Raw genomic sequence first — 121,896 nt, forward strand, 5'->3', positions numbered from 1 at the left:
ATATTCTATATTTCCTTTCATTCCAATCCAATCCACTCGATTTTTTCCGTCAAATTGCCCGCGTGCTAAAGTCTCTCAGCACTGCGCCGCATAACTTTCTCCAATTATATAATGTCGCAAATTATTATGTGTTGAAAGTTCATCTGTCTGTTTGCAGATTTAGCTGGTTTAGGTGTAGATTTGCGCAAATGACCCGCTGCAGCAAATCTCGCTATACGAAGTAGCAAGTTCCATTAGACGTTCTGCCTGTGTACTCTTGGAAACTTGAATTCCAATCAGCGAAGCACTCTCTAATAATTGATGGGCCCTTCTTGGAAGCCCAGTCATTGGATGGATGGACGGCTGGGGGCGACATATTATTAACCGCAATGTCTACTTAGGACCAAACTGTGGGGCTAAAGAATATTTATTCAGGTTGCCATCATAATAGTATAGTGCTACTGAAGACTAACGAGACCAGACAACAACATGGCGGTGGAATTGCCAGGTCAGAGCGAGAGCTCGGGCTGAGCGAGGGAAGGCTATTTATTATTCGCGCCTTGATGTGATGGCGCTGGCAATGCCGCCACAGGGCCTCCCCCCTAGCCAAGCGCTGGAAGCTGGCGAACAGAAACAAGCTTGGGAGCCCAAGTGACTTGTCGGGGCGGTCTGAGTCGGGTAGACAGCCGAGGAGGCGACGGTGGGGGAAGAGTAGTTGGAGTAGTGAGCGGACAGCTTGCCGTGGAGGGTGTGTAGTGATCCAAGAGACAATGAAGTGCTGACTACAGCACGCTCACGCTTCTGGAGCCCGTGCTCCGAATAAACACTTCTTTTCTGCTGCCGCACTGGCCGTTCCGGTTGTCTCTTTCTCTGGCTCCGGTCGAGCTCCCACATCTGGTGACCCGAACGTACCGAACGTCTCCATGACCTCCCAGGGTGGCACCGACGCGCCAGCCCCGGCGCCGCACGTCAATTCCGTCGCGGTCCGACTCCCTGCATTCTGGCCCGCCAATCCCTCAGTGTGGTTCTTGCAGGCAGAATGCCAATTTCAGCTCGCCGGGATCTCCACACAGCCTACAAAATTCAGGCACGTCGTATCCGTCCTTCCGCCCGAAGTCGCTTCCGACGTCGCGGACGTCCTGATGGCCCCAATGGGCGAAACACCGTACGACACCCTCAAATCTGCTCTTATTGAACGTACTATGGCCTCCGAACGACGCAGATACCAACAATTGCTGTCTGCTGAAGTCCTGGGCGACCGCCGCCCATCGCAGTTCCTACGACATCTTCAAGGCTTGCTAGGCGACCGGGCCTCGTCCTTCGATGAACGCTTACTCAAGGAATTGTTCCTCCAGCGACTCCCTACCACCGTACAGATGATTCTTGCCACGGCCACCAACCTTTCGCTTTCGGAACTCTCTCTACACGCCGACAAGATCATGGAGGTGGCACCGCCGCCTGTTTGCGCCATCGCCTCACACCACTCTGCCTCCCAGCACCATCCAGCGGAATCTAGCGTCCCCGCCGTTTCCCAGACCATCCCTGCCTCTGAACTTTCACCCTTGAGGGCAGACATTCAGTCCTTGGCGGAGGCAGTGGCTTCTTTGCGCCAGTTCCAGCCCGCCCCCGCTGCGTCCCACCGCCCCCCCCTTCTCTCGCCGCGACGGAAGGCGCCCACGCTCCCGCTCGCCTCGTACGGACAACAGTCGCCGCAGGCATCCGACACCTTCGCCAGTCCCTCCGAACCCGACCACCTTTTGCTGGTACCATTGGTCGTTCGGGGCACACGCTCGTAACTGCACCCCACCCTGCACGTGGCCGGGAAACCAGCCTGGGGACCGCTAGAGGCGGCGTCCGCGTCCCCTCAGTCTCCCTGCCGCCTCTTTTACGTGTTGGACTTGATTTCCCGGAAACGCTTTCTTGTCGACACCGGGGCTCAGGTCAGCATACTACCGGCAACTTCTTCGGAAAAGCGCAGATCACCTACGTATCACCTCGTTGCCGTAAACAACACCGGCATTCCCGTATTCGGAGAGCGATCCCTCACGCTTGACATCGGCCTCCGCCGTACTTTCCCGTGGATTTTCAAAGTGGCGGCCACCGATCAAGCCATTATCGGAGCCGATTTTCTTGAACATTTCGGCCTGCTTGTCGACCTCCGGCACCACGTTCTTCTTGACCACGGCACCAAGCTCCGCGTTGCGGGCATCGCCTCGTCTCCCACACCACAGCTCGCCACTACCACCCTTGCGGCGCTACAATCTCCTTACGCCACCCTGCTTGGCGAATTTCCTTCACTGTGCTTACCACCAGACTGGACTAAGCCCGTCAATCACTCCGTCCTCCACTACATTTCCACCTCAGGTCCGCCGGCGCATTTCAAGCCCCGACGACTCTCTCCTGATCAAATGAAGGTAGCCCGCAGTGAATTTGAGCACATGCTCGCCATTGGAATCGTCCGCACCTCCTCTAGTGACTGGGCAACGCCTCTTCATATGGTCCCCAAAAAAACCGGGGACTGGCGTCCCTGCGGAGACTACAGGGCTATCAACGTCATCACCAAGCCCGACCGCTACCCCTTGCCCCATATTCAAGACTTTTCTTTCCACCTCGCCGGCATGAAGTTTTTCAGCAAGATTGATTTAACAAAAGCATATCATCAGATCCCTGTAGCCCCCGAAGACGTCCCCAAAACCGCCATTATAACACCCTTTGGATTATTTGAGTTCTTGCGCATGCCCTTTGGGCTGCGCAATGCAGCCCAAACGTTTCAAAGATTCATTGACTCTGTTCTCCGCGGACTGCCTTTCACGTTCGCTTATATGGACGATCTGCTGGTTGCCAGTGCGACCGAACAGGAGCACCACGACCACCTCCGCCAGGTTTTCTCCCGCCTCGATGCTCATGGCATCGTTATCAACCTACAGAAATGTGAGTTCGGAAAGACATCTCTAGAATTCCTTGGACATCACGTATCTGCTGACGGGATAGCTCCCCTCCCTCAAAAGATCCAGCCCATCATGGACTATCCAGTTCCATCCTCCGTGCGCCAGTTGCGAAGATTTCTCGGCCTTGTCAACTACTACCGCCGTTTCGTCCCCGCCTGTGCAGCACTTCTCTCCCCCCTCGAAGACCTCCTGAAATCCCCTAAGAGCCCCCGCCAATCTCTGCCGTGGGCCGGCGTGCACGACACCGCTTTCACGGCCGTCAAGCAAGCCCTTGCCGACGCCACCCTCTTAGCCCACCCCCGCCCCAATGCCCCGCTCTCCCTGCTTGTGGATGCCTCCGCCCAGGCTGTCGGCGCCGCACTCCAGCAAGAGGTTGACTCCTGCCCACAGCCCATTGCATTTTTCTCACGGAAGCTATCATCAGCAGAGTCACGATATAGCGCATTCAGCAAGGAGCTCCTGGCAGCTTACTCAGCCGTTCGCTATTTCCGCCATTTTCTCGAGGGGCGGTCCTTCACACTCTGGACGGATCACAAGCCTCTAGTCGGCGCCATGGCGTCGGCCGGCCGCAACTACTCTCCGCGGGAAATCCGTCACCTTTCCTACATAGCGGAGTTTACAACCGACATTCGTCACATCGCTGGCTCCGCGAATGTAGTGGCTGACGCCCTCAGCCGCATTTCCACCCTTTCCTCCAGCCCACTCTCAATCGCGGACTTGGCTACCGCCCAGGCACGGGATCCCGAACTGCAACGGCTTCGCACCGCGTCTACCGGTCTCAAGCTCCAAGATATCTCGTACCCTTTAACTCCGACGCCCGTGCTCTGCGACATCTCCGGTGCATCCCCTCGCCCTCTTGTCCCTGACGCCCTCCGGAAACCCATATTCAATAGCATCCACGGCCTCGCACACCCCGGCGTCCGCGCCACCATTACGCTGATCACGGATCGCTACGTATGGCCGGGAGTGCGCCAGGACGTCAGAAGATGGGTCCGCGCTTGCACTCCTTGCCAGCTGTCAAAGTGCCACCGCCACACAAAGTCTCCGATTGGCACGTTCCTCCCCCCGTCACACCGCTTTGCTACCGTGCACATCGACATCGTGGGCCCCCTCCCTCACTCTCATGGCCAACGATACATTCTCACATGCGTGGACCGCTTCACCCGTTGGCCAGAGGCAACCCCCATGGCGGATTCAACGGCCGAAACGGTCGCTTCCACGTTTCTTTCCTCCTGGATCGCCCGTTTCGGCGTGCCAACGGAAGTCGTCACTGATCGCGGTCCCCAATTCGAGAGCCGCCTATTTACAGCATTCACCAAGCTCCTTGGTACCACGCGCCTCCGCACCACCGCGTACCACCCTGCCTCCAACGGCTTGGTGGAGCGTTTGCATCGGCATCTCAAGCAAGCCCTGATGGCCCGCGGCGCGCCCCAGCACTGGACCGAGAATCTGCCGCTGGTCCTCCTCGGCATTCGCGCGGCCTTGAAGACTGACATCCAGTGTTCCTCCGCGGAATTGGTATACGGCACTACCATCCGCCTACCTGCTGACGTGTTTCAAGTCTCCCCCCTGCCGCCCGATGCCCCCTCTGACTACGTGCGCCGTCTCCAATCTACACTCTCCCGCCTTCATCCTACGGCTACCCGCCCTCCCCCGCCGTCGCCGGGATACCTTCCCAAGGCTCTACCTGAAGCCTCCCACATTTTCCTCCGCGTGGACAGGCTTCGACGGGCTCTTCAGGCCCCATATTCCGGCCCGCACAAAGTGCTCCGTCATGGCACGAAGACCCTCGTCATCGACCTCAACGGCAAGCCGGAAACGGTGTCCATAGACCGCACCAAGCCAGCCTTCATCGACGCGCCCTCCGTGCAGGCCTTCGACACGCCTCTTCCATCGGGCCCGGTGTCCCCCGCCCCGCGCCCTAAAAAGTCCGTTTCCTGGGCTCCCTTGCTTCGGACAATCCTTCCAGTCCCCCCGAGGGGGAGGGTAGTTTGTAGTGATCCAAGAGACAATGAAGTGCTGACTACAGCACGCTCACGCTTCTGGAGCCCGTGCTCCGAATAAACACTTCTTTTCTGCTGCCGCACTGGCCGTTCCGGTTGTCTCTTTCTCTGGCTCCGGTCGAGCTCCCACAGGTGAGTCGTAGAGTAGCTCCACGGAGAAGGAGGGCGGCAACGGTGGTACAGCGTCGACGTATGCCGGCTTAAGCCGTTCTAAGGCAACAGTGTCCTCGCGGCCGTTCAGCTGAATGGTGTAAAAGTTGGGTGAACGGCGCAGCACGAGGTGAGGGCCTGTGTAGGGCGGTTGCAGGGGCTTCCGTACAGCGTCACAGCGCACAAAGACGTGTGTGCAGGAGGCGAGGTCGGGATGCTGGAAGGCCGAGGACACACGCGAGGGCCGAGATGTTGCTGGACGAAGGGCGGCCATAGTACGGCGGAGCCGCGAAACGTAGTCAGCTGGTGAGAGAGCAGTGCTGCCTGGCAACGGGCAAATGAGATCTCCGGGGAGGCGTAGGGACGTGCCGTATACCAGCTCGGCGACGGCGCAGCCTATGTCAGGTTTGAAGGTGGAGCGGATCCCCAGGAGTGGAGCAGGTCGAGGAGCGAAGACTGACAGGTTGTCCCAATGAAGTTGACGCGACTGAGAGCGTCCGCCACCACATTATCTGCACCACTGATGTGCTGAACGTCTGTGGTGAACTCCGAGATGAATGCGAGGTGGCGGGTCTCACGAGGGGTGTAGCTTGTGCTGCATGAAGAAAATGCGTAGACGAGGGGCTTATGATCGGTGAATACAGTGAATTGTCGGCCCTCCAAGAAATGGCGAAAGTGCTTGACGGTGAGATATATGGCCAGGAGCTCGCGACCGAAGGCACTGTAGCGAGTCTCCTGGGGCTTCATCTTGCGTGAAAAGAATGCTAGAGGGCGCCAAGCGCCAGAGATACGTTGTTGGAGGACGGCGCCGACAGCTGTGCTGGAGGCATCGACCATGATGGACGTTGGGGCGTCGTGTTGAGGATGGAATAGAAGGGACGACGAAGCGATTGCCTGTTTGATTGCCTAGAAGGCAGCTGCCGCTTCAGGGGTCCAAACCAGCACAGAGTGTTTCGAGCGCTTGGTGCAGAGCAGAGCCTCGAGAGGACTCAGTTTGGCTGCGCATGATGGCACAAAGCGCCTATAAAAATTCACCAGCCCCAAGAATTGTCGTAGTTTGGTCACGGAAACGGGCTGCGGGAAGTCTTGAATGGCAGCGACTCGGGATGGTAAAGGCATGATGCCCTGGCTGTTGACATGGTGGCCAAGGAAGTCGAGTTCTCCGACTCCGAATTCGCTCTTAGCGGCGTTGATAATGATGCCGCTCTGTTGTAAGCGGGTAAAGAGTGCCCGAAGATGATGTTCGTGCTCTGTTGGGGAGCGGCTTGCGACGAGGAGGTCATCCATGTACGCGTAGACAAATGGTAATCCGCGAATGATGTTGTCGATGAACCTCTGAAAAGTCTGGGCAGCGTTCCGCAAGCCAAAGGGCATTCGAAGGAACTCAAACAGGCCAAATGGGGTCGTAATGGCGGTTTTTGGTATATCCTCCTCTGCCATAGGAATCTGATGGTAAGCGCGGACGAGATCTATTTTCGAGAACGTGGTGGCGCCTTCCAGATGAGCTGAGAAGTCCAAGATGTGCGGGATGGGATAGCGGTCGGGGATGGTTGCTTTGTTCAATGCGCGATAATCGCCGCACGGGCGCCAGTCCCCGGTCTTCTTTGGCACCATGTGCAGCGGCGAAGCCCACGTACTGGATGATGGCCTGATGATACCAAGTTCAAGCATGTGGTCAAATTCTGCCTTTGCCACGCGGAACTTTTCGGGTGCGAGGCGCCGCGGGCGGAAGTGAACTGGTGGGCCACGGGTGGAAACGTGGTGAACAACGTCGTGTTGTACGGGTTTCGTCCAGTCGGGTGGTTGAGTCAACGCAGGGAAATCCTTCAGGATAGAGGCGAAGGGGACGTCCGGCGCAGTGCAAGATAGTACGCGGGATGGTGGTGCAGGGAGGTTAAGGCCGCAGACTGACAGGGACGTTGAGCGATCAATGAGGCGCCTGCCGTTGACGTCAACGAGCAGCTTGAAACTGTTGAGAAAATCTGCTCCGAGAATTGCTTGGGTGACGTCGGCGACAAGAAAAAGCCACCTAAAATCTCTTCGGAGCCCGATGTTGAGGGTTAGAGACCGTTGGCCGTAAACGGGTATGGTAGAGGCGTTGGCGGCTCTTAGGCTGAAGCACTGCTGTCGGGGTCGGCGTGAAAATTTGTCGGCGGGTATGACGCTTACTTCCGCGCCCGTATCAACGAGGAAGCGCATCCCGGTGGTACGGTCAACGATGTGGAAAAGGCGGCTGCTGGTGGACTCGGGCGCGCTTGTCGTGGAAAGGGTTTTCGGCTGTCGCGACCACGAGCAAGGTAGGAGGCAGCGTCGTGCATCGGCGCCGAAACGGTGGTGGTAGTGACAAAGTCTGCTGGAGGTTCGGGAGCAGGAACGCGCAGGAACCGATGGGGAGTCGGCGCGATGGTCAGCGCGGCAGGAAGTTGATGATCTTGGTCGGCATAAAAGGTTTGCGACCAGCTGGGTAAGGTGACGAACCTGCTGAGACAAGGCGTGGGCGGAGCTTTCGAAGCTGACCTGCGAAACAGGCGGAGCGGGCAGTTCCGAGAAGCCGGAGGAATTGACGACTGCCATGTCCAGGTCCGTCAGGTATTGTCCAAGGTATTGTTCGGGTCACCACTGTAGTGCTACTGAAGACTAACGAGACCAGACAACAACATGGCGGTGGAATTGCCAGGTCAGAGCGAGAGCTCGGGCTGAGCGAGGCAAGGCTATTTATTATTCGCGCCTTGATGTGATGGCGCTGGCAATGCCGCCACAATAGTATAGTAGGAACGCCGAAAGGCGGAAACGCGTTTCTGTTGCGGCTTCGAGGAAAAAAGGGCTATAAATTTAAATCCAGTCAAGTGCGAAACAAGATCACAGATGATGATTTACTTTGAAAGGGAAAATGAATATCATGATTACGCGAATAGAATAGAATTGAATAGAATATAGATATGTACATATATACAAAGGAAAAATAGCCGAAGCTCTGTAGCTGCACGTTGAGCACATGTTTATAATTTGATCGTGCCCTCCCAGCCAAGGACAGCTGTTTCGGTCTACTTGGACCTCGTCAGCCTGGCGCAGGGAAGTGACACGATCTTGGATCGGCGCAACAGTGCGTCTCGTCGAGACGTCAATGTTCCACGGTGACGGCGTCACCTGTGGAGGCCGCAGTGCAAGCCAGCAAGTACATATACAAAGGAAAAATAGCCGAAGCTCTGTAGCTGCACGTTGAGCACATGTTTATAATTTGATCGTGCCCTCCCAGCCAAGGACAGCTGTTTCGGTCTACTTGGACCTCGTCAGCCTGGCGCAGGGAAGTGACACGATCTTGGATCGGCGCAACAGTGCGTCTCGTCGAGACGTCAATGTTCCACGGTGACGGCGTCACCTGTGGAGGCCGCAGTGCAAGCCAGCAAGTACATATACAAAGGAAAAATAGCCGAAGCTCTGTAGCTGCACGTTGAGCACATGTTTATAATTTGATCGTGCCCTCCCAGCCAAGGACAGCTGTTTCGGTCTACTTGGACCTCGTCAGCCTGGCGCAGGGAAGTGACACGATCTTGGATCGGCGCAACAGTGCGTCTCGTCGAGACGTCAATGTTCCACGGTGACGGCGTCACCTGTGGAGGCCGCAGTGCAAGCCAGCAAGTACATATACAAAGGAAAAATAGCCGAAGCTCTGTAGCTGCACGTTGAGCACATGTTTATAATTTGATCGTGCCCTCCCAGCCAAGGACAGCTGTTTCGGTCTACTTGGACCTCGTCAGCCTGGCGCAGGGAAGTGACACGATCCTGGATCGGCGCAACAGTGCGTCTCGTCGAGACGTCAATGTTCCACGGTGACGGCGTCACCTGTGGAGGCCGCAGTGCAAGCCAGCAAGTACATATACAAAGGAAAAATAGCCGAAGCTCTGTAGCTGCACGTTGAGCACATGTTTATAATTTGATCGTGCCCTCCCAGCCAAGGACAGCTGTTTCGGTCTACTTGGACCTCGTCAGCCTGGCGCAGGGAAGTGACACGATCCTGGATCGGCGCAACAGTGCGTCTCGTCGAGACGTCAATGTTCCACGGTGACGGCGTCACCTGTGGAGGCCGCAGTGCAAGCCAGCAAGTACATATACAAAGGAAAAATAGCCGAAGCTCTGTAGCTGCACGTTGAGCACATGTTTATAATTTGATCGTGCCCTCCCAGCCAAGGACAGCTGTTTCGGTCTACTTGGACCTCGTCAGCCTGGCGCAGGGAAGTGACACGATCCTGGATCGGCGCAACAGTGCGTCTCGTCGAGACGTCAATGTTCCACGGTGACGGCGTCACCTGTGGAGGCCGCAGTGCAAGCCAGCAAGTACATATACAAAGGAAAAATAGCCGAAGCTCTGTAGCTGCACGTTGAGCACATGTTTATAATTTGATCGTGCCCTCCCAGCCAAGGACAGCTGTTTCGGTCTACTTGGACCTCGTCAGCCTGGCGCAGGGAAGTGACACGATCCTGGATCGGCGCAACAGTGCGTCTCGTCGAGACGTCAATGTTCCACGGTGACGGCGTCACCTGTGGAGGCCGCAGTGCAAGCCAGCAAGTACATATACAAAGGAAAAATAGCCGAAGCTCTGTAGCTGCACGTTGAGCACATGTTTATAATTTGATCGTGCCCTCCCAGCCAAGGACAGCTGTTTCGGTCTACTTGGACCTCGTCAGCCTGGCGCAGGGAAGTGACACGATCCTGGATCGGCGCAACAGTGCGTCTCGTCGAGACGTCAATGTTCCACGGTGACGGCGTCACCTGTGGAGGCCGCAGTGCAAGCCAGCAAGTACATATACAAAGGAAAAATAGCCGAAGCTCTGTAGCTGCACGTTGAGCACATGTTTATAATTTGATCGTGCCCTCCCAGCCAAGGACAGCTGTTTCGGTCTACTTGGACCTCGTCAGCCTGGCGCAGGGAAGTGACACGATCCTGGATCGGCGCAACAGTGCGTCTCGTCGAGACGTCAATGTTCCACGGTGACGGCGTCACCTGTGGAGGCCGCAGTGCAAGCCAGCAAGTACATATACAAAGGAAAAATAGCCGAAGCTCTGTAGCTGCACGTTGAGCACATGTTTATAATTTGATCGTGCCCTCCCAGCCAAGGACAGCTGTTTCGGTCTACTTGGACCTCGTCAGCCTGGCGCAGGGAAGTGACACGATCCTGGATCGGCGCAACAGTGCGTCTCGGCGAGACGTCAATGTTCCACGGTGACGGCGTCACCTGTGGAGGCCGCAGTGCAAGCCAGCAAGTACATATACAAAGGAAAAATAGCCGAAGCTCTGTAGCTGCACGTTGAGCACATGTTTATAATTTGATCGTGCCCTCCCAGCCAAGGACAGCTGTTTCGGTCTACTTGGACCTCGTCAGCCTGGCGCAGGGAAGTGACACGATCCTGGATCGGCGCAACAGTGCGTCTCGTCGAGACGTCAATGTTCCACGGTGACGGCGTCACCTGTGGAGGCCGCAGTGCAAGCCAGCAAGTACATATACAAAGGAAAAATAGCCGAAGCTCTGTAGCTGCACGTTGAGCACATGTTTATAATTTGATCGTGCCCTCCCAGCCAAGGACAGCTGTTTCGGTCTACTTGGACCTCGTCAGCCTGGCGCAGGGAAGTGACACGATCCTGGATCGGCGCAACAGTGCGTCTCGTCGAGACGTCAATGTTCCACGGTGACGGCGTCACCTGTGGAGGCCGCAGTGCAAGCCAGCAAGTACATATACAAAGGAAAAATAGCCGAAGCTCTGTAGCTGCACGTTGAGCACATGTTTATAATTTGATCGTGCCCTCCCAGCCAAGGACAGCTGTTTCGGTCTACTTGGACCTCGTCAGCCTGGCGCAGGGAAGTGACACGATCCTGGATCGGCGCAACAGTGCGTCTCGGCGAGACGTCAATGTTCCACGGTGACGGCGTCACCTGTGGAGGCCGCAGTGCAAGCCAGCAAGTACATATACAAAGGAAAAATAGCCGAAGCTCTGTAGCTGCACGTTGAGCACATGTTTATAATTTGATCGTGCCCTCCCAGCCAAGGACAGCTGTTTCGGTCTACTTGGACCTCGTCAGCCTGGCGCAGGGAAGTGACACGATCCTGGATCGGCGCAACAGTGCGTCTCGGCGAGACGTCAATGTTCCACGGTGACGGCGTCACCTGTGGAGGCCGCAGTGCAAGCCAGCAAGTACATATACAAAGGAAAAATAGCCGAAGCTCTGTAGCTGCACGTTGAGCACATGTTTATAATTTGATCGTGCCCTCCCAGCCAAGGACAGCTGTTTCGGTCTACTTGGACCTCGTCAGCCTGGCGCAGGGAAGTGACACGATCCTGGATCGGCGCAACAGTGCGTCTCGGCGAGACGTCAATGTTCCACGGTGACGGCGTCACCTGTGGAGGCCGCAGTGCAAGCCAGCAAGTACATATACAAAGGAAAAATAGCCGAAGCTCTGTAGCTGCACGTTGAGCACATGTTTATAATTTGATCGTGCCCTCCCAGCCAAGGACAGCTGTTTCGGTCTACTTGGACCTCGTCAGCCTGGCGCAGGGAAGTGACACGATCCTGGATCGGCGCAACAGTGCGTCTCGGCGAGACGTCAATGTTCCACGGTGACGGCGTCACCTGTGGAGGCCGCAGTGCAAGCCAGCAAGTACATATACAAAGGAAAAATAGCCGAAGCTCTGTAGCTGCACGTTGAGCACATGTTTATAATTTGATCGTGCCCTCCCAGCCAAGGACAGCTGTTTCGGTCTACTTGGACCTCGTCAGCCTGGCGCAGGGAAGTGACACGATCCTGGATCGGCGCAACAGTGCGTCTCGGCGAGACGTCAATGTTCCACGGTGACGGCGTCACCTGTGGAGGCCGCAGTGCAAGCCAGCAAGTACATATACAAAGGAAAAATAGCCGAAGCTCTGTAGCTGCACGTTGAGCACATGTTTATAATTTGATCGTGCCCTCCCAGCCAAGGACAGCTGTTTCGGTCTACTTGGACCTCGTCAGCCTGGCGCAGGGAAGTGACACGATCCTGGATCGGCGCAACAGTGCGTCTCGTCGAGACGTCAATGTTCCACGGTGACGGCGTCACCTGTGGAGGCCGCAGTGCAAGCCAGCAAGTACATATACAAAGGAAAAATAGCCGAAGCTCTGTAGCTGCACGTTGAGCACATGTTTATAATTTGATCGTGCCCTCCCAGCCAAGGACAGCTGTTTCGGTCTACTTGGACCTCGTCAGCCTGGCGCAGGGAAGTGACACGATCCTGGATCGGCGCAACAGTGCGTCTCGGCGAGACGTCAATGTTCCACGGTGACGGCGTCACCTGTGGAGGCCGCAGTGCAAGCCAGCAAGTACATATACAAAGGAAAAATAGCCGAAGCTCTGTAGCTGCACGTTGAGCACATGTTTACATTGAGCACACATTGAGCACATATTGTAAACATGTTGCTGTTGGCTGTTACTGAATATTTGACTAGTCGCCACATTTGTTGACGCTTTCGTTCGTCCTCACATTACATGATGAGAGTTATACCTTTTATTGGTTTCGTCCGCTGGGCCGTGGCTAACCAGCGACGAGAGCACTCCACAAGCACGGGCGTCGTCACAGAAGACAATGTAGCTGCGGCCGCAAACATGTCCCCCGGAAAAAATCCTGGCGGCGCCCTGTCCACAAGCCTGTAATGTGTCTGCTCACTGATGATGCGTGCACGGAGTTCTGCCCTCACTGCTTGGAAGCAACCCATTCTCCTATACAGTCGGGACAAATACCGAAAGCATTTATTCGAGACAGGAGGACGTGAAAAAACGCAATGATTGATCATGATTTCTTAGCCACCGGAAGCTTACGCACATCAGCGTGCTGGGTACCTTGAAGCCACAGCAGGCCATCATCATGTCACCATGATGACCGCAGAGGGCTGTCATGCGGTAGAGATGTGCGCCTGCCGCAAGCGGACGCGTATGCTATACTGCCTCCGTCCGCGACTCTCCACAGCGAAAGCTTGACAAGATGGCGAACGACAGCGAAGTCGAGCTACTTACTGTAGTGAACGTTTCCTCTCTTACATCTGAGTTTTTGCGAAATCAACATCGCAGACGCAAGAAACGCAGGCTTTGGGTTCACTCGCTGTGGCGATAGCACATTCTTTTCTTCTGAACAATGTTTAGCTTTCACCTTTCTAACACTATGATCATGGAGGAAGGAACCCAAGGAGCGGCCCCTCCGCCGCCAGTTTTCTATCGGAATGAGCGTAGCCGGCTTCCCATTGCATTCTGGGAGGCTCCTGTCTACCACGTGACCGCTCACGGCCCCTATAGACAGCATGGTGTCAGCAGAGCAGACGACGCGAGCTGTAGTTGTGTCACAGTTCAGATGGCAGTATTTCGTTGAACGCCAGCTTGCACTTTATTTTTGTGTGTTCGAATGTTTACTGTTCTATTAGAAACAGTTGCACAGTTAACACAGTGTGCAGAACGGAAAAAGGAGTACGCGGGACCGGAAACATCACGTGTGGCAGCGGTTACTTCCAACGTATGTACATTCCTTGATTAAGTAGTAAAGAATGCGGTTCTCAAAATACCATAATCAGATTTGTTCAACACGCAAGATATGAAATGAATCTGCGGCACAGTTTGAGGTCAAAATGAACAATTCAGATGACTCGAACACACACGAACGAACGAAATGCGTTCACGTGACAGAGCTGCGTTCAGTTCAACGAGAGCCGCAGCCGGGACAGGAACACATTACCATACGTCGTTTCAACGATGGTGGTCACATTTTCACAATAAATTACTTTCAAAAAGCAAATTCATACCGAGAGTAGCGCGAGAAACAAAGCCTTGCAAAACCGAAACTTTAGAGGGGATCACGTGGTGGACAGGAAGCAATGGCGATTTTGACTCGAGCGACCGCTAGAGGGTGGCTACGCTAGTCTGGAGCGAAGAACCGCTCCTTGTGTTTCCTTCCTCCATGACTATGATAGTCAATATTTTACACTTTACTTACCTGCACTCCCAAATTTTATTCCAGTGTCGACCCAAAAAGTCATTTTAACGCAACGCTTTATAATGTAGGTAGCAATGACATTTTATTTCCGCCATAAATTCGCCGGCTTAAAAACGTGAGCATCACTGCGACATACCTTCCAGTCAGCGACGCCGTCAATGCTCTCCGTGCGGGAGGCCGGAAGAAAACAAGAACGTACGCAACTTCCGTTTACTTCCTGATTGGCCGAGCATGTGCGGATGCCGCTAAAAATCGTGCGCTGCGCGATCGCCAAAAAGCGGGAAGCGGAGATGGCTTTTCCCGCACAGCGGCAAGAGTTTACGGCGCCGCGTTCGCGTTTCCGCGCAGGTTCTCCGCATGTGGGTACGCGGCCTCACAGTGCAGTGCGCTCCCGTCTCCTTGCTTCTGGAAAATCTTCCGTATAACCAAATATGATAGTCAGTGCGCCATAACGCGTCCAACTGGTACAAACACTCTTCCAACCTCACGCCATCATCGCAACGAAATGTCAATCCCGGGTGTGATGCAAGAGCAATGTTTCATGGCGCGCGACACGTTGCGAAACGATGTCTCTCGAGATGCATCTGTCAACCCCCGCCAGCTATCGTCGCGACGAAAAGTAGCTTCGAATTCGGTCAGGGAGCTATTTCATCGTCTCTTCGCATGATGTATCGGCGTGCATGCCAACTTCCGGGTTGCGTTTCGCTGCTTCCGGTCTCGCATATTTGTTGCTAACGGATAACTCATTTCGCATTAATTAATAACGCTAGATTGTCCGCGATTGCCGCAACCCCGGTACGGCAGTTTTCTTACGACACCTTGGAGTAATTTTCTAAAATTGTCGAGTGTAAAGTACGTATTTTTTCGCACCTGCGCCGTGACGATACATTAAGGCGTGGTGTCAGACATTATCAGAAATTACCCCTTTTACCCCACTTTATAGCATCCTATGAGGAAAGAATGAAATATCATGCCCGAGGGACCTATTGCACAACTTGGCAACAACTGTTCAGAAACAGAACATGATAAGTTCCTTCTGGCGAAATAATAGAAATCAACGCTTATGACGTCATACGGGCTGGTTAACATATTTGACGGCAGCACTCCTAAAAACAAAAAGGTTGCCCTCCCTTTTTTCAAATAATATCACTCCTGCACACTACAAGCACGATTTTTTTTTTTTATTCTGTCTTCGCAATACGTTGCAACAGAGTTTCGAACATTGGATGTTGTCGAACACTGTCGAACAACATGCGAGCTGGTGATAACCTGTATATTCCTTGAGACTAAAGGGCAACAAAGGACGTGTCCTGTTTGCGTCATGTCCGTCTGTTGTCGCCCCTTTCATACCTAGGAAACTTTGGACACGGTGACATTCCTTGAGGTTTTTCAAGAATGTCACTGTGTCTAAACTTTCCAAGTTCTCTAATAACATAACGGTAACTGCTCCTGGGATTTATGAGGCGGCGGAACAGAGGGACTAACTCATATTGCTAAACTTTTCACGAGGCGGCACGTACATTACGTGTCTGCACATAAGGTGACAAAGGGGTGCAGTTCACAACTCGAATCTTGCGGGCCATATACAATTATTACAATTATTTGCCAAGTTGTCGTTTTTTTATACTTTATTACGCGTTACGGAACATAATGATACTGCATGCAACGTTACACACAGGACACTAGCAGTGTGAATGTAGCCAGCATTGTGCTGCAGCCGTTGTGCGTCGTGGTACTCCGCAACAAAATCACCACAAAGGTTGTGCTATACCTTTGGGATGTGAGAACCATGTGTACGAAATATCTCTTACAAAACTGCGCAGATTTTATTCCAGCGAATTTATTACGCCTCTGTGTAACGAGAGGGCGCTGAAAGCAACGCTGCTGATATCATCCGGAATCTTTACCCGGCGCTGCTTCGTTTGACCTGCTCGCGTTTTAGAACCTTTGTCTGGGGTTCTTCCTCAGACGCCTTCAGACGTATGTGCACAGTTCCCTTAGAAGTCGGCCCGGGACGGCGTTAGTCGTGACGTTGGCCACATGTAGTGAGGCCGACAACGGCGTGCCCTTTCACCGCCGCCACCAATCACTCGCTTCTATCCCGTTGGTCTGCTCAATATGTTGCATGAGTGGTTGCGGCAAGAGACTCGCTACACAACGGCAACTACATGGGACGTCGTTTTTTGTTGTCTTCAAAACGCAGGAGAATGCAGGTTTGGAAGCAGACGACAATAGTAGTATACCGTACGCTATCGCCTTTGCGTACATAAGGGATAGCGTTGGTGGCTTTGCGCACTGGTTATGGGCTTGCGCAGAGCCATCAGCGCTATCCCTTATGCGTACGATGTACTAAAACTCTCTAATGCTGGGTGACGTCATGGTATCCTCCCTCGACCAACTGCCGCTGTATGGAGCTCTTCGCAGTCCGGTTTCGGTTTACTATTATCATCATTTACGAATGAATTACTCGCGCAAAGTGAATGCTAATGTTGTATTCGGTATCGAGAAGGTGGTTCGTGTTCGGTAAGATGCTCACGTAACTTTTTTCTAATCCTTGCTCTCTCCCTTTAAATGTAACGTTTAAAGCCTACGGGTGAGTTTGCCTCTGGGCTTGAGACACCGTTCGTGACATAATTCCGGGACTGGATTGAGACATACACCGCATCGCGGCAGCGGCTCCTCATGCCCAGTTGGCCGCTTAGCGCACCTATAGCCATGTCTGCAATACCAAGCCCTTTACACCGACTAGGTTTGGGTCGGTACAACATGGATGCCGATCTATATGCCTCATCAGTTTTGCACCTATACTAAGGTGTTTGGTGCCCTTCTACCTCATTAGCTTACCTGGTCCTTCAAGAAAAGAGTAATGCGGTCAATACAGAGGACAACGCCAGCAACTGAATGAACTGCGCTAACCGCTGGCTGTGCTGCATGCGTGCTGCAAACCCCGTCTGCGGAGGCCACGTGCTCTCACGTGACAGTTAAGTCTGACGACGGCTGTACACCGCCACAGTGATCAAAATGTTACAGCATGTGGTCGTCACAGAAATTGAGAATTGGGTAAATGACGCTTACGGACGAATTGGCGATTGAAACTCTTCCTTGTATTGCCTAAAATATGACATTTGAGAACGCCTCACACGCCCTCCACAACGACAGTGTCCCGTGGCTTCTGATCGAGCGCACGTGTTGGCATGAGGTCGTCGCGTCATCGCGGTATGGGGCCTGCTAACTTCGCTCCATTTTTCAAAACTGTCCAGACACTCCCTCGTGGAGGAAGGTTTTTAGGCGAGCTCTCATGAAGTGGCGGCGGCCAAGTCGTGCGTCACGCGCTTTGTGGAGAGTAAGATTCTCGACAAGAACGGGGAAATGATAGGGCTGCTTTGTCTCGTGAATAATCCGCCGAGAGAAATATGTACGGCACGAAAATTCTCGCGTCAAATCCGGAAAGGAGGAATAAGTGCGGCTCGGCAGCCAAGTGAAGAGATATGGAGGTCGTGGTGGTGGCGTAAGATATGAAAGACACGATGCGGCTTCCTCCATGTAACTAAGCCAAATTACGTCATCATATTGATGACAATGACGACGACGACGATGATAATAGAGGAAACCAGGGGGAGCCACTTTCAAGAAGTATTGTGTAGAGGCACATGGCTGCACCCGTGTTCTATCTAAGAACGGCACGAAATGTAGTCCGTCAACCCAAGCAGGGTTACTCCGCCGGAGAAATTATACTGCAGCGCCATTAGGTGCCGTCAATAGGGCTCCATAGTTTCGGCGTCGGCGCAGTGCTTGTCGTAACGTATAGTGTGTGATGAAGCTAGCTACTGCAGCCACTAGGAACAGCCGTGCTGTTCTTATAGGTTGAACATGACAATAGTAAGATGTTAAAATGGTGATTCCTCCTCAACCTTAAGAAATGTGCACGTGAACGATGTGGCAGACTGTCGAGGGAGTGCAGGCCAATCACTTTCACAACGTCAAAAAGTATTCTATCGATTCTGTCCTGGGTAAAGTGAGAGTAACATTGGGCGACTTTGTGTACTCAACAGCAAGGATTGCTCCATCGTGTCGTCGCAAAACAAACAAGCAAGTAAACCACTGTGTGAACGAACAAGACCTCGTCGTCCTTACGTTACACAACATACAATTGCGCCGTTTATATGGAGCGCGTTAGACTACGCCATGACCCCTTGTTGAGTAGCACGTAGTTTGAGGACAAAGACAATGGCGTGGCTGCGTATAGTTGCCCTTTGTTTGGAAACGGCCATATTTTCGTGTAAGAAACATGAGGTCCTTTGTGCGAGACTAACATACCACACAGCGGATTGACGAAAAGTGTTGGGAGGGTTTCGTCTGCCCTCATTCTCAAGACCTCTGTAATGAGCACTGGCCACGGACGATGTTTCAATATATATGTGGTGGGAACAAAGTGGGCAACAAAGGTATTGAGCAAAGGAAGTGGGCAAAGCAAACAATACACTGATGACGATGAATTCGCCACCTGAGCAAAGCAAGTGGGCAACAAAGGTATTGAGGTGCCATGTTAAGAAGCACTCGAGGAAGAACAAGTTAGGGTACAGTTGAACGAAATTCATTTTGCGTCACGTTTCCGTTGACGCGTAGCTATATTCATCATCTTCGCAGTGGGTTTATGAATTTCTCACTGCCGCTAATCCTCCCGATGAGTGTCACAAGCTGGGATGTTAGAAGGCTAAGGAAACGGATTATTGTGACCGCGCCTAATGTTCTGCCAGCAAAAATAACTCATTACCAGTTATCCAAGTGCTTTATCGTGCTTTATCGCACTACAAATGAGCGTCCCATTTGCTGCAAAACACGTGGCTTAAATTTCGTTTAGTCAAAAGCGTGTGCTCTTGTTTCGTGCAACAGTTGCGGGAGATGATGGTGATGAAAAATGAGGACGTAAGCCGCTACAAAACCTCGTAAACACTTGATACAATTTGGAGATCTCTTTAACGTGGTTCGAGGATGTGTCGCTACTGTGTCACAGGAGAGATTAAGCAGAAGCAATACAAACCAGATACTCTTAAATCACCACTGAACGCGTTATCTGTAGACGCTCCTGCATCGGGGTAAGTACATAGCCTCGCATAGCATTGTGCAGCCCAGGCCCGTTCTTAAATGATGACACGTATTGACACGCATTCCTTGTGACATCACAGGGATGCCTCCCGCCTCATAAAGAAGCTGCACTCAAGATCACTTTTTTTACTCGCATAATCAATTCTCGGCGCCACGTTTTTCGGTACAAAGTTTGTTAATTATGAGCAACATTTTGAACCTCAACATTCAAGATGCACTCAATGTCTGTATGTTCCGAGGCATTATTCCGAAGCATTATTCCGAGTTGGCGCTCCCGGAACCATCTGCGCTAAATACGCGGAGAAAAAGAGTACCATGCTTAGACCCCCAAGTGGGGGGTGCGTTAACTACGCGAGTAAATATGGTGTGTATGCAGAAGAACAACAACAAATAAGTAATGATGATGTAGTGGGGCAGAAGAACAAAACCTGTTGTCGATGTATCGTCTGCATTCTCATGTGAACGTCCGTGAAATTCTGCCTCAAGTAGACATATGCGAATCCCAGTATAAATGATAACAGTATAATACTGTGTTGCCCACTATGTTGTTCATGCACTATGCATTATCGAAGACTGCGCAGTGCGCATTTCTGTCAGTTTTCTACACCAGGTCAGCAATCCGTTCGCGCCTGTCAATGTCCGTTCGCGCTACCAGAAAAACTTCCCCTACTTCTCTAAAACTTTCAATTAACCAATTTACGTACATCTGCTTAGGATGGGCACAACGAAATCTCATCATTGCGGACGCAACACATGTTGTAGAATTACGCAATTTCACATGAACGAAATCTTCCTGAAGCAGCTCTTCTTGTCCTTCCCGTTTCGGTATGTTTCAGTTGATTGGGAACTAGTTATATCTTCGTGTGGAAAATGTATACCCTCATTACTTTTTATTATAATTATTTGTCCACCAATATTTCATTTAACTGTATTGCACGTCAGATTAGATTGGGCAATGCGAAGGGGCATGAATAAGCGTAGAAGCAAGCAACAGTATTGCCCCTGGCGTGCCTAAAACGTTCAGATAAACCCTGACAGAAATAAGCTGCTCATTCCAAATAAGAGAATCACAAAAAAAAAATTCAGGTTGATCCCGGGAAACTTGTTAAACGTACGGAAACATTTAAATTGGGGATAACTACTGACGTAGCTGCTGCCAACCTCTCCGCCTATTCCTCCTTGCATACCACCCCCTCACACTGTAGTAACTAAGAGACTAGTAACTAAAAATAAATTCCTTTCTATGTCACTTGACAAGAATTTCCCAGCTTCCTTTAATATTGCTACGAGACTGCCGCAGTTCCCGCGATAAAACACCTCATGCCACCTTCATGATCATGTATCTCAGTTGTAATTGTTTTACGAGATTACTTGACGAGATGAAACATTACGATGACTATAATGAAAATAAGATGTTTCTACAAAGGAGCAAATGGCGCATGGCTCTCGTCCTCTAAGCCTCTTATGCGTCGCACGCGAATTTCTCTCTTACCGAGTTTGCAAACTTTCCCTCCCCTTCAGTATATGAATCCTGAAAGCACATCTCGAAAAGGCTTCGCAAGCGTAGACGAGCTTGGAGGGTAGTGAAGGCGGCGTTTAAAACCGGTTCCGGGGCTGATCCAAATCGAAGATCCCGAATCCTCTCTGCTGTATAGATGCATAGGATTAACACCACGGCTGCTATTAAGGCGTCGTGATTTCGATAGCAATATCTTAGATAGAAATCTTATATAGCTATTTAGCAATCCGAAGAAGCCGTCGAGACGAGTCCAACATGCCGTGCTCTTCGCGCGGTATTTCAAATGGCTAGCTGGACTCATATTTCCATCTTCCAAATGATAAGTGGCGCAAGTGGTCTGTTTTGTTCACGTTGCATCTCTCTTTCTTTCTTTACGGGGTTGTGACGCTTCGATATGTGGGGTTCATTAAAGGGACATTGAAGTGCAAAAATTTCCCCTCGTGGTATGAAAGAGGACATTTTTTTCACTTTACTGCCCCTTTAATGCACGCATTCTACTTCACGTTAGAGCACTGCAAAAAACAAAAAAAGAACTATTACTATTCTACGTGTCGTACCTGGCGATATATAAACCCTGGAACACACGAACACATCGACACCTGACGTGGGAAGAGCGAGAGTTATTCCCATTGGTAGTCGTAAGCACGTGACAATTCCCGCGATTCCTCGCTGGCGGAGATGCGTGCAGTGATGGCAGAGGAGTTTCGGTATTGGGGTCCTTTCCATCATCCTCACTTTCTCCACAAGCGCAATGTACCGCCATAACGGCGGCCCATTTATGTGTGTGTGTGGTATTGGCCGTGCCGATATCATCCGCATCTATTACCTCTTTTGCTGTAAAACATGTTGACCGTACGTGATCATATTACATCTTAATATCTCACTTGGGAATTCCAACATCCCCTTAGGTAAAAATCCTGCGCAAATCACTGATGACGCTTATGCGGTATTTCACCTTTCTCTCAGATTGCCCTGTCGTTTCTTTACTCTCCTCGCTAAATACTAGAGGAGATTCTGTCAGCTATAAATGTTCCTCCAACTGTTCACGTCTGCTCATAGCCACACTTGCGCTAACGCGCAATTTAAAAAGAAGCTGCTTGGGTATCCGATCCGTTTCAACCCGATCCTATTCTACCCGAAAGTGTGCAAAGGAGGTTGTGTTTTTACGTGCAATCGGACAGAGGAGAGGGAGACTTGGGGGCAACAAGGACAATTAAACCGTGATGATCATGTGGAGAAACTTGAGGAGCACAACGCTACACCATTGCCGTTGGGCTTATCGGGGTATGAGTCTATGGGGGTTGCCTTTGTGGTGTGGGTGGGGGATGATGATGGTGATGATAAAAGAGCGCGCAAAAACAAGAGAAAGGATTCAGATGTGCAATTTCCCTTTGTAATATTAGATAAAAAGATTAAAAAGTCGTTGCAATGTATCAATTGTTACTATCCACTGCAGCAAAACAAAAGAGGGTTAAAATAGGGGCTAGTTCGAAATATCTCGACGACCTGTTCGAAATGTTGTTTCGAAAACGTAAGAAAACCGACAGCCATTTTTGAACCAGTGACATGCGCATGCCGTTGCGTATCATACTCCACCACTACAACAGAGATCCATCTCTGCACCACAGTCACACCTCTGCATAACGCCCCAATCCCACGCCCGCGTCAAGATCCAGAAAAGCCACAAAATGACGTCACTCACCGTAGCTCACATAACTCCGTCGCTATCGTCCACATGCCTTCATCACACGCTAAACCGAAAACACGAATATACCGAGCCCTCCCACGCACTTGGGCTCGGACACACGGTCGCCGCTCTGCAAATCAAACAAAAAACACACTAGACGTGCAGCCCTTCATGCGCACAGCGTCACCACAACCAACAACGTAATCCGAGCGAACTGCAACTTGGAAACAGCACGGGAAAATCGCGTGCGCTAGTTTGGAGGAACGCTGCAGAGGTCTCGTCTGCTTTGGTGTGTAGCCGCTGTCTCCTACGGGTTTTGACGCTTCAGTGTCCTCCGATACTGTCACCCTTTAAGTTTGCTGAACACACAAGAAAAACTGCCTTGAAGCCCAGCTGATATTCTGTCGTCTGCTTGTGTGAAAAGAGTGACCCAACACTCGTCTGCTCCTACGCGTGCCGTCTGCAACTTCGCGTGGCCAAACCAACTTTTCGCAACGGTGTTCCGGCTGTAACCTATAACGGGACTTCTTCCGTTTCGCTTCTCCTCTCCCTCTCGTAAGGAGAGGGAGGCAGAAGAACCCGTCATGTGGGACGATCACCTGAAAGGATGGGATTGATATCACTAACCTTCTCTCACACTGCCGCCAGAGGGGGTGGTTGATGGAGGTAACAAGAATGCGGACCAACGATGTGAAAGAGGCGATGAGTTGTGTGTTGAGGACACGGCTGCCAAATTAATTAAGCACGGAGGAAATGTGTTGATTATCACAGAGGTGATGATTCGTGGAAAAAAAAAAACAAGAAGAAGAAAAACACAAGCCTGGTTCGGTTTCGCGGAATGAGGGTGCGGCTAGAGATGGTTGCTGCGTTTTTATTGAAAGTGAACACTAGTTGCATATGGATAAAGGCAAGATCTTCTTTGACGATGTTATTAGTGATCGAGGCAGTGGAATACTGTGCTGTTGCAGCGGGGATAGCAATAGCTCGTTTAATTGGCGACGAGCTCGCGTTGTAGTTCATGCAGATGCAAGCAGGCACGCAATTAAATTCAGCAATCTGGACGTTACCTACAGTACATGCGTTTAAATTGCGCTACTTCCCTTTTACTCCCTCTGTTTTCATTTATTGACTTCTTCCTTTGAGAAGGTGAGTTCGTCGGTAGCACCCCGATTCGTCCAAATGTTTATCTCGTCCAAGTATTCACAACGTCCAAGTACTCAGCACGTCCGAAAGAAATTGGACATAGTGGGCATTGGACGAACTGAACCAAAGGGGGAAAACTTGACCAACCCGTCCAAATAACCGCACCGTCCAAACGCTTGTTTCGTCCGAAAAGGGAGGGAGATCTCCGAATGCGAGTGAACAATTGCTTCGTTTAGGATTGAAGGTAGGATTTAAACATTCACACCGGAAGATGCCATGCCATACACCAAGTAAAACGAAAAACAAATGCTCAGCCTGCTCTGTTTATTTATATTTCTTTCTTTCTTATTTGTTCGTTCAAACAACTGACGTATTAGTTGAAGGTAAGATTTAAACATTCCCACTGAAACTGTTGTACACCGTTGTACACCGAGAAACAAATGCTCAGCCTTCTCGGTTTAGTTTTTTTTTTTTTTTTTTTTCATTTGAACAACTAACTTATTAGTTAGCATGGCCCAGCAAGTGGGACATGCGCTGCAGGTATGCCTTGATGACATGAGCAAACCGCTCTGTTACGTCTGTGCAGGGTGCTTCGTTTCCCAGCATCATTTCCCCTGTGCTGTATTTTCCGTACGCCCATAAGAAGGAAGAGCGAGCCTCTTGTATCATCGCGTTGTTCGCCACGAAATTGCCTCGTCTCCTGCTTGACGAAGCCCCGTTCAACAGCAGCCGAATGCGTACCTGCAAATGACGGTAAGAAGCATGAATACAAAGAGAGCAAGCGAGGAAGTATATATGCTATATTCTATTAATTATCATGATGATGTTCCCTGATTATGCGAATTTGTTGCTTACCTGGTTGTGCTTACATTGTGTATGGTTGACTCAAATTCGACGAGGAACTTCGAAAACCTCATGTGGGGTTGGCTCTTGAATTTCATGCGCAGCTAATTATGCCACCTTTCGGCGTGATTGTTTGTGCGGAGATCGTCCTCATCCGCAAACAAATTCCAGAGATGAACGTTGGTAAGCCACAACCGCTCGAAGTAGTCTACGTAAAGGCAAAGGGCTGCAAGTTTCCTTTCAGATCCCTAGATGTTTCCAAGAAAGATCACTGACATTGGGAAACGCGGTACTTAGCGAGAACACAGTTATAGAAAACAACACATCGTTAACTGGACGGTCACTGTAGGTCAGCGGTCCTGTAAGCGGGTTTGTGTTTTCTGTGATTCCCCGTTTGATCGATAATTCATTTGCTTTCATGAATACAGTCACCAGTCATTCGCCCAGTGTCAAAATGGCCTGTGCTTTCATGAATGCAGCCAGGCAGTCGCCTGCCGAAAGGAGCAGAGCCTTTGGGAATTTCCCCCATTTGGACGAAATGGGCTATTGGACGGTACGGGTATTGGACGCGCTGGGCAAGTTTCTCCCCGCCTGTTCATTTCGTCCAAGTGTCCAGTACGTCCGATTTTTTTCGGACGAATTAAATATTTGGACGTTGTGAGTACTTCATCCTACATATCGAAACTTCGGAATTCTTCCACATGGAGAATTACGTAACAGACCCCGCGAGAAGTCAATACGTCGCTAAATGAGTTAAATAAGCGATGGTACTTCTCATGAAAGACATACCTAAGGTGGATAGCTGTCCATCTAGTATTGTGACGGTTTTCAGCGGGGGGGGGGGGGGGTATGTTCATTATATTAAAATCAAAAGGAAGGAAAGGTTAGCCTGCGCTACAGCGACTTGCTATTCCCAGAAAAGAAAGAAGAAAAAAAGAATGAAAAGAAAAAAGAGCGCTTCGCGCAAAACCGATGGGTGATGTGTACTGGAAGCTCTGATATTGTTTCTTCCAGATATCGAGGCGGGCACAGTATTTTGACCCTTTGCGTTTCGGATCTTTTCCCTTTGTGTATTGTGCCTTTGTGTATGTGCTTTTGCCTTTTTGTGTTTCGGCACTTTCAACTTCGAATACAGGCGTGAATAATGGTGTGTTCCATTCCAGTTCCACGTTGGTCGAGCCTACATTTGTATCACAGAACTCTTGACTTGTGTGTACGCACGGCGTACTTGTTCACATGTTCGCATGAAATAAATTTCAAATTTCTATTCTTTTTTCTCAAATTTCCATTTACGTAGGTTGTCTCAGAAGAACATCTAGCTCGATAACAAAAGGCGGGTTTGCGTTAAACAGTGTTGTTGACAGTGTCATACTTTTTCTTTTTTTACTGAACGATGCTGTTTTCATTGACCTCGACAGACATGACCCAAGGCCAACACTCCACGAATCCAGAGTTGTCTCCTTCCATAGCTTAGTAGGCAGATATATCGTTTACTTCACATCAGGATAAGTATTTCACATTTCCAAACATCTAGTGGGTTAGAAAATCCCAGCCTTGTGACACCTCGACTGAGAAACGGACAGAAAAATCTCATCTCTGAGGCGAGTAAAAAGAACGAGATGCAAACCAGTTGCTCTATCATGCCTTCGTATCTCGCGATTGATTTGTTCCTTCTTTTTTGGTATCGTGAAAAGACACCAGAGTGGCAATTTTTCATGATGGTTCTCAATCACAGAGGCAAAAACAGGTTTTTTCGGCTTTTGTTTTTGTTTTCTTTTTTCTTTTTATGTAGAAGATGTACATGAATACGTAAGCAATTTCTGTCGTCACGGAAGAAACAGTTTCGTGCATCATGCATTTTTCTACGGCAAACAAAAACACACACACTTTGTGTGTGTGTTTTTGTTTGTGAGAAGGTAACTTTCTCACTTTGTGAGACGGTCACTTCATATCATGATAACACATATTGTTTGTTTGCTTTTTTTCATTTTGAGTAATCTTCATGAGCTGCGGCAATCAACGATAGCAATCATGGAAATCGTTCGGACGGATATCCTTGGATGCGCGATTGATTGATTGATTGATTGATTTAGTGATTGATTGGGAAAATAAAAATGTAGAGACCTTGCACGCATCTCAATAAATGTCAGCAGTTCGTTTAGCATAAGTTACAGAAATATTCAGATTAGGTAGTCCACACTTCCAGGAATACCTCTCAGTGCCTGTTAATAGTTCTTGAATGAGGGTTATTGTGTGTCCTGGGACGACTTCATCGCGAACTGTGCCGACATTTCTCTCAGAGCGTCGGAGGAACACCCTGGGAACACACACAGGGCACAGCCGCGGATCGGAGCCTGGTGTCACGGAAGGTCTACGTTTCCGTAGGTACGATAAGCCAAGTGGCTGACTTTTTCTATTTTATGCACAAAATTCTTGTTTATTAAACAGAAATAACCGAAACCAAAAACCGAAAGCCAATTTCAACATTTGACAGCTTCCTTTCTCCTATTGTAAAACGGTTTTCGTCACCCACCACCACCTTCTCCTATTGCTTTCGTAGATTGCATCCGATCAACTAAAACTTGCTATTCGTCCATGTTGGAAAACGCAAAAGAGATGGGACGGACATCGACAGCGTCGCCGTCTCCCTTCGCGTTCTTGTCTATTTTCATTTTCTTTTTTTTTTTTCGTTTTGCTTCTAGTAGCCAACATGGCACGGTCTACGTGTGACTGCACATGAAAGCCAGCGTAGGCTGTCTGAAAGGTACGTAGGAAACTCCTTGTTATTTCAGTGTTACTCACTGGGTGAAACGTGCAGAACCACCGGTACATCGAAGCAAACACCTCAGGTCGCGAGCTGCCGATATTTCGAAAAGAGATCGTTCTTCTCCTGGGCATCATCCTCATCATTGGCGGATTATACTATATCTTACCACGAGTACCTTCACTCTTAGATAGGTCTATCAGTGCGGTGTTGCTATGTGCTGAAGCTCGCCGCTAATTATTCATAATGGATGCACTTCCGCTGCGTTACGTCACTTTAAGTAGCTTCCGATTTCTGTTCTGCACACTTTAACATAACTTCACCGCATCACACTCTCCAAAACAACCATCATCCCGAATTACATCGTTCTCTCCCCTGATTTGTTGAAAACTGGAGACCTATACGCCTTTTTGTGGCACTTTCACGCAGTTACGTTAATTGTCACAAAAATGTGTACGCCCCGTGCTTTGTCCAGAAGCAATAATTGAGCTCCAGGGCGTCGTGTGAGCAAGTTATCTTCTGAGCGTGTGCCGTGCAGCCAAGTCGCAGATTCGAGACAAAATCACTGATTGATTACGTTTCTCAATCACCTTTGTCGATCGCAGACCCAAGTTGAGACGTCCGCAAAGCTTGCGGCTTACGTCACCGTGCAACCGAAACTGGAAGCACGTGATCTTGTTCTTCGTGTTTACCTGAGAAATTGCTGATCGAACGTTTTGCATTACGGCATGCACACGAAATTTGCATGACATCCCCCTAAGCACTGACTGAATCCTCGATCGTATTGCGAATATTTTTCAATTCCTCATTTCACTACGCAGTGATTGAATTGAGTGTCAGTGTCTGACGGGATAGACCATCAATAACGAACCACCCAGAAGCTGGAAATCACGCAGACAGGCGTGCGACCATCACGGCAGAAGAGTGGCTCATTGCGAGTGGCTGTGGCGGGATTCGCTAATTCATACGGGGTCAACCTTATTAACCCCTTTCCGCCTGTGTGCAAACCGGAAGCCACCAGTAACCCCCTTCCCCTTTTGGATGCCTTACCCACGTCAGTAGCAAAATGCAGCGCATATGACGAAAATATGCATCCATCTTCCAGATTGCTCCGGGCGATTTGTCATCCTTATCGCCATATTATGTGTTTCTCGCATACCTGCCCGCCTCCGATCTGTTTTTGCGTATACAACTTCAGGTTCCTCGTTTTGACTCATTTCCTTGTATAATGTATCTTGCGGTGTTACGAGATTTCAGCAGAACTGCGAAAGAAACACTTAGACCGTCCGCAGGTTTTTTTTTTTTTCTTCTCGTTTCTAATCTTGCCTATATGTGAGGTATGCTGTTTCCTTGCTGTTTCTTTTTAACGTTGAATGTTTTTGTTGAATTTCGTTTTTAACGTTGAATATATCAAAGGCCCATTGTCCTTTCTTTCTATTGATCTACAAGGGTCGTTCACGGATGAACGGGACTTTTATTTCTTTAAATATAACGGAAAATCCGGAAAGCTCCAAACTACATCAGGTTTTCAAGTATTCACCGTGCGCAGCTAGACACCGCCGCCATCGCTGTGGCAACCCTTTGATGTCTAAATTTAGCGTACAAAGAAGCGGGCTGTTGTCGTAGCCACTGCAGGACATCTTTCTGGAGGGCTTCATCTGTGTGGAACGTCTTTCTTCCAAGGTGCTTTTTAGGCCCAAACAAACGGTTATCGCTAGGGGCTAAATCTGGGCTGCAAGGGCCATGGGGCGAAACCTCCCAGCGCATTTCGTCCAGGGTTGCCACCGTAAAATTCGCCGCGTGAGGCCAGGCATTGTCATGAAGAAGAATGACTCAACATCTCATGCCTTTTCTTGCGAATTGCGTTTCGCACGGCACCCTTTATCAACGTAGAGTAGTACTGGTGGGCATTAATCGTGACTCTACTTGCTTCTGGCGATAGCAAGCCTACACCATGGCTAACCTTTCCCCCTTTTTCGTTTGTTTTGCTAGCAGCATTAAACACATCCCCCCCCCCCTTGCTCCGAGAAGTCCACATGAATGACACCCCGCATGTCCCAGAAGACAGTTTCCATGGACTTTCCAGCAGACGGATGCATCTTGCTTTTCTTTGACAGCTGGAATTATCGCCATTCCATGCTGCTGCTTTTTGTCTCTTGGGTGAAATGATGCATCAGGTTTCATCGCATGTGATGATTCGTCCCCCTCGGATTGAAACTGGTTGCTCAGAGACTGCCATGCGCGCTCCCTTCTGGTCACAAGTGAGGGGAACGCTTCTTGCACAATTAGACTTTGCGGAACAGCAAGTAGTCGTGAATGATTGTCTCCACACTGCCAACACTCACGCTTTGCTGTGAAACACGTTTAACTGCGGTAGCTTCATAGGGTCATCGTTGGTGGTAAATTTTGGGCGAGACTCTGTCACGTGGCCCTTCAAAGCTACGGACGGACCTAACGGCGGTTGACCCATAGCTTCAACAAAAAAGAAGAGAGGGGGAAAACGATGGAACAGAATATCCACGAGGTCGCAGAGCTGAAGACCATATTTTCTTATAATTTTTTATTCTGCCTTTCGTCACTAGGTTGTCATGGCTCACCTCTGTACACCCTGGACCGCGAACATTGTACTCGTACAAAGAAATACGATTCGCTACAAGTTTTTAAATCGAATACTTATTCACCACTATATTGGCACACTATAGCCTTAATGGCTTGTGCGCTATAAATACCCCAATCATCATCATCATTATTCAGAACATCTCGTTATCATTAAGTGAGCATGCCCACAGGCTGCTGTGGCCGAACAGTTGAAACGCCAATGTTACAGCAGGATATGTACCATAGCACGATAAATTCAACCTCAAGAACATCAAAGCATCCCCGCATCCCCATAGCCAGATTTGATGCAGAATATATCGAGGCCCTTTTAATGTACAGGTGCCCAGCATATTGTAAACTTTCTTGTAGACTTATCTTTTCTTGTATCCCACATATTTTCATTATCTCACATTGCACATTGCTCCGTCACATGCAGAGGAATGCACGGTAGCAGAAAAACTAGTTCCATTTCGTGTTCCAATGTGATAGCTCGCTTTTTCCCCTGCATGATTGCCTTCACAAAGTTGGGAACATTTGTCGAAGGTAACAACTCCATTTTTCATTAACGATGCCATTCCGATGTGAGTACCACTGTCAGTGCGGCGTGTGTCTGTAGGCACTGAATGCGAATGTACATATTTCGAGGCGTCGCTGTTGGTGGTCTCGTTATTGCCCTTGCCGTAATTTAGGCATAGGGGACGAAGAGGGTTGTGGATCCCGCCCGAAGGCGAAGGTCGAGATGCAATCGACGATAAACGAAAGGGTTAATGGGTAATTGCTCGGACAGCTCCATTAGAACGTTCCGACATGTGGCTGCGGGGGCAGGAAGTACTCCAAGTTGCCAGAATAATAATAAGCTTCGTTACATGCGCGCCATGCGACAAGTGGTTTTTCTCTTTAACACTCGTTATGTCACCTATCTATTTTTTTTTCTCTCTCTCTCTCGCTTGATCGTTATCATGTAGGTCGCAAGCATATTTAGAAGGAATGTCTGAAATGTCTTGAGCGGTACGAAGCGGTTGTCGCGTCCGTATGAGTTTTCTAAGCGCGTTTCAACTTTCTCGGGACGCATTGCAGAAGGCATCTCTATAGCAGCAAGCTCAAGACTCAACAGAGGCTGGAACTTGTGGGATCCTATTCCCACTCTCGGGGGCAAAGCCCGTCCATTCGACCCCCGTGGAAGGCGAGACACAGAGACAACGTCAAGATACGGAAAGAAACTCTTTAATTACTCACATTATGTATGGCGTACACCGAGAACGTTTCTCAAGCTTCACGAAGTTCCGAGCACTGTCTCCGACGCCAGCCGCTCCAGGCTTTGTCCACGCTCACACGCGCTCACGGTTCTACATCTGTCCAAGCCAAGGCCCCTTACACAGTGCTTGAGGCTGACACCTGACCTAAACACGGGTTTTGCGTGGTGCCATCTATGTGTGGTGGCCGAATTCACCACAACTACCCCCCTCTAATAGAAGTCACATGAAGAAAATCGTTGAAGAAATACATGAAAACAGGAAGTAAATACGTTAACAAGCAATTGCATACAAATGCAACTCCGACAGTTTAAACGTGGGAAAATGTCACACATCCCTAGCAGCTCACACCGTTACAGTTTCATCTGGCATGTCGAGAACCGTATAGCCGGGCCTCGAAGTACGGAGTAGCCCGGTGCTGAGAAAGCGGTAGGCACCAGCGGGCGCAGGTTCCAGTTTCCCTCAGAAGGTCAGGTCGGTGACGTCGTAGGGTGGCGAGGGCAGCTGAGACGTCAGTGGTTGCACGGGCGGTTAATCAGGAGGCTTCAACTTTGGACTAGTGGAGCTATCCTTGACGGTGTGCACGCCGATGTAGCTCTGGTACCCCGCACAGGCGACAGAGTTGTCGAGCTTCGTCTTCGGACAGCGGAATCGGGGGATCGCAGGGATGTCTCTCCGCCAAGGTTAGACCTAGAAAGCTGCCTGTTCTAGTGCTCACATGGAGGCAATGTAATGAGGTAACATGTTCCATTCATGAACTGTACATAGTAGTACAGATCACAACGGCAACCAATTATTCAGATTTTTCTGGAACTATTTTGTCTTTTGGAGCTTTGATTGTCCAGCCTATTATTGGAGCTTTATGTGATTCCCCTCTTGAAATATTATAAGATTGCTGATTCTGTACAGTTCGTAAATTTTGAAGCTGTACTGTGTTGAGGAAGGAGAATTTTCATATCTGCATTTGAATATATAGGAATAGTTTGTAAGTACTTTTCCTTGTTGACATTTATAGTTGCACCAGGTCCCAACAATGCATATTGATGGAAAATGTAAATAAATATATTAATTTGCTTGCCAAACAATATACAAGTGTCATCTTTTCTAGTGAGATATTCCCTGTGCTCAAGACTAAGTTGCAAGGCAAGGGGTTGTAGGGGTACAATGATGGTAGAGTTTAGCATTGTTTTTTGCCACTTCGCATATATTCACTGTTATATGTGTGGTATGACCAACAAGGTACAGCATGTGCATACAAAATAATTTCGTATGCAGCCACACATTTGGTTGAGAAGATTAGATGATGCACTACATAATAGACGTCCAAGCATATATAATTGTACTTAGAGTGCGATGGTTATACGAAAGCATAACTTCCATGAAGACTCTAGTTACATGGGCCTTGTAAGAGTGGCCTTTGCGAATCGTTTGGTAACGTGTCTCTAACTGTAAACGTAAGAGGCATTCGAGAATGCTACAGATATGGTTGCATCTGTGATGACCGCTCCCGGTAGGAACGACAGCACACGAGATACCTTTGGGTTAGTTTGTGGAAGGAACGAGGCCAACACCAGTAAATAATGGGCACACAATTTAATCTAACACAAGAGATCTGTGCACAGGCTGCCGGCTCACCACAATTGGACGTTGTCCTTGGGGCACAATCTGTGACGGCACAGTGCTGATGGAGTCTGTCGAGCTGGATCTTGAGAAGTTGCACAGTCTGAAGTCCGTCTCGGGCCTTGCGACACCAGTTGTGGAGGGTCGCCGTCCGAGCGATGACTTGTTGCTCCAGGCGGTTCTGTGACGAGTAGTGGTCGTCCGCCCTCACTTCTCTTTCTCCCCTGGTTATGGAGCTGCTCCCCTTTCCATTCCCACCCTCCATCCTCTGCTTAGGGAAAAGCCGGCAAAGTAACGAAACGGCTTCCTGGAATCGGCGGTTTCGTGTAAAGCCTTCCCTCTTCCCGACTGTCGCTTCAGTTTACGTACCCTGCTAGCCTCCGCAGGCCACGGCAATTCCCTGCTTTGGGAAGAGTCGGCAAAACAGGGAAATTGCTAAAAAGAGAGCTTTCTCCGCACTATATCTTCGTGGTAGACGTTGGTTCTTTCAACAGTTGACTTAGCTCCTCTCGCGCTTAGGGCGCGTTCAAACAATGTCGTGCTTAGGGAGCCTGCACGCGCATGCAGGCTCCCTAGTCGTGCTGTCCGTTCTTTCAAGCGGCCGCCGTCACTCCAGGGGCGCTCACTCACACACAAAGAAGATGCTCGTAGAAGTGCATCTGGAGAGCCCATTTAGTGATTCTAGGGACCTCGTTTCACAACATCGCACAAAGCTGGTTCACGAATGAATTCGCAGCTGCTGCACTGTTTACTCATCGCGGTACCAGTGGAACCCGGCTGTCCGCCATCTTCAAGCACAGATACGTGAAGCCACGAAAAGCCGTAGCTGGAATCCACTGACAAGTACGAAGGCGCGTACACGTCACAGTGCCCGTTCGGGTGCATCTACGTCCTAATCATGGCTGCGACCATGTCTGTTTAGGAATAAATTATCTCTGTGTTTTTTTTACATGTAACTGTACCGAACTGGGAGAATGAAGGTGCATTTTGGGGAGAGTTGGATGTGGGTCGTTTAGAATATCACAACCGTTTCGACTATTGAGGATATCGGCATAGCGGACATGCGAATCGGCTTCCCAGTCTGTTCGGCGTCCACCTTTCTCGTATGACTACATTTTCTGTGGACGGAGATATACCCTCAACCCGCAAATGCCCCGTCATCCTTTCGCCCTGCAACAACAACAACAACAATAATAAATCATGGAGAAGTGATGATGCCCTGTAAGCCTGACAAGCTGATGGGAAAACTGATGGAAATGACTTTTTGCATCAGGAAATGGCTGGATTTCCTCGCGACCAGTGGATCCAGTGCCTCTATGGATCCAGTTCTTGACATAGTCTCTACGGTTGAGCATGCTCGCGCTCATCGACAGATCGTGTTATCATTTTTCCTGGACATCAAGCGTGCTCATGATATCGTTTCGCACATTTGTGTACTGCACGCCTTGTGCATTTTTGATGTACCCGGTCGACTTTTCAATTGGCTCCAAGATTTCCTTACGGAACGCACTGTCAGTGTATCCCAAGCCCCAAGCATAATATTCGTCAAGGAGTTCCGCAAGGAAACATTCAGAGTCCGACACTCTTTATTGTGGTGATGGCGGGCCTAAAATCGATAGTTCCTCGAAAAGTGTCGTTCTCTGTGTATGCAGATGACGTTGCCCTTTGGGGAAAATCACGACCTGCTATTCAGCGCCGCTTGCAACTGGCTTTGAATAACATCCACAAGTACCTCACACAAATTGGGATGGACCTTTCGCCCGAAATATGCGTCGAGGTCCCGTTCACGCAAGCCTATGACAAATTTCCCTTGCCAAGAAGCTTGAACCTGTACGTTTCCATGGCGCATCCTTGGCGTGGTCATGGGCTACGCTGGACTCAGCACATTAAGCACCTTGAAGCCAAAGCGCAGGCTGAGCGATGGCTCCCCGCTATCTTTCTAGCTCTCGATGGGGCTGTGATCCCTTCTTGCAGTTCACGTAGCCTTGGTGCGGGCTATACTGTGCCTTCCGGTCCTGTACAGGATTTCTACAACATCATTAAATACCCTTCGAAGCCTGTTTGCTCGTAGCCTGCGTCACTGCCTTCCAAGAATGGCTAAAGCACGGCAGGTTCTGGCTGAAGCTGGAGAACTCCCGCTGATGTTCTGCGTTGTTGCGACACACATCGGACCACGCGGGGTGCTCCCACGGCAACTACTCTCATCCGGGAAAACTAGTGTTGTAAAGGAAGAAGCGACCGCAGAAGCCCTCCCCTTTTCTCACGCACATGTGGACTGTCCAAATGGTTCTGAGAATTCAACTGACGTCAGTGTACAGTGACTTAAAAGCGCTGGTCCGCGAAGCGCGTTCAGCTTTCGAGGTACACCAAAGTTCAGCTGACATAAAAAAGTGAAGTATATGAGAACCATAAACGATAAATGAAATCACATCACATAAAAACGCGAAATAAAATTACATATAAGTGCGGGGAAAGAGGCGGTGAGCAATTGTCCGGCTTCAGCGGTTCTGTGGTGAGCAATTGTCCGGTGAGCTATTGTCCTGGATCCGTGTCGCTCAGGAACGTCAAAACTGCTTTTCTCACAGACCGCTGTGTGGGATGTCGTACTGGGCCGAGCAGAGTGGCCGGAGAAAAGTCTGCACCGCAGCTCGAGTAGGCGTCGTCTGAGCGCGGCTCGAGGGGTGTCGAATCTGCCGCAGTCGAGGAGAAGATGTGGAATATCAGCTTAAACATCGCAAGTGGGGCATTTGGCCGAGTGAAGAAGACTCATTTTACAGAGAAGCAGAATCCTGGCGACATTAAGTCGTAGTCGGTGTAGAATGGACACTTCTCGACGCGAGCAGTGGTGTTTGGCAACGAAATCCATCGACGGGTCGACGGACCGGAGATGATCGCTTAATCGAACAACGCCCTCTTGAAACTGCCGAGTGCCGCTGTGGTGAATTCGGCGTATCTGTAATCGACATGCTGAGGCTGAAAGTGGTAGTGGACAGTTATCGACGGATGACGTCCCCATGTGCACGACGTGCTAAGGCGTCTGCGCGGGGGCCCTTCGTGCGCTGACCTCCGTCACGTGCACACAGCGTTGATTCTGGGCACATTGCGGTGCTTATTCTACACGGTCTCAGCGTATCCGGAGAGCGTGAGCTTCTCAATATTCAGGCCCGAAGCCTCCGCGTCTGTTTGGGAGTTCCCAGAACGACAGAGACCTACGAGCCAGCAATGCAACGTAGAGCATTTACAAAACCGCTTGTCCTGGTGGCTACTGTTCGTGCCGGGACCACGTCATGCTTCTGTCTAGTGACACGCCAAAGTACTTGCAATGAGGCAGAAAGTCCAGCGGTGCCCCGACTAACAAACAATGGGTACTTTTGGAATGAGCGTCGGGTGAATGCCATGGCAACGGTCTTAATAGGGCAGACCGATAAGCCTCGGTCGGCAAGGTATTCTACAATAGAATTCAAGGCGCATTGTAACCGGCGTTGAACAGCGTCTCGGCGGGTGGCAGAGGTCCATATGCAGATGTCGTCTGCGTACAGAGTGATGCGGGTATGATCACGAAGCTGGGCGGGAAGCGAAACCATTATAACATTAAAGAGGAGAGGGCTCAAAATACTTCCCTGTGGAACACCACGGCGGACGGGATGGAGAGCGGTGTCACCTTCCGTGGTGCGCACGAAGATGCGTCGGTCAGAGAGAAAGTCTTGAGGAGACTGGGCAACCGCCTACTTCAGCTTCTTGTAGCGTCGCGACGATGGCACTGTGCAACACGTTGTCATACGCTTTCTCTACGTGGACAGTGTACGTGAACGTACGCTTTCTGTACGTGGACGTCAGTGTACAGTGACTTAAAAGCGCTAGTCCGCGAAGACATTCTGTCTGTTCCCGTCAACATTTTGGCCATGTAATTAACGCTCAGCTGCTAAGCTGCGGCTCAGACCCAGGATCCCAACAACGTAAAAGGAAAACAGCTCGGCGCTTCCCACGTTTGCGTGTGCACAATCACCATCACACTCTCCTCAGAAATTCGATACCTCCCCGAAAGTGACTTTCATCGAGTGGCACAGATGAGACGCCCGAGCCTCACTGGCTTCGTAGCTAAGGATGTAACACCGGCGGAAGCCCCTCGGTCTCCACCGGTCCCACCCATCTTGGCGAGTCTTCCGGAACGAAGAGACCAAGTTCCCCCTCAGGTCCTTCGAGACCATTTTTATGCTCTCGTAGAAGATAAATTTTCTACTTGTGCAGCAGCGTTACACGGATGGTGCTTCCAGAAGTGGGTAGTCTGCGTCGACCTTTGTAATACCATGTCGAACGTAATACAACTATCATTTTCGTTACGCCACTGTGCGGAGCTCTACGCTGTTCTCTTTTTCATGAAAAAGCTATTGGAGTGTCACTTTCAACCCCTCTCCTGGGTGATCTATACTGATCCTAAAGCAGCCCTACAGTGTATATTGCAAGCATTCGAGGCTCCTTGGCATCAATCGCTACTGACATACTGCAACTTTACAAGCGACTACACGAACAGGGACACCGACTGGTTTTACAGTTGATCCCGGCCCACATCCGTATACGTGGCAATGAAGAAGCCCACCGCTGTCGACATACGATCTCCATCATATTGCCAAAAGGGGATAGACGATCTTACCTGTCGGCGCTTGCATCAGCAAAGGCCGCCCATCAATGATGTCAAGACATCCCGGAAGGATCCCTCCTCCACTCAGTAGATCCCACACCGTCCTTCATAATGCCGTCTACCCTTCGTCAGATCATTACGTCTATCGTCCGTCGACTTCGTTGGAACGTCGCATTCACCCCATACTTTCGCCACAAGCTGGGTTATAGTAACACACTGCTCTGCCCTTGCCACTCCAAGTACTGTCCATCACATTTTCATCGACTGTCAGAAGTATTTCACTGAGCGACGCGTCCTCCAGCGCCAACTTGAAGCCACTGGAAGACCCTCACTTGCCCTTCCTCAACTGCTTGGGCCTTCGGTCAATCCTGCGCATCAGCTACGAGCTCTTGAAGCCCTCATCTCCTTTTTAGCAGCAACAGGGCTCCTGCGTGAACTCTGAACATCCATCATCATTCACCATCTTCTCCCCCTCAAGCAATGGGATAGGGTGCATCCCACTACATCATCATTACTTATTTCTTGTTGTTGTTGTTCTTGTTTACTTCACTAGATATTTAATTGAACCGGAATAGACGTTTTTTTTCCCTTCACAAAACCAAACCAGACCAACCATCCGAAAGCGTAGTGCAAGGACAACGCGTATCGCATCCAACCTCATCAACAGCTGCAGAACTGTATCCTATTCTATTCTCTCTGCAACACATAGTTGATTTCAGCCCGCGAGGATGGACAGTGCATGTTTACGAACTCAAAATCTCCACTGCAAGCTGTTGAGAACACAGGCGTATACGAGGCTCGTCCGCGTCCCTAGTGGCGGACGTGATGGTTTACCAGCTTGTGCACGAAGCAGGGCACAGGCTAGTTCTCCAGTGGGTTCCAGCCTATTGTGGTGTCGTGGGAAATGAGCAGACCGACAGCGCCGCAGAAGCATCTCTCTCATCTATAGGAGACGGAGGAATATTGCACTGCTGAGAGGAGACCGTCGTTTCATTCTTGGACGGCTAGTACCACCCCTGGCTTCCAACCAACAGAGCCGTTTATAGGGGACCTAAAAACGGTTCTGCCAGCCAGTGGACATCTGACATTCTCCACCCCCCACCCCCCTCTATGCTTGCCAGAATTGATTACTACGCTGGCTTTCCGGATGCCACAAAACACTTCTCGTCAAGACGCTGCATTTCAATTCATCGGATGCGACTCAATGTGCCTTTTACAGCTCAGTGGCGTTACCGCTTGCAACAAGTTGACTCTCTAAGTTGCCGTCACTGCGGTGAGATGTAGAGCACATCCTTCTCCATTGCCCGCACTACCAACCTTTCAGAGCCACACTCTCTCAGCCAGCTCGACTTTCGCCCTCTCACTATGTCAGAATTGCGTGGTGCATGGCCAGATCCCGTCCACAGACGGTTTGGATCCTCACTGAGAGGCGTATATTTCACCACACTAGCGCCAGCAAACTCCCCAATCACCATCATTAAAGCGCCATTCTGTTAACAGCTCAGCGTATTGCTTCAAATTGTGATGTATTTCCTCTCCTGTAAGAACCCTGCAAAGGGTGAACAGTATTGTGTTCCTGTCCCTACCACCTCCTCAAGCTCAAAGAAATGATACCATCAACGTGGCTCTTTGTGTCTCTTTTTGTCTTGTTGTCTCGGAGTATAGACAGTTTCCCCGTGGACGCCGCCATATTGAAAGCGCAGCGCCGTCTAGCCGGGAGAGCACGTTGAAAACTGTTCACTGCCCAAGCCAGACAGAACGAAAGCACACGTGCCGTGTGTCCCTGGTATCGCTTTCCCCCTTTCTGGCAACAAGACCACAATCAAAGTTGTACAGAATTTGAGTTTTCGAGGAGGGCGACTTTTTGGTGCAGCTCTCGGATACATAGGATGTTCACTGTGTTCTAAGAGGGACATGGGCAGAAGCCTCGGGAGCGGTCACGTGCCTCCGCGAGCCGATAATCAACAACGAGGCTTGCATGTTGCTGCCCGGGATGTCAGCGTACTATACACAGTGTATACCTCGTTAGGCACGTCGCCTAATAAATAATTTTTCGCTCATTATTCTCGCGTGCACCACAGCACATGCGCCGTGTAATTAGTCGCCAGTACCAAAGTGTCAATACCCCTTCAATACGTTCCCCTTACGTACCCCTTCAGCGCAAGCAACACAATGATTTACCAACAACGAACGAAAACATTATTTCGGCGCTATTATACAGCAGCATGACTACCGTGCATGACGTTGCTTATTCTATGGATTTCCGTTCGGTGCATATTAGACAGCTAATGACGTCTAATTATAGGAGTGTAGTTTACGCTGACGTCGATAATTATACGTGGCGGCTTCGTACGCCGCCTTGACGACATGAGCGTGCGAATCTACTAGGTATGCAAGGGGGCGGCCATCTCTTAGGTTATGCATTACGCTGCTCTCGATAACAATGCTACTTTGTTAAAAACCGGTAGCACCGGTATTTCATAACGCCGGGGCGTGAGACTAATGTTTTTTTGTTTTTTTTAAGTTTCGTCTTTCATCTTCCATTGCTACTAGTCATTGTTGCGCTCGGCTGTCTGCTGGCCATCACTCCTGTTCTACACCGCGTCAAGTTTTCTTCTTCTTGTTCCTTTCTGTGTGTGTGTGTGTACGTTATGCAATGAAAGTTGCGAGGTCAACAGAAATGGAAATAGTCAGACTGGCGGGAGTCGAACCACGCACCTCTCAGCCTCGATAGCTTGAGAACAGTTACTTTCCATCGAGGTCAATAGTGTTGCGTTGCTTGTGTGTCGGCTATTACAAAAACTAATGGAAGGCATTAAAGGTGGTCACCGCCATTGAAGGGTATCTGCGTTCGTTAATGCGATCATCATTCCACGCATACATGTGTGTGTGTGTCATCTCCTTATTTCGTGTCTGTATCTGCTATTTTAGCTCCGTGTCGCCCTTGATCAGACATGAACACTCGCACGCGTCAGGCTTCAACATCAGAAGAGCTATGGCCATTCCCATTGGTACTCGCTCAAGCACTTGACAATTGCCGCCCTGCCTCACTGGTGGAGGCGTCCGCAGTGACGTCATAGCCAATGAGTTTCGGTATTCGCCCCATTTTCTGCGTTCCTTTACCCTCCTTGCAGTAAAACTCGGAATTGAGGTACACATCGATGCAAATAGTTGTCTTTGACGCTTATTTGGCATAATGTGCCATCTACTTTTTTAAAAGCATTTGATTTAATCCAGCTAAGATATATTGTGTGTTCAGAAGCCCCAATTTCTCATCAGGCACTCATTCGTTCGTCCACTCTTTACGTAACAAGCGTAAAGAATGTGGCCTCTGATAAGCAGACTGTTCTTGCACGCCAAAGCATTCCACTTCCTGCAGAAACGCCCATGCTTCATAGCATTCGCAACCACAGGTGACTCTTTTCCTTTTAGGCAAACCCAAAGGGGGCCTTGCTAGTTCTCCTTATCTCAAATATGGCGTTGGGACGCCTTCTTTTGTGAAAACCAGCGCTTTTATTGTGCGCTGTCTTACACGGGCGCCGCACAGCTAGAGTATGTTGGACGCGAAATGAACACTCGCTGTAGTTAGGGAAACAACGCAAGTGGGACAGGCTACAAAAGACGAAAGAATAAAGCGCGTGCAAAAGTAAAAATGAGGGGACAACAATGCAACCCTTTCTCTGCGTGGAAAGCCTTGAAGGAGACACTATATGCGTTCCTTTTGTTGTCGCGTGTATGAGAAACGTGCCATTCGTAGTGTATTGTCCGCCCACCTTTTTGTCAGCCTCTGCGTTGTCACATGGCCATGGATGCGCCCTTCCTATCCAGGGGAGACTACACAAAATGGACCTTAAAGGAGCAGTGAAAACTCCGATCGTAGCTGAACGCGAAAAGTCTTTGATTTGCACATCATTTGGAAACTCCTTCAGACAGCCCGTAAGTTGTGCTGATGGCACTCCATGACGTACGCCGCAACAGTGGGCCACGTCACACCAGGAGATCGCGCCGGACCTCCAAGGTGACGCTTGTGGATGTCTCTTGAGGGCGTTTTCGTCGATTAAATTGCTGACACCGTTCAGGAAAAATAGATTCACTAGGTGGTGAAAGGGCTCGCCGTTGTCGGCAACGTCACAACTGACGGGGAATGTACGTCCTGGGCCGACTTCTAAGGGAACTGTATGTCTGAAACCCCGTCTGAGGAAAAAGCCCCAGACACGGGTACCTTCCAGTTTGGTTTGGTTTGTTTTTAAGAAAAAATAAAATGGAGATTTTGGCTGTACTAGTGTGAGGCCCGCGACTCCATATCACTTGCCCTAGTTACTTTGGTGGAAAACTCCTGTAATGATGATGCCAATGAAGAGTCTCGACGTCTGATAGACTACTTGATGAATGAAGCAGGCTTTCGAGCAATGGCAAGAGTCATTTCATGGCTCCTTTAATAGTGTATATGATAAGGGCAATATTAACTCTAATCCATGCAGGGGAGCTTGCTTCGTCTCCGAGATGCTAGATGAATGGACAGTCACGCTGTGTGTTACCAACCATGATTTAAAGTAGCACAGAAGTCATTTTTAACGCCCTGTTTTCTTCCTATAAGACTGTTAAGTAGGCCAGTAACATGCACCATGCCAAGTAATTTACGCCACAGGGTCATAATTATCGCAGAAATTGAATTTAAAATACGCCACAAAAAGCGACTGTGCGCAACGGTGGTGAAGAGCTGTACCAGCCTGTGATCTGCCTGGAACCTCGTGCTGGCACTATAAGGAGAACGCTCGCTGATTCGCCTAGAGAAATGCTGTCTGCTACTCGGCTGTTCGGGGTTCTGAAAAAGCCTTTCTCCTGGCTCGGTATGACTCGACCGCTCCTTCTATCCCCAATTCTCCGGGAGAACTGGCAAAGGGATGAGGCGCTGGCCCCCACTGACCGGCGAACCAGAACGAGTTCTCCATATAACGTCATCGGTGACGTGGCATCATACCTCCTCATCCTCGTTATAGCTGGAGTGGCAAGTTAAGGGTGAACGCGCGAAGCCATGTTTATGTGAGTTCTTTTCTGGAAAACAAATTGCACACATCAAAACCTTTCGCGCGATTCGGTATAATGACACATGCACTTTTATCAGACGTCTTCATCTGAATTTTTTTTTGATGGCACTCTGTACTCCCTTAAGATCTCGATACTGCGAGGGAGAGTTAGACAAATATTCGGATCATATTGGTTGTGGGGCGTCTCTATTGTCGAGCGACTGCTCTAGCGACATGGCTGCATGTTGCTCGGATTGTGCGTCGACTTCATAGGGAACTCATTTAACGTCACGACAACAATACGTATTTTAATTCTGTGGAGGTGAGCTTTGCGTTCCATCGCAACGGCCGATAGCCTACCCCTCTGCTAGAGGTGCTTCTGCGAATGATAAATTGCAGATTTGCATTATCTGTGATACGGCTAATGTACCTTTCACATATGCCCCCACCACCTCCCTTGCTTATTCTAACGTAATCAAGTTATTATATCCTTGTACTGGAAATGAACCTTCTTCCTCCTGCTTTCAGTGAATATAACTCACATCACAACGTTCATGTGAGTGAGTGAATGAAAAAGAAAAAAAGAATAGAAAATTAACGTTCATGTGTTCCTGTCAGACCCAATAACTTAGTCCGATATTTCCGCAAGCTTTAGGTGCCCACGTGTGCTATACGTCAATTGCAGTGGCGTAGCCAAAGGGGGAGAGGGCTGGGGAGGGGTGCAAACCCCCAAATCATACCTTTGGTAGTACATTTAGGAAAGAGAAAACGGGGTGAAACCTCCTCCCACATGTAACGTTCACATAAAGCCCCTTCCAGAATATTTTTCTGGCGACGCTGCTGGTTGATTGTACTGGTTATCAGCCAACAAGCCGGGAAACCAGGTTCAGGGATGCAGAACAATTAACTGAAAGAAAAATTGGTGAAGCTTACAAGTTTGTGCGGAGTCCTGATTCCTTGGCTGACGTTGAGGGTGCAAGCAAGGATGTTGTAAGCTATGTCCGTCGATGAGTGAAAAATGTATCTGCGCAACCACAGACCTGAACTCTCTTTCGCTATTGAGTTGAAACCCATACAGCTTCAGTGGAGGCGTGCATATTTACCTATAATTAGCGCACAGTTGTCGATTCCCTCCTTGCAGGCGATAGCAAACGCCGTTTGCCAAGAGCTTTTTTCATTATTCAGTTACAACGAAGGCAGGGCAGCAGTGTCACCCCTCAATGCTCGTACGTTAACTGTAATGAAAATTTACGGTCCAGCTGCTATATTCATTATCGAGGCAAGGATTGCAGCGCGGCCGATAGCATGCATACTTTGCGATGCACGCCTATTGTAATGACGTTTTTTCTGCGCGATGGACTCCCCACAGTGCGCCAGACCGACTCGCTATTTCCAGAAGCACACCGTCCTGCGGATGCATACGTTCTTTATTGATAGCACGAAATATTTGGAGCGTCTGTTTGTCGCAGGATCGTCCCGTGCAGCTGGCAGTCAAATAGCACCCGGAAGTTTTAACGCGACTATAAAGTCAACGGGAATATTTCGGCAAGCGCTAACACGACATGTCAATAAACTAAGTCACAAAGTCACATGGTCTCAAAATGACGTTGCCTATGACGTGTGACTACAACAAGATGGCGGTTTTGCTAAAAGCGCCCGCTTGAGGGTATAGTTACTGCGAGGGCGGGTTTGTGTCACCCCTGTGGTTCCCCCTCCCATATCACTCTAATGGCCAACCAGAGCGCGAGGTTGCCCGACCACAACAGTGCCATTCTTGACGACACAAAGCACGCGTTTTCAGAACAGAAGTAGACGTCATCCCTTTTCCTGGATGAAAGACACCCGTGCGTAAACAATTCCGTGGACGCCTTTGTCCTTGCCGTACTTTACGCCCTGACCTTTTCGAGATCAGGGCGGAATTTCATGTTCGATGAAAAGAAGCTTGATATCATCTCAGAGAGCAGAGGGTAAGTGTATCGATGCCCCACTCAGTAGTGGGCAATCCAGGGGGTCGCCACAAAACGTCCCTCTTGATAGACTTCTGAGCGCTTACTGCGATCTCTCTGCTCCCGAAAAAATCAAAGTACTTCTCGCAATTTTTGTTCATACGCTGCGGTAAAATTGAGTTGTAATTGTATAATTAGGGCTCTCTTTGCCTAAGCTGTCCCACTTGAGCGGCCCATCAGACCGTTGTTCATGAGTTGGACTACTTGGGACCTTGCTGACGAAACCAGGTCAGGATGACCGACGGCGTTGACGGCCAAACAAAAAGAAGTTCCGGTTTGGGACTGACCGGAAGAAGGAAGACAGTGAAGAACACCCGGTCCATTCCGTGTATCATTCCAGATGGGAATGTAGCGCAATTGCGCGACGGGGGAGGCATAACAATGTCTAACCTAATCAATTTTACTATCTTGAAGGGGGTCGATGCGGTGACACAACGTACCTCAAACTAGCATTGTTCGCCCCCTATATAAGTGATGGGGTTATACTTTAGCTTACGTGACTGCATTGCTAATTGTAGATTACCGTGTAGCACCCTGGCGTTCTCGAGGATTTTGCGTGGCAAACAGGAAAGCTGTTGGCAGCATTTCAAATTGATCGTTTCTCGCCTTGACGCCTCCATCACCCATAATAAGAAGTGATGGAGTTACACTTTGGCTGCCGTAACTGTGTTGCTGACTGTCAAATACTGTGGCAATGCGAAGAATACGAGAACTGCTTGCCTTGCTCCCAAAATCATGATTGTTTCTCACCTTTAATCATTCGTTATGCATAACACAGATTGGTGGAACTGCATGTGTTCCCCTACGTGATTGTCATTTCTCATACATCACCGTCGAATATCGTGATTCTGTTGCAACGCGAAGCAGGAAATCCTTTGAGTAGCTACAGATTTACATAGACTCGTAGCACCTCATTCGTCAACACCCATGCTGAATATGGCCATGGAGCACTCGTTCTGGGCGTGCGGGTAGAGACCACGTGAGCGGCTAGCAAATGCCCTGTTCTACATGCAACGATTCCTAATGTATGTCAGTTATGTTCAAAAATGCAGTGCAAGGTGACCGTATGGTCCACGGTCACGGCTTTTTGTGATACGCTTCGTGATAAGAAAACGAGGGAAGATAGAGTGCCACGAGCGCGGTTTTGATTCGTGCGCCCTCTGTGTCAGGTGGAGTCACCATTTGTAGGAGCGAACGCCACCTTGGCATAGTGTGACGCTGTCGTGTTCCGCGCTACTGGAATCACTCCGCAAGAGACTGGAAGCTCAAGTGGATCGACACAGAGTTGAGAAGTTTGGAAGATGAAGCAGTTTGAGTTTGAGTTTGATTATAGAAAAAAAACCGGAAGATATTGAATTCGTCACCTGGCGAGTTCTGCTACTCCCATATAGATCCCCTAAGTGAAAGGAAAACGAAAAATGAAGAGATAAAAATAGAAAAATATCACCCCTCCCGGTCACCGAACTGTACGGTGCACATAGGCGTAGCTACATCCCCTAGAAGTGAAATGAATTGCGAGAAACTAACAGGAACAGGGAACTCGACGACACATGTTTAGAATGCGGTCCTAAAATACGTGTGCACTGCATTTGCCGTTTGCCTGCTTCATCTTCATATCATTGTGAGCAATGAAGATGAAGCAGGCAAACGGCAAATGCAGTGCAGACGTTTTCTGCACTGCTGAGCCGCATAGAACGCCTTTCCTTAATTCTCCCGTTCATCAAATGCGCATTTTCTGCACGCACTCTATATATGGATGCGCATTTGCAGTCTCTGTGCATGTCGATCTGTTTAGTGGATCGGATGCGACGCGCTTTTCTTGCGAATTGGCCCGGATTCGATAGGCTTCTGTCACATCCACGTAAACGGCGGCTCCAGATCGTCCACCTCCAGGCTCCGTCCATGAAGTCCCTCCTCTAGGGATGTAAAATTACCGGAAAATTTGAGACTCGGGAAAAAAAAAAAACAGTTTTTTCTTGAGTTTTTTCCCGACAATTTTGAAAAAAAAAATGAAAATACTGTTACTACAGCCTGCAACTTGTTTATTGACATGTATATACAGTGTGTTCCCCAATAAAACTCCACCCGTGCCAGCGTGCCGAGGTCCTACCATTATTCAATGCAAGTGGGACATTGTGTCGTTTACATATAAAGCTCTGAAGACCCCTGGTATATGTTTCAAAGGGATTGAGCATCTCAGTGCAAAGTTATGATGCAAAGCGTACGAATCCCGTGTTCAAAACAATCAAGATGGCGGTGGAGAGAAGTGCAGTGAGAGATTGCTCCCCAGACGGCGACGGGTCCCTTCGGCAGAGACGTGTCTAACCTTTTTCTTGGGGTTGGCGCACAAGGAGAATGCATCCAACGTCTCACAGCGGACGAACGCGAAAATTTTACAAAAGTGCCATGAACACTGCGGTCTGAGCGAAAGCGATGAATGACGATGGCCATGTTTCGCCGCTGCTCATCCAAGTATTTTGTAGGCTGAATATGAAACTAAAACTCGGGCGCCTCACTATGTGCTGGAGGACGAAAAACGCCATCTGGAGTGTTTGAGTTTTTTTTTTTTTAACCTTTGAGCGGCTGAAAGCAAAAATAAAAAACTTTTTTGTCAATATTTCCGTTTTCTTTTACATCTTTCTTTTTCTTCTTCTTTTTCTTTTTTCATCTCTGGCTCCATCACGACGAACTGCCCACCATAGTCCCCGCCGAGTGACATGTACAGTGTCCAGAAAGGGGACCAGTGATTTTGTGGCTTAGTCAGCTTACTTTAACCATGAACCAAAACATTTCATCACAGTGAGAGGGTGAGAGTCTAGCTGACGCTGTAATCCCTCGGGCTTAGGCCGGCCTGCATACCGATGTACGGTCTCTGTAAAGAAATAAATAATAAATTAGCGTAGCCCTGAAAGGTTCGTAGTGCGAGCCGTGGATTAGGATGTGTTCCGTATTTTCCTCGTCACCACAGTAACAGCACTTGCCGCAAGCGATAACGCAATTGAGCAGTGAAAGAGACATCGAGCATCATTCGACGAATTAGCGCAGCATCCTGACGTGAGATAGTTCGTGACATACGGAGAGCGAGCGTTGGGTCAACTCTTGCAAGCATACAATATGTAAGGGACACCGGGCAAAGTTTTTCTGTCGCAATGATTATTCTGAAATTGACGCTGACAAACTCGTAAACTGAATGCTGTCCTTCCGTGATATTACGCAGTTAGCAAAACCTTTTTACGCTGAATTCCGCCTGCAAGCGGTGAAACACACGTGCTCCTCTTTTCAGATGGGTGGGAATCGTCCGCAATGACCACGGCGCCTCACAAATCAGCTGTTCGTGACGCGTGGACGTGCCACGTCTATTACACGATTTCGGGGCAACAATGGAGCTGAGAAGACTGTTTTGCGCAATGACCGCTGACACTGTTCAAGACGTCGGGCACAGGGGATGACAGAACAAAAGGTGTCTCGCAACGGTGCACTAAAGTTGTTACAGCACCAGCGCGAGGGACAAGGTTTTGGTTCAAGTGAGTGGGCTACTTCCCACGAATGCATGCAGGTCAGTCGAGTGCACTTTGAAACATTTAATTACGTAGATGACTTTCCATATTTTATAATTCTCTCTCAACAGAAGGAGTGGACACCGAGCACAGGCCTGGGGACGCTCACATAGATGGTATGACACAGATTCAGCTGTTCGTGTCAAATCCATGCCCTGAGGTCAACTGCCTCATTCCATCGCCATGCATGTAGTTGTTGACTTCCATAATACTTTCGCGCAGTCCCATTGGGTTCCTTTCTTTATTTCGAATTCACCGTGCATGTCAAGTATAAACAGGAAGTTGCAATGCCCACATTCTTTGCGACCTCAGGCGAGCGATCGTTGGTACAGGAGACAGTCGCATGACTGCTTATCGTCCATTCGACTCGCATTTGACAAGCCCACGCAGCTGAGAGACGCCACCGACGGCATAGCAAGTCTGGCGCTGACCGGCAGGTATGAAAGAAAGGCTTGACACCGAATGCATGCGAGGATGACGCTCCATGCCGTCGTATTAATAACGGCGATCGGTGTTCCGCATAATGCGTTCCTGCCCACTCGCGAGGGTTAAAATGACGATTATTCAGACTTGCGCGCAGCCTGAAATATTATCCGAATATAAAAGGAACGTGACGGCATACGATAAATCATGCAGTGGTTGAAAAATATTGCTTGCAGAGCTACATTTTCTGTACACGATGCTTTCTTGGGGCGAACAAAAACAAAGAAAATCACCCAACAGAATGTGCCCCTCAAATCTGCTGGGGTGTTGGATGGAAACCCCCATTTATTATCGCGCTCGAAAACAGCAACAAATCACCGCATTGTGGCTTTTCATTAACGTGACGGTGACTTCATTCAATAGAGACATTTTAGTCCGACGTCGACAAACGTTGCCTTCTCGTTTGGCAAAGTTGCGCGTTATTACACAAACCAGAGAAATCTCCAGGGCATAGTGATTAATATCAGAAAACATACGCGAGTCTCTTCAACAACGAGAATGTCTGTAAGCAGATTAGGAAAATGTGCTTATAACGAGTTAATTAGCATTAAACTAATTGAAAGGTAGAAGTCTCAGCCCTTCGATGAAGTGACGCTAAAGGAATAAAAGGAAATTTGGCGGAAAAATAAGGTTACATTCTGTTCGTCCCGAGATTCACTCTTCACAGAACTTGACTACCAATTACACGCTGCTGGTCGACCATCGTTCTCTCCCCTGGCTTGTCGAAAACGGGGTCGTACGCCTTTTTGTGGCACTTATGAAGTTACGTTAATAATACGGCTAATAAAGCAGTTAATTAATGAAATTATGTTAATAATAATAGTGCAGTCAGAAGTAATAACGGTATAACTTTGTGCAATGATTGGCATTCAGCGTGGTGGGGTTCTGTTTTAGGAGTAGCGGAAACCGTCGGGAAACCTATCCGTATTATCCAATCCAGCGCATCAGTTTGTAGTTGCAAAAATATTCGGTATCTTCCTTTTCCTCTGAAAGGCACTAGGTGGCACCACCGACTGAACGGAAGCACTTGAAAGCTGCTCTTGGCAGTTTCAAACGTTCCAGACAATTGCTTTCGTCGACGGCCCTGTTATTGCTTCAGCTGATCACATGTCTAGAGCTGTGGGTTAAAGTTAAACACGCAAAGACCTTACATGTCGGCAAACAAGTGCAGTCCCGCGCAAGACACTGTTCTTTAGGTATTGTTCTCACGGAGCGTTACACAAGGGACCACTCCAAGAAACAAATGCTGTCTGATAACTTGCACTCAGTCTCGTCTTTAAAGTTACACAAACGGTGGTGTGGCACGCGAAAACAGTCAGGCATCCGCTACATGACCGTTGTAACATCGGTACGACCATCGTTACGCGGCGGTATTACATCGACGGACTATTCATGCACTGGGTGCAAGCGGGTGCAAATCACGCCTGCGAACGCTTTCTTGATGATTCATTGTTCTCCGACAATTCCACCTGGAGAGGAAGAAAGAAATGTGTAAATGTACGCTATTAATCATACGTGGGGTCACGTCTATAACGCTTACAAATGCTTCCAGCACGGAATCGGGTAAATCGAATGCATGTTGTTACGAAACACGTAAAACTGGTCACCAGTGACTCTTCGAGTAGGGGACAACAATAAACCCTGCAGCAAATGACAAAAAGTCTGTTACTTGTATGACGCCACTGTATGATGTGACAATGTGATATGTCGCGATAGTACACAACGCCGCGTCCAGGGGAGGTCTTTCTCCGCTTCCTTCCCTAGTGAACTCATTGAATGGCGCGACGAGGCGCAGGGACTACACAGACTATACGTTATATGTGTGTATAGTCCGCACCTATATGTTGCCGCGTTTTTCAAATATGCGATCAACACACATCGTCCAGAAATATATAGGGAGCAGCAAACGCACTGATGGACCATACGAAATGCGAAAACTATTTCATTTCCTTGACTATGACTAAGAATTCCTCGGTGGAGGAGCTCGCCGAGGATATCGCAAACAAGGTCGACGAAAGAAGGCTCACCACCTTGCTCCCGCAAATTACGCCGTCGGACCTCGTACCCCTTACACCCCTTACATCGTGCGAGCTACCTACAACACGAGTTGGTGACGTACCTACCAAGCTTTACGACTTCTACCCCCGTACGATTCCCAGCTCCTTCTGGAATATATCAGCATGATATATAGATAGACGTACAAGTCTTGTCCCGTCTACTTCGTGTGTCGTCTGCGTCTTTACCCCAACCTCAGGATGATAGTTAAGAATCGAAGTGTAGGCCATTCTCTAAAGCAAACAATGCGGTGGTGGTGGTGGTGGTGGTGGTGGTGGTGGTGGTGGTGATGGCGGTAGGGCTTGCCGTAGGGCAAACAATGCATTTTAATCCAGCTCCTTCGAGCTCCATTCGCCGTCTGCCACAGCCTTCTTCGCACGCTCCACAGCTCGGTGCACGCTCCGCACTCCTCGTTGTCTTCGTCCGCCGTGACGTGAGGTCGCCGCACCCTGCGCCCATAGAACTAGACTGCGAGTTCACAATGGACGAGCTCGACCGCGCGACCAAAGCAACGGCAACCAAATGTACCTCCCCTGGTCCAGACAAGGTGACCTACAAGTGTCTGGCGAACCTTGGTCCAAAAGCCAAGGGCATACCTCTCAAAGCTGGCAAACGGGTAAAGTTCCTCAGGAATGGAAAACAGCAAGGCTGATTTCGATCAGAAAATCTTGCAAACCGAAGGAAGAAATTGCCTCCATCAGTTTGACAAGCTGCGTAGGAAAAGTGATGGAAAGGATTATCCTCGCCCTAATGCAATGGTGGTTGGAGTACAATGACGGATTCCCCGACGAGGTGGGCTTTCGAAAAGCACGATGCATGACATATCTACTTACAGATGTCCAGCACAACAGGGCAGAGCTGCATTCTTCGACATCAAGAGCGCATTCGACAGCTTCAGTCACGCTCATCTGGTCCAGGTAATCAAAAAAAGGGGGTTAGAGGGCCGGACTGCAGCATGGATCCAAGACTTCCTAAACGACAGAATGGTGTACAATGCTGATGGTGAAACAAACAAAGTAGCTCTCCAGCAAGGAGTACTACAAGGCGCTCTCCTCAGCCCTATACTGTTTAACCTCCTGATGGCCGAATTAGCGGCAGTTCTCCCACCACGAGTCAGGTTCACGATATATGCTGACGACGTCTGCATTTGGACCAGTGGAAGAAATATGAAAACCATCCCACGTACCTTAGACCATGCTATACTGCCATCTTTCTTGAAGAACGGGCTATGGATCTGTCAATCGAAAAAAACAGTCTATTTACAGTCTACTAGGAAAAGGCTGAAGGACTTTCGCCTTATCATCGACGGACAGCCGATACAACGAGTACGAAAGCACAAGTTTCTTGGTGTTGTGGTGGACTAAGAGATACTACCACTAAGAGACCACTAAGAGATACACCAACGTGATGAAGATGCTCAGTGGTCACCACAAAGGCAAGCACTCCGCTCTATGAACTCTGGATTAATTCGACAAACCCTAGCCTACAGCATTCCGCACCTACCCACCTCTCCAAAACAAAAGAGACAAACTTAGGAACTTGTCCTCACACGGAGCCTGCGAAGATGCCTTCGAGTGCCCAGGACAGTAACACTGACCATCGCCCACCTCGAAGAAAAGTACCCTGAGAGAACTCACGTTTATACGGACTGCTCCTCTGCTGATGGTACAGCATCCAGCGCTTTTATTGTAGAAGACGTCGCAAAAGGATACCGCTACTTCGTCCACCACAGCAGAATTGCGCGGCATCCTCAAAGTTCTGCGGCACATTGGCTGCTCGCCCGCGAACAAATGGGTCATCTGCTGTACAGACTCCAAGGCAGACCTGGAAACCATAAGAAAACAGAACCCCGACGACCTGCTCGTGTACAATATTGCAAAAGCCTTCACCTCTACGATAGGAAACGAACACACAGTCTCTCTGCAGTGGGTTCCCTCACACTACGGAATACCAGGAAATGACGCGATATAGCAAAGGGCGCGCTCAGCAAAACCAAGTTGTCTGCAATCCCTTTTTCCAAATGCGAAGGGATCACTCAGAAAATCCACAAGCAAAAGATCAAACAGGGCATGGAAACAAGTCCAGCGGGAGTCCGATTATATGATCCACATAGACCCCGACTCACAAACAGTCGTCCCACACGACATCGGCCGAAGCCTCGAGACAGCTATTCATTGGATCCGTCTGGGTGTTTTATACACCGCGACGACGAAGCACAGATTAGGCATTGTAGCCCCGAACCTCTGCAGCAGATGCAAGGTGCCAGAGGACGCACTTCACGTTATAATGCAGTGCCCAGACTATGAGCCAGCAAAAGCAAGACTGAAACAATCCCTCCAAGCCTCGACTAGAGGCCTTTCTCCTTTTGTAAAGTGGTGGGGAGATGGCCTACACAGGACCAAGAAGTTAGAGCCCTGAAGGCACTCTGCGCCTTCCTAAAAGATAGCGGCATACACTGCCACTTTTAACACCTTCGCTGAGCCTATAAGACAAAATCAATACCAAATGACATGGAGCTGAAGGCGCCTGTAGTGGCAGCCACCCTGCTCCAAGACTGTTTTCGTTCTTTTTTTTTTTCATATAATACTTGCTTACTTACTTACGTGACAGTGTGTCTTCTATATGTTACAGATAGACATCAGGCAATGTTCCTGACGAGGGTGCGAGAGTGTCATGGTGGTGGTGGTAGTGATGTTTAAAAGCAGCTTGCCGCTGTTGGCGTCACAGCTGTGGGCATCGTCCCGGCAACAGTGTTACAGTTACCATTCTGAAGAAAGGCAAACCACTCAACGACATATAGGATCCTCCTATTGACCCGGCTTTCTCACCTCTTGTCGTTCCAACCTCACAGTGTGCATTTTGATCGGGCGACTCTTATGGTACCTGGAAGTCAAGGCTGTGCGTCTGGAGCAAATGACAGGATTCAGAACACACCTAAGTGGAGCAGTCACGCTGTTAGACTTCGTCTCGGCAGTGGCACATGCCAACAGCATAGCAGTGCAAACAGCATATCACAGCAGTGTTCTCCGACATCGTGCGTGCCTTTGATACCGTATCAACAAACATGGTGCTGCTGGGCCTCGATTTAGTCAACATCGGAGAGAGGCCCGCCACTTTCATTCACTGATCAGCGAGTCAGTTACCCCAGGGATGTGCCTTCAGTCCATTTCTTTTTAACCAGGCCCTTTCGGGCCTTCATGAGTCCTTATAGAAGTCTATTCCCGTGCCGACATGTTCTGTTTACGCAGACAACCTATGCATACGGGGATCGGGCAAAAACACTGAGCAACTCAGTCGAGCCATCAGGACTGCGTTACAGCGTTATTTAGCTAGTTACCAGGGATGGGTAGTATTTACAATACTATTTACGATACAAATGCATGTATTTATGCCTTGTAACCAAGCGTTCGCCTCCCAGCAACGACTCTTCTCGGTTTGTGCATCTCTAGCTCGCGTCGCAGGATAGCCAGCACTTGTGCTTTGGACTCAGTCAAAAGGCGACATTACAGGCGTTGTCGCACAACAATGTTGCTAGGCGAGAGGCAAGTCAGGCGCATCCTTACGTCATACCTCTCGAAGTTACTGTTGGTGTAAGAATATCCCGCGTCTGGTTAATCACTCATCACAAGGGTGGCAAGCTGGGGTAGTTGGTTCATCAGTTGTAGAGTCAGTTGAGATGAGTTTAATCACTCATCATCATCAGCATCACTGCCGATTTCGTGGCACGAGTGGTTTTTTCTTTGTCACAAAATAAAACGGTTTAGTTGTCTCATGCCTGACAAAGAAGACGGTCGTTGTCTGGTTTTGTTCTTCGAACGACTGGTCCACTGCGTACTTCCGTTCTGCAAACAAAGGTTATGGGGCCCAGGACGGACTACAGGCACAAGCAACCTCAACGCCTACTGAAAGGTTGCTAGGGTTGATATCGTCCCGCAGCAAGATGAGTGAAGGGCATCATGGAACTCTGCTCACCGCCCTCGAACGATTGGATTCGAGGAACTACCCTACCTGGAGGTACAGGATGATGATTTACCTCAAGACGAAGGCATCTGGGCAGCCATAGAAAGTTCTCCTCCAGCAGCCGACGCCAAAAGAGCAACACGGGGGAAGAACGACAGAGACGCTCTCAATGCCATTATACAGAGTTCTCAGACGAGCTACGTCATTAACCAAGCGACTGCAAAGGGTGCCTCGGACAAGTTGGAACAAGTGAATAGGGGCAGAGTCCTAGAAAAGAGGATAAACTTGAAGCGCGAGCTCAATGCTGTCAAATGGAAAAATGGCGAAAGTGCGACGGATAACATGCAGAGAGTGGAGTACCTCGGTGAACAGCTGCGATCTCTCGGGGATGCCTTGGATGACGCAGAATTAGCAGCTATTGCGATTCAAGGACTTCCAAAAGCTTACTACGGAGTGACCCGCACCTTCGATATTTGCGCTATGGGTGACGTTACTCCAGACAAGGTGAGGTACGCGCTCATAAGGGAAGAATCAAACAGCAATGTTCTATCGAAGAAGCTGCATGCAAGGCGAACGATCAACACGAGGGACGCTTCAAATGCTATCGATGTGGTAAGCCCGGTCATATTGCAAGACATCGTTGGACTTGGAATAGTACCGGTACACGTTCTCAAGCTACGAGAGACATGAGGGCAAAGTTTTTCCGAAACATGGCAAGCAGCACCACCAGGCATGTTTCGTTAGACACAGTGATGTTGTTGACGGATAACGCAAGAATGCGCATGAGGATTGCTTTCGGAGCTATTTGCACCACTAGTGGTGAGTCAAGCAACCGGTGGTCAATCGACTCTGGTGCAAGTAGTCATATGACAGGCCAGAGAAATATCATGATGGATTACACGGAGCAGACAGATAGGCATGTTACGCTCGCTGATGGAACCAGTATCACATCGGAAGCTACAGGAACAGTTTTATTCCGCACAACAGATGAAGCACCGGATCGGAGCTGGCAGCAAAGGATGTCCTACATGTGCCGAGCATGGTAGACAACCTTATATATGTTTCCAAGCTCACGGACACCGGTATGAGGGTACTATTTTCTGGGGATGACTGCAAGGTTTTCTCCGGAAAACACCTCGTCATATCTGGACTGAAAGAAGGTGGCATTTACAACCTGTGTGCAGAAGTTTCGACTGCTATCGAAAAAGCTAACATTGTCCAACCCGAGCAGATACTCTTATGGCATCGACGAATGGCACACGTCAATTTCGACGTGATCGGGTACTCCGACGCTAGCTGGAACGAGCAAAATTAAGGAAAATCCAGAAGCGGTTACGTGTTTGTTTTCTCGGGGAGGGGGGGGGGGGCATTAGCTGGAGGTCGTGTAAACTCGTGGCCTTGTCACATGTGAAGCAGAGTATGCTGCTCTTGTGGAAACCATGCGATAAGGAAAATGGCTCAAGATGTTTTTACATGAACTCTGTCTCGGAAAATACAGCTCTGGTGGACTAAAGCTCAACTGTGATAGTCAGTCAGCTATCAAACGCATGCAAAACCCAGTCCATCACCAGCGGTCAAAACATACTGCCTTGAAGTATCTTTACGCATGCAACGAAGTAGAGAACAAGGAATTATTGGTTCAGTATATCCCCACGGACAAGATGACCGCAGATACACTAACTAAGCCAGTCTCTCACGCACAGAACGCCATGTGCACAACTGGTTTTGGACTCTCTTCTAACCGACGCGTCGAGGGGTTTTGTTGGTGTACGAATATCCCGCGTCTGGTTAGTCACTCATCATCAGCATCACTGCCCATTTCGTGGCACCAGTGGTTTTTTCTTTGTCAAAAAATAAAATGGTTTAGTTGTCTCATGCCTGACACAGAAGACGGTCGTTGTCTGGTTTTGTTCTTCGAACGACTGGTCCACTGCGTACTTCCGTTCTGCTAACAATTACATATAATCTTTCTTCGGGGATTCTAATTTTCAATTTTTTCTGTGACCACGATGATGATGATGATTTCGTGTTTAGTGGCGCAAAAACTATTCTCGCAAAAATACTTTTGAAGAACTTAGTGTATACATACTTGAATTACACAAAATAGGAATTCGGGAAACACAAGATGTAGACGTTTTAACATAACGTAACGCGCTACAGCAAGCATGCTTCCTGTGTGTTACGAACGTACAAAGAAGAGGACATGTGCCAGAAAAAGACCCACTTGAGTCAGGCTCGGAGAGTTTCCATCATTGCTCGAGACGTTTCGGAGGTCACGGACACCACGGTAGCATTTTCGTAGTAGCTCGGGGAAACAGTTGCTCTGGATGCAGTGTGTAAGATGCGGGGAAGCCCCGCGTGGGATCTGCGTAAGGTGAAGAAATAGTGTCGCGTCTTGATCCACTTTTGAAGCGTCATCATAGGAGGTCACGCAGCGCGGCAAGGACGCCCACGGAACACCTCGAACATGACCTTCCGACATGCACGCACGAACAACGGCGCAGAGGTTCTGATGTAACAACGCGTAAACGTTGCGCGATCAACTTTCCAGCACCGCACCAATCAGGAGAATAGACGAAATGTTGTGTTGTACCGTTCGCCTCTGTGCAGTTATCCATCGTTTCCATGTCGGGGGTAACCAGATTTACTGAAGTAGTGGGAATCTAGAGGCCGGTCAATCACTGGTGGCGTTGTGACGTGTGTTGTAAGAACGCGTTCTCAGTGCAAGTTGGGACAAGACTAGAGGAGGCGGGAAATACTGATAGGCGTTGGAGTGATTCACGCCTTTTTCGCGCTTTTTTATTCGGTTTACATGGTACGAAGGCTATGATGCTGAAGCAAATGGGGGTTTACAGGTGACCCTTACCATACTAGGTGAGAGGCGTAATGGTTCGAGTTTCATGACTGGTTGTGCATATAGAGTGCTCGCCTGGCCTGACGCATGGCACTTCTGAAAACACTCAGGGACGCCGCAGTACCATTAGAGATTGCAGTGCCGATCGAGATGACCTATACGATGTATAGTACAGCGCGGTGAATTTGTGGATTGCATGAGCTAGTGGACCTCGTGCTGGTGACTGCAAATGCTTATTGTTTTTGATCATAGCTGTCTCGAGACATAAAACCGCGAAATATCCCAAGCCTCGTTGTTGCAGTCGCTCGCTCCTTCACAGTTGAACATCGTGCTTAGTATCATGACTTTTCACATTCCCTAATAATAATGATTAATTCTAGCTTTACTTTAATACTGGATATGTGGCTCGGCAGCGGAAGATACATCAGTACCACCGAGATCAACCGTGCACGACATGGCACGCAGAACGGTAGCAAGAACGAACCTGGTGGGTGCTTCAGTCACTAAGAGACAACGGGGATCGTCATGCAAAGGGGATATGTATTCGAAAGAAACAAGAATAGTAACCTCTTGGTACCTTCAGACACTGAGAAGCAGCAAGAACCGTATGCAAAATGAATACTCATTGAAACCAAACATCAGCAACTGCTGAGGACGCCTCCATCTGCTGGCCTCAGCACCAATGGGATGAACCGTGACGTTGTAGTATCTACAGAAATTGATAAGCAGTCCAGTGACTAGCAGCAACGGGGTGCACATCCATCTATTGGCCTGAGGACCACAGAGCTACGACAGTGCAGGAACTGCAAAACTTCGCAGGCAGGGCAGCAAAACAACAACAAAAAAGACACACACAGGGTGAAAAGCAATTGTTTCACTCCTGGAATTTCTAGTTTTCACAATGGCGTTACCTCTTGCCATTTTCCCACTAACCGTGCGTTCACACCACTGATCTCTATAGTAATAGGCTGGATAGCGGATTGAGGGTGCAACTGTACGGTCACCGGCCGCCATCTTGGCCTCTCAGCTCAAAACATTGCCGTCCGCGACTCAGCTGCATATTCTGCATGCGTCTTTGCGTAGCATTTTTGTGGTGTCATGCCTGCCTGCTGTGGTTGTGGGTGTACGGCCCGTACTGGCAAGATACCCGGGACGACATTTCACAAGTAAGTGACTTAGTTTTACTCAATAAATGTGATTTATTAGTCCACGAGCGGGGCGACAAAACGTTGCTGTTGAAGCATGTGCGCGGCACTTTGTGACTCGTATCTCAAGATCTAAACGTTAAACTTTAAGCAGTACGTTATCTGGATAGAGTCATTGTGATAGTCCAGACTTCCTGCAGTTCACGGGTATGGTCTCGGCACGTAGCAGGCGTTGAAGTGCGCTTGTCAGGTGTGGGATCTACGGCTCAGTTTGTTGGTCACGGTATCGATGATTGCTTGCTTGGGTCAGCCTTGTCATCTCTGCCGTAACTGATGGCATAAATTGTTCAATGCATGATCCGTCTGATCAAAGAAGTTTCCCAGTGCTACAGCAGTATCGGACTGTACCACCTTGCCAACGAATATACAGAGAAGGTGACAGCCAGGCCTCATCTGCGAAAGAAATTGTCAATGTTGATCATATTGAACAACCAGTAATGCACTCTGCCCACTTACCTGGTTGACTGCTTCAAACTTGCTGTTGCAACTGGACTTGTTATACTTTGATGTTGGAGCTTTCACCACAAGACCTTGCTACTTAGCCTTTTTATGACTTATTCACTCTACCTCTAGTCATTTTGAACTGTCTTTACCGCCATTTACTTCCCCAGTGCACATATTTCTAGTCAATATGTTTTTACCGTCATATAGCCTTTATATCACATAATATCATTCTAGTCCTTTGGAAGTGCTTTAGTGCCGTTCGGCATTTCGTGTCATAGCTAGTCATATCTAAACTTCCTGTGCAAAGCATAATGTTTATACCCAAGCATATTAAGGTGGTTACACAAACAAACATTCCACACCCCCGAGCGGAACTGAGGAAATGGGAGAAACACGAGAAGCAACACGCTGACAGACGATAAAGGAAACGTAACACAACATCACACAAAACCAGCAAATCACATAATCCAAGTTCAAAGTACAAAATTGGAACGACACGACCTCACACGAGTACAAAATAGACAGGAAATAACATGTATGTGACAGGATTTCACACAAAAAACGTAAGGAATCCAATCACGAGGGATTTCTGCAGCGATCCGTGGCAAAATTTTAGCGAAGCAGCAAGGGAAGCGCTCACAAACAGCAAAACTTGTCACAGCTTACATGCATTCCAATGGGCTGTAATGGCTCTTTTGAGCACCGCAATATGGCGGCCGGTTGGCGTACCCTTTCCCGCGATACCCTCACCCATCCGCTATCCAGCTTTTATACATAGAGATCAGTGGTTCACACGAACGACAGCCCCATGGAGTATTCTAGTGGAAGAAAAAGTCAAAACGGAAGCGGAATTCCGCCGCGTCTCATGTTGCGTGGCACGGTGCTGGAATATCGTGAGCGGCGTGCCGCATACATAGCAGACAACATCATCGGCCCTGTCGTCTGCTACGAAATATTTTTGTGGCTTGACCGTAGGATATTCCCCATTGTTAGAGGAGCACGGAAAGACATGGCAGCAGAGAGCTATGATGCGTGTCTGTCTTCTCCTGGAGAATTCTAGAGGAATGTCGCCCATGTGAACACACAGGAGGGCGTCACTCTCCAGTCAGTACGAGTTGGGGGATGCTTACCGGCGTTGACTATGCAGCCACCGGGTACGAGCAAACCCTATACGAAGATGGCAGGCAACGAGAAATTGTGGATATCCCTGTTTATAATTTCAGTAACACGGAACATTTCAGACTACATGAAGCCTGCCGCGCCAACGGACAAATTCATCGCTGATGCGATGGGAGCGACATTGTGCATGCTGCATCACTATGTCGAAATCGCCTTGATTGCACTTACAAGAAGTGATAGGAAGCCATGTCCACCTGCTGCTCTTCCTATAACAACGAGGTGCACCATCGATTAGAAACTAACGACAAGATTAAGCATGATTCCGAGCCATTGCCAACAAGAGAGCGAGACAGGAATCATCATTACTGGCTGTGCTACTCGTGGCTCACATCAATACTGTAGGCATTCAAACATACAGGAAACATTCCGTAAACATTTCACTAAACATGTCAACAGAAACTACAGACTCTATCGCAAGTTGTTTATTTCAGTCAGACTCGTAAAATACTGCGAGAAACTGAGTAGAGGACTGAATACCCAACCTTGAAAAATAATTGAGTAGAATACTCAATACTGACGAAAGTAACGCTCGTTACTTTCAAGATACTACCAAGTGCCAATTTGTGAAATTTACTGTCAAAGGAATATAAACAGAGTGAAGATGCTCTTGTTTTTCTGCGATAGCTTCTTGGTGCATGCTCTCTTCCGCGGATATCTCGACTAACAATGTCGCTCACACTGGTACCTAATGCCAGTGATCAGAGGACGAACCGAAGCGTTTCCACCAACTTATCAACATATGCTAGTCGTCCTTGCTCGCTGTGCATATGGCGGTGGTTTTGACATACCACCGAGCATTCATCAATGTTCCCTTCAGACCACCACATTGTCCCATACTAAAGCGCCGCAGAAGGGTGGAGTACCCCGGAATATCTAAGGTGTCATGTGTGCACAAGTAAGTTGGCATAGGGACAAACCAAAACCGATTAAGTTAATCTTTTTCCCGTACTTCTTGTCCCACCACCACCAACAACAACAAAAAAAAAACCTTACTGAGTATTTTAGGATTAACTTAAGAAATGAGTACAAATTACTGACGAAAAGTATTTAAGTTAAGATACTAAATACTTTTTAAAGGTATTTGTAAGATACCGTGTTACTCAAAAAGTATTGAAGATACAGTAGCTTGAGTAGATTATTTATGTTACGTACAAGTCTGATCTTAGTCCACTAATAGTTTACTTAAATGCACGCGTCTTACCGCGTTTGCTCTGCAAGTACAAACAACGCGGCGTATACATATATCGACAGGTTTCAAAACTCCGTGACTGATTAAAATGTCGCTCCATTGGCTACCGTGGTTCTTACTGGATACTGTTCACACTATCACCACCACCACCACACCACTACACAAATGCATGAATCATTACGCTCACTGTGCAAGGTAGTGTTTACTAGCCAACATTGATGTGTGCAGGACATAATAAATAGGACCTACAAAATGTGTCATTGGTTTATAATAAAATACGCAACCTAGAATCATGCGGTCAACGGCATTTGCTCTTATTATGTTTTTGCCACCTCCTGATGTGAATGTCATGTAACGTAAGTTTTATTATGTAAATTTTTGCGAACTGAACTCAGACATTTGCTAAGTAAATGTCACTTTTTTACCCCACCACTGTGAAGAGCGTGCTGAATTTACTCAAATTTATGATATTAGACAGGGATATTTAGGAGCTATCCCACAGGAAAAAATAGCCGAACATCATGCTTTTCGGAGCACCCAGAACATAGCGCTCGACGATCTTTGAGCGCAATCGTTGCCAGTCCGACGAAAGGAGGTTGCAAACCCAGCCTACAGAGGGATAGTAGAAAAACTGACAGTTTATGAAATTGGGAGAGGGAAGGCATGATCCCAGCGGAAGCCGGTGCGATAAGCCATGCCTGTGTTATCTCTGTCTACTATCCCGGTGTGGGCTGGGTTTCCAAACCTCCTTTCGTCGGACTGACAACAATTGCGCTGAAAAATTCGTCGCGCCTTATGCTCTGGGTTCTCCGTAAGGCATGATGTTCGGCTATTTTTTCTGATGGGATAGCTCCTCAATATCTCTGTAAAATTATCATGAATTTGAGTAAATTCAGCACGCTCAATTCACATTGATGGGGTAAAAAAGTGACATTTAATTTTCAAATTCCCGAGTTCAGTTTACAAAAATTTACATAATGAAACTTACGTTACATGACATTCACATCAGGAGGTGGCAAAAACTTAGTAAGAAGCCGTTGACCGCACGGCTATAGGTTGCGTAGTATTTTATTATAATTGGATTACACGTTTTCTGGGACACCCTGTATTGTGCTCCGTCCCAAGATTTGAGAGAAGTGTGTCACAAGTCGTTGCCTAATTTTGGCATGGCAAGGGCTTGTTAGAGCTATGATGAACGCATGAACAGACTATAGTAGCATTATAATTTCGAGTATAAGTATATGTATAGCCATGATAGTCTCATTGAGAATAACAAAATAGTTTTCCAGAAATATACCGTAACGGATGTTGAGAGTAATTCGCTCTCAGGAAAAACCTCACACTTTGCCGTTTAACGTTCTTTCGTTCGTAGAACGAAACAGCTGTCCTCGGCTGAGGGTGCACGATCAAATTATAAACATATGTTCAACGTGCAGCCACAGAGCTTCGGCTATTTCTCCCTTGTATATGCACTTGCTGGCTTGCACTGCATATATAAGTACAGTACTTTGAATGAGTAGCACATACAGCATACGAACATGCTGAAAAATTATTTCTGGAAATAAGAACTAGCCCCACTGTCCATTACTCAGTATCATATACTGGTTGTGTTTAGCAAATGTGAACTAAGAAACAAAGGTGGAAAGTACTCGGGCAAACGCGAGAAACTACACCTTTCTGAAACTACAAATCCTGATGTATTAAAAAATATTCATTCTTTTCATTATTTCGACAAAAGTAATTGAAATGGAATATGATCGCCAAAGGCGTCAAGTCTACCAGAGTGAAAAGTAAATAAAGCGTATAAGAGGAACCCTGAACTCGGAACTCTATGAACCACGTTTCTCATTTAATGGGAAGTACGGCTTGCGTCCAAGTTAACTTGAACACCGCTCCAGCCTGCGGGAAGAGGTCCACCCTGGCAGCGCCTAGCATAATGAGGGTCACCCGTAAATAGATAACCAAAACATCCTCCGCCGTTATTTCTACTAAGCACCAACAGGGTGGCGTTCAAGTTAACTCTCATGTGAGCTACCAGTCGCGGAGCGGAAGATCGGCGGATTTGTAGCGGAAAGAGTTTTCCGCTACCTATGTTGGTTTCGTTGTCCTCGGAAGACGAGATTGCATATTTTCGATACATTCGATTTTCTTATTCTTCCTACTTGGCACACGCAGCGGCGCTTCTCCACTACCTGCGTGTCTCCTCTCCTGCAGCCTGTGACATCGTGAATGGGACGGCGAAAGACCTCACATCGCCTTACTCTAACTACCCCAAGAACATGACTACACACTCAGGAATTATTTAACGAGGAATAGCAAGCTACCCTTTCTGGCTGACTTTTCCTGTCAAAATAAATAGATCCCCCCTGTGAATGCACTGTGACAGAGAAGGCAAGCCCTCTCCTTGCTCAACCTGTTGTACACATGTACCTGACGGCGCTCAATGTCATTCGACACGTGCATGTTTGTTTGCATTTAGTTCACTTACTTTTTTTGCGTATTAACCGGGAAACAAAGCAAGGACCGATCACAGTATAGTGGAAACAAGTGAGAAAAAAATCATCAAAGTTTTGTCACAGCCAGGAGCGTACTTTCTACTACGCATACGCTAAAGAGAATTTACACGGTGCCCTTTCAAGGACATGTCGCGAACCATGAAAAGAGAGAGAATGTTCGAGGTCCCCTAAAAGGCGCTATAATTCCCTAACAACCACCTCAAGGTCCACAGAAGAATACAGGCGGAGAAAAGCGCTTGCAGAAAGTGAACGCTCGCCATCCCTCCGGACAGGCCCCTTGCATGCTTTTCTTGACCATCGGGGAGCGGCAGCGAAAGTAACCACCGAACTCAAGTAATCTTCGACTGGCGTCGACGGAAGGTGACGAACGCCAAGAAGGAGGTCACTGGACGCTCCTCGCACTGCAAGGACGTAAGAAAACCGGTCGAGGAACCGGATCAACCTACGTGGAGGGCGACCGACTCACCGAGGAAGTTAGGCCTAACCTGGATCCTACGTCTTCTGGCACTGTCAAGCACTTCTTTGGCTCTGCTTGAGAGCTTCACGACTGTTTGGACCATGTGAGCAGGAGAAGTGATGCGCTGCGTGTTTTTCAAGAACTGTGTGTAAGTTCCAAGTCCGAAGATGCAGGTGACGTGCAACGGCCGAGGGATGGCAGTAGGGGTGGTGACAGGAGCACTGTGCCTGATGGTATTGTGTTCCAATCTGGTAGAGGGTAAGTCCTGTACTTCGGGTTTTGTTCAACGATTGTATTCGGTTATTGAACCTTGCAGTGAATGTGTCCTGATCAAAACGTATGCGGTGATTGTATTGCGGTCGGTTATCGACTTATCGTCAGTTTACAAGGGCGTATCATACTCCTGTTATTGGTTTCAAATCGGAACTAAACTGTAATAGGCTACAGATAAAACGGTTAAATAGCAAGCGAGCTGGTGGCTAAGGTCCATGACGAAAACTCGAGACTGGGAAAAGACGAAAAACAGACGACACAAGACTTTTTGTTGTGTCGTCTGTTTTTCGTCTTTTCCCAGTCTCGGGTTTTCGTCATGGATGTAATAGGCTGTTTTTGTTTTTTATGTTTACTGTAATGACGTCGTCGTACTTTATCGCTAATGTGCCATCTTTATGATTACTTGCGGTGTTATTGTGATTCGGCTCTACATCAATCTGTCATAATCTGCAATAAAAGAAAAAAGCAAAAAACCGGGGAAAGAGAAAAAATGTGTCTGCACCAAAATATCTGATCATTGCTGCGAGATAACAAAGCAAACGTTTTTGTTTCGGTTATATATAGCCCGCTGAAGTTAAATTTTCGACCACTAATGTAAAGTTAGCCACTTCGCCTTTCTTTTTCTTTTTTTCGTTACTTTCAGCTTCCCAATTGACGAAGACTTCAGCGCGCATATGAAGTAGATTTTATTTACTTTAACGGTAACTTTTTATTAGTCTAACGGTGCTATCGATAACAGTTGGATGGATGGAGGGATGGATAACAGCCTTCCCTTTGCATCGGGCGGTAGCATGCGCTACCTAGCCTGTTAAAGTAAAAATAAAGCTACAAATTGGTTGATTCATAAAGTATTTGGTATTTCTTGTATTTTTACGTGCACGAATAAACACCACCTGGTAACATAGTTGGCAGTGTTGATAACCACCCGTTCGCTCGAAACAGGTTGTTCAAGATCCTTGAACACTTCGCTAACGGCAAGGACGTATCGGAGGGGTGACTTTGGCCGCAAGACCTTGTAGCAGCGTGATGTCACTCTCCTAACGGTTTCTTCCGTTGTTCATAGCGACTAAGAACAGTAGACGCGTTTTGTTAACAAACATTATCCTTCCGTAATCGTTAAACCAAGTTCAGAGATCTCAGAAAGGCTCTGTAGCATTAGGCTACATTGTTATGCCGCTACCTTGATTGGTACTTTCTTAATGGAGAAGTGCAACTGTCTCTCTTGCTTTCTTTTTTTTTTTTTTTTTTTTTATGCGATACGATCTTTCATTACGTTATATTGTATTTCAACACTGTTTGTATTGCTACTAGATTATACACGGATTACTTCGTGCTCAAAAGTTACGTTTAACTTATTTTTCGTCTTTAGCCGCCAATTTTACTTCCTTCCTAGTAAACTGTCCTGCTGCAGCTTTCAAATACACTCCTATCTCCTCCATCGTCAAGTATTCGTCCCTGCTTGCTTCCGAAAACTGTGTTAGATCGTTCAGCGATCATATATAAGTTCAAGGGAAATAAAAAGATGACAGTAAAATTGCGTACGAAACCAAAATGTGCAAATTCCACTAATACTGCTACTGCGTAATGTATGAGTAAAGCAGGTTCGATAGGAATAACGATACAACCACATGAACTAGATCTGAAGAGCTATGAACTACGTGTCTAGTTTTTTCTTCTTCTTTTTTCTGTCTACAGTGGCCATGCCAACCTTGAACATCATGTCTAAAATGAAAGAAATAGCTAAAGTTGCGGGTATTTATGATCAGCATATTTTTATTTCCTAACTCTAATCTAATATAATCTATGATCAAATTTGCATCATGTATACTCAAAGCCGAGATTTGTACATCATCATTTGTTGCATGCATGTCTCATCGTGACAGTGGCCGGATTCTACAAAAGGCCTGGAAAGTGGTCTCGCCCAGCTGCACTGTATGTGGAATACGTGGGAGAAACGTCCTAGCTGTGCATGAACTGTTCTCAGAAGCAAGTTGCCGCCTACGATCAGAGTTGAATGCACCGGACCACTAGACTTTTAGTGTCGTCAAAATTCTAGGGCTCTGAGACCCACAATTCCAGCAACGAACGTTTCACGTTCTAGTCAGATGTTTGCGAGACATTGAGGCGTACACCAAGTTGTAGAGCTCTTCAGGGCCTCGGTTCAGAACAGTGGAACTCACTTCGTCACTTTATATTTTCGCACACTCGTGCGACACTAATTTTTCTTCGTTTCTCCAGCAATCCCAAACGGCCCACACACTATACAGGATGTTTCAGTTAAATCCCCGGGCTAAATAATTCGCTCACCAATCGAAGAATTTTCTTTTTTCCAAGTATCTGTCCGATGCCACCTACAAGCTGCGCACCGTGTGAATGAGTGGGAGGCGCTCATAATTTAAATAAAAATTCAAATGAATTTCGTGAAACACATAACTTCTAAAGCGGGGCGCCGTCGGCATTAAAATGGGTACTTGGGGGGTGCCCTTTTGGGACATTCAGTGGACACCTTTTAGAGAAAAATCTGCCACCGAAGCGGGTCATTTGTTGCAGTTGTCGCTCCAGTTCATGCAGTCCTGTTCCAGTCGCTACTGTTGTCGCTCCACGTTCTTTTTTCTTTTCTCTTTTTTTTTGCGTGAACTGCGCCCGCATTGAATGCGATAGTGCAAAAATCGAATATGTTTTCGAGAAAGGTCCTCCTTGAGAACCCTTCTCCACCGAGAACTCAGACTTTTTCGGAGATCTCTTTATGGTCCCTTTAACGTGGTATATCGTCTACACCCTCAGCTGCTAACAGCTCATGGATAAAATAATCTTAAAATGAGCTGATCTTTCCTCCTTTTTTTCTAATAAATATATCTCCCTTAAAATGAGGTATCCGTCTCCATAGGATCTTAAGGAATTATATGAGTTGTCGTTGCGCGGTTTGTCGATGGACGACAGGCCAGTCTGGCAACCACGTCATACGACCTGTTCTCTATTCTGTCTTCTGGCTCTTGGCTCGTGTGAAATTTACGATCACACTCCGTCAGAATGTGATGTGAATACTCTGTCACTCCACAAGTTGAGCACGTCCATGAAGGTGAGACACCAATCTTATAAAGAAACGCGGTCCCGAATGGGACATTCGATCGTAGCCGGTGAAGTATATATAGTGCTTCCAGTGGTCAGGGCAATGGTGGTGACGGAAACAAATCCAACTCATACTGTAAAGCAGCGACACAGGCACAGTTTCTCAGGTCCATTTATAGTTTGGCGGTGCCACAGGTTCTGTACTCGTAAAATCTATATCGGGGCTTTTATTTTAAATCCCGTACATATTGTTTTGTAGTCAACACTAGAAGAGATGCGTAGATGCGGTTTCCGCAGGTGCACTCTAAGGGTGGGGTGGAGGGGGGGGGGGTCCTTTTGGGGACTAAATGCATTGCCACAAAAATTAGTCCATTTAGGGAGTAAATGAATGTGAATGTCACAGAGTGGGGGCTGCATTTCACGCTCTGAGTCTTAGGTACATAATTCATGCGGATAGATGAAAATACTTTGGATCAACCGTGATATGTCGAGTGATAAAAAATCTTGCGACATGCATAGGGCCAAATTTCTCAAGAAAGAACCTCAAGCCAAAACGCCGTGCTCAAACTATGTTCTCCTCTGTGTGGGTGGAAAATTGCTAAGCTATCGAAGTTATATATATATATGTATATATATATATTTTTCACCTTCTTATATTTCACCCTCTTTATATTTCACTGGCTTGCACTGTGACATTGAGGAGTGCTCAGTCACCCTCCCAGGTGTATATCGCTCGCTGAGTGACCCCTGGTTTGCCAATCCCCTACGATGCGCAGCTACCCAGGGCCGACGAGCCGCAAACACGGCGAAACACGTGTCCTCTGGTGCTGTCGCATCGTTCAATGAGTATCTATATATATATATGTTTACAGTTTGATCGTGCACTCCCAGCCAAGGACAGCTGTTTCGCTCTACTTGGAGCTCGTCAGCATGGCGTAGGGAAGTGACATGATCTTGGGTCGGCACAACAGTGCGTCTCGGCGAGACGTCAATGTTCCACGGTGACGGCGCCACCTGTGGAGGCCGCAGTGCAAGCCAGAAAGTACACATATACAAAGTGAAAATATAGCCGAAGCTCTGTAGCTGCACGTTGAGCACATGTTTACAGTTTTTGACGACTCGCCGAGACGCACTGTTGTGCCGACCCAAGATCGTGTCACTTCCCTACGCCAGGCTGACGAGCTCCAAGTAGAGCGAAACAGCTGTCCTTGGCTGGGAGTGCACGATCAAACTGTAAACATGTGCTCAACGGGCAGCTACAGAGCTTCGGCTATATTTTCCCTTTGTATATATATATATATATATATATTTGTATATATTTAAAGAGGGGGAGAAAGCCATTCAAAAAAAATAAGTAAATGATGCTAGACACTGTGGCATTGAGGAGTGCTCAGTCACCCTCCCAGGTGTATATCGCTCGCTGAGTGACCCCTGGGTTGCCAATTCGGAACGATGCGCAGCTACCCAGGGCCGACGAGCCGCAAACACGGCGAAACACGTGTCCTCTGGTGCTGCCGCATCGTTCCATGAGTATCTATTTGTATATATTTATATATATGTTATATATATAGTTTTACAGGCCAGTGTCACTCTTGTGTATCGCATCAAAGGTTCTTGAGCATATTATCTATTCAAATATTGCTAAACACTTAAGTGCCAACAATTTTTTGTCACCAGCTCAACATGGCTTCCGACCGGGATGCTCATGTGTTACCCAATTGGTTTGTTTTCATTATGACGTCACCCAGGCTTGGGACGAGGGCTTTCAAACACTTCCGTAAAGCCTTCGACACCGTGCCCCATACCCTGTTGTACCATAAATTAGAAAAGTTAGGTCTGGACCCATTGGTGCTCAGGTGGTTAAGAAATTACATCACTAGCAGGATGCAGCGCGTTGTTGTTAATAGTGCTTCTTCTCGTTGGTCTCGTGTTACGTCAGGGGTACCACAAGGGTCAGTGTTAGGCCCTTTACTTTTTTTTTTAATATACATTAATGACATAACGAGTAACATTGAATCCAATATTCGGTTGTTTGCAGACGATTGCATCGTATATCGCAAAATTAGGGACGGGACTGACAGAAGAATCCTTCAAAGTGACCTTGACCGTCTTTGCGAGTCGTGTGATAGGTGGGAGATGGCACTGAATGCATCAAAATGTAATGTAATGCACTTTAACCGCCCCCATCGCTCAATTTCACATACTTACGTTATAGGATTTACCCCCATTTCTGCAACCAGTGAGTACAAGTATCTGGGTGTTACGTTTCAGTCAAATTTGCACTGGGAGGGACAGGTTAACCAAGTTGTTTCCAAGGCCAGCCGTACGTTGTTTTTTATCCGGCGCAACTTTAAAAATACTCCACCAACAGTAAGGGAAACAGTTTATAAAGCATACGTTCTTCCTATTTTAGAATATGCTTCTGCTGTGTGGGACCCGCACCAAGAGTATCTGCGAAAAAGAATTGAGTATGTACAGAATATAGCCGCTAGATTTGTTACGGGCAACTATTCCATGGAGACTCGTTCCTCTGAGTTGGTTAAAGCATTAGGCTGGGAGTCATTAGAGCTGCGTAGGAAGCACTGCCGGCTTAAATTAATGTTTGACATTCACAGTGGTGACACTGGCCTCAATGCAATTATGTTTCTTCGTTCACCTGTTTTCATGTCATCGAGGGTTGATCACTCCAAAAAGATGGAGCCGTACCCGTTTGACATGTCTGTCTTTAAACAGTCCTTCTTCTATGAGACAATCCCACTATGGAATTTACTAACGCGTGAAGTTGTGTCTGCCCAAAACGGCTCTGTCTTTTTATGTAAATTGAGATCCATGCGGGATTAGTGTGCTCTCTTCATTCTGTCCTCGATTTCTGTATTCCTTTTTTTTTTCCCGTGATGTATGTCCCCATTCCCCATCTCTAATGCCCCCCGGCGCTGCAGGGTATTTTGCAATAAATATATAAATAAATATAGCCTTTATTCCTTCAAATTCACGAAGAGCACACGTTTACGTAGACTGTTGCATTCAGGAGACTATTTACGAAGTTCAGTGACTATTTGCAGTTCTGGGGAGTAAATTTCGGGGTTAGGGGACTAAAATGGGGAGTTATTGGCGGTCTAGGGGACTAGAAGCTGTAATTTCTCCCCATTTTGCTCTTTTTTTTTCTTAGTGTGTGGGTTATGCGGCAGGGCGGACATCCTGTCGGCCAGCTTATGTAACTACTGGACGATGGAGTTGGAGTTGGAACTAGGAAAGAAAAATATGGAGATGGTGGCTCCTACAAAACACAGGAGCCGTCGACGACTGGACGATAAATTGCCTAAAATTATGCTTCCGAGTAAATGCAAGACAGCAGAATTAGAGCCAACCATTATTTATAAATCCACCCTCATTTTTAAATATACATAAACGACTTTCAACAACTTTATTTTGGCTTTGGAGAGTGGGGAGGCTCTACCCCATTGCTAGATTTTGCTATGCAAATTAGCCGAAACTGAAACCACGCACTTCTCGAGCGCAAAAAGGGCGTTAGCATAGGAGGGTCACATGTTTTGTAGCGATGGAGCTGATTGGAGTAAACGCTAATTTGTTGGCTAGCGAGAACGCTTTCCGGTCCAGATAAGCGGAAAGTGATGTCATTTCCGTGCTCGAGAAGTGTGTAGTTCTGGTTACGGCGCATTTGTACATGGAAATTTGGCGAATATATCTTAAAGTGCGTGTTCGTTTCAGAATTTTTAAAAAAGGGGATTGGATTCAAGTAATAGTTGCCTCCAATTCTGCTGTCCCGCATTTTCCCGAAAACATCTAATTAAAAAGTTAATGAATGAATTTTAGGTTAAATGCTCTTCCCCACAAGATGTCCGCCTGGGCGCGTAAATCGCCTGCAAAAATGGCATCACAGCTTTTAAAGGATAAAAAGAACACTCTGTATATCTTGTGTGCCGTGATTCCCGATAAGCTACGTCATCCCACCAATGCCGGTATGACAAAGGGCGGCCCTTTTGTATCAAAAAGATGATGATGCTCGTGGGGAATTTGCATGACGACGCTTACTGTTGGACTTCTTACAGGAGGCAGGGTTCGTCACTGCTACACCTGTCGTTCCCGAGGGCCGCTGGGAGACTGCCGTGACCCTTTCCCTTACAACGAAACAACAGCTGAAGACGTCAGAGGCGTCGAGCTGACGCCCTGCGCGTCCGCCTGGTGCGGAAAGCTCGTCGAAGGACGTGATGATGGTACGCATATTTTTCTCTTCTACAATGACAGTCTGCGTAATATTCATATTGACCTTTTCCCTACCGTTATACCTTAGCCTTAGCTTGGCCCGTGTGTCTTGTTTGTACTGTCGTGAGAACATGGGTTGGATATATGGCAGTATGACTGATGAATTTTTCTCCAATAACAAAGTCAGAAAATTGCACTTGTACGAATGTCGTTTGAATTCTGCATCGTGAATAAACCGAAATTAGCAACATTTACGGCATTTTCTAATGTTACATACGAAAATACCGTACCCGTGAGCTATGCGAACGCCTGCTAAAAACGCACAGTTTGATGCCGACATGGGGGATCGGATAAATGCCTATACATCGTGCACTGGGGGTGATTCCGCCCCCATCCCTGCACCCCCGGCGAAAACTAGTGACACATCCTGATCGAAACCGACTAACACCGCAGCGTCCCTTGGAGTAGTTTCATTACTATATAGCACAGCCGATGGGGCTATACAGTAACAAAGTCGTAAAAAAAAACGTGGAATTAGGTTGAAAATTATTTGAACGTGAGCAACGCGAAAGTAAAAATGGTGGCCTGTTCGGGTCCACGCGGCGATAATCCGTCATTTGAGAAAAGATGACGCATGCGCGAGACGGTGGTAGGCACGAGCATTCGAAAGCCGCAACGGACAACCCGAGTCTGACCCGATCAGGTTCAGCCATTGATTCTTTCTTTTTTGTCACCAGAAAACTGGCTGGATTCTTATCACACAGTTATTTTGCCTTTGCGTGCGGACCGGGCTCCGGTCTAGACCCACGACACTTGTCCTCAACTTTGACCTCAACTATTTGTTGCACATTTTTCATCAGCAATCTGGTACACAAGTGTTACGCATGAAACAGCTTTTTCAACTGATTTCACGTTCCGCCATGCTCTGAGGAAGAACAAGTTAAACTTTATTGTGGGGGCGATGGTGATGCCACTGAACCACTACCGTTTCCGAAGACGACAACCTCTCTGGGATGGCACGATATCCCTGCGTTGAAATTCCCAGAACTCGAGATCAACCATACGAAGATCACAAGTTGCAACATGAAAGCTTGTATCTGCGAGGTCTGGCCGTCTTTCAAAACAGGATATCATTGAACAGCTTCGCGTGTTTTCGATCTCGGTTAAAGTGGCGCAGGATGGACGCGCAAGATGAACACAACGAAGCGACGTTGGTGAGTTTATGGTTAGGCGAGACCTAATTTGGTGACAATATGTCCCCAAATGGGAGGTGGGCGGGGATCCGTTCTTGCGCAGGTCCATCTGCATTATTAGTGACTTTTAGTATATCGTACGCCTTTGCGTACGTAAGGAATATCGTTGGTGGTTCTGCGCAAGACATAAGCAGAGCTTTGCGCATTGCGCAGAACCACCACGCTATTCCAAAGGCGATACTATGAACTGTGGGATTTCGGGGTACACCCAACCTGTCTACGTGCCGACAAGAGACGCCACGAATACGGATAGTCCTCCTTTTAGTTTACATTCAGTTTGTGACTCAGATGCCTGAAAGTGACCACGAGGAGCAACATTTTAGTATTCTCATCAACTGCCAGAACTGTTCTGTAGTGAAGCCCAATTTTTAGTTTACTTTTTCTTCTACCTTGTGCTTCACTTGTAACGGTGAGGTATAATTTGTAATTCAGCACCATTTTGAGAGACCTTGTTACTGAGCCATATACTGTGCTTGGGGTTTTAGTTTCTTATCCAATCAAGGCAAAGTTTGTCCTGTGTACGCCTTTCCTCAGATAAAGTAGCTGATTCGCAAGCTATCTCGTGCAGAAAGTATATACCAATAAGAGCCTAAGCTTAGTCGGTTGTGTTGTATCACGATTTCCGTGCGCAACCATTGAGTCATTCATTACTGTGGAGAGTGAACAGCATTTTACGCCTGTCACTCTAAGAAAAAAAAAGGAGTAATTGCAGCTTCTATTTATTTATTTATGATAATACCTCAAGTTTTCTCACGGGGCGTTACGTGAGGGTGGAAACAAACGCACACATGAACATACAAGAACATATGCTAAATGCACATATAGGAAGGAGAAATTGCTGTGGCAAGATGAAAAAACCCAAGTATGTAGACAACAGTGTCGGAGACTGAGACGAGGGACTGGTCATTCCAAGCAGCAATAGTATGCGGAAAATAAGAATACAAAAGAGAAGACACGTTATGGGCTCACACCTGGCAGAGATGTAATCAGCTGGATAGAAGAGTTGTAATAGAATTTATGAAAAAGACGGATTTGAGAGGCGAACTTGAGAGATGATATGCTTGAAGGATAGGAGTAGTCAGAGAGAATAAAACGAGTTGCACGGTTTCGGAGAGATTCAAGGAGATTGATAAGGCTAGTTAGTTAACTAGTTCTTGTCCCCTAGACTACAATTACTCCCCATCTTAGTCCCCTATAACCCCGAAATTTACTCCCCAGGACTGCAAATAGTCACTCAACTTCGCAAATGGTCTTCGGAATGCAACAGTCTACGTAAATATGTGCTCTTCGTGAATTTGATGGTGTAAGGCTATACAGGGTGTTTCAACTAAAGTGATAAAAAATTCTAACTGGCGACGTGTTCGCCGGATGATTGTGGGACTTTCGGCAATTACCTTCTGGAAACTTTTGCCACCATTGAGGAAGGCTTTGGAAAATTTTTAATTGCGGGAAATTTATTTTTGTCAATTGAGCTTTGAAAATTGCCAGGCGAATCTCACTTTTTGTTACAGAAATATGAAGTCTTCCACGGATATCCGCAGACCCAACAAAAACTATGCACAGAATTGCAACAGAAAGAGTCGAAAAAAATTAGCAAAAATTACCCTTTAGTCCCGCCTGCTTGATTTTCGCAATGAAGCGCGCTCGAAATGTGCGTCTAGAGGAAGAAGTGTCCACGCCTTCATTTGTTTTGCCTTCTTTGTGATAAGACGGTTGTCCCCAGCATCAAGGTCAAAGCGGGGGAAAGAAAGGTAAAACCGGGAACACTTCCTTCTCTCCTCCAATCTTCAGTGCGCTCTTCTTTGTGACAATCGAGCAGGCGGGGCTAAAGCGTAATTTTTACTAATTTTTTTCGACTATTGCTGTTGCGGCGTAGTTTTTGTTGGGTCTCTGGTTATCCGTGGAGGACTTGACATTTCTGTAAAAAAAAGTGAGGTTCGCTAGGCAATTTTCAAAGTTCAATTGAAAAAATAAATTTCCCGCAACTAAATATTGTACAAAGCCTACCTCAATGGTGGCAAAAGTTTCCAGACGGTAATTGCCGAAAGTCCCACAATCCTCTGGCAAGTACGTCGCCAGTTATAATTTTTTTATCACGTTATGTGAAACACCCTGTATAACTTAGCTTAGCAATTTTCCACCCACACAGAGGAAAAAAATCGTTCGAGGATCGTTCTTGCGAAATTGTGCGCTATGCATATCGCAAGATTTTATATCACTCGACATACCACGGTTGACAATTTAATTCAACTATTTTCATTCATGCACATGAATTACCTGGGGCTCTTAGAACAGAGCGTGAAATGCAGTCCCCACTCTTTGACATTCATTTAGTCCTGTGCATTTACTCCCTAAATGGACTAATTTGTGTGGCAATGCATTTAGTCCCCAAAAGAAATAAAATTACTCCCTTTTTCTTTAAGTGCGCTTATCTCCGCCAGTACGAGTAGGCTCTATGCAAACTCAGCAGACAGGCTGATCCTCCATATGAAAATTGCGAAATACGATCCAAATAATGGGAATCGTCCTATAAGGTTCTGCTGATATTAATCATCGGCAAATGTTGTCTACCCGAGGGCAGTTCGTCCAAGTGTAGTTTAACAACACTTGCTAAGAAAAATGCAGTAGGAAACGCACGGAAATTCTGGCATGCGGCTACCAGTAAGGGAAACATTGTTTAAAAAGGATAAAAAGAACAGTGCAAGGGGACAACGAAAGGGACAGAAAACGAGACACACTGACTGCCAGCCAAAGGCTTTTATTTGCGAAGCAACCCCGCTGGTTGGTTGGCAGTCAGTACTGTGTTTGTCTCGTTTTGTGCCCCTTTTGTTGTCCCCTTGCACTGGGTTTTTTTTTTTTTCCTTTTTAAATGGATCACCAACCCCCACGAATTTTAACTTTATTTCAGGAAACATTGTTGCCCTTCTCTATGGCTGTGTTCCAATACTTGGCTGTATGAGAAGGCGTCTGGCTGGAAAGCTGGGTAGACGTCTCCTCTCAGAGGCGCGGATTTGGAACAGACTTGGTGCCGCTTCCGCCATCTATCAGACAACGCAGGAACTACACCCCCACTACATTAAAACTTGCAATCTGTCATTTAGCGCTGAGATATCAATATGTGCGGCCTATAAAGACTATAATTAGACGCCACAGGCTCACCAGACATGGAAACCTCGATGTTGTCGACAGGCGTGACAATTGCCATAGCTGCCGTCAACTACAGTGTGCATAGCTGGTCTGCATCGGTACTAGGGGTACCAGGCGAGAACTGGAACGAGACTCAACATGGCAGCACTTCCGGTTACACCGCCAACAACAACAATAACTGTATGGTGATTTTCATCGCCAGGGGCGATACTCTGCTGGTTGTGAATGAAATAATGAGCCCCTAGCCAAGCCAGCCAAGAAGCTGTCTAACCGGGGTATGGTACGCACCCCATATGACTTACAAGAATGACACTAGCTCGCCATCGTGCTAACCAAACACAGCTCAGAGGCAAGGCACCCCCTTCCCGTTGCTGCTGCTACCAGCGCCTTTATGTAAACATGTAGTCATACTACCCTAGCGAGTACAGAACAAAACATATTTAATCCAGCTTTCTGGGCATTCAAAATATATTTCAATTTGATTCAAGTTCAAGTGTGTGTGTTTTTTTTTCTCAGCTTGTACAGAATTAATGCCGTACAGATTTAAACGGAGTAATTAATCATTCAAAATACAAGCATACATTAATTCAGCATACAAAAGGAAAATTCAAGGTCAAGAAGAAGAAGAACAAAAAGCAGCTACATAGCTTTTTGCACGTGTACCCTGCTGCCACCAGGGGACAATAATCAACTTTTATAACCTCTAACGTGCTTCAACTGTTTCCATCTTATAGATTTTGACGTAGCCACGGAGCGGATGTGCCTACAGCGCCCTCCTGATGATCAAGAAGAAAGGTGCGCCGAAACCCTGTATCGGAACCGCCGAGTTTTTATGTGCTTTTGCCGTGGAGATTTCTGTAACGGTGCCTTCAGTACACTGACTTCAAAGCCGACTACACTGCTTGGTTCACTTCTGGCAGTGCACTTCGCTATGCAGGTCATAAGTAGGTTGTTATTTCCAGATTTGTAATATAGAATAAATTTTATTTTTTGTTATGGACTACCCTGGTTTTTATTTACACTTGTGCCGTAACGACTCTGTTCCTGGAATTTGAACACTTATGACTAGCACCCCAATATAGTACTTGATTATGTTCAAGCCAAGGACAGCGTCCGACGCTGTCCTTGGCTTGGCTTATTGATTATATCATGGCACAAAACATTCACCAAATGTACGCAGAAGCAGTTGCAGTGGTGGCAGTTACAATAACCGCCACCACCACCTGAACGCAGCAGGTACCACCAGGTGTAGCCAAAGATTTTTTTTTCGACACAACATGTGCGGAATTTCATTTGGCAGAATATATAAAGTACAACAGCAAATAAAAAGCGTAAAGCATGTTGGCTGTTTATGCTACTAAGCCACACCTTTAGTATCAAGTAAAAAAATGTGCAGTACAAACATTATTGGAGAATACAGAAAATGTGTAGAAATAGCGAATTCGCGTGGTCATTTCCTACCACAGGCTGTGCTGTCTGAGATAGGAAATTTACCGTCCAGACTGATCGGCTTAGTAGGTTGAAAAACGTGTCGTAAAGCTTGCACGTTGAAGCCTAACGTTGCAGAGCTACTACTACTTGGTGGAATCCAATAAAATGGCGCTGTCCCCCTAGAGAATGTCTTTGCCTTGTACACATACCGAGAGATGTTTCGTCGTGGAGACCATAGTTCCTCGTTGATGTGGCTGTTTGAGCAGGAGGAGGATTGGGCTGTAGGAAACGACTCATTCAATGCCACATCGACTGAGATGAGGATGGCCGTTGTTCTCAGTCATTCACGCAATGGAACTTCTTTCAGCATGCATCGACGACGCACCATGAACTTGAATGAATAAGGCGTTCATGCAACCGCTGTGCTTTCCTTGCTTCCCTCTGCAATACGCCTTATGCAGAGCCGTATATTAAAAGGGAGTCTGGCCATTGGGAGGAGTCACAAAAAGAGGCTCGACCTGTCAATCACAGTTTCGCTCCTCTGATTGGTTTGCTTTTTACCAAGGGGGTCGCCATGACACCATACTGCCACCCAAAATGGCGACGAAAACAAACACGATGAAGCGGGGATTTCGTGACAAAAATTTTTCACAGACTAACCCGATTTTACGCTGCAAATGTACATCCTAATATAAATTTCTCGGAAATCAGTTTCAACTTATGCTCATCCATCGATATCTAACTGAAAATAATACGTTTTGTCGCCGGTGTTAGGCCTAGTGAACACGGCGATCACAACGAAATCATAATAAAAACGGCGCTGTGCTGTACAATCTTATATTTAACAGCTGGATTTCATGGATACAAACATTCTTGCCTATTATATTCCAACTATTCATGTAAATTTGTTTAAAAATCATACCGGCAACAGAATGTGTCCCAGCAGGTGGCTCTGCCGGCAGCGGTACAACGACGGAAGCAGACGACAATTCCCGACGTGCCTTACGCTCCCTAGGTGGCGCTTATCAAATTTCCATCAACAATACACTACTTTTGCAGATTGCGAGAGGTATCCATTTCAATCCCATCCAATCCACTTGCCACCCAAAATGGCGCTGCACATGTTAGATACGGGGACAAATAGTGAGGATAGGTTTATTGATAGCGCCCCATATTTTAAGACTTGATTGGCCGGAAAGCTGAAAAAGTGGGTGGAGCTTCAGGTATAGGCATGACCCATTAATGGCCATCTATGTGCGGAGACGGAGACTACGTTTCGCGCCATGTTTGAGTATAGCTGCCGGTGGTTTCGGTTTTCACCACATCGCCTATCGCCAGCAACGCGGCATCCCGGGAGGTTGACCGGCAACTCCTCATTACTGCTCGTGCCACTGTGCACCCAAAAGGGCAATATTGGCTCGAATACCGATAAGGTAAACCCTCAGTTCGCTATTATTGCCTCTCAAATAATTTAAAAGGCACGTGACGCGTTCACGGTCAGAACATGCTTAGATTGAGGTTGTTTGGCGTGTCACGGGACAGCAGCTTCTTTCAGAAGTAGGTCTATACTAAACGCGAGCTACAGAGGACTTCATTTAAGTGCAGGAGTGTTGAATTTGCAGTGGAAGCGTGCTGCCAGACCAGCATTTAGAAGATGATTGGGAAAATGAGCTTTGTGCACTGTCTCTTTTAGTGGAGCTTGTTGCTATAACTGCTTTTAAAAAGGAGCTATGTATCAAGCAGATAACCAAGTACGACACACCAGATTTCAGAGCAAAAGCAATGTGCTCCTTCTGATGTGCCGTTGCCTTTGCATCACAAAGAAAATGGCATAGGATGCGAGGAAATCGTGAAATCATCACAGAAAGTCTGGTTCTCTCTGTATCCAAGAAAGGGGCTCTTCCTCTTTCTTTGTGTGAACAGTCAGCTCCACATGACTTCCATCTAAAAAAGTATGTATCCGTTCACCTTTTGTTGGGTTAATGGTACCAAACAACTACATGTGCGAGTATGAAAATACATCTGATATTTTACTGAAGGTACACAAAATGTGTCTAGTCACAGGTGCTCAAATGCTTTTTATTCTGCTGAAGTGAAGGCACTGACCAGGACCAGCAGCTAAGCAGAGAGTCCTGTAGTAAGATCATCCATCGCCACTCCATGCTGCACAAACGCACATATAGGGACCCGCTACGTAACTGCGTAACACACAGCATCAGAACACTCTGCTGTAAAGTTCGGGCAAGTATTTGAGTATTCATATGTACAAAAGCGACAGAGTCCCCAAAATTCCGCAGTTGGACGTGAGATTCAGTCACGAAGTTGCAGCTACGCCGAGCGTGCTTATCCGATGCTGTCCGCTCGTTGTAGAAGACAATAACGAAGTTGTCCGAAAGAAACATGGCGCCGCCGCCACGAGATGGCAGCACCTATGAATAAGGCGTATTGCCATGGAAGAAAACGAAGTACTTGCCACAATCAACGTGGTTCTTATACTTGGGAATCAACGATCAAACAACAGCAAAAGCGACGTGTACACCACGGGGGGGAATGTGGTTCTTCGCCACGATTGGTTAGTCATCACCCGTCCGCCGGTGTCTGCTTGGACGGCGCCGGAGAACGGGCCTCCAAGTGACGTTTTTGCCCTTGTATGCGCCGTTCCGGTGCTGAGACCGAGCCTTTAGAGTTTTCCTTGAGAATCAAACTGCAGTGAGGAAGACGACGCAACTGGATCTGGCCACGCATGAGGATTCCCACGGCGAGCCACAGTCGCCATCGCGTCCTGATGGCATGTTTTTTGGGAGGAGGGAGCGAGGGCAAGTCTTCTTCTTGGTGGACACATGACCGCGCAAACGGCACGAGCAGAAAACAGTCATCAGATTCATCGTGAGCGTTCACACGAGCAGGTGATGAAAGAAACCTTGTGCAATGTACTTGCGAACTCTTGCCACTTCACCTCTACAACATATGCTCTACATTGACAGTGCTGTGCAAACAAGGCGCGTGAAAATGGCGGCAACGTTTATATTAACAACTTACGATGTTTTTATTTGAATTATGGATTCTGCAGTTGGTGGTACAGAATAAATCAACAAGTGCCTCCTTATATCGAAAAATGACACAGCTGATACAGGTACAAATATTTTTATGCACCATATACATACTGAAAGATTCGGTGACTGGAGTTGGTTTGACTCCACCAGAAATAAAATTAATTAAATTAGTGCTACACTTACATAAAACAGACTAGGCTGTACACGTTACACACGGTTTTGTGTCGTCTCGTTCGTGACAAAATCATTTAGTGATGTGTGCTTTGTTGGGAGTAAACTATTGCTTCACTACTAAACAGCAAAGTCGTAAAGCCGCGTCATCTGCATTGTGCGAATTCGAGTTAGAAGAGGACACAAATGGCATCACACACACACACACATATATGTAGGAGGGCAAAAACTCATACATTACAGACATACAGTATAGTAAAGTGGCGGTGATATGCTGCATCCCAACACTAAGGCACAATGAAATCACGTGTCACGCGCTCCGATGTACGTGGTTTCGCCCATATAGGGCGACTTTCGAAAGATGGGTTCGTCTTCCATGTGTTCCACCAATATGTCCGTGTTGATCTCCAGGGCCACCTTTTTGAACTCACGAATGTAGGTAAAGAAGAAGAGCACCAGGCTGAGACCCAGGGACCATTCGAACGCCGACGCCGAAACAAGAAGAGCAAAGCCCTGCGAAAAGGCCATCAATGTTACACCTACAATACGTGTCAGATCGCCAAGAGTTTGCGATTATTACGTGGAAAAGTGGAAGGTCCAGCAATTCGGTGAAGGCTGATTAAAGCTGCAGGTCGGAATGTTCTTCTACTGGACACCGTCCTCATCATTGGCAGTGCACTTAAAGGGGGCATTGTGGGTCAGCTCTTCGGTTGACGGAAAACAACTACCCACTGGCTCCTCAGACTATAAGGTGAACAACGTTCGTCCAGATTCAAGCGAGCATCCCAAGGACGAGGGTTGTTCTCCTTAGTCCGAGGGGCGAGTGGTTGGATTTTTCCGCAAACGGAAGAGCTGACCCCTCTTCTATCTGTTAACTCACAATGCCGTACAGTTATTTAACCCATAATTCCCCGACCCTTATGTACACTGCCAATGATGAGGACGGCTCAAATCAAATCTGCCGCGAAGCAACAGTGACAGATCGACGTGGAGAGATGAGAGCAGGAAAGAACTGTGCCAACATTCGTCCGCATTCTCAAGGAGTAACGGGGGAGTAACTTCCCACACTTACTCCATTTCCACTCAGTCGCTTACTCCCTCTTTCTTCCTGCATTACTACAATTAGGTACTCCCTCTTACCGACCAAATTTTAAGGAACAAGTGCAACACCCTCCTTCTCGTAAGGTGACTTCCGAGTCTACAGTGCAGCGATTCATATATTGCATCGTTTTTGTTATATATTCCATGATTTTGCACTAAGACTCTCAGTTGGTGAAGTTGTCACCCTTACGCGAGAGCATATCGTGAAATGTGACCTTCTGACACACTAATTACGTGGAATATTTATCCCGGAGTTTACTGCGTTCGAGGGCGCTTCCCAATGAAGGTTCGGCTGTTTTTCAAGTGAGTATAGTTCCGTGGGACTACTCAATCACACCCTCTACCTTTTGTCATAACACCTCTTTCACGCACAACTTTTCCCATCCCCATCGAGTATGCCTCACTATGCCTCTCCCCGCTTTACTCTGTCTATGGCTCACTATGCCGATCGGCATAGTGAGGACGCACCTTTAGCGGATACACAGATATTCCCAAGTTATGATTCCAAAGCATAAAATTATTTCACGGTGTCAGCATGATACCTGTAACTGGTCTCATGGTTACTCCCTGGAAATGGAGTAAAGTGGAACTCCCTCTTGGAGGGTGTAAGTCTTACTCGAAAAGGGAGTGTTCTGACGACACCATTTCCTCTGCTAGAAACCCCAGGGAAACGGATTCGAATCCCTAGTCTTCAGCACGACCTTGGCTTCGATTGTTACGTTATTTGTGTATACGATCGGGTTTTGTCCTGACGCTTCGATCTACGAAATGGGGCAGGAGAAAAAGACGAGACACACTCCGCCCATCAGCGCACTTTTGGACAGTTGCGAATAGTTGCAGCGCTTTCAGCGAGTTGTTGATTAAGCAAGCGTGTATGCTCAACGCCTCCTATAGACTGAAGAAGGACCTCCGTCCTTCGATACGTCAAGTCGCGATGTCGCCCGCTTCAGCCTCTCAAATACAGAAAGCATGTGGCCAGAAGTATATAGCTACAAGTGGTTGTCCATTTGACTGATGACATGGCGGTACAAGACATTGGAAAGGTTCAGAGGTCAGCTGGTTTGCTTCGCTATTTATTGCGGGAGAATTGATCCAAATTGCGGGACGCTGTTGTTGATACAGATATCATTGTTATTATTGATGTCGTAAGTGCTAACAATTAAGAGCGTTTAAGAACTTGTCTAACAATCATAGAAGGAATGCGCTTTGCACCCCAGGGCACTTTGGTGAAGAGCTGCACTGAACAAAAAAGAAAAACACTCATTTTCGCTGGCTGTGTTCTGCCACCGTGAAACACGTACCTCATCGGCAGGAGTCCTCTGTCTCAAGTCATGTCCACGTTCTTGCCTATACCATATATGTTTGCCTATACCAGAAAGGAAGGCCACTGGAGCGAGTGTCATGGAAACATGTGTACTGTAGAAAATACAATAGCTGCGCTGGTACAGATAAGAACTTAAATTTTTACAAGTATTTCACTTTTACACCTCCTAAAAAAAGTACTGGGCGGTTTCCTTGACAGCCCATCTGACACTTTTCAAGCGTGGCCGAGGACGCCAGGATGCTTGGTGGCAGGGTACGAGTTGCGCCGTCTGCTGCGTGCTGAGATTTCGGGTGGGCAAAGTTAATCCACAGCTCAGTGGCAGATCCCACCAACAACAACTGGATGATGACATGGGGTGTTTCACCGCGGCGGGGACAGTACATAAAGAGGGGGGATTGCCCCAAAACATTTGGTTAAAGTGCCACTCCGGACTCGGAAAACAGCGTTTATTTTATTTAATCCATGAAAAGAAGATGCCTCAAGGATTCTAGACGCGAAATTTTAATCCTGTTGGCGAACGCTGTGCATTTCTGTCAATTTTTGAAGATCTGCTGATCCCCCACGAGTTTCGATGACGCCAGGAGCGGTGACGTAATCGTAAGTTCACAAATTGCGACGATGTCATGTCCGGAGAGGGCACTGGGCTCAATCTTGATCTCTTGATCTGCACATAGCGATCGTGACAGCTATTTTTCAAAATTCGCGCGCTCATTCCGTCACGCGCATTGGCCGTCAACCGGGGAGCACGAGCGTTTAGCAAGCGTTACGGGATAGCGAAAAGTTCAAAATCTAGCCCGCCACGATAGAGAGCCACGACGCCGGCGTCCGAGTCCGAGGAGGGCCACGTGGTGGAGAAGTCACGTGACGCTGACAGAAAGAGGCGAAAATGGGATAGATGCATGGAGGAAGGAAACACAGGAGCGACCGTTTCGAACAGATTTCCGTGGGACCCCTCTGGCGGGCACTCCTGTCAAAACCGCCATTACTTCCTGTCCACCACGTGATCCTCTCTAAAGTTTCGATTTAGCAACGCTTTGTTGCTCGCGCTCCTTTCTGTGCTTTTATGCCTCTCCAAAGTCATTTACTCTTAAAGTGTGAGCACCAGTGCGGGAACGTTTTGTTAACGTGTTCTTACCGCGGTTGCGGCTGCCGTTCAACAGAAATCAGCTCTGTCACGGGAATAACATTTCATTGGTAAGTACGTACTGGATCGGTTGTTTCGTACTCCTGTCTGTGAGAGTCATCTTGAATCGTTCGCTTACAAACGGACGCTGTGCTACAGCTGCAGATTGATTTGATTTCCTCCATTGTTGTATCAGTTTGATTACTGGCATGCTTTACCACTTCAGCTACAAACACACAAAACGTGGCCACATCTTCACACAAAGGTCGCTGCCACGAATGATGTTTCTGGTCCTACGTGCTTGTCCCGCTGACCGTGACCGGTCTTGCAGTAGAAGGGTAAACCGAGTAAACTTCCGAACACACACAAATAAAACTGGACGCGTGGCGTTCATCACAATGCAGATATCTGAACCGCAAGACAATCACGACTCCCGTCGTCTGCTTTGGTAGCTGGCCTGCGCATGCTCTTGGGGTCACGTGAGCAGTCACATGGTAGACAGGAGCATCCCAGAATTCAGTGCGAAGCTGGGACGCCCGTCCCAGTGGCAAAAAGTTAGCGGCCGTTTCCAACAGATTTCCGTGGGACCCCTCTGGCGGTCGCCCCTGTCAAAACCGCCATTACTTCCTGTCCACCACGTGATCCTCTCTCAAGTTTCGGTTTAGCAACACTTTGTTGCTCGCGCTGCTTTCCGTGCTTTTATGCTTTTCCAAAGTCATTTACTCTTAAAATGTGAGCACCATTGCGGAAACAACATTTTGTTAACGTGTTCTTACCGCGGTTGCGGCTGTCGTTCAACAGAAAGCAGCTCCCCCTGTCACGGGAATAACGTTTCATTCGTAAGTACGTACTTGATCGGATTGTTTCGTATCCCTGTCTGTGAGAGAGTAATCTTGAATCGTTCGTTTGCAAGCTAGCGCTGTGCTACAGCTGCAGATTCATCTGATTTCCTTCATTGTTGTATAAGTTTGATTACTGGCATGCTTTACCACTTCAACAACAAACACAAAACGTGGCCACGTCGTCACAGAAACGTGACTGCCACGAATGATGTTTCTGGTACTGCCTGCTTGTCCTGCAGACCGTGACCGGTCTTGTAGTAGAAGGGTAAACCAAGAGTAAGCCTCCGAACACACAGAAATAAAACTGAACGCGCGCCGCTCATCACGAACAAGGCAGATACCTGACAGTCTGAGCTGCAATCACGACTCCAACGATCAAAGATGAAAGTCACTGAAAAGGTTAGCCAGCTGTAGGGATCGAACCCACATCTTCTGGATTGCCGGTCCAGGGCTCTACCAACCGACTCCCGTCGTCTGCTTAGGGAGCTGGCCTGCGCATGCTCTTGGGGTCAGGTGAGCGGTCACATGGTAGATAGGAGCATCCCAGAGTGCAATGCGAGGCTGGCACGCCCGTCCCCATGGCAAAAACTTGGAAGCCTTGGAAGAGCCGCTCCTGTGTTTCCTCCATGGATAGATGTCATCTCCCTCCTTGTGTTTTCTCGAAGGTCGGAGGACATGTCACGTGGGGCTCCGCTTACGGAGTGCAAAAAGTGAGCCCCCCCGGAAGACGCCAAGGGCAACAACGTTGCCAGATGACAGCCGGGCGCTCCGTCGTAGCCTAACACGACGTCCACAGTTCTCAAACATAAAAATTACTTTTCTCTAGCTTTCGCGTCTCGTAGAGCAAAGGTATTTTGCAGGAATGTAAAGTGAGACAAGAAGATTTCAGTAAGATAACTTTTGTGGGATTCTGAAGACACGAGATTTAGTCGTAGTGGCAACTTATTAGTTTTCTCCCTCTCCCCGGTTACGCGCTTCGTCAAGGAACCCAAAGTGAGGGTCTGCATTTGCCCCTGCCTATAGATCAAGCACTGTTGTGTCACTCATGATCATAGTTGTCTCGCGAGACCTGTAAAGTAATGAATTACATGTAATTGAATTACTGTAATTAATTACTTTCTTAGTAATTAATTACTTCCAGAATTACATTGTTTTATGTAATTGTAACTGTAATTGAATTACTTTTACAAGTAACGCGTAACGCATTTTGAATTACTTTCGGAATTACTTTGAACGCTATCTGGGAAGGCCCAATGTTTAAAGTTTAGGTCAGTTCCACACCGTTTCTTTCTTTTTTTTTTTCACAATGATTACCCAAACACTCGATTCAGCTCGGTACATTTTTCGGTACAGATTTTTTACATTTGAATGTGGAAGGAGAAAAATTCTTGCGCCATGGGAAAAGGAGTACGAATTGTGGGTATCGACCAGCACTTCAGAGTCGTTAGAATGCTCGAAAGATCTTCCTTGTGTGCTCGAGGTGTTCGGGAAGTACAATGTTGGGCTGCCCAGCAGTGCACCAGTGGGGCGTCTGTTTTTCGGTTGGTGGTCTTGTTATGACAAGGAGTCATGGCAGCCTCAGACAAGAACTTTGAGAATACCTTAGCTCGAGAAGCTGCACTCATGATCTGCACTTTGTTCACATACCTGAAGAAAGAAAGCCTTTTGACTGTGGTGTTTCATGGCAAGAGACTTGTCCTTGTGTAAGACTTATCTAACTTGTTTTTCTACCACAAGCACAACTACCCCCATCTTTCAGAACATGTGCAATAAATGTGTACATCAAATCTTGCAGTTTGCACGTCGTTTGCCAATTGCAGTCAACTTTGTGAATGTAATTCAGTGTAATGCAATTACTTTTCAGTAATTGTAATCCTAATTGAATTACAATAGAAAATGAGTAATTGTAACTGTAATTTAATTACTTTTATGAGCGTGTAATTGTAATCGTAATTCAATTACTTTAGAAAAGTAATTTTTACAGGTCTGCAGTCGCGACGTAAGGCCACGAATTCTTGTTGTTGTTATTATTATTATTATCATTAAAGTTTTGAAAGCCCCATAGTCCTATTGAAAAGAACGACACACTTATGAAGGTGTTGGGAGGACGCACATTCGCATCTTTCCTCTTGTCAGGTAAAGTTCAGTCAAAAGGATACTGATGATGACGCCACAGATACTGTAGACAGTAATGCCCAGCCGGATTGTAGCTATGAGGCGTCCATTAAAATTTGGACACATCGAAAACGACATGACGGTTTGCAGTGCCTGCGTCACAGGAGAACGGATAGCTTACATTTTGGGGCGGGCCTCGCCGGTCGGAAACTTTGAGCGGACGTAATTACGGAGTATTATTGCCTCACCTCATAGCAAATTATGCCGAAGAACAGCAGGTTGGCAGCAACTGCATGGGCAGGCGGCACCAAAGACGTCTGCATTGAAAAAAAGTAGAAATTAAGTAATATACTATAGCGTAGTCTTATGCTACTGCCCTGTTACAACTGTCATCAAATTATGGTAGTTATGTACCCTAGCAAGTGGTGCATCGTCGGCGGGGATGCAAACGATAATGTCAACGCGTGAGTTTCTGTAAGGCAGCAATGAATTGCTCAGTAACCAAGGGTTTGCGTGGCCATCAATTCCTCGGCCATTGTCGGCAGTGCGCTGTTTCTTCATCGGTGGCCTGTTCTTGAGCTATCGAGCCTGGTGCAAACTCTGCGACGGGTGTGCAAAGGTGGCCGCAGAGGGCAATAAAGCAGAAGTCAGCCTACATGATGAACACAGACCTAGGGATTTTCATATCCAGGGTATACCGTAGCCCGTAGGGTGGGGTTGGAACCCAACGCAGCTGGCGTTTCGGACAGGTATTTGAGGAGTTGCAAGACCTTTTGGGAGGCATCAAGGGTGTGTGGGAGGTGCTGGGAAAATCCCTGATTAGAGACCCATTTCATCATCGTCTGGTTGTCCTTCTGTGTCACCGTATTTGAATCCACGACTGAGTCGTTGCCGCTGAGCCAAGTTTCGTTGAGCGTGGGAACATCGATGGATCGCGGGATCACATAGGACTCCAAATCCTCGGCGTGAGCGCTCAAACGGAGATCCTCCTGATGTAGCTCAGTCCGCAGCTCCACGATCGTGGGCGGGTTGGTGCCTTTGGTGTGGTAGAATTTGAAGTCACTTTTGGTGAGATACAACCTTCTTCTTCTTCTTCTACCTGGTGTGGCACACAGCCAAAGGCAATAGGCCACGGGTCAATGGGTCGGAGCAAGCGAGAGTGAAGGGATAAGACTAATGACTAAAAGCGATGGGGTGACGAGATGAACGATAGTACTGCATGGAAGATGGCTGGTGGGGCGGAAGAGTCCGCGGTACGACCAAAAGACAGGATTGTGGGTGGGTAGGGAACAGAAAACACATATACATTGGATGATGATGAGGTGGGTGGGTGAGATTCGGGTAATCAAAAACTGGGGCGGATGGACGAATAAAAGGGACAGCGGAGAAAGAAGTGATCCATTGTCTCATTTGACGGACAATGCGGGCAGCTGAGACGGCTGCGTACGTGCACGACAAAGAACGCGACGGAGAAAGAAGGGAATTCCAACTGGATCGGAGGACAGGTGATCTTCGGATTGGCGACAGAGGAGATCAAACCGCTTGAAAATTTGGTACACAACTCGGGGGAAAAGAGGGATGGCCGCAAAATCCGCCTTGGCAACGGCGTCAGTCGTCTCATTCGCAGTGATACCCGCATGTCCTGGGATCCATGATACGATAAGTTCCTGGATGTGAGCAGGTGAGAAATCAATTGGAGAGATGGCAAATCAAGAGAATCCAGTTCAGTAATGAGGGAAAGGCAATCAGAGAAAACGAGAACACGAGAGAAAGACTGAGGCACCCAGGTAGAAATCCAGCGAACCGGTAGAGAAGTACGAAGGGAGTTGCCTGAGGACAGGAGCCACCGATATTTCGAACAGAGACTGTTCTTCTTCTGGGCCCAGAAGAAGAACAGTCTCTGTTCGAAATATCGGCGGCTCCTGCCCTAATGCAACTCCCTTCGTTATACCCAAGAATTCTGTGAAGGAGATCGAAAGATAGCTTGTCGATCGATGTAGCTCGCGACGGAGCCACATACACAAGCATCTGATCCTACACGTGCCTCGCTATATAGTCAAAGTCGATGCCGCTGAATGTGCGGCCTTGCGATATGTGGATGGTGAGAGTGCAAGCCGGAGACAGCGCTTGCATTTGATGGTCTACGAGACAGCAACGTCTGAAGACAACTGCACACCTCGTCATCTACACGCACCCTTCCGATGCATCCCTGGTACACGCCTTTCCTCTGCTTCGACGTTGTGACTTGTTGTCAACGGCTGCCGTGTTGAGTACGCTATCGTTAGCGCATGTCGTGCTCGGTTGTCCTCGCTCACCTCCCGTGGAACTACGCTGGTGTCTTCAGTCTTATTGCAGCTCCGCGTCTGGAGGGGGGAGTCACGTGCCTTGCCGTGGACGACGACGACGTCACCCCGCTACAGGTACGCGCCATCAGGAGTAGCTTCAGTTCTATCGACGAATCTTGTAGTGAGGCCACTGGATGAGAAGCTGCTCAGCACATCGGGCACTTCGGGACATTCCATCACCGGCGATCAGGGCTCATGTAGAGTAATTTTAACTCATCTACTGAGAGGTTGTGGCTATTCGGCCCCCTGGCTACATTTTTATGTGTCATGTCAATTCTCAAGTTACCTCCCATACATACCTATCCACGCCTGCGAGGGATGTTAAAGGGACTATGAAACGATTTTTTTCTTCGTTTCGTTCGAAAGAAGACATTTTTCTGAGTCTAGAACCGAAATTTTACTTTCGTCGCGTGAGCGGACTTCTCGGGAGCGAATTTAAACGGAGCGGCGAAGGGAGGACAGCTGGCGCCGCGCCGTGACGAGCTGCCGAGCGGAGACACAACGGGTAACTTGACGCGACCACGGCCGGCTCAGCAACACGTCATCGTGACGTGTTGCCGAGCCGAGGAATCCCGCCAGGAGCATGCGCCGTAGGATCCCGCGTATGCGTTCATCGGGAGTGGAAATCTCCATGAGAGCAGCTTTCGCGCGATCGGCAGATTTCGGCAGTGGCGGCAGCCACAGCGCGAGCTCGCGGCATTACTTGCCATTGTGCAACACCGGTGACGTAACGGGGAACCGAAGAGCGGTCCGTACAGTTACACCATCGGCAGGGAAATATGCGCGGGAGAGGAGGAACGCGGAAGAGACATTTCCAGCGCGCGCTCCTCGCAGAGTGGAGCGATTTCGTCCGGAAAAATTTGTGGCATATTAGTTTCTCTGCGGGAAGAACAGTTTCCATCGAAAAAAAGTATGGGGGTTCGGGAAATTTCATACTCCCTTTAAATACGGGGCGCCGCGTTGTTTAAACTTCAGTGCACGTTAAAGAACCCTCAGGTGGGCAAAATTAATCCACAAACCGACCCCTGTGGCGTTGCTCATTATCACAGTTGTCTCGCGACGTCAAGCCACGAATTATTATCGTAATTATTATTACCATACCTATAGCGCGGAAAGAGACGTAGTTCTGCGTTAGAAATAGTAGAAAGTAGAAGGGCGACTCACGGGGAACGCAGCTACTGCTGCCATTCCGAAGAAAGCTAGAACAGCAATGATTGCTGCCACTGTGTTCAGCGCGTCCAGTTTTCTGCTGAAGTGTCCGTTGAAGGAGCGAATGGTGAGGAAGCGCACCAACACACATAAAAGACCTGCATTAAAAAGGCAACGAATACGTATATGGATGAGGCATATTTGTCACAACCAGCTGCTGTGCAGCAAGTAATGAAGCGGCTTAGCAATTTAGCGTCAGCGAAGTCTGACCGCACTTAGCTAACGAGCGGAATGCTCTTTTAAAAGAGCGAAAATAATTTTGGTCATCTGCCCCGCGCTGTTACTGCGATGGTTGACCGAGTTACATGGGGGTAGTGCAGAATTTATCCGGGAATTACCGATGCTACACCGGTTTAGGTGTTTCCCTGGCCAACATAAAACGCTCTCCTTTACCGAGGTGGTCGCAGAGTTAGTGGCTGTCTGAGTTGTTTAGAGACTTGGCTCAGAAAAAGCTGGTACACCATGGAGGTCATCGGCGTAGCCAGAAAAAAATATTTCGTGAGGGGTTCTATGGGAGATTTCGAGGGGGTTTGAACTCCCCTCTGGCTACGCCAGTGATGGAAGTACTTTATTTCTCATAAAGGGATTCATTGTTCTGCCAACACGAGTGAATGGTCAGATACGGACGGTGTGAGCCCTACCTCGCAGGAAGTATACGCTCAAGTCGATGACGCCAGTCGAGTGGGTACACCGTTGGTCGCTCGTGAGAACGTAATATGTTTGTCCTACGCATACTCCGATTCGACATAAGTAGGGCTGTGTGGGATCTTTCGAATAGCGAAGCGAATGATTTTGCATTTGATTCCAACTTGGAATCGAAGCAATGCCTCATCTAAACTGAACACATTCGAATATGAGAGAACTGATGTTCTGAGGCTGGGACAACATAGAAGGGACAAATAGATCATCTTTCATCATACATTCGAATAGTTTCGAAGCTGCACTGGTAAGCCTGCTGCCTAGTGCAAAGATCTGTATGGATATAACACGTAGATATGACGTACGTCAGCTTAAATGGTGCACATGTACGTGTTCGGTTATATAACTATTCGCTTCGATTTTAAAATTACTATTCGCACACCTCCAAGCGCAAGCCATAAAAGGACGTGTTTCCCGCACTTGATTTTTTAATTGTCTTTCCGCAAGCTAGCCGATCAATTAACTCTATTATGTGAGACGAAAGTCTGACTTAGCTCTGACCACGACGGTGCAAGAAATTTGGTGGAATACAGAAGGTAGCGACTTGCTCATGTAGCCTATACGCGCATGCCGCATGCCTCAGCAATTACTCAATGGATGTGGAGTATTATGCTGTCTACGTATAAAGCTCTGAAGGCGATTCAATCCTGGCAAGTTTCAAAATGATTGAGCACCGCAGTGCAGAGTTGTAATGCGAAATACGTATACGACAATGTACAGGCAAAACAATCCACATGGCGGTGTTGCTATATGAGCAATTCAGATGCCGCTCCCCAGACGGCGACATGACGTACAACAGTAAAGCTGGGGGATTGTAGTGAGATGTTCTCGCTGTTCTGCAACAACAGCCGCTTCAGTGTCTCGGGAGCAGCATCTCAACTGCTCTTTGCAGTACCGCCATTTTGATTGTTTTGGCTAACCACAGGGGTGCCCTACCGCATACCGCTTAATGCATACCGGGAGAGCGCAATGCATTCTGGACAGGTCCTGGCCTGACGTCAGCGCAAACGTCGCCGTGACCATATCAAAATGGCACCGCCGGTGACCAGCGGTCATTCCGTTTGTAAACAAAGCGTTTCTGTGAGTCGTTTTGCAACGTCTTTCGATCTATACTAAAAAATTTTATCCAATATGCTTGCAGTTAAGCAGGTCGTACTGGTCGTCATTCACATCAATGTGATGCACTGAGAGTTTGAAGGAATAAACTACTCCGTCTAGTAAGAAGCACTGTTCATCATTTTATGCTGACAAGAGAATGTCGGCCAGCGCGAAAGCAGAACATAAACAAGGTCACAAGACCTCAAGATGACGTTCCCGTGACGTGGGACGAGCACAAGTTGGTGATTTTGCGACCGCTTGAGGGTGGCTACAAAATCAGAACCTTGTGTCAACCCATGCCCGGAAATGATCCTATTGAAGCACCAATGTAGCAGATGTGATAGCTCACCTAGAACAGAGGTGATGTAAAGACAAATTGAAAAGAACCCGCTTTGAGGAGGATCCGTGCCAGCATCACTGGAAAACAGATGTTGGAATTATCAAGTGTTCTAAACAGCCGCAGGATAAACATGAGCATCAATGTAGTCCAAAGTGACCATCAAAGTGTGCTTATGGAGAAGAAGGACAATACAAAGAGCAAAGAGTTTTCTCTCTCTATCTCTCTTTCGTACGCACGCACAGACCCAACGTAAGAACACAGGAATTCGCCGACTTTCATTCAAGGAGTTTCGTTGGTTTTCTCAAGACATCCTTCATGCGATCGGCGCTCAATCTGCCCCTGACAGCGGGTATGCAAGCAACTTTGAAATAAATATTACACTTGTTTCTGTAATTTTTGAAATCTTTACACGCCTAGCGACGTGTAAAAACAAACATAAACAGACAAAAAAATTTGATGAGCAAAACAAAGACATTTTGTGCTTCTCAAATTCCGAGGGGGTCCTGCTTACCTCCGAGCTTACCAGAATAGAACAGAAGTAGAAAGAAAAAAATTGAAACTTAGGTCGCACAGGTGCGACCAGCGTACCCACCACAGTGGTGCCATAGACGAAAACGTGCTGGGCGAACGCAATGCATTCTGGACAGGTCATGGTCACACGTCACAGCAAACGTCACCGTACACATGACCTTATACGGATGGCCGCGCCCGTGGTCGGCGGCCAAACCGTTTGTAAATAACGCGTTTGCTCTTTCTGTGCGCCGTTTTGGACGTTTTTCGATCCCGGTAATTATTTTTATCCGATAATCTGCAGTAAAATGCTCAGTTGTGTACGTGAGGGCCAGTACTGTTGACCACTTCCAAAGATGTGATGCCGACCACGCGTTAAAGGGACGATCTCGTACACCCTGGCCCATCTACAAAGCCTACCATTCGATTCCTCATTGCTGAAAACGTAATACTGTGAATTCGCTCGTCCAGAATCGTCACGGTTATTAAATAAACGAATTAAGTTGATAAAAACAGCGCCAGCATATCGCGATTTGTGTTGGAAACAGCGATATCCCCTACGACGATATGGTGGCAGACCCGTGATTGGATGAAGAAATCGTCTGTTTTGTCTCGCCACTTTGTCTCGCGCACTTTTGCAGCCTTTTCATCTTTTTCGAAAAGGTACTCGAGGATCACGGCGACGGCAATAAATTTGCTGTATGTGGCCAAACGACAGACGCGTATTGTAAAATGTGGCCTAACAACAGTGTCAATACGTCTCGCATCTTCATTTCGAGAACAAGCGGAAGTTTACGTGCATGGCTCGACCTAATAAAGTCAGTTCACGCTTATTTACGAACTTGTCTCGTACCGTTCGGTATTTTGAGCATTTCTAGTTCGTCTTACCTGCGAAAAGAATATTCCGTGTGGAAGTGGTGGAAACGTAACCCGGGTGTAACAACCCTTTTGTCGACGACAATGTGACGAAAGTAGATATAGAAAAGCAGCTGCTGGGAGTCAAATACTCGAAGCATATTCAACAAAAGGTCTGATTGTCACACGCACGTTTCGTTCACGATGCATATGAGGTAAGAGACGTTCTGTGAGCACGATATGGGACGGCGCCGAACGCAGCTCAAACTAAAAGCTGTCGGTCGTCAACTGCTAGCGGCAACGATGTCCAAAGAACTGGATACGCAATGTTCAAAGGTAGGTATTACTTTGTTGATAAGGCGCCAAAAGTGATGTGTACAGGAATGGTCGGCACCGCACGAAACAGCAGTCCCGCGTACCGCGGTAGTATTGCGAAGTGATTGATCCAGCAGACTACATCAATTTGCTTTGCATATAGCCTCTTCAAGGTATTATCCCTACCGGAGCAGCCAAACTATGCGCAATAATATTGTTTTGTACCCTTTCAGAAGCTGACACTAACTGAGGAGAGTGGCACTCCTTCCTGTGCCAGAATCAACACCTATTAATGGGTCACAAATATAGCAACTTCGCAGGCTTCACAGCTCTGTTTAATTTTCCCCTGTACATTGCTGATATGAAAAAAGTGTTACATAATATAAATATGTAAATTATATCCAGTGTTGTGATTATAATGATGTTCAAGCAGACAAGACGACCTTGTTGACAGGACAGGATGACAGGTTGCTCTGAGCTTGCTGCTTGAACATCATTATGACTACCCGATGCCAACTACCCCATTTTAACACAATTGGTCAGTGCTGTGGACATACATTACAATAAGGGACAATAAAAGATGACTACATAAATATTCAACTTCCGCAACCTTTATAATCAACGTGCTGGACATGTTAGTGTGCAACCCCTGATATCGAATCAAAATCTGAGCCAGTATGGGCTCTGAACACACCGGTGTAACATGAGCAACAATAAGGCAGACGACATGTCAACAAGTTGCAAACCGCTGTTCCATGTTGTGGTTTCGTTTTTTTTTTTTTTTAAGTTGGTTTTAGACAGACTTGTGCCCGTTACTCGAAGAAAGAATTGATTACCGTTACCGTTACTTCTCCGGGAAAAGTAATTAATTACCGTTACCTTTTACTCGACTCGAAATGTAATTTAGTAACGAGTAAAAAAGTAACGCTTTACTCCAGTCGTTACTCTGCATTCACGCAAATTATAACAGTCTTTGGGTGCCTCAGAAAAAATAAAAAATAAAAATAACAAACAGAGAAAGGCTCAACAGCGGAACAGCTGAGATAACAACAAAAACAAAAACGCCTAGGATAAGATCTGTACGTCTACTGTATTTATCGCAAGGGAAGACGTTGACCCGATTGTGGAAGAGCATTGTGTGGAACTTCCCCGTGACTCTATAAACCTCCAAATCTTCAGGTACCATCACACTGGTGTAGGAAGAGATTAGAGAGGGAGACCTTGAAATTCCAAAACGTCATTACAATGACCTCCGCTTGCTATAGTGGAACACAGCCCAACAAAGGCTGACGGAACCAGGGGCTTGACTTGGGGCAGAACATCTAAAAGATAAGCTAATATCTGCGGGAAAAGTGATCAATTACTGAGTAATCGATTACTCAGAAAAGTAAATGATTACTCAAAAAATTACTTTGACAGTAAAGTAACTGATTACTCGAAAAATTACTCAGAAAAGTAACTGATTACTCGAAAAATTACTCAGAAAAGTAATTGATTACAAGTAACGCAATTACTAGTAACGCGTTACGCATAAGTCTGGTTTTAGATGCAGGGCGTACCGCAGATCGCTGCCCACAATCCGGCACCCGCGCGCGACGATTCCAGCGCCCTCCGGCGTACATTGACCTTGAGATTAGCGCTTGGAGACCATCCTTGGGCCACGTCACACAAGAGGAACATATTTCACCTATTTCACGGCACACCTATCAGAGTGCACTGCAATCGTCGCGCGCGGGCGCCGAAATATGGGGAGCGCTCTGTGGCGCGCGGCTTCTGAAACTAATTTTTAAACCCGGAGAAAAAAACGAAACCACAAGCCATAGCAACCTCGAACCACGTCAGTTGCGTCTTTTTCGACATGTACTACAACTTCCTCAATGACATCTGAGAGCCGATAATTAAAAAGTTAGAAAATTAATTACCGCTAATTAATTGACAAGGGGCGATGAAAAAAATACTTTCTGATAGACCACACAACTGCCAAGCACGTACACTTGGTTCCATTTGTGTAGAGCACTCCGTTTTTTCTTTAGCCCGTGACCCTTTTTCGGTGGGATACGCAAAATAGTGCGCATTTATTGACTTAGTCTTACCCAAAGTCGATCAGTTCTGAATCATCCACTAACTTTCACTGGCTGACCATCGTTGTTGTGGCAATGGGTCAGCAGCGTAAGGATCATCGACGTTCCCGTAATTGAACTCATCTTCACCGCTCAGTGACAGTTATCCCTAAATTCGCTGTCAGCCATTACGGCGTCGCGCATGACACCTTCCAACGGCAAACAACTATTTCGTTCTTCGATCGCCCATTGGGAGACCTTCCACCGTAAAACCCATAACGATGTCACGCGTAACGTTGCATGAGAGGAATCCAGCAGCAACTTCCGTCGTCTGCTAGTACGGCATATTTCTGTAAATTTCTTGAAAACCACTTGGCTGTTTTGGATCACTGTGTTTGTGTAGCACTCATGAATATAGTTTCAGGAGAAATGGGATACCATGTCGCGGAAGAAGCATCATATAGACCAATTTGCGCGCGTGACGTCACGGCTTGCGGCGGCGCTGCAGTCAGCAGTTCGTGGTGTGGGCAAAACAGCAATAAATTGGAGTGATTGGTATGATCGTTTTCATGCAAAGTGGGCATGTCACACAACTTGATGGGGAAAGGGTGGCGAAATCACTTTTCATCAGTTTCCGCGCAACGAAGAACGAAGAAATCGTTTTTGTGTGTTGGAATCGTTTTGATCAGTTAAACGGAAAGATTCCCCGACATCGCCTTTGTGAGATTCCCTCACGATACCTGTGTACAAATAAACGGCGCGAACATGAATCGGTGCACGGTAGCAAATCAGCGCTGTTTTCAGAAACGCACCGATCAAACAGCTCGCCTAAGGTGGGCAAGATGAGACAAATTTCCAATTGAATGTGAAATTTTTATTTGTCGTTTTTTTAAACAAAAACTAGCCGTAGGCACATTCTCAGACGTCTAAAGCTTCTAACTTGTAAATGCAGAACGGACGTAGCCACTCTAAAATAAACACAGAACAAGAAATTCAAAAATGCAGTTTGTCTCATCTTGCCCCAGCCCTCGGGGCAAGATGAGAGACCGCAAGGTGAGACACGCCGTGGTAATGAACTATACAAAATTAGTTTTTGCAATCCAAGCAGACGAAGTATAGCCCGTGGGCTATACTTTGAGCCCACCGCCCACATGATGCACAATAAAACCACACAGAACCCGTCACTTCTCCTCCACCGTCATTTGCAAACAAGGCACCACCAGTCTGATGTGTCGTTGGTCGCTCGCTTTTGTGCACGCTCCTGTTTTGCTGGAAATATCCTAGGAAACAGGAAAATTTGCTGGAAAATCCTAGGCAATATGGAAAAAAGAAATATCCGAGGAGCAAGCATGAAGACACCTAATAGTTAACTTATCAGTTTCTAAATTACATTAAATTTAAATCGCATTAAATTTAAATTACATTAAATTGTCGCGTCTTGTCCCGTGCATGTCATCGCATGCATTAATTTTTCTATTCAACACCGGATAACCCAGAGTGCCCATATTTTGCACGTGTCTAGATGAATGAAAAAAGAAATAGAATGTGGACTTCCATTGATAAGATAAGCCTGCGAAACGCTGCAGCACAGATGACAAGAAAAAGGACTACAGAAAATCGCGGGTCTTTACATTCTAGGCAGAAGAAATCGATTTTTTATTTTTATTTTATATTTTTCTTCAACGCATAAACCAATCCGGACAATTCTCACGTGTTATAAAGCGAATATGCAGAGCCACTTATAAGTGAAGTTTCAAGCACACGGAGCAACGCGTCTCTCAGACTGGCGGCGTCCAGCAAAAAATGTCGCGTCTTGCCCCACCTTACCCTAATTGTGTTCTTCCAGTGACTTGTACGCTTGCACAGTATCAGCAGTGAACTGGCTCGGCGAAATTATTAGATAAACTACAATGTGGTTGTGATTTTGCTGCTGGGCAGCGCAAAGGGATCGCCATACCGTTCATAAACAACAGCGTTTGTCTCATTCCTTCAGAGCTCTAAATTATTTCTGGTATTGCGGAAAGAGACAGTCGAGAGCGGTGTAGCAGTGCAACACAGCCGATGTCGCACTTGCGGAAATCATTCGCACGGTTGCGTTCAGTGTGTTCTGCCCACACCAACCCCGCGCATGCGCAGATGGCGCCTCTTGTTTGTAAACAGTAAAGTGGTCTATAGTTTATGCTGGCAAAATACGTTCATCTTTTGACTTTACGCCAACGGGAATGTGTCGGCAAGCGCTAAAACGACATGTAAACAAAGTCACATGACCTCAAAATGACGTTGCCTATCATGTGTAACCACGACAAGATGGCGGTTTTGCGAAAAGCACTCGCTTGATGGTAGTTACAACGATGGCTGGTTTGTGTCATCCCTGTGGTGCCCATAGTCGTGTTCAGCCCAGTGTTGCCGAAGCAGCTAGCAGAAAACTCGCTAGAGAGTCCTTACTCTGTATGCACTTACTCTGTATGACTGTGTGTTTGAAAACGCAGTCACGAAACATAACACAACAGTAGGTTTGTGCCCGGTGATTCAGATTGTCTTCAGCGCAGCATTATGAAAAATTGTGAAAAAGGAAAGGACTGAGAAATTGGTACTTCATGCTCTGAACACATCCTCAAGCCGGCCCTCGTTCGACTAGACTGTGCATCGTGTCACGAATCAAGATCGAAAGCGCCCTTGTATGCATTTCATTTTACGCATAGGGAGCAGCTTATGCCCCAAAGACCATCTCTTCTATCCTATTCTGTTCTTTTCTACTTTTTTTTTTTTCTTAAACATCCAGCCACCCAACCTACTTGACTCTAGTTAACCATATTTAGATATTTGTTAGATCTGTAAAAGTGCTAAGACACAGGCGAGCTCGTGCATGTTCCAAACTGAAAGATCTGAGACAGGGGAAGAAGGACTTTCCCTGTCTCGTTTATTAGATCTGACGCCTTTCTTCCCTATACCGTTCAGGGCTCCCTGAACGGTATAGGGAAGAAAGGCGTAAACAATTGAGATCAAACGCCATAAATGACAAAATGTTCGTATACAGAATATTTTTTGCGCATTTACTTCCCAGTCATTGAATATTTATTTATTTTCTGACAACAGGATCGGCGCAGGGGGTGAGGAGGAAGGCATTCGCCTTAAGTCCTGCATCTGCCCTGCATTGAGGCCTCAACAGTGATTCCGCAATTGTCATGCACAGGGTATCTCATGCAACAAATACTTCTGACGAAAGTGAGACACAATTTTTGTTTTTACTACTGCTAAATTTGGGAAGTACTGTGATACTGCCGTCGACGAATTAATATGTTGCTAACAACATTACGAACGTATCAGTTCGTACGTCTACAATAAATAAATTACCCGTGCACCATTAAATTGTCCATCAGGGCACTTTGACGTACCTGAAAGAAATAAATCGGGCACCGTTTCTAAGAACGTTATAACACGCTAATTACCAACGGACATGCAGCCACTCCACACACCCCTTCCCGTAAAGCTGCAAAGAAATTCTACGAACTGATACACTTTTCATGCTACAGGTCCGGAGGGAGGGGGGAATATGTTTATTGAGAAAAAAAAAACAAGGAAAGGTTAGTCAGGCAAAGGCCGAGGGGGGGGGGGGGTATGTTAATGGGGAATCTGTATTGGTAACCGAGCTCTAGTGGGCAATCTCAGATATTTCAGGGTGTGGCAAACAACCTGAGGGGGGGGGGGGGGGCGCGTAGGGTACCCCTGCGGGTAATACGCTACGACAGTACGCGCGTCTCTGCGCATGAGAGAAAGAAAATGTTGGAGAAGCCACGTGACTATGCGTCTCTCCAAGGGGATGAAACTCGCGAGTTCCTTTGCGGACTAAAGTGAGGCGCTGCGAGCTTTTCGCGTCATCAAACGTCATGAAACGTCAAAATTTTTACGTCGAAGCGCGAGTTCTCTGCCGTCACCAGCCTATTGGCTCCTGTGGCCGTTCCCCCGGTATGCGAGCGCTCATTGGTCGGTTTGAAATTCTAAACTTTCCGTGGCGTGCGTAAGCGGGTGGCACCGTGTGGTGCCGGAGCAGCTTGCCGTAAAGTTCCGAAATATGGTGGGTGCAGCAGGGACGCAAGCAAAGCATTTTTGCCGGTACCGCTTTGGATGGTTTTTAGTGTCCGTCGATACCGACTCTGAAAAACTCGGAGCCTCTTGAATACCTCTGGAACTCAATTCACTGATAGATAAGTGGAAGGCAGGTCTGCTTCGCTTGCTTGGTGCGACAACGATTCAAGAAGGACCAATACTGTGTTTTTCCGCTACCCACTCGATGACAGGTAAGTCAGTTCCTATTCCATTCTGGCGCTTAGCATAGCATAGCAACATAGGCGCCGACTGCGGGGGGGCTCAGGGGCCTGAGCCCCCTCCGGGAAGTCTACTTAGCTGACACTCAAGATGAATGTTCCGAGGGATGTCCTAAGAATCGCGTGTTTCAAGCGAGTGATCATGAAAATCCTGTAAACATTTGCCTCACAACGTCGCAACACGGAATTCCCGACCTCTGTGTATCAAAGGGGGGACGCTGTGCCCAGATTGAAAACTCTCCTCCTATGCATAGCACCACACCTGTGGCGCAGCATTTCGGCCGGTAGAATTTTCGGTTTTCACGTTTCTGATCCCTGTTCTGGTCTTTCTTGCTAAGGTATCAACTGCTCAACTCATGTCTGCTTCAGAAAAGCATCTGCATGGATACAGTAGAATGGATAAGCCATTCTGAGTGGTTGGAACATCATCTTTCGGCATAGCAGCTGCACAGGTTCCTTTGTGACGGGTCAGCCTTGACATGTGACACTACACAAGCAGTGTCATGCTGGATCTGTGAATGTGTGTGTCTGTGCAGTCAATCTACTGTTGTTCTACTGTGAAATCTTCCACGTGAGACGTCAGCTAACAGTGGATGCCAAGTTGCTTCGGCATATTACTCCAACTTCAGAAACAATGTTCATGTCATGCTCGTGTTTGGCGTAGATACCGCAGACTGGATATGTGTGATTTGGAAATATCTATCCCGAAAAATAATGCACCTTGTGTAACAGAAACAGTCAACGCTTCCGCGTTTTATTTATTTTACTCGATACGAACGAAAATCCACCCAGAACCGCCAAAGCGGGGGCGAGAACAGATGAGAAAGGGAAAGCACCGCCAGCGTCACAGCTCACCCAGGGAGACAAAATAAAACTAAGCAAAAAGCTACTCTGCTGAGGCCCAACGATTGGCCCGACGTCAGAGGTCACGTGAGTTTTTCCCAACAATAGAAATATACTACTCGTTCATCCCCCTGATCTCTCCATTCAGAAAGATGCAATAAGAGGGCATTCGCAGACGGGCCACAACACTATGGTGAAAAGAGATGGGCAACGTCACGACCAGCGCTTCTAAGGGAACTGCGCCGACATATGTCTGACAGCGTCAGAGGAAAAACCCCAGACAGCATTGAACCCGGGTACCTCACAGTCTCGACGTCATATGACCAGCGCGCTAACCACTGACCCACGCGAGCTGGTGAAGCAACGTGGACTCCACGTGCACTTGTTGTGGTACCTTATTTAAGAGCGATCCAATGAGCCCCTTCTACATGAACGAGGGGCTGCGCGAAAGGCTGAATTACTTGCATAGCGTATTTGCAGCCTCCTGCAGTTTCACGTGTCACTGGAGGAAAAAACTCCATTACGAATCCCATAATATTACCTGTCTGTAAAAAATGCGATATATATGTGTATGCAAGGTGAAGCTATACAACATGAGGCACTCACCTGACAAACGGCAAGTACGGTGTGACGTCACCACGCAACACTGCCCACATCATCGTCAACAACGAACCACCTGACAGCGTCAACCCGAAGGCGATCGGCAACCATGACACCCCAACCAGCTTCACCATTGTCCTTCACTCTAAATCCTTTCGTCACTGCGGAGCCGGCGCACTGCAGGTGCGGCGACGGCGAAACGTTTCTGGAAGCCCTACCCTCGGACGCAGCTGCTAGACGCCTCGCCCTCAACGTCCGTGCTACAACACTACGCAGAATGCTGTCGTCTCACAGGTGACTTCCCGTCGCTGCAGCGATATCCCGAAGCGAGAGATTAGCATCAACAATGACACAAAGGCCCGGCAACTTGATACGAAAGTCGAAAGTGCGTGCTTTCACAAGAACGATACCCGCCGCGTTCGCTGCAGGTTCTCGAATCTTCCAGACGCCGGCGAGGGAGATATTGACCAGCGAACGAGGCCTGTCGAAGTGTGGATTTTATTGCAGCTTAAGTCACTGGCACGCTCATACAGCAATTGAGGAGATTAGACTTATCGTGGAGATAGTGGTATTACTTGGAATTTTGGCATCCCCAGATCAAGATGCATGTATCTTTGTCGTCTTCCAACCGATAGGTTTGAAGTGAGTGCGTTATCTTACTACAGTGTCCGTCTAAGTTAGCTTTAGATAATGTCAAGTCATTCAGTCAGGACCAAAATGTGCATGTGCAGAGATTATCTTGTGCGATACAACTGATACGTCGGCAGGTGAGCACCCGAAACGATGCAGTTAGTTGTGCTGTAATCTCACTATATTTAGGCAAATAAATACTAGTTGACATCAATATCGAGAAAACAAACGTAGGGACGTGCGGAGGAGTTGTGTTACAAAAGGACAACAGAAGATTCCGCTCACTCATCTACTAGAGTACTGTAGAGTTCTTTGGTTAAAGTCGGGATTCATCGCAGAGATTCTCAGTCGAGCGGCATAGCCCGCGAGCTATACCATAGGGGATTGCAAACAATTGGTGTCGTCGCATTGTCCAAGGATTACTGCCGATGTTTTTCATTTGCGACATATTTATCAGATGTTTTATCCCGGTAGTGTTCAAGAGACGCCCGCTCAGAACAAAGAGCCCGTGATAGCAGCGTGATCGATCAGGAGGTTCAAAGGAAATTGTTTCCAGACGGTGTTAGTACGAGGAGTGTCTTGCAGGCAGGGCCGGCGAGAAGAGGAGGGCAGCCGAGGACGGAGCCCGGATCTATTGAGGCGCCCGCCCGACCCGGATGGTTGCTAGCACCAGAGAATCGAACCGAACCTGAACCCGAACCGAAAACCGTTATTAACCGTTATTTTTGGCCGAACCGGAACTGAACCGAACCAAAAGAGTCGACGCCATCTTGGAGCTGAACCGGAACTAAACCGGTAAAAAAATACTGGTTCAAATAACGGTTCACACGGAATTAAGTGCGGAACTTTGCATGTTGTGCATGAACGTAAGAACTATTTTTCCTCTTTTTTTCTTCATTTATTAGCTTCGTAGACTTCCTTTTGCTTGCCGAAAAAGTCGTGCCCTGCAACAATGATCTGGATTTTCTCGAGTCACGAAGTAACAACAACAAAGATAGTAACTGAAAACTGTTAGGACTACTAATGTCTAAGACATACACATGAATCTACAGGGTGTGTGCAGAAAAACATGACCCGCATTTAGGCACATAGCTTGTTGTCTACCTAACTAACGAGCTTCCGGTGGCGCACGATGGCGCATTTATGCGTGGGAAATCTGCAGAAAAATTGTGGAAGCCATACTCAGCTAAAAAAATAAACGGAGCAACGAAAACGTCGGCCTCCGTGCATCAGAATAGGGCAACATGGTGGACGTAGAAGAGTTGTGTACCGCTAGGGGAGCTATAGGTGCATAAATCGAAACGATGTCCCACATGGATGCTCATCGGCAGTACACCTAGCGGTGCCTGCACATAACTCTCCTGAGACCAAAATGCACTACCATTCACTGTGATGACCACCCTATTCTAATGCATGGAAGCCCATGTTTTCGCGCTCTGTTTATTTTTTTACGCTCAGTATGGCTTCTGGGATTTTTCTGTAGCTTTCGCACGCATAAATACGCCATCGTACGCCACCGGATGTTCCCCGGGTAAGTAGACAACGAGTTACATGTAAAAATGCGGGTCACGTTTTTCTGCACACACCTTGTATATATCTTTTTTTGTCACAACCTTTTCTGTCTCAATTATGCAGGACATAATTGTAACAGAAAAGGCGTACGCCTACTGTTTTCAACAAATCAGGGGAGAGAACGGTGTCATTCGAGATGATGGTTGGTTAGGAGGTGAAGTTACTGTCATTCCGTTTAATGCATTAAGTTTGCCGCGTAACTAGGGTATTATGAAAGTAAAGCGCCAGCCACCCTCATGCTGGTCAGAATGAAAAGAACATGCCAAGCTGGGTTTCTTTGTGGATTTGAAATAAAAGAAGCAAAAACAACCATATTGACATCGTATTTAAAAATCGGCAATGGGTCGAAAATTAGTCGAACCCTCTGTTTGTACTTGCTTTGTCTTTGTTTCACAGACACTATTCAATCTAACGCGACATGGTAGCACGGCGGCGGTCAGTGCTGACACTATAACGCGCCTTTTACATAGAGACGCCGAGCTCAGGATCGCACCATTGCAATCCAACTACCATCAAGCGTCGTTTTGGTGATTAACGTGTATTCGCGACTCCGACTTGTGGTGAATTATTTCTACCACTTAAATGATTTAGGCCAAGGTAGCTGGCTTGGTTGACTGGCAAGATGTTCCTGGCGCCTGTTCCTGGCGACATTCTGCGAACAACCCGGTGGGTGAGTTAACCCCCGCGACATGAGCTACGTGCGGGGACAGTCAACCCAAGGCTATGCTCCTCTTGTAACCACTACTAATCTTGTCTTTGATATCGCACAAAGTCTTTCAAAATCCTGAACGACCATTGACGCCTTCCTGTACACTTCAAGCACTGTACCACACAAACGCAAGTTTGCTTTAACCTGCCTGTTGTGCTTCATTCGCACCCGTGGCCCCTGAACCGGTTCGTGAACCGAACCGTTTGGAAAAAACCGGTTTGGACCATTCAGCTCCAGAAGGTTCAGCTCCAGAAGGCAACTATATAGTTGCCTTCTGGAGCTGAACCGGAACCGAACCCTTATCGTCGTACCTATACCCGAACCAAATCGATAAACGTTTCGGTTCGACTCTCTGGCTAGCACCAGGAGACGTGAGGGGACGGCCCGGGAAGGACCCATCCCCGGGGCCCGTACTTTCTCTCGCCGGCCCTGCTTGCAGGAACCGATATGACATACATCGGTGCATTATGTACATTAAATAAACACGTATAGTCCATGGTAGCCAGTACAACCATAAGAAATCAGTGCACGTCACTGGGATGTAGTGCAGAGTGATGACTTGAAGTCTTCCGCCTGAGCAGTGGGCGAACTTCAGCAGGTAGCCTTGTGACTTCAATGTTGTCATCAAAGTGATAGACCAGAGGGTAGACATCCAACCTGAGGGCGACCCGTCTGAACTCCCGCATGAACGTCAGGAAGAAGAGCATGAAGGTAATGGCAAGGCACCATTCGGCCGTGGCGCTCACCGTAAACTCCAAGAAGCCCTGCGCAGCATTACATGTTATATAGGAGGCCCAGCACAGACACACACCAAAAAAGAGGCTTTTGAACGCCTTTTTGATAAGTATTCTACGTTCATGTTAACTCCGGGTGGAATGAATGAAGTTGGCTTTTTGCTGAACGTCAATGGATCGGGACTATTGCTATGGTATAGAGTAACGAGTCCGCTGACATCGGGGTGTATTACAGTCTGGGCAGTGAGAAGCGCTGCATTTGTACTCTCAAAGGCCAACTATAACTTATTAACGTAATTTAATCGTAATCATTGCACGAATTCTTCAGAACGTAATGGTGCAGAGGTTGCATAACTCTTTAATTAGGGAATTTCGGGCAAAAGCGAGATAACAGAACGGGAAACAATCCCCATTCTATCTTTTAAAAATAAATAAAAAAAGAGCGCGTGCCGTGAAATATCCATCGCTGAATTTCGGGATGCAAATGAGCGCGCCTAAAAAGCACATCTCCCTCGCCGATGGGGGCTTATGGTGGGTGGGTGGGGTGGTTCGGTGCACCCAGGGGAGGGTGAAAGAGGGAGGGGTGTGCTAACCCTCTGAGATTTGAGTAGTCCAAGAGAACTAACTACTCACCAGAGAAATCCCTCACTAGTCGTCATTGGAATGCTCCCTGTACCACGGTAATAACCAGGATTATTGGCCAAGTCACCCCATGACGGAAAGCAGTTTATCTTGCCAGCTGAGCGGCACCTACTCCAATCATCTCTCCAAATGGCGTGGCCCTCTGACGTGAAATGAGCGCTTTACTCCCTGTGTTCCACCGTTTCTGTTTCGGCCCATTTGCATATCAAAATTGGGGGATGGATCTTTTAACGCACGTGCGTGTTTCAGGATTTCTTAAACGTGAACAGTGGCTTGCAACCAGCATAGTCTCTTAATCTGCTATCTCGCGCACGAAATCCATTAATTAAAAAGTTAATTAACTAATTTTACGTAATTCGTCATCTTGTCGTTGCACACTTTCTTTGAGAGGATGTCCGCCTGGCCCTAGAACTCAACTGTCTATGCTGCTCGCATAGTTTTTTATAAAAATTCTGTAAAGGCTAAAGAAAAACACCATGTATATACAGGGTGTCTCGATACAGATTTTTCAATAAAAAATTATATGGGCTATAGACATCCTGGTTTCACTTCTATCATCTCTGGGCCGGCGGACGTTCTTGGCCATCTGTTGCTCAACCGTCCAATGACTAATTACCTAAAATTCGTTAATTAAATTTTTAATTATAAAAGCTACGAAGCAGTTCCAATGAGAACGTCTATTCCTTTCGGTCACCTGATATCGTAGTCGTTTTCAGAACAAAAATCCGTTTGGTAGATCGTCCGCAAAAAATTCGTGAAGGAATACCATTTTTTTTCTTTATTTTGTTCATTGCGCATCTTTGTAGACGCGTCTTTCCTTCACCCCCAATTCACATTGGGGGGTGAAGGAACACAGTGCCGCCTCATGCGTCGAAGATGAGCTTTAACTTGCGGAAACAAAACCAAAACACATCTATCGGGTGACGCTATCGGCACTGCCCTTATCTTGGGTTGCATTTTTGTTTTCTTTTAATCTTTTTCCAGGACGCAAGAGGCGACAGTGTGCTCTTTCACCCTCTCACATTGGGGGTGAAGGAAGGACGGGTCTCCGAAGATGCGCAATGAACAAACAAAAAAAAATGTGTTCCTTCACGAATTTTTTGCGGACGATCTACCGAGCGTATTTTTGTTCTGAAAACGGCTACGACATCAGGTGACAGAAAGGAACAGATGTTCTCATTGGGACAACTTCGTAGCTTTTATAATTAAAAAGTTACTTAACGATTTTTAGGTAAGTCATTCGACGGTTGAGCAACAGATGGCCAAGAACGTCCGCCGGCCCAGAGATGATAGAAGTGAAACCAGGATGTCTATATCCCTTATAGTTTTTTTATTAAAAATCGGTAACGAAAAAAGAGACACCCTTGTGTGTGTGTGAGAGAGAGATGGAGAACATGCCGCATAACAATTGTTATTATACTCTCTCTCTAGGCGTGTATGATGTCACTACTCGTTAGGGCTGTTGTAAGTTGACGCAAAATGCGGCGACGATTAACTTACTTGGTCTCCTGGAACTCTCTTGTGGCCTGGATGCACAGCTCCTGTATCACTCCATGTTTCTTCAGCAACATAGTGGAACCAGGCAACTGACGTCTCGGTTAAGGACTAAAGAGCGGACGTGGATGGAGTGCAGAAACACTTTCAAGTAATGTCATTGCATTTAATGCAGCGCGTATGAAAGTGGAATAGATTCCCTATTGAAAAGTCACGTGCTTTTCCCATGGTTCCCGTTGGCACCTGGAATGTTCCAAGCAGAAATATTTCTCATAGTGCGCCCGGTACTCGATTCCGGACGTCCTAAACAATCATATTCAAATGCATACAGGTTAGACTTTGTTCTGGGTTTTATTTGTTATTTTGAGCCTTTTGCAGCAGAACGAGACCGCGCACTGATAAGGATATATATGGTATACCACTCCACTACCCCTCGCCCTTATACCGATATTACCATGATGATAGCAGTGAAGATCTATTCCCGTCCATACCACGAAAGGTAATTTTTTTTTACTCTGTGATACCGAATTGGTTACTACCGGAAACTCGTCTTTCGTTGTGATTGTTATACGTACTACATATCCACCTACCTTAGAATTTCTGGCCAATCCGCTGTATCTTCCCCACCAAACCAGTTCATCTAACACGCCATCTCCTCCAAAAACCACTTTCTGACTTGTTGACCCGCGTGTACTTGAATCCACGTCGTTTGACATGTTGCGATACACCGCGGCCATACTAATTAAAAAGCCTTTGCAAGTCCCGTCAAAATGGATTGAGAAAACGAAGGATACAGACGATGAGAGCAACTACGGAGATCAATGTGAGGAGGAATCTCAAGCAGAAAATAAAACGACCGTTGTGATGTGGATAGAGAGAGCAGGTGAGACATGTCTGCAGGACAACGTAAAGGACGCCAGAGAGAAGCATTGTGTATGCTCCGGCGTTATGGAGCGTTTTGCTGGACATCACCTGTGGTAAGAGAAAGTTTGAGCCTCGACTTGTACACTAGTGAACGTACCCATTCAATTGCTAGCGTACCGAGTAAGAAGCGACGATGAGGTTCCCAAAGATGGCTGCGAGGCCCATGAAGAGAGATCCACCGTTGAGGAACCACACACGGACCTTGGAGTTTTGCGTCAGACGGCGCACGGCAGCGTATCGGATCAGCATTATGAAACATCCTAAAATCGTCCGAGTAAATTGGCAAAATGGCACGTAAATTGGTGTGTTCAGGGCTTTTGGCTTGCGAGTCGTGGCCAAAGGTTTTGAGACTGACATAAATTTTGTAGTGGCAGTTTGCGTTCACTTTAAATTGTCACTGAAGAGTGATCAGATGATATGCAATTAATTACAAAGCCTTTCCCAGCCACGAAAATTAATATCATCGCTGAAACCCTGTTCCCTCTCAATTTCAGTGATATTTTTGTTAGCTAAGGGGAAAGCGATAACGACGACAAGTTAGCTGATGTGACTTTATCAGTCAATTTCAAAGATAGGAAGAAACAGGTTGCTCTAAAGGTGGTGGTGCATGAAATGACTGTCTTCGTAATTCTCATAATGATTACTACGTCCAAGGAAACGCGTGCAATCATCATTGCTCAACACCAAAATTCATTCACAGGCAAGGACATAGCTGTGAGTAAGCTTCTGCGAGTAAGTGAACCATTTATCGATTTATCGGATCATTAAGAACTTGAAGAAGGGGGGTTCAACTGATGCGAAGAATGCTAGGGCGCCCAAGACAGTCATCAAGCGTCAGGACCGTCTGCTAAACAGGATTCAGCCATCAGTGCACAGCTTGCTCAGGAATGGCAGCAGGCAGGTGTCAGTGCATCTGCAGGAGGAGGAGGAGGAGGAGTGTCGTTGGGAGGAACCCGAGAGGTCTGCCTGCCTGATTAGGCGGCATGTTTCTCGGGAAGGGAAAGATGGTGGAGAGGAGGAAAGGGTGAAGTGGAAGACCGAGCGGAATCCGCTCGGGGGGAGGATAGCTGCGTCCATGGGCCGACTTCAGGGGAACTGTGCCGGCATACGCCTATTACACATCTGAGGGAAACCCAGGAAAAACCCCAGACGGCACAGCCGGCCCGCGGATTCGAACCGCGGACCTCCCAGTCTCCAAGCGCACGCGTTACCGCTGCGCCACCGGAGCTGGTGGTGCATCTGCAAGTACGGTGAAACGAAGGATTTGGGAGACTGGCCTGGAGTCACAGCGACCGGCAAAGAATGCCACAAAACATCCTCCATGAGCAACTGCTATCAACGATCCAGGAGCTATTTGGAGATGAGCAATGCTTTTTCCAGCATTTCCAGCATGATGGAGCCCATTGTCACGAGACACAAGTTATAACTAAGTGGCTCAGAATGAGAACCTGTGGTCAATCCTTAAAAAGATGGTGGGAAAACAAAAAGGCAGAAATCCTGATGAACTCGAAGCACTCATAAGGCGGGAATGGACCGCCATCAGTCAGGATTTTGCACATAAGTTGATAAGCAGCACGAATTGCACAAGTCTTGAAAATGAACTCATTTTGAATAGAGATGGGACGAATCCACGAATCTCGAATCTTTCGAATCCTTGCGATAAAAAGAGTTTAAAAAGCCGGAGAAAAAACACTTATACTGAAAAGTGTTTTGAAGCAGAATATGATATATTTGTTTAATGAAAAAGAAACTCAATAATAGTTGAGTTTCGGGACAAAATATATCATATACTTCTGGTTAAGTGTAATTTATTTAACGTGTTACACGTTCACCGACTACAGGAAATACATAATTCTCGAGTCTGAATTGTTTTCACAAAACAAACCACAAATCAGAAGCAAAACCATGTTACTTTTAACGTAAGAGTTCCTGCCTGAACTATTTCAGTCCAGAACAACAACAACAGATAAATGAATGGGGAACTTGGCCACATGAGAACAATGAGGCTTTCTGCGGAGGATTCGCCATTTTGGGATTGGGATTCTTGAATCTCGAATCCCTGCCTAGGATTCGAGGATTTTGCACAAGCTTCATGTACATGAATGACGATGGGATCAGGTGATTCACCATACCTCAAGCAATGATGGTTATTATTCCACTTGATTATAGAAACAGTTTGAGTCAGTCTCAAAACTTTTGAGCACGACTGTACATCGTCACCACCGGGGTTATCGGTCCACCGAAACATTTCACCAGACATCCCAGAGGCTTTTGCTAACGAGCGGGCGGATTGATTACGAACGCTCTTATATTTTATGGCAGGACCCGATAAACCTCGTATTTACCCCCCGATTTGCAACATTGTCATTTAGTGTGAAACCCGAAAACCTCCGAAAATAAACTTGCCTAGGGCGCAAATTCAGCCACTAATACGGACACTGTATAGCGTTAAGCACTGCGCATTCCGCACATTCGCTCGGCATCTCGTGTTCATCTGAAATGTGAGAAACGCTTTTTTACCCGAAACTCTGCTTTCCTAACTGATATATCGCACGATTTTAACACATTTTACAGTTCCTGATGCAAAAGCCGATTTTTGACCCCGATTTTCAAAAAACGTACATCCCGAAAACATAGTGGCTATGTACGGTCTAGGTGGTTTCGTACTCCGTTGTGTACTACACACGCAGTAAGTTAATTACTTACCCCAGACGGAAGCAATAAATAAAAACATGCTGAAGACTCCGCTTTGAGAAGCCGACGCCCCTGTTTCACTGTAAGAAAGAAAAGTAAGTCTCACTGTACTGAAAGAGAAAATTTTCAAGATCTGTGCACGCAGGTCTTGGACTGCATGACTTTACTTCGCCAGGACCACCTCATACAGGGTGGTCCACCAACCATGATAGAAATTGAACGGAGAGACATGCGGTCAAGGGATTTTTTTTTTTCCTGCCAGGAACATTTGCCACAGATTGGTAACATTTTCATTTCATTTCAATTTATGGAAATTTAATTACTTGAATTGAACTCCAAAATTTCCCGAGGCAACCTAACGTTTTCTTTGCGGAAATGGGTTCTTCGTGGTCATTTTACTCAGAATATAGCACCTGTAGCGCACTATAACGCAAAGACAATTGCTGAAATAAATTCGCCCAAAATCCGCGGAAATGAGTCCTTGGCTCCGCCACTTTTTTGTCGGTTCTAGTTTGAGCGCCAAAGTGCGACGAAAGGAGGTTACATTGATACGCCATACGAGGGGGAGAGGGTAGGAAGCCCAACCCACAGAAGGGTGATTCCACGTGAGATCACGCAGGTTGGTCCTGACGACCTCCCGGATTTTTTTATACGCTATATACTTTGAAGCCTAGATTATGGAAAGCATTCCACGACAAAAATAATTTGAAAATTATTTGGGGAGTTTGCGTAAAAAGTAATTACGTGAAACGGCAATTTTGCGCAGTGGTATTTTCATCAACTTTTGGACGTTGTATCTCTGGGACCATGAGGCGCAGGGGGAAAATATTTTTGTCACAGAATATATAGGTTGTCGTTAGTTGGCCGCGGACTTTCTACAGTCGCAGCTGTGACAGATAATTTCCTAAAAATCCTCAAAGTCAATCCATCTGCAGATTTTTCTGCTTTTTGGACTCCTCAGTGCTCGTCTCTATGTTACGGATACATAGTGAATGTGGTATCATAATGTTCGTCATTACAACCTCTTTCTACTCGTATCAAGAATGTAACAGGCTGTTCGACGACAAAGCTCTCAGGGGCGAATTGCTTAACCATGGTTCAGTGAAACTGTCAACGTTGGACGTCCGTTACAGGTATCCGCCCACTCAGTACGTTGTTCATACTGCTTACAGACATTGTTCCACGTGTCCCGGAAAAAACATCAAATTCTTTGTGTGGATCAGAGAAGGGCAAAGCACAGTCAGCAACCTTAGAATCACCCCTACCTCACCAGTTGTATGCCCATAGGGACAGCGCATGCAGATGCGGCTTATCACTTTGTAGCATGGGGCAATCTTTCGAATGCACTGCAAGGTCTCTTTATGTGGCCGAGTATAACATGACGTGGCTTGCACACGCTTATATAGTTGTTGCACAGGGGAAGGTAAACAGTTTCCAGAACAATTTATTGAGCTTGAAACACACCTCGTAGGTAAACGAAAATGCAGAGGATGCCCAACACTGACGTGCGTGGAAAAGCAGGTCACTACCTTCTTGCACACACTATCGGCCGTCCTGGCGACCAAGATTTCACAGTTACTGTCCTTGTTCCGTCTGGATTCCCACACATGTGACGACTGTATCCCTGGAACGGCGCGAACAGTTGTCCATTCATTTCCTTTTATCACCCGGGACTCTGAGATGATGTCGGCTGGAAGGTGGATGAGGTGGATATTTGAAAGCTTTGGCGAAAGACAAGAAACAAGCTCTGAAGCGTTTCTTATTGTGTCGCGAGCCGTCGCTCGCAAATTGTGTAGTGTGGCGTGGTGTTTCACAACTCCCCGCTCTTACCATGCCTCGTTGCAGTGAACACCCATGTGGTGGCCATGTAATTGGAATGGGAAGGTTCGTACAAGCGGTAGCGGTTCTTGAAATGGGCAGCTGCCCCGTCGGACACATAAATTATATTGGCTGAGATTGGACGGTTTTCGTCGAGCCACTCTTCCACAGCTTTCGCTGCGTACAGTGCGTGTGCAGAGTCGTGGCTTAAGTCATCGCTAACCACAGCTATACACTGTGGTGCGTGTCCTGCTGAGGTCACCACACATGTGAAAATTGAAACTTGTTTTTTTGACCAGTGGTACGATTGTACTTCATCGGGAAGAACAACTGCGAAATCCAAGTGGAGCACAACACTCTTCTCGGGCAGGTGGCTCTTGATATTGTGGATGGCTCTACTTTGCACAGTTCTGATGAAGTTGTGAGTTATATGCATGGCATGGCTGTCCACGTTCTTATTTCTATTAAGAAGAGTGAAGGCTCCAGCACTTTTCGTTATCAGCTCAGCGAGGTAAACCACATCTGCCCGCGCTGCTCTCATGGCTGCACAGCTGGACAGGTAGGGGTAGCTCTAAGGTCGCTGGCAGTGCTTTGCCCTTCTCTGATGCACAAAAAAAATTGATGTTTTTTTCGGGACACGTGGAACAATGTCTGTAAGCAGTATGAACAACGTACTGAGTGGGCGGATACCTGTAACGGACGTCCAACGTTGACAGTTTCACTGAACCATGGTTAAGCAATTCGCCCCTGAGAGCTTCGTCGTCGAACAGCCTGTTACATTCTTGATACGAGTAGAAAGAGGTTGTAATGACGAACATTATGATACCACATTCACTATGTATTCGTAACATAGAGACGAGCACTGAGGAGTCCAAAAAGCAGAAAAATCTGCAGATGGATTGACTTTGAGGATTTTTAGGAAATTATCTGTCACAGCTGCGACTGTAGAAAGTCCGCGGCCAACTAACGACAACCTATATATTCTGTGACAAAAATATTTTCCCCCTGCGCCTCATGGTCCCAGAGATACAACGTCCAAAAGTTGATGAAAATGCCACTGCGCAAAATTGCCGTTTCACGTAATTACTTTTTACGCAAACTACCCAAATAATTTTCAAATTATTTTTGTCGTGGAATGCTTTCCATAATCTAGGCTTCAACGTATATTGCGTATAAAAAAATCCGGGAGGTCGTCGGGACCAATTGCCTGATCTCACGTGGAATCACCCAGAACAAGCACGGGCGATGAGTGCGGGAATCAGAGCGATCTTATCAAAAACGAGGTCACCCGACGTTTTGACAGGAAATCAATTTTTTCGTCGCACTTTGGCGCTCAAACTAGAGCCGACAAAAAGAGGCGGATTTCCAAAGACTCATTTCCGCGGATTTTCGGCGAATTTATTTCAGCAATTGTCGTTGCGTTATATTGCGCTGCAGCTGCTATACTGAGTAAAATGACCACGCAGAACCCATTTCCGCAAAGAAAACGTTAGGTTGACTCGGGAAATTTCGGAGTTCAATTCAATAAATTAAATTTCTGTCAATTGAAATGAAATTAAAATGATACAAATATGTGGCAAATCTTCCTGGCAGAAAAAATCCCTCGACCGCATATCTCTCCGTTGCCTCCTACTGTACTATGAATTTCTACCATGGTTGGTGGACCACCCGTATATTTAGAAGAGAATAGCGGTAAATGCGAGAGAAATGTGTTAGCATTAAGCGCCTCTTCCAGTCCATAATTGACTTCCGGTTGTCCACTTCCGGTCTAAACCAGACTTCCAGTTTTGCACCTCCCGTCTCTACTTGTCTCACGGTCCCTCGATCGCTAAGCGAAGCGGAGAGAGCGGCCGTGCTTGTCTTCCGGTGTCCACGTCCGGTCTAACCTGACTTCCGGTTGTCCACTTCCGGTCTAAACCAGACTTCCAGTTTTGCACCTTCCGTCTATACGTGTCTCACGGCCCCTCGATCGCTAAGCGAAGCGGAGAGAGCGGCCGTGCTTGTCTTCCGGTGTCCACGTCCGGTCTAACCTGACTTCCGGTTGTCCACTTCCGGTCTAAACCAGACTTCCAGTTTTGCACCTTCCGTCTATACGTGTCTCACGGCCCCTCGATCGCTAAGCGAAGCGGAGAGAGCGGCCGTGCTTGTCTTCCGGTGTCCACGTCCGGTCTAACCTGACTTCCGGTTGTCCACTTCCGGTCTAAACCAGACTTCCAGTTTTGCACCTCCCGTCTCTACTTGTCTCACGGTCCCTCGATCGCTAAGCGAAGCGGAGAGAGCGGCCGTGCTTGTCTTCCGGTGTCCACGTCCGGTCTAACCTGACTTCCGGTTGTCCACTTCCGGTCTAAACCAGACTTCCAGTTTTGCACCTTCCGTCTATACGTGTCTCACGGCCCCTCGATCGCTAAGCGAAGCGGAGAGAGCGGCCGTGCTTGTCTTCCGGTGTCCACGTCCGGTCTAACCTGACTTCCGGTTGTCCACTTCCGGTCTAAACCAGACTTCCAGTTTTGCACCTCCCGTCTCTACTTGTCTCACGGTCCCTCGATCGCTAAGCGAAGCGGAGAGAGCGGCCGTGCTTGTCTTCCGGTGTCCACGTCCGGTCTAACCTGACTTCCGGTTGTCCACTTCCGGTCTAAACCAGACTTCCAGTTTTGCACCTTCCGTCTATACGTGTCTCACGGCCCCTCGATCGCTAAGCGAAGCGGAGAGAGCGGCCGTGCTTGTCTTCCGGTGTCCACGTCCGGTCTAACCTGACTTCCGGTTGTCCACTTCCGGTCTAAACCAGACTTCCAGTTTTGCACCTTCCGTCTATACGTGTCTCACGGCCCCTCGATCGCTAAGCGAAGCGGAGAGAGCGGCCGTGCTTGTCTTCCGGTGTCCACGTCCGGTCTAACCTGACTTCCGGTTGTCCACTTCCGGTCTAAACCAGACTTCCAGTTTTGCACCTCCCGTCTCTACTTGTCTCACGGTCCCTCGATCGCTAAACGAAGCGGAGAGAGCGGCCGTGCTTGTCTTCCGGTGTCCACGTCCGGTCTAACCTGACTTCCGGTTGTCCACTTCCGGTCTAAACCAGACTTCCAGTTTTGCACCTTCCGTCTATACGTGTCTCACGGCCCCTCGATCGCTAAGCGAAGCGGAGAGAGCGGCCGTGCTTGTCTTCCGGTGTCCACGTCCGGTCTAACCTGACTTCCGGTTGTCCACTTCCGGTCTAAACCAGACTTCCAGTTTTGCACCTTCCGTCTATACGTGTCTCACGGCCCCTCGATCGCTAAGCGAAGCGGAGAGAGCGGCCGTGCTTGTCTTCCGGTGTCCACGTCCGGTCTAACCTGACTTCCGGTTGTCCACTTCCGGTCTAAACCAGACTTCCAGTTTTGCACCTCCCGTCTCTACTTGTCTCACGGTCCCTCGATCGCTAAGCGAAGCGGAGAGAGCGGCCGTGCTTGTCTTCCGGTGTCCACGTCCGGTCTAACCTGACTTCCGGTTGTCCACTTCCGGTCTAAACCAGACTTCCAGTTTTGCACCTTCCGTCTATACGTGTCTCACGGCCCCTCGATCGCTAAGCGAAGCGGAGAGAGCGGCCGTGCTTGTCTTCCGGTGTCCACGTCCGGTCTAACCTGACTTCCGGTTGTCCACTTCCGGTCTAAACCAGACTTCCAGTTTTGCACCTCCCGTCTCTACTTGTCTCACGGTCCCTCGATCGCTAAGCGAAGCGGAGAGAGCGGCCGTGCTTGTCTTCCGGTGTCCACGTCCGGTCTAACCTGACTTCCGGTTGTCCACTTCCGGTCTAAACCAGACTTCCAGTTTTGCACCTTCCGTCTATACGTGTCTCACGGCCCCTCGATCGCTAAGCGAAGCGGAGAGAGCGGCCGTGCTTGTCTTCCGGTGTCCACGTCCGGTCTAACCTGACTTCCGGTTGTCCACTTCCGGTCTAAACCAGACTTCCAGTTTTGCACCTTCCGTCTATACGTGTCTCACGGCCCCTCGATCGCTAAGCGAAGCGGAGAGAGCGGCCGTGCTTGTCTTCCGGTGTCCACGTCCGGTCTAACCTGACTTCCGGTTGTCCACTTCCGGTCTAAACCAGACTTCCAGTTTTGCACCTCCCGTCTCTACTTGTCTCACGGTCCCTCGATCGCTAAGCGAAGCGGAGAGAGCGGCCGTGCTTGTCTTCCGGTGTCCACGTCCGGTCTAACCTGACTTCCGGTTGTCCACTTCCGGTCTAAACCAGACTTCCAGTTTTGCACCTTCCGTCTATACGTGTCTCACGGCCCCTCGATCGCTAAGCGAAGCGGAGAGAGCGGCCGTGCTTGTCTTCCGGTGTCCACGTCCGGTCTAACCTGACTTCCGGTTGTCCACTTCCGGTCTAAACCAGACATCCAGTTTTGCACCTTCCGTCTATACGTGTCTCACGGCCCCTCGATCGCTAAGCGAAGCGGAGAGAGCGGCCGTGCTTGTCTTCCGGTGTCCACGTCCGGTCTAACCTGACTTCCGGTTGTCCACTTCCGGTCTAAACCAGACTTCCAGTTTTGCACCTTCCGTCTATACGTGTCTCACGGCCCCTCGATCGCTAAGCGAAGCGGAGAGAGCGGCCGTGCTTGTCTTCCGGTGTCCACGTCCGGTCTAACCTGACTTCCGGTTGTCCACTTCCGGTCTAAACCAGACTTCCAGTTTTGCACCTTCCGTCTATACGTGTCTCACGGCCCCTCGATCGCTAAGCGAAGCGGAGAGAGCGGCCGTGCTTGTCTTCCGGTGTCCACGTCCGGTCTAACCTGACTTCCGGTTGTCCACTTCCGGTCTAAACCAGACTTCCAGTTTTGCACCTTCCGTCTATACGTGTCTCACGGCCCCTCGATCGCTAAGCGAAGCGGAGAGAGCGGCCGTGCTTGTCTTCCGGTGTCCACGTCCGGTCTAACCTGACTTCCGGTTGTCCACTTCCGGTCTAAACCAGACTTCCAGTTTTGCACCTTCCGTCTATACGTGTCTCACGGCCCCTCGATCGCTAAGCGAAGCGGAGAGAGCGGCCGTGCTTGTCTTCCGGTGTCCACGTCCGGTCTAACCTGACTTCCGGTTGTCCACTTCCGGTCTAAACCAGACTTCCAGTTTTGCACCTTCCGTCTATACGTGTCTCACGGCCCCTCGATCGCTAAGCGAAGCGGAGAGAGCGGCCGTGCTTGTCTTCCGGTGTCCACGTCCGGTCTAACCTGACTTCCGGTTGTCCACTTCCGGTCTAAACCAGACTTCCAGTTTTGCACCTTCCGTCTATACGTGTCTCACGGCCCCTCGATCGCTAAGCGAAGCGGAGAGAGCGGCCGTGCTTGTCTTCCGGTGTCCACGTCCGGTCTAACCTGACTTCCGGTTGTCCACTTCCGGTCTAAACCAGACTTCCAGTTTTGCACCTTCCGTCTATACGTGTCTCACGGCCCCTCGATCGCTAAGCGAAGCGGAGAGAGCGGCCGTGCTTGTCTTCCGGTGTCCACGTCCGGTCTAACCTGACTTCCGGTTGTCCACTTCCGGTCTAAACCAGACTTCCAGTTTTGCACCTTCCGTCTATACGTGTCTCACGGCCCCTCGATCGCTAAGCGAAGCGGAGAGAGCGGCCGTGCTTGTCTTCCGGTGTCCACGTCCGGTCTAACCTGACTTCCGGTTGTCGACCTCCGGTCTATACTTGACTTCCGGTTCGACACTCGATTACTATATGTAAGCCCATTTAATTAACCTTTAATTAGCCTCAATTACTTTGAATTACCCTTTAATTACCGAAGGTAACCACTGGTTACCTGAGGTAATCTTGAATTTCATTAATTACTCTCAATTCCCCATTAAATGACGTTAAGTGCACTTAATTGCCTCCGGAAACCTGCGATTACCTTCGGTAATCTTTAATTTCATTTAATCTTTCTCTTAATTACGTATATCTTACATTCATTACCTTTAAACTCAACTTTATTGCTTTAATTGCCTCTAATTACCTTCAGTTGCTCACTTCCGGTTCAGTTATTCTTACCTCTTACTCTTAATTACCTCCGTCTACTTCAATTTCAAATAATTTACCTCCATTTACGTTTACCCTCTTATGTCCACTTATACCTCTGCCTCGGTGAGGCTTCACCATCTCATACACGGACACACATATACAGCCTTTTCCATTTTGACGCTAACGGATTAAGAAAAGAGGGAAGGAAACTGTGTCCCCCTTCTGGATCTCTTCCATCTCTCCATCTCTTCCAGCGCATTCCGCGGTCACGTGCACAATTCCGTGCGACAAAAATTTCACTTTATGCGAATACGATTCTTGTAACACTGGCCCTGTCAGGTACTCAGATAAGATTATGCTGATGGTAACAGCGTACGAGGGGGAAATGATAATGGTCATTCGTGTCATTAAATATCGCGCAGGACAACTATGATCATAGTTTCGTGAAACTAGTTTTTAACTATAGGACCTCCATCTGTAACAATAAACTCTATATGTGATTGATTGATTGATTGAACGACGCCACACTGGATTAACTTTGTCCACGTAATACCCCTGTCACACGGGCAACATTGGAACCAATGACGATTGAACATAGCGTGTAACGTATCAACTTCTCAAAGAGCACTGGATCCAGTGTTCTTTCAGAAGTTGCTACGTTACACGCTGGATGGCGCTGCGCGCATGTTCAATGGCCATTATATTCAATATCATTGAAGGCAGGAGTGTAACACTGCTCAACTTGAATTGAGCGATGGCAGTTGAAGAAAAAGCACCAGCAGTGGGCTTCGAGTGGCAATGTGTGTTGAGCGTGAGTACGTGTCCCCGTGATCGTGGCTTCGTATGTTGCTACGACGAGACAATCCGGCCTCTGCTGTTTTTCCTGATTTGCCCAGGACGCACGATTGGTAACATCTCAGAGGGTGTGGGTTCGAATCCCACTGCTGGTGCCTTTTCTTAACTGTCATCGTTCAATTCAAGTATGCAACTGGACGTCTTGTTTTGTGTTTGTCCTTGTTTGTTGAATTGATTCGTCCACTACAGCATTATAACAGTTGAGTTTGAGTCCGGAAGATATTGAATTGGTCACCTGACGAATTCTGCTACTCCCAAAAAGGAAATGAAAAGGAAAAAGATGATTTACCTTTTCACCTTTTGAGCATTATAACAGTGTGCGCCAAAATCTCGGTACACCACCTTTAATCTCTCCCGCGAGAGACTAAGCAATTTGTACCCTGGCACCAAGTTGCTGTCGTCCTCGATCGGGATCGATCCCGCCTCCTTGGAAACGACGGGAAAAATATTAGTAGCACCCCATATTTATAGGTGACAAATGCTTGACTTGACGTCTGTGGCCGTTACGTCATTGCATGATACTACGGCGTACACCGATCAACGAAGAATGTATTGCTAAAGAGGCAAGTTCCATTACCACCACGGTAACGACTTGACGTTGAACGCAGGATCACGACTCTTGTCTTTTAATCGAAAGCAAGACTCTTACTTACCTAATGAAAGGTCCATAAAGGGCAAAGCTTCCGGTCAGCGACGCCCATATATAGGATACAAGTACAGCAACCAGCACGAAGACGCCTAGACTCGATGGAAGCCAGCTCACACCGACACACCCCAAGGAACTCATTTTTTCAGTCACCGAATACAAAAACTAGGAACTTGTAGTGGACAGTCCTTAGCATTTGCATCAGCTGTTCTCTGAGGGAGTGAGAACCTTATAGTCTCGTTTGATATATGCTCCCAAAGCGAAACGATTATCAGGGAGACCAAAGAGCAACAAAGCCGATAGAGTATCAGGAATCGCGCGACGGGGATGTTGATCGCACAATCGCCGTTCGAGGGAAGCCAAGAGAAAAGGGTGTTTACATAGCGGAACTTGTTTTATTTGTACAGTGGGTGAGTGAGACTGTGATGTGTCGCACATGGTCAAAGCGTGAAGAGATTCACAAAAGAGGCACGCTTGTGTCGCCTTTCTTTCTTTTTCATATACGATCTGAAAACAGAATTTGAAACCGAGGAACCGACCGGACCTTCCACACCAGGGGTCTGAAACACGCATGGGCCCGCAAACAACAACAACTTTATTTGGAGATGGTTAATGGGGAGCTCCTGGGGCGATGTGGGGAATGAAATCCCCTCACAATAAGAGCTTTGAGGGCAGAGCGCTGGTTGGCT

General features: G+C 47.7%; 3 protein-coding genes and 1 long non-coding RNA gene across 6 annotated transcripts; 1 reads left to right on the forward strand and 3 right to left on the reverse strand.

Annotated features, from left to right (window-relative positions):
• Positions 1-46,319: 46,319 nt before the first annotated feature.
• On the reverse strand, positions 46,320-76,371 carry LOC135393760 (uncharacterized). Its single transcript, XR_010422716.1, has 2 exons — positions 76,172-76,371; positions 46,320-47,166 (listed from the first exon to the last, which is right to left on the reverse strand). It is a non-coding gene; the product is annotated as an uncharacterized LOC135393760 (long non-coding RNA).
• Positions 64,145-77,159, forward strand: LOC135393759 (UPAR/Ly6 domain-containing protein rtv-like). The gene is made up of 3 exons (XM_064624003.1): positions 64,145-64,451; positions 71,606-71,770; positions 76,894-77,159. The coding sequence occupies exons 1-3, from the start codon at positions 64,361-64,363 to the stop codon at positions 77,127-77,129; spliced, it is 492 nt and encodes a 163-aa protein (XP_064480073.1). The 5' UTR covers positions 64,145-64,360; the 3' UTR covers positions 77,130-77,159.
• A 3,559-nt stretch (positions 77,160-80,718) lies between these two features.
• On the reverse strand, positions 80,719-104,252 carry LOC135393757 (DNA damage-regulated autophagy modulator protein 1-like). Of its 3 annotated transcripts, none has more exons than XM_064623999.1 (7): positions 102,525-104,249; positions 93,020-93,087; positions 90,829-90,971; positions 87,568-87,636; positions 87,318-87,472; positions 83,217-83,331; positions 80,719-81,327 (listed from the first exon to the last, which is right to left on the reverse strand). In XM_064623999.1, exons 1-7 carry the CDS (start codon positions 102,650-102,652, stop codon positions 81,118-81,120), a joined length of 888 nt encoding a protein of 295 aa, XP_064480069.1. In that variant the 5' UTR covers positions 102,653-104,249; the 3' UTR covers positions 80,719-81,117. The 3 variants fall into 3 exon arrangements, with proteins under 3 accessions (XP_064480069.1, XP_064480071.1, XP_064480070.1); XM_064624001.1 differs by having other exon boundaries at positions 83,217-83,302; positions 87,364-87,472; positions 102,525-104,247; XM_064624000.1 differs by lacking the exon at positions 80,719-81,327 and having other exon boundaries at positions 83,313-86,851; positions 102,525-104,252.
• A 386-nt stretch (positions 104,253-104,638) lies between these two features.
• On the reverse strand, positions 104,639-121,470 carry LOC135393758 (DNA damage-regulated autophagy modulator protein 1-like). The gene is made up of 6 exons (XM_064624002.1): positions 121,215-121,470; positions 111,930-111,997; positions 109,341-109,483; positions 109,094-109,271; positions 108,306-108,391; positions 104,639-106,193 (listed from the first exon to the last, which is right to left on the reverse strand). The coding sequence occupies exons 1-6, from the start codon at positions 121,346-121,348 to the stop codon at positions 105,951-105,953; spliced, it is 852 nt and encodes a 283-aa protein (XP_064480072.1). The 5' UTR covers positions 121,349-121,470; the 3' UTR covers positions 104,639-105,950.
• Between the last annotated feature and the right edge of the window lie 426 nt (positions 121,471-121,896).

This window comes from Ornithodoros turicata, chromosome 5 (genome assembly GCF_037126465.1).
Source record: "Ornithodoros turicata isolate Travis chromosome 5, ASM3712646v1, whole genome shotgun sequence".
NCBI lineage: Eukaryota > Metazoa > Arthropoda > Arachnida > Ixodida > Argasidae > Ornithodoros > Ornithodoros turicata.

What these genes read in the sequence shown, in the direction of transcription:
- LOC135393759 (XM_064624003.1), top strand. Translation starts at nt 64,361, where the DNA reads ATGCAGGTGACGTGCAACGGCCGAGGGATGGCAGTAGGGGTGGTGACA. An exon ending in GTGTTCCAATCTGGTAGAGG is followed by an intron (nt 64,452 to 71,605) that starts GTAAGTCCTGTA and finishes GACTTCTTACAG; the next exon opens with GAGGCAGGGTTCGTCACTGC. An exon ending in CGTCGAAGGACGTGATGATG is followed by an intron (nt 71,771 to 76,893) that starts GTACGCATATTT and finishes TCCATCTTATAG; the next exon opens with ATTTTGACGTAGCCACGGAG.
- LOC135393757 (XM_064623999.1), bottom strand. Translation starts at nt 102,652, where the DNA reads ATGGTGAAGCTGGTTGGGGTGTCATGGTTGCCGATCGCCTTCGGGTTG. An exon ending in CCGTACTTGCCGTTTGTCAG is followed by an intron (nt 93,088 to 102,524) that starts GTGAGTGCCTCA and finishes TCTGTTTTCCAG; the next exon opens with TGATGCTGGCACGGATCCTC. An exon ending in TTACATCACCTCTGTTCTAG is followed by an intron (nt 90,972 to 93,019) that starts GTGAGCTATCAC and finishes TTTTTAATGCAG; the next exon opens with GTCTTTTATGTGTGTTGGTG.
- LOC135393758 (XM_064624002.1), bottom strand. Translation starts at nt 121,348, where the DNA reads ATGAGTTCCTTGGGGTGTGTCGGTGTGAGCTGGCTTCCATCGAGTCTA. An exon ending in CTTTATGGACCTTTCATTAG is followed by an intron (nt 111,998 to 121,214) that starts GTAAGTAAGAGT and finishes TCTTTCTTACAG; the next exon opens with TGAAACAGGGGCGTCGGCTT. An exon ending in AGAGAGTTCCAGGAGACCAA is followed by an intron (nt 106,194 to 108,305) that starts GTAAGTTAATCG and finishes AATGCTGCGCAG; the next exon opens with GGCTTCTTGGAGTTTACGGT.